The following is a 144179-nucleotide window of genomic DNA, read 5'->3' as shown; positions in this document are numbered from 1 at the left end:
TTTGCTGAATCCAAATTTATTGTTGTTAATCACCATATGTTCATTTTCATAATGTCTTAATCAGTAAAGTCAAGTGAATAACAAAACATACAGTTAACTGGCTCTGCGTTTCCCTAGCTCAAGTTCTTTGACTGTATATACCCGAGTTTGACCTTAGAAGATATTAACATTTCACTCCTTTAGCACTTAGAACAAGGACAGTTTAAGTTTGGTCTGGAATTAAGGCAGAATTTCTTCTCTCATCCTGCCTCCCAAACTGAAGAAATGGCCTCAAATGGAGATTCTAAGAGAAAATGTCACTTGCTTTATGAATCAGTGTGCCCCTCTGAGAATACTTATTGTGGATTGGTTTAATATCCAAAACTTTCTTCAGATCCAACTCTTGACATCGCTGTCTACTTTTTGTGTTTCGAAGATTTCAAAAAACCCAATGAGTTTATGCTTTATGAAGTCATACAGCCATGGATGTGATGTCACAATTGTGGCCAGCTCACCAGGAAGCAGGCAGAGCAGGAAAGGCTGGGTCTACACTGCAAGTCCAGAGAGCAGGGAACTACCTTGAGTACTCTACTCAAACTTATGTCTCAGAGTTCCCCAATTTCCCAAGAAGGCAGTGATAGAGGCCACAACCCAGGGGGTCATCGCTCAAGGTACCAATAGCTTTGCAGGTAAGAGCATGGGGCCTCATCTCTTTCCAGACAGTCCAAAAGAAAAGTTCAGCAGTTCAGACATTTCCAACCTAAAAGAAAGGTTCTGATCACCACCAGAAAACAAAGAAAACAAAGCCAAAAACAGATTGAGGAAACAGAAAATACATCATGCTTTTAGAGCATTATTTTTATAAATATGCCCTTAATTTAGCCTAGTTAGTGGAAATTTCTCAAGTGTGTATGTGTCTGTGTGAACGTTGTGTATTTTAAACTTTTTGGAGCTTAGCCAGATACTTCGAATGCTAATCCTGGCAGAATTTCCCTTTAAGGATGTCCTGCAGAGAATTTGTTACTCATAGTTTCAAGTAAAAATTGACAAGTAGTGCTTTTTCAGCCCAGTAGGAGTAATGCACATGGTGTAAGACTTGGAGGAAATGCAGGGACCCTTCTGTTTTCTCCTGCAAAGTTGAAAAAGCTACATGCAGTTGGAAAGGATCTTCAGATGGTGCTGGTGACTTTCTGTTCCTTTGGGAGTTAACACGCATATGGATTGGAGGAAAAATAATCAACATATATTCTCCTTTTGTATTGTTTAAATTACAGGAAGAAGCGGCTTTAAGACAAAGTGAGTTCTTTCCCCCAAATGTTTCCTTTGTTTTGTTTTGTGGTATTTCGACTTCTCTAATTTTTTTTTTTTAAGGATGAGAAATTTTTATAAACTTTCCAGTAACTCCTTAAGAGAAAAATTTTGCTTGGCAAAAGTGTATGCCTTTTGAAGTTTCTTGGCCATTTTAGCTAAAGATTATCAAATTTTATATGCTGAGCTTTTCAGATTTATCATTCTCATAACTTGCGTGTGGAGGTTACATAGTGCCAGATAACTCCTTGGAATTGTCTCTTGAGTTTTTCTAATGGTTTTAATGCAGGGTACAGCTTTATTGTTGTAAAAAGAGGAAGAAGAGGAGGGCTCTTGAGATTTTATTTGCCTTCGTTTATTTGAATGAATAATATTATCACTTAGCATATTTTATGACTAGATTTATATTTCAAGAGCACATTTTCAAGTCACTTACAGGTTTTAAGTAAAAGGAGTTAATGAGATTCCTGCTATTTTCAAGAAAAATCTGCCTACTTTCCAGAAGTGGGCATACAAAAATTCGTAATCTTAGGTTTCCTAAGGTTAAATTAAAATATCTGTGTTTCCAGCCCACAGAAATATATAATAGACTCTATCAATTTAAAGTGCTACTTCTTGAAACAGAGGTAGTGTTATTCAGGCAAAAAGCATACACGCCATATGTGTTAATGCTTTCTCTCTCACTATTTTAGTCCTATCCTCTTTGGTACCTATCATTCATTTGAAAACCAAATGTAGCTCCTTGGCTGTCATTTCAGACTTCAGAAAATTGGAAATTAAAAAGAATTATTAACAAAATGCGTAGCTCTTATACATAAAATGTAAGGAAATCCTTGAGCTCTTTTAGCCCTCATTTCGTATCCACAATACCATCATGTGTAAATACTAGCATTTTTATTAGCAAAGCATATGGATTAAAATTTAACATAAGTATTGCAAACATATGTATCATACAAGATATTTCTTAACATATGTGTTATGATATATGCTTAAAGCCATAATCCAAATTGCTTTAAGGGGAAGGTAAACTGTGGTGTCTGTTTTCTACACTTGTTCTATTTATTCCCACATTATCATTAGTTGCCAAATCTGGGACTGTTCTACCTAAGCAAGAGTAGCAGATTTGTGTTTTAATATAACACCACCTCACTGACAAATTTACCTCTTATTTTCATTACACTTGCCAACATTTTGAGTAAAGCTGAATTAATTTGTATTTATTACACAAGACTGGGTACTTTTCTACTAAAATATTACAAATAAGAGTTTAGAATATTTAGAGACGCTTTAATTTGTTTTTATTTTTATGTTTTCAATTGAGGGGATATGATCTCTTTAGAAATGAAAGCTGAATACTTGGGTCCGCATGGGAAGCTCTGAATCAGATATTAGTTAAACCAGCTTGCATTTCCCTGTTCTCGTAATTATCTTTTTCCTCTCCAATTACCATCATTTTTCTTGGTTGCTTTTTGGTACCCTTGAAAGCTCACTGAAGAAGAGGAAGAGAAGAAAGAGGTAGAGGAAGAGGAGAAGAAGGAGGACTCCTTTTTGCCCAACATGCCTCAAATCCCTGCAAAATAATCAGCTTGAGGCCAGGCATGGTGGCTCACTTCTGTAATCCTAGCTTTGGGAGGCCAAAGTCGTGGGGATCACTAGAGCCCAGGGGTTCAAGACCAGTTGGGGCAACATAGGGAGACTCTATTTAAAATAAAAATAAATAATAAACTTATTGATGATATACCCTAGTATTTTATATGAACTAGTAAAGCATTCTTATGGGTTTGGATTTACCTTATCTTTACTATATGTCTAAACTTTCACACGGGCTAATTACCCTGATTAGAACATACTAGGGTATGTCAAAAGCAAGGTTTACATTCATTAAATAAATAAAGATAGAGAGTCTGTTTGAAAGCAATAGTGTGATGTGGAGAAGACAGTCAAGGTTTTGAAGTGTCATTCATACTGAGTTTTCTATGAATGAGGGCAGGTGAGTTTGCCTCCCTACCTTAAAGATATAATTAAAACAGCTGTATTACAGAATTTTATATTAGAATAATAATAACAGTAGTCATTTTTATTTTTTTTCTTCTCAAATTCTTCGGTTGCATTTCCAGCACCAATGGACCTTAAATTTATCTCACTTGATTTTTAGCAAAGCTTTGAGCTATTCCTTTGCATATTCATTTTGTCAAAGGAGTATTTACCATATGGATCCTGAGTAGATTATTTTGATAAATTCAGGTTGTCTCCTCACATTTAAAAATATACTTTTTTGTATTTTTACAATTTCATTGCAATTGTAATCCTCTAAAGATGGTGGTGTGGAAGTGGAGTGGAGAAATATGCTTCTGGGGCTTGTTTTCCAGTTTGATTCTGTTTAATTATTTCTTACAATTGTTCATAAAACAATTTAAGTAACATGTCATAAGTCACATGACTTCTAAGAATTTTCTTCTTTTTTCTTTTTTGCTTTTATTATTACTATAGACATATAACTGTACATATCTATGGGGTACAATGTGATGTTTGTATACATGTATACAACAAATTATCGCATCAGGGTAATTAGCAAATTTATAACTTTATTTTTCATTTCTTTGTGTTGGAAATATTTAAAATCTACTCTTATAGCTATTTGAAAATATACAATAAATTGCTAATTATAGTTACCCTATAGTGCTATAGAACACTCGAACTTATTCCTCCTATCTAGCTGTATTTTGTATTTCTTAGCCTACCTTTGGCTATCTCTTTCTTCCCCCTACCCTTTTTTGCTTCTAGTAAGAACTATTCTGCTCTCTCCTTCTATGAGATTGACTTTTTTTAGCTTCTGCATATTCATGAGGACATGCAGTATTTATCTTTCTGTTTCTAGCTTATTTCACTTAAAATAATGTCCTCTAAGCTCATTCATGTTGCCGTGAATGGCAGAAATTTGTTCTTTTTTACAACCAAATAATATTCCATTGGGATATATAGCACTTTTTTTAATCCATTCACCTATTGATGGAAACTTAGGTAATTTCATATCTTGGCTATGTCTTGTGAGTAGTACTGCAATAAACATGGAAGTATGGATATCTCTTTAACATACTGATTTCCTTTCCTTTGGATATATACCCAGTAATGGGATTGTTGGATCATATGGTAGTTCTATTTTAATTTTTTGAGGAACCTCCATACTGTTTTCCATAATGCATATATATATATATATATATGCACACATATATATGTATATTCCAAATAGCATATAAGAGTTTGCTTTTCACCACATCCTTGTTAGCCCTTTTTTTTTTTTTTTTTTTTTTTTGTCTCTTTGGTGATAGCCATTCTAACCGGGGTGAGATAATATCTTCTTGTGGTTTTTATTTGCATTACCCTGATGATTAATGACATTGACCATTTTTTGTACATGCCTGTTGGCCATTTGTATGTCTTCTTTAGAGAGATGTCTATTCAGCTTATTTGCCTACTTTTTAATGTGAATTTTTTTTTTGCTATTGAGTTCATTTTATATTATGAATACTAAACTCTTGGCAGATGAATAGTTTGCAAATACCTTCTCCTATCCTGCAGGTTGTCTTTTCACTCTGTTAACTGTTTCCTTTGCTGCGCAGAAGCTTTTCAGTTTGACATAATTTCATTTGTTTATTTTTGCTTTGGTTGTTTGTGCTGTTGAGATCTTATCCATGAAATCTTTGCTCACACCAACATCCTGAAGTATTTCCCCTATGTTTGCTTCTAGTTGCTTCATAGATTCAGGTCTTATATTTAAGTTTTTAATCCATTTTGAGTTGATTTTTACATGTTATGTGAGGTAGAAATCCAGTTTCATTTTTCTGCATATGAATATTCAGTTTTCCCAGCATCATTTTTCAAAAAGATTGTTCCTTCTCCATTAAATATTCTTGGCAGCTTTGTTGAAAATCATTTGGCTGTAACTATGTGAATTTATTTCTGGGTTCTCTACTCTGTTCCATTGTTCTATGTGTCTATTTATATGCCAATATCATGCTATCTGGGTTACTATAGTTTTGAAATATATTTTGAAGTTCAACAATGTGATTTCTCCAGCTTGATCATTTTGCTCAGGATTGCTTTGGCTATTCAGGGTCTTTTGCGGTTTCATATACATTGTAGGAAATTTTTTCTGTTTATGTGAAGAATGTCATTGGTATTTTGATAGCATTGCATTGAATTGGTAGATCACTTTTAGTAGTATTGTCATTTTTACAATATTAATGTCTACAATTCATGAACATGAGATTTTTTTGTGTGTGTCCTCTTCAATTTTTTTCATCAGTGTTTTGTAGTTTTTATTGTAGAAATCTTTCACCTCCTTGGTTAAATTTATTCCTACATGGCTTTTTATGTAGCTATTATAAATGCAATTTGTTTCTTGATTTTTTTTCTACTAGTTTGTTTTTGGTGTATAGAAAAGCTACTGGTTTTTGTATTTTTATTTTGTATCCTCCAACTTTACTGAATCTGCTTATCAGTTCTGAGATTTTTGGTGGAGCTTTTATGGTTTTCTGTATAGAAGCTCTTGTTATCTGCAAATGAGGACAATTTGACCTCCTTTTCAATTTAGATGCTCCTTATGTCTTTCTGTAGCCTAAGTGCTCTCTCTAGGGCTTCCAGTACTATTTTGAATAAAAGTGATGAAAGTGAGATCATTGTCTTGTTCCAGATCTTAGAAGAAAAGCTTTAAACTTTTCTCCATTCAGTGTGATATTGGCTGTGGATTTGTCATACATGGCTTTAATTATGTGGAAGTACATTCCTTCTATACCTAACTTGTTGAGAATTTGTTAGGGATGCTGGATTTTTCTCAAATATGTTTTCTGTATCTCTTGAGATGATCAAATGGTTTTTGTCCTTCATTTTGTTGACGCAAGGTGTCACATTTATTCGTTTCTGTATTACATCCCTGGGGTAAATCTGACCTATATGGTGAATAACCTCTTTAATGTGCTGCCAGATTGGTTCACAAGTATTTTGCTGAGGATTTTTGCACTATGTTCATCATGTTTATTGGCTTATAGTTTCCTTTTTTTGTTGTTGCATTCTTGACTAGTTTTGGTATCAAGGTAGCACTGGCCTCATAGAATGAGTTTGAAAGAATTCCCTTATCTTCAATTTCTGGAAGAATTTGAGGAGAATTGGTATTAGTTCTTCTATAAATCTTTGGTAGAATTCCAGAGTGAAGCCATCATATTCTGAGCTTTTTTTTGATAAGAGACTTTATTACAGACTTAATGCCATTACTTGTAATTGATCTGTTCAGGTATTCTCTTTCTTGTTGGTTCACTTTTGATAGGTTGTTTGTGTCCAGAAATTTACCTATTTCTGCCAGGTCTTCTAAAGTTTTTGGTATATAGCTGTTTATAATAGTCTCTGATAATTTTTTGTATTTCTATGGTATTGGTTGTAATGTCTCCTTTTCATTCCTGATTTTATTGGAAGCTTTACGGTTTTCTTGGGTAGTCAAACCAATGGAATGTTGATATTGTTTATCTTTTCAAAAAAAAACTAAACTTTCCATTTTGTTGATATTTTGTATTTTTTAGTCTTAATTTTATTTATGTATGCTTTTATTTCTTTCTATCTATTAATTTTGGCCTTGGTTTACTCTTGCTTTTCCAGTTTCTTGAAGTGCATTATGAGCTTGTTTATTTGATATCTTTCTACTTTTTTGATATAGGTGTTTGTTGCTACACACTTGCCTTCTAATACTGCTTTTGCTATATCCCAGATGTTTTGGTAATTTGTGTTTCTATTTTCATTTGTTTGAAGATATTTTAAAATCTACCTCTTAATTTCTTCATTGACCAATTTGTTATTCAGGAACATGTTGTATAATTTCTATGTATTTGTACAATTTTTAAAGTTCCTCTTGTTATTTTGATTTCTAGTTTTATTATATTGTCATCAAAAAATAACTGATATGACTTCTATTAAATTTGTTAAGATTTGTTTTGTGGCCTAACATGTGTTCTATCCTAAAGAATGTTCCATTTTCTAATGAAAAGAATATGTATTTTGCAGCTGTTGAATGAAATTTTCTGTAAATGGCTGGTAGGTCCATTTGGTCTAAAGTGAAGTTTGAATTAAATGTTTCTTTGTTAATTTTCTGCCTGAATGATCTGTCCAATGCTGAGGGGTGTTGAAGTACCCAACTATTATTGTACTGAAATCTATTTCTCCTTTGTGTTAAATTATATTTGCTTTATAAATCTAGGTGTTTTGGTATTGGGTGTGTATATGTTTACAATTGTTACATCTTCTTGCTGAAGTTACAATAACCTTGTCTCTTTTTATGGCTTTTTGTTTAAAGTCTGCTTTATCTGATATAAGTATAGCTATTCTCCTTTGCTTTTGGTTTCCATTTGTGTGGATTTTTTTTCCATCCCTTGTTTTTATTCTATATGTGTCTTTCGAGGCGAAATGAGTTTCTTTTAGGCAGTATATAGTTGGGTCTCTTTTATTTTTAATTCATTCGGCTAGTCTATATCTTTTCAGTTGGGAATTTAGTCTGTTTACAGTCAAGGTTATTATTCATGTGAGGACTTACACCCACTATTTTGTTCTTTTCCTGTTTTCTTGTATATCTTTTTTTCCTTTCTTTTTATCTTATTTTAATCATTGTGGTTTGGTGGTTTTCTGCAGTGACAGGGTTTAACTCTTTTCACTTTCTCCTCATATATTTGCTCTACAAATGAGCTTTATACTCTTTGTGTGTTTTCATGGCAGTGATTTTCACTTCCAGATGTAAGTGGAAATCACTTAGGCATTTCTGGTAAGGCAAAAGCAAGTGAGGATGAATTCCTTCACTTTTTTCTTACATCAAGAAGGCTTTATTTCTTCCTAATTTCTGAAGGGTAACTTTGCTGGGTATAGTATTCTTAGCTAGCAATTTTTTTTTCTTCTTTCACCACTTTGAGTTTATAACTTTATAATCTCCTCGCCTGTGAGGTTTCTGTAGCAAAATTTATTATTAGTCTAATGGCAGTTCTCTTATGTGACTTGACAATTTTCTCTTGCTGTTTTCAGAACTCTGTCTTTGACTTATGACAATTTGCCTATAATGCACCTCTAAGAGGACCTTTTTGGGGTTGAATCTATTTGGGAAATTTTGAGTTTCCTGGAGCTGGATGTTCAAATATCCCTCCTCCACAACCCCCACCACTAAATTGGGAAGTTTTCAGTTATTATTTTATTAAACAGGCTTTCTATACCTTTTTCCTTATCTTCTCCTTCTGGAAATCCCATAATATGAATATTTGTTTGTGTAATGTTTTCCAGTAAATCTTATAGGATTTCTTCACTCATTTTCATTCTTATTTCTTTTTGCTTTTCTCTGACGGGGTAACTTCAAAAGACCCAACTTTAAGTTCAGAGATTCTTTTTCCTGCTTGATCAAGTCTGCTTCTGAAACTTTCTATTGTATTTTATATTTTATTCATTGAATTCTTCAACTGAAGGATTCTTGTTTTGTTCTTTTTATGATTTTTATCTCTTCATTGAATTTTTCATTTATATTGTGAATTGTTTTTCTGATTGTATTTAATTGTCTATCTTTATTTTCTTGTATCTCATTGAGTTTCCTTGTGATCATTATTTTACATTTCTTTTTTTTGGCAATTAATTGATTTCCTTTTCGTTGGAGTCTATTACTAGAGAGTTTTTATGTTCCTTTGTTGGTCTCTTATTTCCTTGCTTTTTCATGTTTCTTGTGTCCCTGCATTGATGTCTGTGTATCTAGTGAAATAATCACCTTTTTCAAACTTTCTAGAGTGATTTTCATGAAGAAAGTTTCATCCTGCAGTTGAGTTTTACTGTGCAGCTAGAAAACGTATAGTGACTCTGTTTCATGACAGGTATAGAGATATAGTCTCTATGCAGCTTCTTCCGTTGTATTCAAGGTCAGAAATAACTGTGGGTGCCTCATAGCCTATGCTTAGAGGTTTGTGGCAATGGCATTGGCAACATAGGTTTTTAATGTTCTTTGTGTTAAGGGCTTCTGGAGTCCTCCTATTCTGGTTTTCTCTAAAATAAGGAGACTTAGCTGAGGGGATCCCATTTGATGTCAAGTCTGACATGACCTACAAGCAACTGCAGTGGCACGGGTTCTAGTGCAGTGATCAGGGTTCTACGTGCAGTAGGAGTTTTCAGCTCAGTATCTCATAAAGCTATTGAGACAACTTGGCCTTGGGGTACAGCTTCACCCCTTGTGGCAGGGTTTGATGTAGGTTACCTACAGAACCAGGATCTATGATTTTGAGGCACCCCCTAGCAGCTCAGGCTCGGGGTGCCAGGTTGTAGCTGTGATTCTACCCCTGGGGGCAGGGCACAGCACTGACCTCAATACTCCAGGGAATAAGGAGCGCTCTGGAACTTTGGCCTGGGGAGCAGGGTATGGCTGCAATTCAGGAACCTGAGTCAATAGGGCACAGTGTCAACTCAGGATCCAAGGGATGAGGCACTGGGTAGTAGTGATTGTAGACCCTGAGATGGTGGTGCTTAGCAGTATCCCAGAATGTGCGGGGCCAAGTGCATTTGCTTTCAGTACTCCAAAATGGTGGAGGACAGCTGTTGCTTGCTCCCTGGGTGTCAGGTGGGTAGGAAAAAACACAGCAATGACTCCACTCCCTAGATAGAGGGGTACTTCAGCATCTGAGACTCTAGAGAGCTAGGCCAGCTCCAGGGAATCAAGGTCTAAAGTTGTTCAGTTTATAGAGCAGGGTGTCTCAGCTCAGTTTCTGCTCAGCTCAGCCAGAGCAACAGTTCCCCAAGCGACAATGTGCCACTTCAGCTCAGGTTTGAAGGATGTGACTGCTCTTGGCTACACAAGCACTGCTTTCTTGGTATGCAGGGCATCAATTCAGATTAAGTAATGGAGTGCATGACTGTTCTGGGTGGCCAAGGCACCATTTCCTAGGATGCAGGGCACCACTTCAACTTAGACACCAGGAAGACGTGACTGGTCTGAATAGCCAAGGTATTGCTTTCCCAAGAGACAGAGTGCTGCTTCAGCAGGGGCAGGGGGAGGAGTTGGTAGAGCAATTCCACCTCCTCTTGACCTCACAGGAAACAGTGTTAACACTGCTAACAGCACAACTGGGGACGTGGGGCTCTTGGGATGGGGTGGTTCAGGGGTGGTTTAGTCTCAGGGATGAAGGAGAGCCATGACTACTTACTCCTTGAGTAAGGCTCACTCTATCTGTAGTTCCTGTTCCAAGATGCCATAGCACAGTAGTCACATGGGCCACAGCAGGTGGAGCACAGTGTCAACTCCTTCTCTGGCTGAGCACAGCTATATGGACTCCAGGCAGGCTTCACCAGGTGGGCTTGGTGCCTGAGAAGACTCCAGAAAACACCAGTGGGGAGATCTGTATGTGTCCAAGGTATTGATGGAGGTTGTTGGAGTCATCCTGCTTACCTCCTCACCATAAGAAGTTCCTCCTGGCTCCCAGCTGATCCCACTTCGGGGATGGGATGGTGAAGGCCTGGCATTTCCTTATTCTCTATGTAGCTATCCTGAGTTTTGTGCTCACCCAATGGAAATGCAGCTGCTTTTCCATTGTTCTGGCTGTCTTTGAGAGGGGCATAAGCACTAGGGGCTTCTAGTTGGCTATCTTGCTGCTATCTCCCTGACCCTTAATACTTTTGAAAAGAAGATTAACAGTTCTCCTGATCAAGGTATCAAACTATGTATTATTTTTGACAGTAACAAAAAGTCATACATACATGTAATTCATTCATTCATATTTTCATTCATTTATTCATCAGTTAGATCAAGCCAGTATAAACCTACTGAAAAAGAGTCAAGGTGTTCAATTTTCTTTATATCATGAAACTCTCTATTGTGCTAATGAACACGAAAGAGGCTCCTATTGACAAGGAGCTGTCTATCATCAATTTTGACCAAATGCCTCCTAGTATAGAACTAAAATGCTTCCAATTTTGTTTAAGATTTTTTGTCACATAAACATCAACACTTCTTTAGTAGATTCATGGTATAATTTGCATTTGAAAAAAATCTGACACCAAGCTGTCATGCTATCTAAATTAAGATTTCATTTATAAAAATGATTTCTGGTCTTGTAATTATATTTAGTTTATTCACTTGTTTCCTTGAACATGTTGATAGTTATACTATCACAAAATATTCTAATTTTTGACCTTTAATTTTTTAAAAAATTAAACAATTATATTCCCATTTTTTCAATATTTTTCTTATGTTTCCTTATTACCGAAGTGATAGATTGGAGTATACAATTTGAAAAATACTGAAAAGTAAAATTTTAAATACTCCTTAGCTTCAATTAAGAAGCTTAACATTTGTGCATATTTTCTTCTAAACTTGTTTCTACTTTTTAAAAAATGTATATAATTGAGGTCATACTGATTATTCTATTCACACTTTTTTCCCACTTAGAGAATTATAAGCATTTCACCATGCCATTAAATTCCCTTCCAAACACCATGTTAATGACTTCTAGTATTATTTTTAAAACCATTTAGTAAATATATATTCTTTTAAGTAGTGTATAGAAAGTTCTTTTGAAATTCTAATTAAACTTAAGCATACTTTAACAAACACCCAGCAAAATACAATTAAAAGCACAAAATGTACTTTGAAACTTGAGATTAGGGATCAGCAAAATGTTTTCTGCAAAGAGCCAGATAATATTTTAGTCTTCAAAATTACTCAGCCTACTGTTGTACCTGGAAAGGAGCCATAGATAGTATGATAATGAATGAGTGTGGCTGTGTTCCAATAAAACTTCACTTATGAACACTGATATTTAAATTTCATATGTCAAAAATATTCCTCTTTTGGTATTTATTTATCATTAAAAAATGTAAAAGCGATGCTTAGGTTTCAGACCATACAAAAACAGGCAGTGGCTAGATTTGGCCCTTGAGCTCTATATAGTACAGATCTCTACTGTAGAGCCTGATTCCGAGAACCCTGCCTTCCCAGGGTTTGAGAAATTTCTGTGAACGTATGCATTTGTATATATTTTTAAGGAGAGGTAAATAGCTTTTATTATATGCTAAATAATTATTAAATATAAAATGATTAAGAATCGCTATTCTAAATAATATATATAAAGTCACTTTATAAACCATAATTTCTTATTAAAATACATACTGGTACTTCACTTATAATATTCTTCACTTAGATACCAAATGATCTGGAAAACATTGATTAGTAGAAATACATTTATGCTATTATCAGAATTCCACCTGGGAAAATAATATTCAGAATCCTAAAAGCTAATAAACTTTAAAGAGAAAATAGGTCACAAGTTAAATTTTCAAAAACATTTAAAATAACAATTAAAATAACAATTAATGGTTATTTCAGTGAAGGTAGTTGGAATATTTACTGCTTTTGATTTTTTAACTGAGCCAAGAGATTATTTTCATTTAAACTATAATAACTAGCATCATCAGAGAATAGGTCCTGCTGCCTAATTTAACATCTGGTTAACAAAAGTTAATATATGTATGTCTCTCTCATTCCCCTCCTCTCCCCGTCTCTCAATACGCATACACATACATACAACAAACAGAACAAGAATAAAACTAGCTTTACTGTAACATTTGTTTAGACTGGAAAGTTCCACTTAATCATGTATGTCTCCTTTCAGAGTTCTAAAGCAATTGAGAAATAGATACAGAAATCACGTACGGATCAATTTATTATTAACATCATTATTGTTAATGCGGGAGTAGAAAACAAAACGTGCGTAAGAGACCAAGCCCTTCCCTTCCCAGCCTGAATTCAGCTTCTTCCCAGAAGGAGTAGAGAGCCTGGATCTTACAGAGCTCCCTCATGAGCTGGGACTGAGCAGTTGGAGTTAATTCACTGCAGAGAGGGAACATAGGCCCATGCACTGGCAACTTCCAGCGGAGTAAGGGAAAGAATGTGGCTCCACATGAAGTGCCCCTTTGCCCAATTATTTATCAGTTAAGTCACTCCTCAAGTGACACAGAATGAGTGAATCCTTTAAAAGAGAGAAACTCCTTTAAAGGGCAAGCACAGAAACCAGGGGGAATGAGAAGTTCTCTGTTACGATCTTCAACTCAAAAAAAAATTCTTGATCTGTTTTAAATTTAGTATGTCAGTGAAAATTGTTGAAATGCCAAGACTTTTAGTTAATAGAATATGTCATAGATCCACCTTTTCAGTATGGTCTTTAGTTGGCCAAAAAGAAAACAGTGGGCCAAATAAATCCATAGCAATGTGTAGTTAAGTTTTTAAAGCTCTGACATGTAAAAAGAACTAGTTTTTATATATGACCTTTTTGTTATCCAAGTATGGATACCACCCTCCAGTTCTAGTGGTGATTGTGAGCTTGCAGACCACTCCCCTGATCATGCTCTGTCATCACCTCCACAACTGTGCGGACGGCCCTCAGCTTAGGAACCTCCTCCTACTTTGTCTTAGAGACTGCCTTTAACTCAACCTTCAAGGCACAGCTCTAAAAGAAGCTTTACCTGAAGTTTTCCAGAAACTTCCTAAAATACCCAGACTACTCTGTGCATACCTTCACACTTTCCCACAGGTCCTCTCTCATTCTTCTTTCAGTCTCTTCCATCTGCAAATATTTACTGAGCCTTCAGCATATGCTGGTAATAAACTAGACACCAGGAGTCTGCTGGCAAGCATAGTATCTTCCCTGTCTTTTCTGTCGAACAGGAAACACAATTAGCCAGAGATAAAGCATACTGCGGGTGGTAAAGTATCAAGAACCATACGAACATGCAGCCAGGTCCTTATCTTGTACAATGATGTAGTAAAGAGATGTCTTCACTGGAGTAGAGATGGAGTAAAGAGATAGAGTAAAAGAATGTCTCTCTCCCAGGCCATCGCATAGGCTTTTCATAGGTAAAGACCTTTACTTTACTGCCAAGCACCATGGATGGCCCAGAGTTGGCCCTCAAGAGCTTTTTATGAAACCTACAGAACTAAAGTATATATATTCAGGGAGCTGTTTGATACCATAGGGTTTAAAGTGAAAAAGACAGACAGGATTCTAGAACCAAACATCTGACTTCTTCCTTTCTGCATTCATTCAGCACATATTTGTGCCAGGCTTTCTTGTAGGTGCCACGGGCACAACTCTAAACAGGACAGGAAAGGTCTCTGCTTTGTGTGATGCATTGGCATGCCTTAAGAATTCACATATTACGTGTGATGTTTGGGATGAAAATTAACATTAAATTGTAACCAATATTTAGCTACTAATACTGTGAACAGTTTGGTTTCCAAGGAAATGGTAACAGATTTTTCCCCTTTCCTTATATAAAGAATTAGCATAAAAACCTGAGATCAACATGTTGTGCTTCCAAAGCCTCAAACATACAACTGCTAAGTGAAAGCTCCGAGTATTTTGGCTATAATCATTTTCCTTTGATGGATGCTGAGAATCAACTTTGCCTAAATCTCTGAGAGGGAGAACAGATAAAAATTAAATTAAATTAAAGCTGGCTTTAAACATCAAATGGCCAACCCCCACCACCAACATCATCAACACATTTTAAACTGTCAAAAGAATAGCTTGTAATTATTGATTAGTGTTATCACCAAAGCACAGGATACAGCTTTACCTTGTACCTTTTAAAATCACATTCTGGCAAGAGGCAGATTATTTTGCTTCATTTATAGATACTGGAAAAACTAGTTAACATCAACCTCCACCCCTCAACCCCTTCTCAAACATCCCCCCACACACATATACACACAGTACAAATTCTCACAAATACATACACACACACACCCATCCCCACAGCACACCTTCTCACAAATACTCACATACACATATACCACACATGTACACACATCACTAATCTCATTTTATCAGATGAGAATGCAGAAAATAAAGCCAAATATGATTTTGGGCTTATCTTTCCAACTTTTACAGTAATCCAATAATAACTTGAGTTGCCCTGAATGTTACAGGGGATTTGTACTGCCTTTGAAGATAGCTGTTTCATTTTGTACAGCTAGCAGCAGCTTGGTTTTAGGCATGGAATGAACCTCTCTATTCATGCTTATGAGGCTATGATCTGGTCAACAATTAAAACTTAGAAGGATAGATGCAAATAAGGAGAGAAAGTTTTCATCTTTCTCTATGTTTTGAAAAATTACAGCCTATCTAAAGCTATCATTTTAAACAAGCTTTTTACCAACTTCTATATGGAAAAGCAAAACAAATGGCTCTGTGAGAAGCTTGGAAACCTGAATTCTTGTTGAGGTTTTTTTACTAAGTAGTTTGGCAGCTTTTTCTTTAAAAAAAGAAAAAGAAAAAAGTCAATTCGCCTCTGTGAATTCAGTTTTTCTCATTTGTTAGATTAGAACAGTAAATGAAACTAGAGAATTTCAAAAATCCCTCCCAGCTGTTAGTGGTTCTGTGAAAATGGACGTGGATCAGAAGTATGCTTTTATAGGGAGGAAGTATAGCAAAATGACTACAGCATTAAGAGGCTTTTTCTGTAAATACCTTACACCATACCAATGAGGGATTTCTTTTTTCTGAGTTTTCCTACAATTCTCCTCTCTGCTTTTCCCCTCCTTTCCTCTTCCTCCTTACTTCTCGTTATTCTTATTCCAATGATTGAGATTTGATTTTTAGTAAACTATAACAGAAAAGACTCATTGGTTGCACAGTTAATTTATTGCAAGGTAGAAGTTAATTTTTTTTCTTCTTAAAAAAACAAGGACATAAAGAGCAAAGCTGAGAGACAAATTGTACAAAATAACCAAAATGATAAATGTAAGTTGTCTTTAAATGAGTCACTAAACTGACATCTAATTTTAGCTGATCTTCTCTTTTACTTCTGTTAACAACATGGTCCTAATTAAGTCAATCATTGCAAACCGGCAATCTAGTCTAAAAAGCAGCTTGTTAAAACTGATTTGGTAGGCCCGGCGCGGTGGCTCAAGCCTGTAATCCCAGCACTTTGGGAGGCCGAGACGGGCGGATCACGAGGTCAGGAGTTCGAGACCATCCTGGCTAACACGGTGAAACCCCGTCTCTACTAAAAAAAAAAAAAATAATACAAAAAACTAGCCGGGCGAGGTGGCGGGCGCCTGTAGTCCCGACTAGTCGGGAGGCTGAGGCAGGAGAATGGCGTAAAAACCCGGGAGGCAGAGCTTGCAGTGAGCTGAGATCCGGCCACTGCACTCCAGCCTGGGCGACACAGCGAGACTCCGTCTCAAAAAAAAAAAAAAAAAAAAAAAAACTGATTTGGCACCGGGCTCAGTGGCTCACGCCTGTAATCCCAGCACTTTGGGAGGCCGAGGTGGGAGAATTACTTGAGGTCAGGAGTTTGAGACTAGCCTGGCCAACATGTCGAAACCCCATCTCTATAAAAAATACAAAATTAAGCCAGTTATAGTGGCGTGCACCTATAGTCCCAGCTACTCTGGAGGCTGAGACACAAGAATCGCTTGAACCTGGGAGACGGAGGTTGCAGTCAGCCGAGATTGAGCCACTGCACTCCAGCCTCAGCCACAGAGTGAGACCCTGTCTCAAAAAAAAAAAAAAAAAAAAAAAATTGATTTGGATTAGTTATGTGAGTATTTTCTACTATTTACAAAATTTCATTTTGTAGATATATTTCATTTTTTCTATTTTTTCTGAAAAGAGAGACTGAATGTATTAGTACTTTCTTTGGAACTTAGTTTTCAAATCTGTAAAATGAGGACTTGAAACTAACATATTTCTTCTAGTTCTTGCATTCTATGATAAAGAACAGGAGACTCAAGTGGAATAAGTTCAGTCTTCTTATGAAGATTTTATTTAGTATTTGAAATAGGCAACTCATGCATTTGGTACAAAATTCCAAAGGTACAAATTCTGTATGATGAAAAAAGAAATCTTGCTACCTTCCTTAATTGTCTCTTTATCATACTGTTTCATAGACTTTCTTCAAGAATGACTCTTGGTATTTTTACTTTCAGTATCAGTTGATGGGAAGCCACGTTTGGTATTGATCAGTACCAAATGTTACAGTGCCATTATGATAACAAATTATACACACAACAATTTTAATAATATATTTTTGTATATTCTAGTTATCATTATTTCCTATACATTTTGTCAATAATGTTGACATTTGTATAATTCACAATAGTTTTAAAAACATTTCAATATGTACTATCTAATTTTCTCTAAGGTACCATCTGTGGATATAATTTCCAACATTTGACCTTGCAAGGTAGATTATAAATGTCATGATTTTGCCGTGTACCATGTGTGTATTTTGATATTGTCATAATGCCTAATATAATGCTAATAATGGAGTGGTTTCATAAACTGTTGCTGTGACCCATCCCCAAAAAGTCATTTTTGACTACCAGAAAATTGTCAACTGGTAGTTAAGAATTGGCAGGTAAGTTTGAAACTTCATGTATATGACAAGGGATACATTATGCTTTATAACAAACTCTTAGTGACAGGCTGCAGGGCTCTACAGAAGTTTCTGGGGATGAGGCCTTCCCAGGTCTGTGAAAGGACAGAGAGGGCTCCTGTTATCAAAGTCTAACCCTTCCCTCCCCAGCCTTCTGCAGACTCACTAAGAGTCTGAAGTCTCCAGGGACCACTATTTCTGAAAACAGAATAAAAAGGTTTAAAGAGGCACCCACCAGTAAAACTGCTGGTAGACTTGCAAAGAGATAGGATACTTGTATCCTTCAACCTCGCTCACCAGTTCAGAGGAAAAGAAACTGAATGTATCTGGAGACTTCTCCTTATAAATCAAGGAAAGGATGCTTACCACACCCTTACCTAGACTGCTTGTATTTACTATGAAGTCATAATGATGTCTCCAAAAAGAAAGTTCTACCTCGTGCTGCAGCCTGTTTTCTTGGCCTTGAGCCATCATCACTTTCACTTAAGTAGAAATCCTTTACAAATTATCATCAGTTTTATGCAAGACCTTTTCAGAGATCGCCCAGTATATGATGGCTACTGCTTGGCTCTAATTGAAGTATAGAAATGAGTAAGACATAATGGTTGCTCTCAATGAGTTTCCATTTCAGTTAGAAGGGATACAACAAGCTCCAGAACATTTATATTAGAAGGTAGAATATTAAAAGTATCTAAAGAAACACAAAGGGCTTTCATTAACCATGTCATAATAATACAACTTATAAATGTGCCCTTATGAACCTCAGACTTGAAAAAGGTTTAAGCCAGAAGTGGAACAGAACATGTTGACAGGCTGTTCTTTTAAAAGACCCAGAAATGAACTCTCCTTTTATCACTATGTTTTATGCATTTTAAGGAGGTCATAAACCAACAGAATCTATAATACACATTAATGCCAGGATAAATGAAAACCAATATATTATATGGTTAGTCTTGACATAATCTCAGAAAAGAATTATGTGATTGATTTTGAAATCTTATTTATTGCTCTTAGTTGAATAGCTGAAAGCTCTTCCTAACTAATTTGTTTAACTGGAGTTGCTATCTAGGTAAATCACAGATTTTTTTAAACTGCTTTATAGGCTCTATTAGATAAGGAATATATAACCCCATCTATCATTTTGTATTGGCCACCTTCCAAATAAAGTATACTCTTCATTTTATTGGACAGTTTCCAACACTATCCATGTACTACTAGAAGAGACACTGTTTATTGCTTATATTTGAAAACATATTTGTTTTAAAGAAAATCATAGAAAATAATTTTTTGATTCTCCTATATTATAGGGAGTGTATACTCTTAGTTTTTCAAGATTATATAGGGTCAAGATGAACTGACTAGCTGTGGTGATTGGAGCACTCTGCAGAGTTCCTCTAAATTCCTGGACCCAGGTTATTAACTGAACCTTCCCTGAAGCCATTGAATTAAATTCAATATATGTGTCCTCCATTTAAGGCGACTTAATTGAGTAAGGATTTATTTTTCTCATCACTCATTGACAGAAATTAAAATTTGTAATTTCTAGGAAAATAAAATAGCCATCTTGGCTTCATGGTAACCAATTTACAATCTTTTCGTAAATCATGATATTAAACACATGAATGGAAAATGAAAGATGCAAAAGCCATTGTTCTTTCTTTCTGATAAAACACACTCTTTCAGACCATGGCAAAATGTTTATGTTATCTTCTGCTACCTAAATACCTGACCCTGTGGGAGTTATTCAGCTCAGCAATGTTTGTTACAGATGGTGCCCGTGTTACAGCTTTGGTCCTTCCTCAGGAGACTTAGTTTCTGCAATGGCAGATTATACTTCTTACTAGATAAGCTTGCACTTGCCATCTGATGCAAGGGGAAGCACTTCCCCATCAAATGGCAAGTGAAAGCTGGTAGAAACAATGTTAAGTAGGTGAATCAATGAGGGGCCCACTCTGCACTGCTGAAAACAGCTACCAGAATTCAGAGGATAATGAAGGTGATCTCCAAAAAAGCAAATGAAAATAAAACATTTTTTAAAAACCCTGGCACAATTAATCGTCTTAAAAAATATTATAAAATACTTGTCGAATTTTCCAAGGAGCATAAAGAGGTGGAGGGGAATACTTGCTGATTTATATTAGATCTATAGCATCCATCTACAGACTCAATCTCCAGGAAACAGTGTTGATTTGAGGATTCATGTACAAGAAATACGCTGTCCCAACCATGTGCTGAGCCTATGCTAAATACTTTTAGATAAATCATCTTTTTAGCTTTTCTCCTTATCTATCCTAAGCTTTGTCACTAAATCAGATCCTAGAACAAGCCTTTGAGGAGACTCTGCGGCAACCTAGAAACTATATCTGCTCTTCCAGAACACCTTTAAAATGCATAACAGAGCAAGTTTGAAGGGAGTAGAAGGGAAGACTTATGTCTGCTGAAATGGTTGCAGTTTCTTTGGAATTAACATTGCAGAAGCAAGACTAATGATAGATTTAAAAGCAGAAGGTTAGGCTCTGGATAGACAGAGTCCTAGATAATCTAATTTTATCTTCAAAGGCAATACTCTTATAGTCTTGAAAATTTTCTTATATCCCAGAGAGAACAAAAAGGGTGATACTAAACCTGTGTAGTTTTAAAAAACCCTTCTTTTTTATTTCTTAAAGAATGTTTGATAAAATATTATTATATGCTATTATGAACTGTATTTTAGTTCTATTTCAGTAACAGCTGCCATAATTACATGATTCTAAATGTAAACTCTCCAAGAAAACCATATGAAGCACTTTTTTTTCTTGGTTAATATCCACAGAACAAATTAGCCAAATGGAAAGCTCTAGTCAGCTGTTTTGTTTCATGGGAGAGTAACTCATCAGCTCTCTGGAGAATTTGTGTTCAACCATTCCACACAAGACATTCAGCTTCCAACAAACTGTGCTTGCAAATATGTCCCTAGAGACTAATATCAAACATTCCACCACAATTCTACGATGCTTGTTTTAGGTTATTTTTGATTGATGGCCTGAAGTTATGGCTTAAGTTATTTTTAAGATTGTTTGTTGAGTTTTTTTAAAGTAGCATTTGGGAGGGGGAATGGAAACATCCTCCTTCTTCAAAATGCAAATTACAGTTATAATTTAATTGCACATTTTCCATCAAGCCAAGTATACCTACAACCGACTTACCCATGACTTTTCCATTCTTACATCTTACTTGATCCTTGAATGGGATCATAAGCAGCTAATATAGTTCTCATTTCAGAGTTAAAGAAAGGGCCAGAAAAGTTACATGGCTTTCTTAACTGTGGACACACTATATGCTAGGGCTAAAACCACCAGCACAAGAATCTGTAGCTTTTGATTTTTAACCCAATGCTCTTCTTAGTATGTATGTCTTTGGTTTCAAGCAAAAACCAAATAAGGAAGTACACACAGATCTGTTCAACTTGATCCTCAGAACCAAGGGAAGAAAAGAAAAAGAAATCCAAAAAGTAGAGTTTATTTACTAATTATTCTAACTTTTTCATAGTTTTAAAATATGTGAATTTAAAATTTTTCTACTATAGAATGTGCACGTATCCCATCTGGCCTAGTTTACACAGACTAATAATAAATGTGGAGGATTTATTTTTCTCATATAACTCCTTTAACTCCCCTAAATTTTGTCAAATTTATTCCCTCATTGCACCAACATTTCATTTGACATCATAAATATCAATGGACAATGACTTTGCAGTCCTGACACAATATGGCAGTCTCCAAAGTTTTACGCATAGACCCAGAAAGGCTCATGCGGCTCCCAACAGAGAATTGAAGTATCTGATCAAACAGTTTAAACTGTTAGTGGAAGCTCATTGGTGCCCCGAGTTTAGAGAAAAACCCTTTAATCTTGTCAACAGAGTAACCACCTACTTTTGCTGTTTCTTTGATATCTTCCTTGGCTGATATTCAAAGGGCAATTGAATATCAAAGGCTGCCTTCTTCAGTCACCCCCACAGAAAAAGTAAAAACTCTCCCTGCCGTGGCAGGCCCTTAGGGCTTTAACTTTTGTTCCCTAGCCATTATGCTCAGTCCTTTGACATACTTGCCATACATATAACATATATGAATTAATTCACAATTCAAGTGAATATATAACATGCAAATTCTTAACTGTTTTATACTTAAGTTTTTATCCTTTCTTCTATTGATAGAATTCTCTTTGCATATGTGTTTTCATTAGTGCTTGTTTTGGATTCCAAGTTCTTAGAGAACAAGAAGTTTCCATTTGTTCAATTATTCAGTCCTAAAACATTTACTGAGATCGTGCTATGCCTCCTGAGATACAGAGATAAAGTAAGCAGCATCCTTAGCCTTGAGGAGCTAATAGTGGTGTGAGAAAGACACACATAGGACAAAACAACTGTTACAAAATGTGGCAAAAGAAAGATAGACATAAATATGAACTAATGAGAACAACCACTCTTCCCTGAAATATCTGAAAATGCTATAGAGAGAAGGATTTTTCACTGGACCTTGACCGATGAGGATAATCATCAGGTTGGGTGGATCAGGTAGATGGGGAGCAAAGAGAAGAGAATTAGAAATAGAAGAAAAGTCATGTGTGACAACTGAAAGGCATAACGGAACAGAGTGTATCTGAAGAATAGGGAGTCACTGGAAGTGGCTGAAGCACAGGTGGGATGTGTGTGTGTGTGTGTGTGTGTGTGTGTGTGTGTGTGTGTGTGTGTGTTGGAAAGTCTGGGGCTGGGAAAGGGCTGGAGATAGTGAGATAAGTAGAAATGAGAAGATAGTCAAAGATCTCTATGCTAAGTAGTTGAGTTTAGATTTAATTATCGTTAGAGAACAAAGTCACGTAATGGACATGTGCTTAGTTCCTCTACATAAAGAAATATGTAATATTTTCAGTTCAATGTAAGCCAATATGGTCCACCAGATATGTGAGGAAAGCCTAAACTAATATTTAAATAATGCTTCTGAGGTAGAATCAATAGAATGTGGTAACCCATAAATGTGTGGGGTGTATAAGGAGGAAAAGAGAATGAAACATTGAAACATTTGCCATAGGAGACTAGGTGTATTGTATAACTATGCACTGCAGATGGTTTCTACAATCCTTTATAGAGAATAGAGCAGTATACCTTGCTCAATCAGCCTTCAAAAATCCTGCTGACTGCCCATCAGTCATCTCTTGCCCTTAAGAGCAATGATTCAAATGATTAAAATCCTGAACAAGAAAATGACCACAGGTAAATCCAGTTAATTGTAGATTAAACTTAGATTCTTCATCCAGTTTCTGTCTCTGTTCAAGTTTTTCATGTCAATCACACAAGTTTCAAAGACTTCAACAGTTTGCATTAGCCCTTCCCAAGAGCATTTTAATATTCTTTACACCATTTAAATTTAAATTATTCCAAGTTCTTCCCTAAAGGAAAATCTACTTTACAGAATCAAATAAAGACCTGAATGGGCAACTGGGATAGCCATGCAGCAATCCCAGATGAGCATAGATATATTTATACAGGTAAAACTACTTTGAATAACCAGATGAAAATTAAACCACAAAGCCCACCAGACTTTACATTAAAGGGCAGTGCACTTTTGCTTATATGCAAAAGTAATAATTATGGTGTTATTTGCATTTATTTAGTAAAATTTACAGATCATATATTAGAGAAAAAAGTAATCTTAAAAATCCCCTACTGTATATCCTCATTTTAAGACACATGTCAATGTGATTATTTTATATGGTGTTACCTATCTCCATGGGGAACAAAAAGCTGCAATCAAATCAATGTAGTAACTTATAATTGGTATTTAGAATAAGAATATATGATAATTCAACTCCCTCAAATTATAGCACAAAAAATAAAATTCCTCAAAAACACATCAACAGAAGACTGTAATTATATCCTAGTGCACTTCAACTTTACCATAAGAAAGTAAAAGTCCTCTTCAAAAACATGTAATCTGTAGCAGGAAAGTAATAAGGCACATATAAGTAATATATTTATTTGCACAATGCTGTGTTAACTGAAACTTGTGCTTATTGGAAACATATTCTTGTTTTGCGCAGTTCCGTGGTAGCTGAGTATTGAGAAAGGGAAGAGAAATGAGAGGGGAGAGGGAAGAAGGGAAAAAAAGAGAGAAATTTACTGTCTTTCTCTTCCCTCTCTTGCATGTACAATGGCCTTCCTCACAATTCACTCGTCTGCTCAGTCCACAAGCATTCCAGCTCTCTGTGAGCACAACTTCCATGACCACTATCAGCACACAAAGCCCTTTCCTTTTTTATTAAAAATAATCAAAACAGATGTAGAAATATAAAGGCTGGCTTAATACATACTATTACTTATTCATGATCCACTCATTTTTTAAAAAACATTGAATCTATGAGAGGACTTCAAACAGTTCATGGAAAATACATATTATTTAAAAACTAAGCATGTGTTTAAAAATTTTTTACACCAAAATAAACTCATACTAATTTGTTATAACATGTCTGAAAAGGATCTAATTTGAGGCATCAAGAAGGATAAGACATCAGTTTGAGGAGTCTCTATCAGAGCAACATAAATTCTCCTAAAATTGAAGCATGAGCAAACATCAAATTTACAGTGAAGCTTGGGAGGAAGAAAGGTGGAATAATGTATTCTTTATGGAAAGATAATAGGGACAATGCCCCCAAAGAAATTAGCAGTTTATAAATGGATAAATTGCCTTAAGAAGGGATGAGATAATGTTAAAGATGAAGCCTGCAGCAGCAGACCATTCACATAAATTTGCAAGGAAAAAATTAATCCTTTGTGCCCTAATTGGAGAGGACTGATAATTAACAGCAGAAACAATAGCCAACACCATAAACATCTCAATTGGGTCAGCTTACACAATTCTGACTAAAAAACATAAGATGAGCAAACTTTCCACTTGGGTGCCAAAACTATTGCACAGACCAGCGGCAGACAAGAGTAGAGCTTTCAATGGAAATTTTAGACAAGTGAGATCAAGATCTTGAAGCATTTATTTGAAGAATTGTAACAAGAGATGAAACATGGCTTTGCCAGTCTGATCCTGAAGACAAAGCACAATCGAAGGAATGGCCTCCAAGAGACAGAAGTGGTCCAGTCAAAGCAAAAGGAGAACATTCATGAGCAAAGGTCATGGCAACAGCTTTTTGGGATGCTCAGGGCATTTTGCTTGTTGGCTTTCTGGAGGGCCAAAGAACAATAACATCTGCTTATTATCAGAGTGTTTGGAGAAAGTTAGCCAAAGCTTTAGCTGAAAAACGCATAAGAAAGCTTCACCGGAGAATTCTTCACAATGCCCCTGCTCATTTCTCTCACCAAACAAGAGCAATTTTGTGAGAGTTTCTATGGAAAATTATTAGGCATCCATCTTATGGTCCTGACTTGGCTCCTTCTGACTTCTTTTTGTTTCCTAATCTTAAAAAAGACTTTCAAGGGCACCTATTTTTCTTCAGTTAATGATGTAAAAAGACATTGACATGGTTAAATTCCCAGGACCCTCAGTTCTTTAGGAATGGATTATATGGCTGATATCATCACTTACAAAAGTGTCAAACTTGATGGAGCTTATGTTGAGAAATAAAATTTATATTTTTACTTTTTATCTCTTAATTCCATTTCTATTAACTTTTTGAAGTCTCCTTATATAGAAAAAAATATTCATAATATATACACAAACTGTAAGAAATAACAAATTTGCTTAACAAAACATCTCCTTTATATTTGAAACCCCCTGTGTAACATCCCAATCCATTTTTATAACTATGAAAATTAGATAATCTTATATTGCATCCTGAATTTTGTGTTAATCATCACTATGCTTTTTAAAAATAACTTTAACAGCACATATTTATAATTCCTAATAATAAATTTTGGCTGTTCTAAACTTTATATAAATGTCATTCTGGTATATTTACTCTCTACAATTTGCTTGTTTACTCAATGTTGTAAAGTTCTTCTGTGTTGAGGAAGATACCTGTAAGTCATCTGTTTTTGTGGCCATATGACAATGTGTTGTGTGACCATATATCTATTTGTTTATCCATTTTTCCCTTGATGGACATTCAGACTTTTTTGGATGGCTAGTATAAACTATGTCACTGTGAGCATTGTTCCACATCATCCCTGAACGTTTCTCTCAAATTTACACACTTAGGGGTGAAATTGATGAGTTACGTGACAGGTATATGTTCAATTTTACAATAAAATGAAAAATTGTTTTTCAAAGTGATTTTATCTATTCATTTTGCATTCTTATTTTCAACGTGTAAGAGCTCCCGTTACTTTTTTTTTTTTTTTTTTTTTTTCGTGAGACAGAGTGTCCCTCTATTGCCCAGGCTAGAGTTTGATGACACAATCTCGGCTCACTGCAACCTCCGCCTCCCAGGTTCAAGAGATTCTCCCGCCTCAGCCTCCCAAGTAGCTGGGATTACAGGCATGTGCCACCACACCCGGCTAATTTTGAATTTTTAGTAGATATGGTGTTTCACCATGTTGGTCAGGCTGGTCCTGACCTCAGGTGGTCCACCTGCCTCAGCCTCCTAAGTGCTGGGATTACAGGCATCAGCCCACTGCACCTGGCCTCCCGTTACTTCTTTATCCTCGCCAACATTTGATATTGTCAGCATTTTTTTCATATTTTTTGAGTATAAATGCATTTTATTTTGGTTTGTTGAACAGATCAATTTAAATTTCACTGATTAAAAGTAGGTTGTGCTTTCTTTAAAATAAATATTTTCCATTTACAAAAGAACATATTTGCTCACAATAAGTGAATTTAAAACAAGCTAATGGAAAAATGATCTCCATTAGCTTGTTTTTAATTTACTTACTGATTCATAGGAATGTTTTATGTATTTTGTATTCTAACTCTCTCTCAGTTACTTGTGTAGCAAATATCATCTGTCATATTGTGGCTTGTCTTTTCAGTCTTTAAAAAGTGTCTCTTAATGAGCAATTTTGAAAAAATTATCAACCTTTTCATTTACGGTTTGTCTTTTTCATGGTTTAAAAAATTTTTTTCCTAACATATGATCATAAGATCATAGAAATTTACTTCCATATTTTAAAGGTTGCCTTTCATATTCATGATGGAACTGTTTTGAGTATGGTATGAGGTATGGACTCAATTTATTTTTTCCCATGTAAATAACCAATACCATTTTTGATATATCACATTTTCATATATGCATAGATCTGATTTGATTCTCTATTCTCCTCCATTGGTCTTTGGTTTATCCTGTTTCAATACTAGACTGCCTTAATGATGACAAGTTCTTATATCATTTACAACAAATTATTCCACTATATTAAGGTTTTAGACACATCTTGTTATATTTAAGACAAGTACAATTTCCATTGTTTTTGAACGTTATATGTTTTTAACATTGTATTTCTGATGTGTAGGAATTTTGCTGATATTTTTATATTGATTTTGTATCAAGGAACTTGCTAAATTATCTTTCAGTGGTTGTTAATGAGGTTGAGAATATTGTCATGTTTATTAGTCAGCTGGTTATCATCCTCTGTGTATCTGTTCAAGTCTTTTGTACTTTTATTGGGTGGTCCATTTTTCTTCTTATTGATTTGTTGGACTTCTTCACATGTTTTGGATATGACTTCTTTGTTAATTAATGAATTGCAATACCTTCTTTGACTCTGGCTCTCTCTTTACTCTTATTTATGTTTTTTGAGAAACAGAAGTTCTTAAGTTTAATTTAGCCTGGTGTATTACATTTTCTCTACATGGCCAGCACATTTTCTGGCTTCTTTCTGAAACCTTTCAGATTACAAGTTTATAATGACATTCTCTTATATTCTCAAAGGATTATTGCTTTGTCCTAACAGATCTATGGTTCACCTGGAAAAAATCTTTATATGTCATGTGAAGTAGTAATCTAGTTTCACTCTTTTTCATATGGAAACAAATACAATTGACCCAACACCATTTACTAAAAAGACCATTCCTATTATTTGTTATCCCTCACTGTTCCTTAGGTCGTGTGTTATATATGTATAGATTCGCTTTTGAGCTCTCTATTCTGTTCTGGTGATCTAAGCATTTAATCCTGTGTTTATACAATACCATCCACTATAGTAGCTTTATAATGTCTTCATATCTGACTTAGCAAGTCTTCCAATCTTGTTCTTGTTCAAATGTGATTACACTATTCCTGGCCCTCTGCATTTCTTTATAAGTTATGGAATTAGCTTGTAACAAAAATAACCTGATAGAATTTTATTTTGCATCTATAGGGCAATTGAAGGGGAAATAATACCTTCACAATAGTAAGTCTTCAAGTCTAAAAGCATGGTATTATCCTTCCATGTATTTATTTTGGTTTTCTGTCTATTCCTTCAAAGTTTTATAGTTTTCTATGTAGAGATCTCATACATTCTTATTAGGTTTATAGCAAGGTGTTTCAGGGAATTTAAATGATATCACAAATGACTTTTTTCATTTCACTTTGTTACTGCTAGGAATAAAATTGATTTTTATATATAGACATTTTATTGAGCAACTCTAATAACTAACTTGTAAATTCTAATCAGGTATTATAGAATTTTTTGGATTTTCTCCACAATTAGATCATCAGCAAATAGTGAGTTTGTTTCCTTTTAACTCTTGCACTTTTTTTCCCTCACCTTACTGCAAAATCTGTGGCTTCCAGTATAAAGCTGAATAGAAGTGGTGATTGTGGATATTCTTTTCCTATTCATAATCTGAGTAAAAGTTATCAACATGTACCATTAAGTATAATGTTTGCTATAGGTTTTTTTAAACCACATGGAAGAAGTTTCTTTTATTTTTAGTTTGCTAAGAGTTTTTAATCATAAATTGAAGATTTTATCAAATGCCTTTTCTGCAGCTGCTGAGGTAATTTTACAGCTGTCCCTTTTCTTGGTAAAATTATTGAAACACAGTGATTCTCTTGAATTTTAAACTGAACTTGGCATTCCTAAAATGAAATCAACTTGATCACAATATACTAATCTCATCATATATCACTGGATTTCATTGCTTGTTATTTGGGGTTGGGTTTTGTATTTATTGCCAGAAGTATTATGGACCTAAAATTTTCCTTTCTCATACTGATTTTAGATTTTGATACCAAAGTGTTAATGAGTTCAAAATTAACCACAGCATGTTCTCTGTTTGTACTTATTTGATTTAGTTTGTATGAGATGGCTGTTATTTCTTCTTTAAAGCTTGGAAAATTCACTGGTGAAGCCACTTTGGCTTTATTTCACTCTGTATGTAGGCTTTTAATTACAAATTCATTTTATCTAATAGTTGTCATAATTTTTTATTTCTTCTTGTATCAATTTTAATAGTTTTATTTATTTTAGATTTTTCCATTTTACCTAAATTTTCTAATTCTTTGACATAGGGTAGTTCTACATAGTCAGTTTTACATAGATTCGTCTACATGTTTACAATTTTCATTTTTTTCCCTACTCTTTTCTGCACCTGTGAGCTCCAATGTGTACTTTTGCCCAAAGAACACTCTTTGGTATTTATTTTAACGTGGCTGGATGATCAATAAATTTAGTTTCTGATGGCCTGAAAATGCTTTTACCTGAATTGTCAAAAGACCTTTTACCTGGGGATAGACTTCTAGGTTGGTTGCTAATTTTTTTCAGCAATTTGCATATATCTCTCCATTGTCTAGAAGAAGTAGGTATCTTCTCAATTTGTTGTTAATCTGAAAGTAATACTTTATCATCTATTTTTGATATGTTATTTGTCTTTGATTTTTAGTAGTTGTACCCTGATGTGTCCAAGTGTGTTTTTCAGGTCAGTTAAGGTTCATGGTTTCTTGGTTTTTAAAATTTGGGACATGTATTTTATCAGTTTTGGAAGACTGGCCATTATTTCTCCAAATACAACTTGTATATTTTTCTCTTTTATCATTCTCATTCTATCACCTATGTTTCTTACTTTTTTAATTATACTTTTCATACCTTTTATCATCATGCTTAATTTTATTTTCTATTTTATCTTTTTCATTTCACCCAATCTTTTCTAAAATTTCCTGTTATGTCCCTAATTTCAATCATTGTATATTTCTGTACGATAATTTACACTTCATTCTTTTTCATTGTTTTTAATTCTCTGTACATTTTTGCTCCTTATTTTATTTACCTCCTTGAACATATTAAGAATAGTTTTATGTTCTGTCTTATAACTCCAAAATCTATGGTTTCCTGCGTGTATGTTTCTATTTTTTATGTTCCCTTGTCTTCTTTCGAACATGGTCATTTTTGTTTAGTGCTAGACATTGGTGTAGAAGTAATTGAGGCCTAGTATAATGTTTTCTTCCTTCAGACAGGATGTGTGTTTACTCTGGTGTTCACCTAGGGATATCAGAATTCCAAGGTTTTCTTAATATAATTTTAGAAACTGAGGTAATTCAAAGCTGGGCTTCAGTCTCTGAAATACTAGTTTACTTCTAATTTGCCTTACTCCAAGGGCATAGAAATCTCACCTACACAATGATAAGCTTACCAGGCCTGCTACATTGAAGGTCCACAGACCTCAATCTATGTCCCCTTATCCTTTCAAGGCTGTGAGAAGTGCCGTACAGCTTCTCATACTATTCATTTTATCTTCCTGAATGTACATGTTCTTCTGTGGAAAGCCAATTATCAAGCTCATCTATGTTTTTCTCTTTCTTTTGGACATTGCCTATTAATTCTTCACTGTGATATTAATTATATGATGCCTCCAAGGTACATTTTTTAAGTATATATTTTTTCTAGCTTCTCTGGTGGTTCACAGCTGCCTCATGGTTTGAATTATACAGAGTACCATTATTGGAATGGAAGTCTTTCACCAATTTTATTTGGGGAAAAATTATTTCTACTATCTTCATTTAGTGAATTTTCTCTTTATGCATTAGTTTGTTTCATTTCAAATTTGCTGATTTTTACTTTTGCTTTTTTTGATCTGCTGATAATCTTATCCATTGAATTCTCTACTACAAATATTTTTAAACATAAGACCCCATAGGGACTTTATTATACTTATGTTAAATATTTGGAAGGAAATGAACATAATGAGTGAATGTATAAATGATTTCAGCAGAAAAATGAAAGAACTGGAAAAGGATCAAATAAATATTAGAATTTAAAAAATGTATATATTTACTTCTTGAGATATCTTATAATTTTTTGCCTACCAAACATTGGAACAAAATACACATGTACAATTTTTGTTTTGTTTTGTTTTGTTTTGCCCCCAGAGGGTGCACTCCTTTCTTGTCACATGGCTAGGTCAAGGGGAAGAACTTTTAGTTTCTGTCAAGTGTTGTGCTGAGTTGCAGTTAACAAAAATATTAAATTAGGCTGACCTCTGTTTCAAATGGTATTAAAGAAAACTGTATTTCCCTTTCATCAAATCATTGACTGAAGCTGACAAGAATTTGTTGGGATTTGAACTCAGATTGGTTGCAGATGTAGGTAGTTACTTTTGGATCATCTTTGGAATATTTTGGTTTTCAACCAAGAAAGTTTAACCACTCCATTTGGTTTGATTCGGGTTTAAAATGTATCATGTATCTTCTTCTGTTGTGATGTCTCAGTTTTCTATTTTTCTTTTTCCTATCTACTTTCTATGAAACAATTTTGTTTTACTTATTTCTATTTCTATGTTTAGAGTTTTCCATTAAAATTTAACAAATATAAGGGCTTATGATTAAAATTTTAACATGAGAAATACTTAATCTTAATGTAACTCAGTTAATGTATTCTTTTCCAACAATACAAGGGTTAACAATCAACTCTTTCCTCACTTAAATTCTATTTTCCCCAGTACATTGATACTATTATGTGTTTTTGAACCCCACAAATTATTATTGTTGTTTCATACAGTCAATGTTTATTTTTAGGTAACTGCATGTTAGTCAAGGTCTTTGCTCCTTATTCTTTCTCTTGGTCTTCCATTTTCCTAAACCTTCCTTAAGAGAGTTGCCTTTCTTCTTTCTTTTTTTCAAACCACGTTCTTCAGAATTACCTTCAGTGAGGGTTTTTTTGGTAGTAAACATAGCTTTTGTCAACTTAAATATGTTTTTATGTCATCCTATTCTTTAAATTCAGCTTCACTGAGTATACAGGTATAGGGTTTACTTATTTTCTCTTAGTATTATTTCAGTTCCTTCTGGTTTCTATTGTTGCTGTTTAGAAGTTGTTTTCATATCTAATTGTTGGTGTTTTAGATTTTTTTTTCTCTTTGAATGTCTTTAAGATCATCTTTGTTTCTAGAGTATGGCATCTTTATTATGATGTGTTTGTTTTTATGATGCCTGAAATTTGTTTTACTTTCTGCATCTATACATTTATGTCATTAATTCTTGGAAAGTCAATTCTATCTGCAACCTTTGCGTATTTCTCATTTTCTCTATTATCTTCTTTTGAAATTCTGTAAAGACTTAGGTCAAATCCTTTTACTCTATCTTCTACTTTTTTTTTAACTGATATATTTTCTATCTCTTTTTCTTTCTTCATTATATAGTATATCTTTAGTTCTATCTCCAAGTTTATTAATTTTCCCTTCAACTGATTTTTTTTTTTTTTTTTTTTTTTTTTTTTTTTTTGAGACGGAGTCTCACTCTGTCGCCCAGGCTGCAGTGCAGTGGCCGGATCTCAGCTCACTGCAAGCTCCGCCTCCCGGGTTCACGCCATTCTCCTGCCTCAGCCTCCCGAGTAGCTGGGACTACAGGCGCCCGCCGCCTCACCCGGCTAGTTTTTTGTATTTTTTAGTAGAGACGGGGTTTCACCAGGTTAGCCAGGATGGTCTCGATCTCCTGACCTCGTGATCCGCCCGTCTCGGCCTCCCAAAGTGCTGGGATTACAGGCTTGAGCCACCGCGCCCGGCCCTTCAACTGATTTTAATCCACATCTTAATCTAAGTTTTAATTTTAATGATACATTTTTATCGCTATTATTTCTATCAGTTCTCTTGGAAGTCTGCCTAGCCATTTTTATTCTCCTGAATTTTTCTATATAATGCCCTCTGTTATGTCTTTAAATATGTTAAACATAATTATTTTCCATTTTGTGTCTGTTATTTCTCATGTTAAATTGTTTTGTTGGAGATCCAATTATTTTCTTTGCTGGATTTTTACTTATACTGCTTGTTTTCATTGCTTATTCTTATTTTAAATACTTTAACTGTGAATTCATGTTTAATGAAAATTTATATGTATGAATTTTTTTAGACCTAGGATGATGTGACATTCTTTCATAGAGGATTTTCTTGTGTTCCATTTTAAACTAAGCCTTTTAAACTAAAAGCTACGAGTTTTAGACCTTACGGTTAGTATAAGTTCAGGCTGTAAATACTTGGATAACAAGGTCATCATGGCTCAGAAGACATCCTCAGGACAGATGGCTCCTTTAGAGAGTGTTAACCTTTCTAGTTTCCTGCTTTCTTCTTATTTTTAGCCTCTGAGATTTTCCCTTACTTTCTTGCCAATTCAGCAACACATTTTATTTTGTTTGTTTTTTATTCCTTAGGCGTGTGTTTTTGAACATGCAGTTTTCTAAGCTGTCAGCAATAAGCATCTCCTCACTCACGTTTTAACTCTGAAATCTGACATCAGACAATTTAGTGTCTCCAAACTATTCTCTTGAAGGCATCATTTACCTCCTTGTTGACACTTTCCTTAATTGTTATTAACATATATTCTCTTCTTGAAGTTCTCATTTCTTTTGTCTTTCAAAACACTGTGACCTTCACTACATCTGCTTCATCTCTTTCCCATCACATAACATGCATTTATCCATGAGTTTGTATTTTATCTGTTTTTGCTTTTCTATACTAGGGTTTATTTGATGGTCTCATTCAGTCTCATAACTTCAGTTACCATTGCAGTTCCTCAACTACTAATTAGCTCACCCAGGAAAATAGTCTAAACTTCTTAATCTAACACATTTCGATGCCTAATATTTTGGACATACAGCTTGATGGCTATCTAGTTTAGTTCCTCAAATTCAATATAACTAAACCTGAGTTCATCTTGTCTTCCAGCTAGTTTCTCTTTGTGTACCCCCATGTGGCATACTAATTCTACCAGGAACTGTATATGAAATTTCAGAACTGCTCTCTCTGCCTCCCAAATGCATTCACTTTTTAAGTCCTACTGCATCTTGCACATGATCTCAATACTCCTTTCTAAATCAGGCCATCATTACCTCCAACATGGATACCCCAAATGCTTCCATCTCTTCCTCATTTCCAACGTCATTCTCACCCTTTAAACAAGACTCAGTCTTTGGCTTCTCAGAATTCCAAGACTTCATACATGGTTGTATTCTTCTATCACTTGATCTCACAGTCTCTGCAACTCTCTCTTTATATATATAATATATGCCAATATATAATTTAATATGTACATACATGTTTAACATTATATATTATATATAATTACTTGTTCATGTAAATTGATTAATAATTTTATTCTTATGATTTGTTTATTTAATGAATTTTCCCTTAAGGGAAATAGCTCATTGATTCTCCATATCCCCTCCCCCCAACACAAAAAACAGCACATTTTGTACAGAAGGCATAATATTTGTTGATTAGACCACATATTGAAAAATGAGTTTCGAATTAGTTTTCCTGTTTATGGTATATCTACCTTTAATCCCTTCTATCACTGTTTCTAAATTAATTCTCATAAGTCTCAGCTCAAAACATGGCACTTACCTGTTCTAAATCATCAGTGATTATATTTTTTCTATGGAAAAAAGTTCAAAACTAGCATGAAACTTAAGCCATTGATGATCTTGCTCTAGTCTTCCTTTTCAAATTTGTCTTCCAATATTTACCCTCTCATGCTCTGCAAGCCATTTAGAATACGGTACTTACTGTTTTCCATGCATGCCTCACATATACAAGTGTCAGTGCCCTTCCCAATTCTGTTGCTGCATCTAAATGCCCTTCTCCACATCTCAAGGAAAGGACAGGTTTACACTGGCTAAGATCCTCGGCTTCAGTTTCTAAAAGTTGTAGACTTGCACCCTAGACCTAGCATTTTTATCAGCCAAGTGATCTTGACCTCCTAATTTTTGGTTTGCTTATCCATCAAATGAGCATAATAATAATAGACCTCCTCAGGGGATCATTGCAAAGATTTAAAAAGATCCACATAGAGTAGTTGACAGAGGACTCAGCCTATATGTTCAGGAAACATATAGGAGTATTAAGTATTATGGTTAGTATTTCTGAAATTACTCCAAGGGTGGTAGAGACTGCCCTTTGCCCACTTCCACATCCATTCTGCTGGTGATCTAGAGGTCATAAACTTGCTGCTGCTGCCACGAGTACCACCACAACTGTCTCTCCCAGCAAAAACACCAGTTAGGAAACCTGAATCCTGGAATTCTGAATGGATAGAAGCTGTTCACATCTCAGCCAGCCGATTTGCCACCATCAACAGCAGCAGGAACACGTCTTTCATTTCATATCCACCTGTGATTTTCCCATGTGTTTGTAGCAGAGACAAATTTGCATCCTGAACACACACTGTAAGAAGATCCAGGAAATGCTTTTAATTTCTTGATCTCTCCAACTTGAAAGAGGATAAAACCAAGTTTGGGAAGGCCAATCCATAATATCTGCTACAAAAGTCATTGAGTTGCCACTGCTTCAAGTTGTTCCTGAATTTTTCCTAGCTGAAAGTAATTGTCCTTCCTCCTTCTTTAAGGGGGTGGTTTTCAACCGCGCTGGATATTAGAGCTACTTGAGAATGGAAAAATACTTATTTTTAGTGCACTCCCAAAAAGTCTAATTTATCTGAGACAGGGATGCACCTTGGACATTTTTTAAATTCTAATGTGTACCCAATGTTTAGAACTACTGCTATAAAACTTGTAACCTTTCATTTATTCTCATCACTTCCTAACTTTTGTTTAGTGATATATGAAATGTCCTTACTCTTCCTGCTAGATCATAAGCTCTCTGCAGACAGTATGTGAGTCTAATCTATTTTTATATCCTTTACAACTTGCAGCAGATTACTTTGCAAATGACATGTACTTTACATGTTTTTCAAATGCATTAATAAATAGATGGTGTGTGATGCCTTGCAAACAATAGTATATTAAAGATACCAGGCATGGCACCTAGTCCTTGCCTCTCTCCCACGTGAAATGTTCTCAACTACACTTCTTGTGAATCTATTCATTCTGCATAGCATAGTAAAAATGTTAAGTGGATATATTACTCATAGTATTAGGCTTTTTATCAATAACTCAACCATAAAATATAACTTGACGTAAAATTGTTCTGGTTTTAAAAATAGCACCTAAGAAATAACATTCTCAGCTACAGAAACTATTACCAATGAACTTACATCTTTTTTTTTTTTTTTGAGACGGAGTTTTTGCTCTTGTTGCCCAGGCTGGAGTGCAATGGTGCTATCCGGGCTCACCGCAACCTTCACCTCCTGAGTTCAAGTGATTTTCCTGCCTCAGCCTCCCAAGTAGCTGAAATTACAGGCTTGCGCCACCACACCCGGCTGATTTTATATTTTTAGTAGAGCAGGGGTTTCTCCATGTTGGTCAGGCTGGTCTTAAACTCCCAACCTCAGGTGATCCGCCCACCTCGGACTCCCAAAGTGCTGGGATTACAGGCGAGACACAGCACAGCCGAACTTACATCTTTTTAAGGGAGAAATCTAAAATCTAAAGGAGGGAACTAGAAAAACAAAGCCAAGTCCATTGATGCCATTGAATTTCTGAACTACTCATCTGTCTTCTACTCATCTGTCTTCATTATGTTCTTTGATGTATCAGTGTACCACTAAATAAACCTTCTAAAATCCCAATATGCAAAGATAAAACTTCTGGGCTTAAATGTTGTGTTAGTTGCTGAATAACTTTGAAAGAAGTTTGAGAAGAATGTCTAAGTGACACATTCCAAGTGAATGACTAGCACTGCTGAGTTCACACCTAGAAAAGTTGAATGCTAACCAATTGGGGGTACATTGTTTATATTAATAGTTCTTACAGCTCATAATGAAGAACAGCTTTGTTCAAGACTTTTTAATCTTTGAAAGCAAAAATTTTCCAATGTCTTTGACAAATTATTCCTCAGGTGATGATTCCTGAGACAAAAATCGCATAGTTCTCATCCTCTTTCCTACAGCTCTACCTGTTAGGGCATGATTAAAACAAGCTAATTGGCTTGCTCTTCTGGACACAGAATTATTCCCTGAGAATTTTAAACCATTAATGTTAGTGATAAAGAGGAAAAAGTAAAGAATAATGTTTAGAAAAGCATAAGATAGTAAAAAGTGGTCAGATTGGAAAAATTCATTCTCTTACCTGTTCTGCCTGCTTCATTCCAGTTAGAACTACTTGCATTCGAAGTTCAAATCACTTTAAAAAGCTTTCAAGTTTCAAGATCCTTCTTCATCCTTAATGTACCCAGGTGAAAATTTGTTCTCAAGACTAAACATTTCCCAACTTCAAATGAGCTCCTATGCCATTCTCTCACTTGTCTTTTCCCTTCCTCAATAAAGTTTGATCTTTCCTTCCTTTCTTCTTTCTTTCCTTCCTTCTTTTCTTCCTTCCTTTCTTCCAATCTTCCTTCCTTCCTAACAGATTTCCAACAGCTTAACTTCCTTAAGGTCTTCCTAGAAAGGTCTCTCCTCACTCTCCTTTCTATTATAATGGTTCTCTAAGAATTATATATCGTTCTAATAGAATGTGTATCTTTTATATAGTTATAATACCTCTATTTTTAAGAAACACTATTTGGATATATTCAAAGATCAATAGTTAAACGATAGACTTCATGAAAATGAGGAATTAATTTCTTAGTGTATTTTTTCTAACCAAGAAGAAAAGAATAAACATTCAGTTTGTTCTCTTACTTCAAATTACATTCACTATTACTAAGACAGGGGCTAAGCTAAGAGAATCCAGACTCCTTGAGGGGGCAGGGAGTTCAAATCACTGAGTAAATATTTAAGAAGTGTTGACCTGGACCAAATGCCTCCTCCCACTGTATAGTCCTACAAGTGTAAAATCACAAGGTTTTGAGATATTAGACCAATTCTGTCCTCACCCTACCCAACTTCCTGATGTTGCTTTTACAAAACAGAATTGAATAAGAAGTGAATTTCTTTTAAGAGGCCGGGTGCGGTGGCTCACGCCTGTAATCCCAGCACTTTGGGAGGCCTAGGCGGACGGATCACAAGGTCAGGAGATGGAGACCATCCTGGCTATCACGGTGAAACCCCGACTCTATTAAAAATACAAGAAGAAACAAAAACAAAAACAAATAAACAAACAAACAAACAAAAACTAGCCAGGCGCGGTGGCGGGCGCCTGTAATCCCAGCTACTCAGGATGCTGAGGCAGGAGAATGGCGTGAACCCGGGAGGCGGAGCTTGCAGTGAGCAGAGATCGCAACACTGCACTCCAGTCTGGGTGACAGAGCGAGACTCCATCTCAAAAAAAATAAATAAATAAATAAAAATAAATTAAGACATATGGTCTATGTTGTAAGGAATTTTCTGTGGATCCAGGCCTATTATCCTATTAGGACTTGGATGGGAGAAGGACCATCTTGTCTTATATTTAGGCATCTGATCTGATCACTAAATAAGTTACAGGTATTTTGATGTTGTCATGTTTCAAGTGTCATTTAAAATAAGCAATTGAAATATTATCAATTTGGTGTAATCCCTTTTGTGGTTTTATATATTCATTTTATAATACACTAAAAGCCTCACAAAATGGCAGTAGACTGCCAGTTCCTAACCACTGAGGGGCTATGTTTCATGATGCTATTATATACATCTAAAACGAAAATAAATATTAATGAAAGTGACGTTTTCCATATTAAGTGAAGAGAGTTAAAGGTACATACTTTATTTCTATGAAGTGATAAATACTTGATTGCTGTAAATGTGAATAAAACTTTTATTTTTAAACCTTTCAAGGGAATTAGATCTATTTTCCTGCTGTTTTCAAGCCTTCAGTAACCCTCTGAGTGTGTTTGTACTCACTAGGAAGGAACATTTCTGTGGAATTAATCAAATGGAGAATTCAATGTTCCTTGTAGATGATTTTGGCCATGTTCCATTGCGAACTTTCTAGTCTGCATTTCATCTTTCCTGGGAAAAGACCCACATATTCCAAATCCTCTGCCTTTTCTCTACTTGTTAGTGAAGAACAATATAGCAAAACTGCTATGCACAGAATTAATAATCATGTGCATTTAGCAAGGCTCTCTGCTAGGAACTTCAACACTAGAATAAGGCAAAACGCATGAGAATAACAGTTCAAATGTAGTCAGTACAAACTAGTATCAAAAACGCTGTTGTATCATCATCGTTAATTGCTCCTCTGATTTTGCCAAAATTAAAAAAAAATTCTGTTGGGAGAGAATTAGAAAATATTCAAAGCTCCTAATATATTCCAGTAAATCCTGAGATGACAAATCTCATTTTCTGAGGAAAAGCAGTACTACTTTTTTTTTTGTAACAACAAAGAATTCATGTTCAACGCCTAATTAAAACCTTTGGAAATCTATATGCGTTGTTTCTTAATGGCTTTCCAAATTTACAAGACAATCAGAATCCTTATCTACCACTGGCTTTAGGTTTCATATCAGCTTTTTTATTCACCTTACAGAATGATTTTCACCTTGCAGATGAATTCTAGCTATTTTATCCATAGCTATAATGGAATAGCTGCTGCTATTATTCATGCTCTATACATGTTACTTTGGCCCTAAAGCCTGAAGGAACCTATTATTGTTTTCTACCACTGATGATTTTATATGCACTTCTGCATTTGGGCAATTGTTCAACAATAGTCACAAAGACCTAGCACTTGTTCAGAATCCTACCTGCTGAGGAGTTTTATTTGGCCAGCTTGGTAAAAGATATTTAAATGAAGATATCTAAAGCTAGTAGAAAACAGAGATTTTGGAGTCATCAGCACATTTGGGATGGTGAAAGTCACAGCTAAGGAGGGGATGTGGTACAGGAAGACCTTGGGGTAAATGTGCAGAGCCCTTATTCAGTGAAGACTCGAATGACAATGTAATGATTATTAATTTATATTTCAGTAAAAAAGACTGTTTTTCCATCAAAATCTGCCTCTAGAATTTTCCAGCAAGAAGTAAGTGATGAGAGTTATTAAAAGCCCTAGCAACAGTTTATATTTATATCCTTGAGGTAAAACCATCCTGTTTCAACAGATACCATATTCTCATTGAATTCCACATTAGCTTATGATAAACACAAGATGTTTTTCATAATCTAGCTGCAGGTTTTATGCATTTTTTTAGCAAAACACACAAGAACTGCCAAGATGGGAAAGTAACCTTTCCTAAATCACTCCAAATGTCACCATGACTAGAAGCATATTTTCCTAAATTGGTGGATTTTTGCTTAAGAAAATATAAATTCATCCGAATGCTTCACTCACATTATATTAAGGTTTCATCATTTATCCTATAAACAAAATTCTGCTTTTATATACATGAATCACTTTGTCATTCACAGGATCAAACCAAAATGACAACTGCTCAATTTTACTGTCAATACTGCACAGCATCACTTCTTGGGAAGAAATATGTACTAAAGGATGACAGTCTGTTCTGTGTTACATGTTATGATCGTGTATTTTCTAACTATTGCGAGGAGTGCAAAAAACCAATTGAATCTGATTCTAAGGTAAGTCTCAACACAATTTACAGAATTACTGCATATGAACGCAAACAAGTGGGTTGGAGTGCCTCTTTTCCTTTAGTGTTGACTTTCAACACCATTTCTCTGCTACTGGATATACAAGGATCTTAAAAGTTACCAGCAGTCAAACTCTAGCCACTACACTTAGCACTATGAAATACAACATATGCTTAATCCTCACATGATCTTATAAGGTAGCTGAGAATGCTAAAGATTAATGATGTTAAGCTATTTGTCCAAAGTTACACAGCTAGAATTTTCCTGCTGTTTCCAAGCCCTTGGTAACCCTCTGGGTGTGTTTGTTATTTCTGGAATGACAAGGGTATAAATAAATGCATAAAGAATTGAGGTTGTAAGGATTCAAAATCTGTTTTCTGACGTAAAATCAGCTTTATTTCTACTAAGCCCTACTGATAGCTCTCACTCCTACCACCCATTCCTCCGACATGCTTATTTTCTTTCTTTCTTTCTTTCTTTCTTTCTTTCTTTCTTTCTTTCTTTCTTAGGATTCAAAATCTGTTTTCTGACGTAAAATCAGCTTTATTTCTACTAAGCCCTACTGATAGCTCTCACTCCTACCACCCATTCCTCCGACATGCTTATTTTCTTTCTTTCTTTCTTTCTTTCTTTCTTTCTTTCTTTCTTTCTTTCTTTCTTTCTTTCTTTCTTTCTTTCTTTCTTTCTTTCTTTCTTTCTTTCTTTCTTCTTTCCTTCCTTCCATCCTCCAAATGTCTTTCTCTCTCTCTCTGTCTTTCTTCCTTTCATTCTGCGTTTGCATTACTTAGGTGATATTATTTTTTTGTTTGCTTTTTAGATAAGTCTCAAAAAGTAATAGAACATTGTACCCCAAAATTTTAAAAAATCATTCCACGAAAAACCTCTATCATAGTTTATAAAAAGAATATAGGCAAATTTTGAAGACACAGCAGAGAATTCATTTGTTTTTTCCCAGCTGCCTTAAGTGACGCACCAAGAAAGCCCTGGGCTCTATCTTTTAATTACCCCAGAGAGTCTCCTCTCTATGGGTAACAGTTTCAGTAACAACTTTCCCTCAAGCTACTAGCACAACCTACTGACATGAGAGTCCCAGGAGTGTTCAGTTTTGTCTTATAAAATGTACTGTTTTGTCACAACCACATTTAATTAACTTTTATTTACTGTCTCAAAGGATCTTTGTTACAAAGACCGGCACTGGCACGAAGGATGCTTCAAGTGCACCAAATGCAATCACTCTTTGGTGGAAAAGCCTTTTGCTGCCAAGGATGAGCGCCTGCTGTGCACGGAGTGCTATTCTAATGAATGCTCCTCCAAGTGCTTCCACTGCAAGAGGACCATCATGCCTGGTAGGATCTCAAGGGGGCTCCTGTCTCTAACTGAAGCTGCCATGCTTTTCATTAAGTCCCAGCACATGAGGAGTGCTGCAGCTCCCAAAACCCTGGTTTTGAGAATGACATCTTTCTTACTCTCTCAATCTCCTTCCGTGTACCTTAGAAATAAAAAGATTGTTCATTCATTATCCTTGAATAGGTAAATTACAGTGTTCTGTGTATTTTCATAAAGTCTAATTCATTGAAACATTTCAAGCCAGAACCTCACCCATAAAATAAAGAAAAATTTATAGCAATAATACTACATTAAACGCAGTGCCCTAGGCATAATGAATGGCATCAGAAAGAGTGATTCATCATAGGCGACTGGGGCCAACTGTCATTTTGTAGCTTGACACAAACTGTTTTGGGGATCAGTCATTGTTATTCTCTCTTAGGGAAGACAGGGTTCATGTATATCATTCCACTTTTGGCAAGGACTAATTCTTTATATTTTGATCTTCTTCTCAATCTCTATGGACAGCAGCATAAGAACATAATTGAATCTTACTGTCTCACTCTTGCTCTCTCATTTTCTTATTATGGATTCAGAGAATTTCTAGAAGGCCATAACTGCACAGCGTAGTCTCAGCAGTTGTGCTCAGGGCATTTTTAATACCCCTGTAATGATTTTGATGGCCCAATTTATCCAAACCATGTAAAACGATTAGGAGTCTTCATTCGAAGTACTTTTACATCTCCAGATTATAGGTTATGAAGGGCTTGAAAGACTTTTCAGTGTAAGAGTGATTCTCCATCACCATGGCTGAACTTTACCAACCTTTTCTTTTTTTTTTTTTTTTTTCCTCAGATGAATGGGTTTTTTTGAACCTGAGAAAATGCTATTTTTCTAAAAGGACAATTCATTTATCATCTTAACTTAAAACGTCTTAAAGTAATTTGATCTGTATTATGCTTGACTTATACTAACAGGTCCTTAATTTTGGAGTACAGGTTCCCGCAAAATGGAATTTAAAGGAAACTACTGGCATGAAACCTGTTTTGTGTGTGAGAATTGCCGACAACCTATAGGGACAAAGCCTTTGATCTCCAAAGAGAGTGGCAATTTTTGTGTGCCGTGTTTTGAGAAGGAGTTTGCTCACTACTGCAACTTTTGTAAGAAGGTAATTTTCTAAAGAGGGTGAAGCTTATGGAAACTCAGACCATTTCTTTTTAGCTGTATCGTATATTTGGAATGAACTGATATTGTTACGCTATATCTGCAATCACACACCCATAGTAGTTTGGACTTTCAACATGTCCAAACCACTAATTGTCATGATGACGATAACTATCTTTTTTTTGTTAACCATAAAATTCCAGCCACAGTAAGAATTTAATATTCCAAACAGCTCAAGTGATTTGGTATTCCAGTTCATTGCACTGTTTTTTGTTGTTGTTGCTGTTTTGTTTTGTTTTTTTTCCTGAGATGGATTCTCACTCTGTCGCCCATGCTGGAGGACAGTGGTACAATCTCAGTTCACTACAACCGCTGCCTCCCGGGTTCAAGAGATTCTCGTGCCTCAGTCTTCTGAGTATCTGGGATTACAGGTGCTTGCCACTGCATCCAGCTAATTTTTGTATTTTTAGTGGACACAGGGTTTCACCATGTTGGTCAGGCTGGTCTCAAACTCCTGACCTCAGGTGATCCACCTGCCTCAGCCTTTCAAAGTGCTGGGATTACAGGCATGAGCCACCACACCTGGCCCATTCACTGCTTTTATACAAGATCTCACATATTCTGAGAGAAAGCACAGGTCTCTCTTTGAATACAGATGTTTCTTAAAAAATAATTTTTGATCCATTCAGTATTAACTGTTTCAGAGAAATATGGATTTGCCTCACAAAGTGACTAAGGGAACCAAGTTAAACAGGGTGTTTAACTCTTCACATTCTTTCTCAGCAATGCAAATGTCTTCTTGATTTGAAGCTTTTGTATTTCCTAAGAGTAGAGCAATCAGCTCAAGAGAGTGCCAAGATCATGGGGGACGTTCAGCAGACAAAAGACAGAAAGAAGACTAAGGGCAGCAAGTTCCTTCACTCCAGCTCCAGGATCATGTACAGCCTTCTGACTTGGCTTCCCACTCAAAAAACATTTTCTAAGAGGAAAAAAAAAGTGATTTTTTTGAAGTAAACTTCATCCAATTCTTTTTTTATCCTCTAAGCTTTTATGTGAAAAAGTAGCTCTAACACCTTGATGAAGCCTGTCTGCATTCCATATAATATATATGGGATGTTCTCAAAGAAATCCTTGATCTCTGAGGCATCATAAGTTTAAAATGACACCATAAATTGTCATAAGAAAGCTGAATCATGAAAATACATTGAATTAGTATAGTGGTTTCAAAGTACTTTTTATCTATGGGCCACTTTGGGAGAACTCTTAAGCCCGTTTGTATATCTGGACAGCTGGAAGTCACACTACCACTTTCTACACACACATATGTGAACACACATGCACATACACACACACATGCAGTGATTGTTTAACATGCATAACCAATACCAGTACTTCATTTAAAGAGGTAGCAATATACTATACTAAGTTATAATTATTAAATTATACAATGTTGATGGCTGAGAATTGCAATTGATGACAACATGATATAAAATAATCTTATGACTGAGACCTTCATTACTCTACCAAAACACTAGCTTAGAAAATGACTTTACAAGCAGCAATCAAGCCATATGACCATGTGACATATGAATTCCAAAGAATTACCAATGACAGCATTTAAAAACATGCTGGAGGTTGGGCATGGTGGCTCATGTCTGTAATCCCAACACTTTGGAAAGCCAAGGTGGGAAGATTGCCTGAGATCAGGAGTTCAAGACCAGCCTGGGCAACATAGTGAGACCCTGTCTCTATTTAAAAAAAAAAAAAAAAAGTTTAAACATTAGCCAAGTATGGTGATATGTGCCTGTAGTCCCAGCTACTTGGGAGGCTGAGGCAGGAGGATCACTTGAGTCCAGAAATTCAAGGCTGCAGTGAGCTATGATTGAGCCACTGTACTCCAGCCTGGGTGACAACGAGATCCTATCTCTAAAAAATATACAAAACTTAAAAATTAAAGAAATTAAAATCATGCTGGAAATAAAATGAATAGATTCATCTCACTGTTTTGAGAGATAACTGAGTTAGCCAATTTTAGACTTCATTTCTTAAAGACTTAGACTAAAACAGTAATGAGATTTGTGAGAATTATCTTAAAATCATTTATTGGATACAATATAAAGTCTCTTTCAATGCTATAACAATTCAAGAGTGAAGCTTCTTTAGTACATCCATGCTGAGCACTGTCTGGGCCAAGTGCTAATGTTTCCCAGGTTATTGGAGCCTGTAACTATATTTAGGATATGATTTGAAGTCACCAAACATTTACAAAATATTTATATTGGGTAGTAGACAGATTATGACATACCGGATTATTTTTTATTTAGTTTTTAAAACCACAAGTCCTTTTCTAAAAAGCTGGATATGTTTTTGATCAAGATGATCCAATCTAAACAATTTTTTTCAACCCAAACCAAAACCCAAATATTTTCTTAAAAAAAAGAAAAAACGACCTGACAATCAGGCTCTTAGAACTTTTAAGCTCTAAAATCCATAGATTTTATTTTGTTACACTAAGATTTATTTTCCACCAGAAAGCAAATGATTCTAAACTACAAGCCCTTCAAATTAAAACTCCTCAAGGTTCAAAAGGAGTTAAACGTCTTCTTCAATTCTTCATCTGTCACCTACTGAGTGCAAAATCATTATTGCCTCCACTTTTTCAGAGAAGAAACTTGTTCTAAATCCTGGGATCAATCAGTGGTGAAAACCAAACTTAGATATTAGACTTCATCCTAACCTTCCTACCTCTTCAAAAGGAATGTAATCACAAGCAAACTATTTCTAATGTTCCAGAGTTTCTTGTCTCTAATTAAACAGTCTTTGGTGTATATATCAAGTTTTATTTTGCTGTGAATACATTTTTCAAGTTTCAGATCTTTTAAGCATTGCCTGCTAATCATTAGACCAAACAAATCAAAGGAATCATGAATTCTGCTGTGTCTGCTGTAGGGCATTGGAAGTCAGTAGGGGGTATTTTAAATTGCTTTACTTCCATCACACCATTATGCTTCTCATTTACTTATTCAGAATAGTATGCTTTTTTCCTCTAGGAAAATATCTTTCATATCAAATATCTTTAATTTCTAAGATATTTGTTATATGATTAAAAATATATTTAGAATAATTTTTTCACAAGTGTATGTCACAGACAAATAACATTTTTGAGTTTGTAAACAAGGAGGTGGCTTAAAATAGGCTCTATGTTTTACTATCTCGTTAATTTGATACAAAGATTGTGGGAACCACCTCAGATATCCCATTGCTTCAGTCATTACAAAAATTTACAAAAACACATTCCAATATCTGCAGCAACTCTAAGAGCTCATTAGCTGTAAATTCAAAAGGTGATATGGCTTAAAAATAGTTACACGAGAAAAATTGCCCAATATTTATCCATCTGATTCTAAATAAAGATTTCTCAGCCTTTTAAAAAGTAGAATTCATGGATTAAATTCATTTAGGAAAAAAAATTATCTTATGCAGAACTAATTACATCTCTGGCAAAACACTTCACATAACACCTTAAGGCTCGATGTACAACCAGGGCTCAATCCATTGAGTTCTGATTCCCACAACGCCCCATTGCTAGATACAATATTGGAATCGCTTTCCAACTATTTTTTTCTTTGGTATTTATTCATTCATTCAGCAAGGATTTTCAACTGCTTATCTGTGCAAGGTAACCTTGACTCAGTATGGTATTAATGGTGATGCACACAGGCTGTGGCGTCAGACCATGCAGGTTTGAATCCTAGCTCACTGTGGCGATGGCAAGTAACTTAATGACTGTAACCCTCAGTAGCTGCTCATAGGAAAAGAGGGAAAGATAATAGTCTCTACTATGTAGAGGTGTTGAGAATATTCAGAAGAGGTCATCCTTAGCACGATGCTGAGGACTGAAAAAACACTTAAGAAATGGTAGTTGTTATCAACAAATAATGGTGCTTACCAATTCCCTTCAGAGTTACTGCTGTTGGATATTCTTGTACCTGGTGTAAAAAGTTCAGGAAAAAGAAAAATTCTTTTAAGCATCCCTAAAGTTAGACAGGTAGTTATAAGAACATAGTATAGAAAATAGCTCTAACAGCAGATCTTTAAAAACCAAAATTAAGAAAATTCAGAGAAGTATGAGGAAGTAAATAAAGAACATGTGTGGTTTTCTCCCCGATCTTCCTGAGTCCAATAGGGCCCTGCCTCTGTTCTATTTCATTGTAGCAGAAAAATATACAATAATTTTTATTTCTTTCTACTTCTAATTTAATTCCTATAACCTTTGGTTTCTCATATTATTAATTTTTAATGACTTTTTGAGGAAAAGAACATCCTAAGATGAAAATAGAGTAGCCGAAAGCACCAGTTGTGGACATAGAAGGCATGAAATGATCTTTTTTTTTTCTTTTTGCTTCCTTTAATCCCCAGAGATACTAGGATCTCAAGAGAATCATGAAATGATCTGAATTGTAATGGCTCCCATGGTCATTGCCTTTTCTGTGGTCTTTGGCAGATGATAACTTCAGGTGGAATAACATTTTGTGACCAGCTATGGCATAAAGAGTGTTTTCTGTGTAGTGGCTGTAGGAAAGATCTCTGTGAAGAACAGTTTATGTCCAGAGACGACTATCCATTCTGCGTGGACTGCTACAACCATCTTTATGCCAACAAGTGTGTAGCCTGTTCCAAACCCATTAGTGGTGAGTTCTTCAGTTCAATATGATCTTGCCATGAGACAGTTATGACTATATGAAACGCTGTCTAGTTAATTTAGGAAATACGATTAAAGGATGGGAAGCTTTCATTTATGTTTCCTTTTGAGATAAACACAAGTGGGTGCAAATATATGAGCATAAATATTACATGGATTATTCAAGGAAAGTATAATTTGGGTGCCTATACTCGGTAAAGGTAACTACCTACTAAACCTAATGGTACTGACTCTAAGTAAAAGACCTTCACAAGGAGGTCTGCTTGCAGCCTCATTAAGATTTGAGTGGGAGGAAAGAGTCCTCATAAATCAGAATCCTGCTTAATTCCAAAATAGGACCAAGCATCCTTTAGTTAGGAAGGTTTTAATTAAATTCCACTATTGTATAGAACATCTGAAGCTGTAATAATTAAGGTAACATAGGTCAGTAATTAATTAAACTTCATTTTAAGATGCTTCTAACAAATGTATTACTCTCTTTTCTCTATTCACGTGCAATTATGAAGTGCATTTATGAGTAGACGAAAGAAAACAAGATAGCATTTTACTGAAAAAAAAGTGACATGATTTGAAAATAACATAATGATAAATCGATCCATGTTAAAGAGGTTTTCAAGGTAAAAAGAAATACATCTTTTCCCCAGAGACACCTTTAAAATGCTAATCCTATAATAAAGGAACTGAAACTAGCATGACACTTGAGAAATCCAGCAGGTATTCTTTCTGGCAATTTATAGTCACCTAATAATGTGTCAGAACTGTATATCTACTTTCTATTCCTAGTATTCTTAGATCATATTTCAATTTTTAATTCAGTTTACATACCATAGAATTAAAGATTTTATCCCTTTCCTCCTTCTTCATCTTCAAATATGTAACAAAATAAAAGTTGAGTCTTCATGCACTTTCCAACCGAAAGAAAAAGTTTCACAGCAAGCCCCACCTTGGCAGGTTTTCACTGACTTGCAAGGGAAGGGAGGGCGTCACCAGAAAAAACAGCATGGTCTTATTTCTCTAGACGGAGCACCATGTGTGTCAGGATCTCACACTGGCCCACAGGCTACATCTGGCCAGCAGGCAGGTGATGTTTGGCCTGAACATGTTTGGAAATGTAAAATCCATCTCTGCAGCTAAAAGTAGAGGAAGAACCTACCATTGGGTGAGCAAACTGTCTCCACATTAACCAGCAGGGTCACCATCATATGGAACTAGTGGCTGTTCAATTGCATTGGGCATGCCCTCTCTGTTCCTTGCACCCTGTCTGCATCACTCAGCTAGATCACCTCCCTGGCCCTTGCAAGAACTTGCCTTAGCAGTCTCACACCACTGGGCTCCAGGGTCCATGCTTTTAACCACCCTGCTCTCCTGCCTTCTACAAATTTGGCAATTCCTATAGCCAAGAGAACAAGCCACTATCTCCACTGATTTTAGTTAGAAAATGGGACTTTCAGATATCCAACAGTACCTGGAGCTCCAGAATCTCCCTAGTAAAATCTGCAATCACAGTCCATTTATTTTATAACAATACTTTTCTTGAATCGGGACAGAAGAAAAGGAGAACTTCAAGGAGAAAATAAGGAAATTAACAACTCAAAATAGGTTTCAAAATTCTCTGGGCATCCAGATGGCTAATACTGATCTGCAAAAAGCCTATACAAGCCCTGAACTTGAGTTTCAATTCTGATATATCACAGATTCATGTGCCTAAGTGATTTTTCTCATAGATTGTTCCAGATCACTGAGCCCAGGCTTTTAAAGTTGAGATGGAAAAACAACATTGTTCTGCACAAAAATATGAGGATGATCAAGAGCAAACAATCTGACCCAAAAGTAATCTAAATGCAATATTATATATTTTATTCAGACTCATCAGTCCACAGGAAATGTCTAATAACTATTTTAATCTCTTTTCTAAACTTTTTTATTGAGACACCAGAGACTGAAATGCCTGCAAAAACTTACAACTCACTTTAATATTTCTTGATCTAATTGTTAAATATCTATAGACCCTGTAGTACCGCTTCTTTAAAATTGAGCTATTTGAACTGATGTACCATTGGAAATCTGATACTGTCACATGTCTTCAGAAAATTGGCATTCATCTGATTATTATATCACTTTAAGAAGCTAGGTATTCTTGGTCAAAGGATACAAAATTTCAGTTAAACAGGGGAAATAATTTCAAGAGATCTATTGTACAACATAGTGACTATAGTTAACAACTATGTATTATATACTTGAAAATTGCTAAGAGAATAGATTTTAAATGTTCTCACCACACGCAAAAAAAGTATATGATAAGGTAATAGATATGTTAATTGCCTTGATTTAGCCATTCCACAATGTATACATATACAAAAACAACACATTATATATGTACAATTTGTATTTGTCAATTAAGATTAATTAATCCATTAATTTTTTTTAAAAGCTCTGAGAAATCTACCTATAAATCACCAAGTATAATTTTTAAAACCCAGCACATTGAACTGCTTCATTTGAACAAACTCCAGGTATAGCTGCCATATTTTCTCCTCCTTTAAGATAGGATTAACCCCTTAAATTATCAGGGATAAATGAAGCAGCTTCATGCAGTGAAAAGTGCTCTGGACTGAGGAGCAAAAGACTTGGTCCTCCTGCCCCCACTGCTGTGTCACCATGGGTGACTAACTCACTTCCAGGGTGGGGGGCCTTCATTTGCCTTATTTATAAAACAAGCAATTGAGCAGCTTTGCTTTCTTCCATCTCTGTTTATTTCAAGGAAAAGGAATTTCAAATGTTGTGGTTTCTTCAGAGAGCGATGCTAATGTTCCTGACCATGTTCTTTACCAAAGAGAAACTCAAACTTAGTTTCATGAGGTTAAAAGCAGAGACTCTAAAGACAACTGGCCTGTGCTTAAATAGTAGGTCTGCTGCTTACTAGCTGGGTGACCTGGGGCAAGTGGTTAAACTTCTCATTTTTCAGTTTTTGTCTGCAAAGTGGAACTGATGCTAATATCTACCCCCATGAAGGTAAGGTGAGGGCTGTATAAGGTAACACACATAAAGACTTAGAATAGTGATTGGCACACATTCAAGCACTCAACAAATGCCAGCTCTTATTCTACTGACTTGTCAGAAACCTATGAAACCAGATAAAACAGGTGCCAGAGACCCGCTTCAGGGATGACTTTCTTACTGCAAATAACCCTCATGACTTAAGGGAGTAAACATATCCTTTTTGGAACAGTTTGCAAACGTCTCACATGTTGGTTCAGCCCTTTCTTAAAGTCATCAGATGCTTCTAGTTTTTCTTCTTCATAAAATCTGGAAGATTTGCTTTTATATTTGCCACTTGTACAAGGCTTACTAATAAAATTAAGAAAAACTCATGAGTATCAAAATGCTAGACATGTAATAGTTTTATGAATAGCATAATTTATGTATATACAGAACATTACTCTTGCAGTCAGCTTATTAACGTTTTGAATAACATTAAGGGAATTAAGTAGTACATAATTAATTTACATTTATTAGGAAGTAATGTTGATAGCATCATAGATAAGCGAGCTATAAATTTAATCAAGGAAAGCAGAGGAATTTGATGTAAATTTCTCTATAAACTACTAAATTATATATGAAGACATCAAATAAGTTTGTTACGATGGAAACAAAAGTTCACTATCCTATTTAAGAAGAATGTATCTGAAATAGAATGCTATTCACCCTTTCACATCACCATTCCAAATGGAGTATTTGGAATTACATATGAATTATATAACTCTTTTAGCCTCACTCCATGGATGATAAGCAAATAATAGCACTAAGATTACTGGGAGAAAACACGAAATAAATATAGACCCAAGCCTAGGGCATCTCAACCTCTTCCCAAACCCCAAACATTTTCTCCCTTTATGGAACTTCTCAAAATCAGTTTCTTGAACTATACCCTGGAATCACATTAGGGAGAGAGAGATCAGACCCTCACTGACGATTCAAATTCTACTACTTTTAAAAGAAACTGTGTGGCTCAAGGGAGGCCCAGGTTAAAGTGGAGGAGGCTAACAAAGCCCTTAGAAACCAATCACTGGATAACGTGGCTTCATTGGTCAGATTCAACAAAAGCTGAAGTTGTCTCTGAGCGAGGTAATCAGGCCACCACGTTAGGATAGCTGAATGATTAGACAAAATTCTCTATTTTGGGCTTTCTAGAAATAGTGTCCCAAACCATATGACCCCAGGATGTATTCTAAGTACAACTAAGCACAGAAAAATGAGGGGAAAGAAAACTAAAAGTCGTTACAACATCGGACGTCAGGCTAGAAAGTGCACATTTATTTCATTTTGTCTTAATTTTGCAGCTAAGAAAACTTAAAGTCATATAGAGAAAAAGAGGAAATGTATTCATACTTAGATCTATCTCTGGCTTTACAGCCTATACCTTCTTTCCACTACGCTACACTGTATTTTCTTATCCGGCTTAGACCATCCTTATCTGTTTCCAAAAATACGTGACTTGCATATCAGCATTCTGCCTTCTTCTGTAGATTATGGCAGAATTTGGCTGCGAATCTGGTTGGGTGGCATAGGTGGAACTTTCCTACAGCGGATAGGTCCAGATGGACACAGGCCCAGGAAGCAGCATTCTTTTTTGGGTTACTTGCCTCTATGTTGTCTTGCTCACAGCTATATCTCCATTTCCTAGAGGAGTATATGATAGAATGCTCAAGCTGTTCCTTGAAAGGATAGATTAATCTTTTTCTCCAATTCCTTTACAGGTCTCACAGGTGCCAAGTTTATCTGCTTTCAAGACAGCCAGTGGCATAGCGAATGCTTTAACTGCGGGAAGTGCTCTGTCTCCTTGGTGGGTAAAGGCTTCCTGACCCAGAACAAGGAAATCTTCTGCCAAAAATGTGGCTCCGGGATGGACAGTGACATCTAGGAGACAGTCCTTTCCCACCTAAAATCCACTTTGCCTTTGTTGTCACTAAAGCCAGAATTCAGTTGCAGTCTTATTTCTGACTTAAGTTTTAGAAAATATTAATGTAGTTTAGAATGGAAAAGTTTTTGCACACAGTTTGATCGAACTGTATTCTAAGGGCACAAAAAGCACAGTAGAACAGAAATGAATATATGCTAAATCACAAAGACAACTCTCCTTGCAAAATACTGCACTCTGCTGTTAGAAACATAGGAAAATATCTCTTCATAATCAAATATATGACATATACCTGAAGAATGAGGTTTTTCATACCTGAAGAGTAAAAGAAAAACTAAGAGCTCAAACTGAGAGGTATGCATGAGACTAGTGTTTGCATTCCTGGTTATATGTAATGTGATAAATTAGCTATGAATGGTAAAAGAACAAAAGTGATCAAAGTAAATTCATCAGCAATTATCACATTTAAGAATTGTTATGATTTAAAAATCATTCTTTTTTTGGTCACACATACTGACTTTAGAATTAAAAAACAAAGCTACAATTTGTCCTCATACACAGTTTCCACAGCTTGCTAGCTCCGTGTTTACTCAATGGAATATGAGAATTGAAGACTTTATGGCTCTCATAATCTGCATAGGTATAAAGGGGATCATTTCTACCTAGGGATAGTCAAACCATGGGTTTCAACACATTTTGTATTAAATGTGTTTTCAAAGTCCACAGTGATTTTTCTAAATGCTTACAGATTCCATGAAATAACAGTCATTCTTTCAAGTGGAGTTAACCAGGATAATCTTTGTCCCTAAAGGCAAACCTTTAAAATAAATAGATCATTAAATCATCACTTGTGGAAATGAGTTTTAGGGAAGGGATTGAGTGTTGGAACATGACTTTCATCCAGATATCTAAAGACATAATAGAATGCATAATTAGCTCTGTGCCTCATGCATTTTGCCTTCTAAAATTACATAGATGATTAATGGGCAGACATAAAAGTGGGCTTTAAAGAAATCTAGTAATAATAAAAACTGAAAAAGAATAATTCACTGCTGATAATTCCGAACCTGCAAAGCAGCACAATAATGTGCATTGTAGGGGAGCCCTCCCCACTCTTCCCCCACACCTGTGCCACCCACCTTACCCCAAGTCAATCGTGCCCCCAGCTTCAATCTGCTGCATAACCAGGAGGTGCACTCCTAACCCTAAGCAACCGTCCTACAAGTCAGCCAGTGTTTATTGATCACACAGGAAATAAACAGCCTTAGTTGGAAGTCCAGCACCAGGTTTATCTTTATACCAGACTTTAACTGATCGTGACCCTACCTTGCTGCCCCTGGATATTTTCCACATTACTTGGGACAAATGGAGAGCAACCTCTGCTCTCCATGATCAGTTATCACATTGGTTATAGCATCTCTTGGGTGGAGTAGAGGGAGGTCAGGAGAAGAAGCCCGCATAGATATATAAGTGTCTTCTCTCAGATTATAGATTAGAGCATTAAAGGTTTTGATTAAAATCTAATTATAAGATACTGCTGATCACAATTACCAAAATAGCATCACAGGAGATTCAATTAAAATTGTCATGGAAACAATATTTGAAATAGTTTAAAATGCAAGAACATTCAGGGATGTTAACAATTTAGAGATACTAATAAATGTTCTGCTAGATAGACTATTTGAACACTAAAAATGTATTTTGGGGTTAACAATGCCAAGATACGTTTTCATATTCTCATTGCAAAATACAGGCAAAACTAGCAATATTTTTTCTGCATTATATGAAATTTCACAGGTAAAACTAAATCTATGATATAGAAAATAATAGTACATTACACATAGTGAAAACTAAGCCACTTAGGTTTAGATAGATATATAACATGTAACATCTTCTCTGTTAACCAATTATAGATAAGTATACAACATGTAATGTTTTCTTAGTTAAATAATTGGAAATGTTTAGGCATTTTACTGTGTGTGGGAGGGGGCGTGAGTATGCACATGATGAGACTTGTATTCTAGCCTTACAATTAAAATTCACAGAATCATTTCCTAAATATTTTATTATCCTTTCATAAGTATAAATATATGTACTTTTACATATGAATAGTTCTGCATTTAGAAGGTATCCTACACATCAAACATCCATTAAACATGTACTATACTATGCCAAAAGTTAGAGCTTACACTGTTGTGGTTCTGGAGTGATAGGAGGATGGATCAGGGTATGGAAACGCAGAAGTGCGTGATGCAGAGATCCTTGCCTACAGGTTAAACAAAGCACCACTGTAGACACAGGACACATATACAAAACAACTAAGAAAAAAGACTTCGTTAGGTCTTTGTGTAATACACACAAAGATAAATGTAAAAATTATATAGTTGATTTATACGGTTTATGTGACAAAGAGAAAAACTCTCTTAATGGACTTATCCAAAGATGAAATGGACTGCCTCAGGAAACAGTGGGTTCCCAGTAATTCAAAGGTGACATCTGCATAGGCAGGAAAGAAGTTAAAAGCAAATCCCACGTGCCAATAACAACCAGATGGCTTGGAAGTAGCAGAGACTGTGCCGAAGAGCAGGAGAGAATAAGACTGCTAAAAGAGAAAGAGTCAGAGGAAGGGAGATATTAACTCTTAGGATAAAAAGTGTATATAACAGGCCATAGAAAGTTACCAACTGTTCTTAAGTAAAGGAAGAAAGTAATTATTGCAGTGTTTGAGGGAAATTATGCTATTGATTCTTTGTGGAATAGAACCAAAGAAAGCAAGGTTCCAAGGATTAACTTTCTTACTGCAGTAATAAGTTTGGTTAATGGCTACAAAAGTGAAAAGAAAGAGGAAAAAGGCATTGAAGGCCAAGAGTTATATTTGTTGGCAAAGTCAACAAGTCAAAATATTTTGTTTTGTCATGTTGGGGATTAAAGATGACAGAAGAAGCAAAAATATATTTCTGCTTCAATAATAGTGACTAGGATGCCCAAGGGTTCAATTTTAACTTGGCATTTTATATAAGTGTTAAATTGGGACAAACTAGCTCCACTGGTTAAGTAAAATGTGGTTATGTTACAATTCAGGCTTCAAAGCTCACATCGTTGCTATAACTTAAAAAAAAGGAACACTAGATTGTTCATTGGAGTAAAATATTGGCCTACCATTATGAAAAATGCATAACACTAATCACAAATGGTTAAAAAAATCACTGCCAAATTTAATATCACAAATGAAAAGTCAATCCAAAAACACATTTGATGTTAGCAATACCATTTTTGAATTTAAGAAAAAAAATTTTAATCTACTTGGCATATTGTTAATTGTTTTTTAAATAAGAAAATGGTTGTTTGGCCGGGCGCGGTGGCTCAAGCCTGTAATCCCAGCAGTTTGGGAGGCCAAGGCGGGCGGATCACGAGGTCAGGAGATCTAGACCAGCCTGGCTAACACGGTGAAACCCCGTCTCTACTAAAAATACAAAAAAACTAGCCGGGCGAGGTGGCGGGCGCCTGTAGTCCCAGCTACTGGGGAGCCTGAGGCAGGAGAATGGCGTAAACCCGGGAGGCGGAGCTTGTAGTGAGCCGAGATCATGCCACTGCACTCCAGCCTGGGCCACAGAGCGAGACTTCGTCTCAAGAGAAAAAGAAAATGATTGTTACAGTGTGTTCTACATATATTTAATCAAGCACATAACCTGTAACACATCTATAGATAGATATTTATTATGATAATGATACAGTTTTTGCTAATTTTATACATTGGTTTTTAGAAGTCTCTTATACTGAATAAATTTACATTTTACATAGTCTATATTACTCATATTATTTTTAAAGATTTATTTTTTACATTAACTGTTTAGTAAACAAAATAGGTGTGGAATAAATTCTGTATTGTTTCTACTTCTATTACATAAAGGAACATGATGACTTTTACCTTCTATTACCCATCTGTTTTTACAACATTCAAGTTGTAACTATATATTCAGATACCATTTCAGGCATAAAACAGAATTGTCTGGCCCAAACAAAATCTCTCTTCTGTTAAACTAGGAGATCTATGGCTATGCTCCGACAGTAATAAAATGTTAAAATATTCTAAACTAAAAAACAAAACAAAACAAAACAAAAAAACCTCTATTACTTCTGTGATTCTGAAAATATTTTATGAAAAAGAAATCCCACTTCAATTGAATTTTTCTACTTTGATGCTGGTAGTCTTTTGCTAATTTCTTATTTTTATATGTAAGGAATTGCTAAAACTCTTGGTGGCTTTAAACCCTTATTTATTCTATCTAAAGCTAAATTTATGTCTATTACACAAATCTTCATGAAACTTTAATCCATATTATTAGTATCAGTTAGTTACTCTCCAGAATTAATCTTGGATGCTGAATTCTTTTAACGTCCAAACCTGTTCCACAAAGAATATTTGGAAGAACACCCTCATCAAATGTTTCTAGTTCACTTTTTAAATCACATGGTTTTGAAAAGTAAAGATCTTATGGGGACCCACAATATAAACCTTATGTCTTGGAGTAGTGTCTCTTCAATGAAAGAGTCAGAATATCACTAGAAATTACAGTTGTTAGGTATTAATTTTATCCTAAACCTCTTCTTCCAGGAGTATTAAGTCTTTAGATCTTCATTATCCTACCAGAAACATTGCAGGACTGACTGAAATGGGATCACCATTAAATGTATGGGAACTTTGAGGTCCTCTTTTCAGGGAAAGGTAAAGGAGAACTGTCAAGACTTGGGAAAATACATCACCAGGATAGATATGGCCTTATGACTTCTCAGAATTTACTGAATCTGTATTGTGTTATGTCAACATTTAAAAAAGGATATCAAGGAGAGAGGATATCAAGTCTTCATTTGAACCATCCATCTCAAAAGAATTTAGAAATGAGTCCATCCACTCAAGTCATCCACGTGGCTTCTTAGATGGTACCAAAAATGTATCATCCAGAGAGAATTAGAGAAGTTTTGTATGATAATTAAAATCATTCTGAATTTTTTTGGCTGATAAGCTTTAGACCAAATACTCTATTCAATATGGAGGAAATCAAAAAGGAGAGAAAAGAAACAAGAGATTCAGACTCAAAGTTGGAGTCTATAAAAGAAATAACAGAGTTTACATGTATTTGAAATGACTGGATTTTATATCACTGTGGTTGAGAAAGGGAACAGCTCGCTGTGATAGAATTATGATCTGTGTCACCGAGGAGCAAAGAGTATTTGGGTCAAATATTTTCCCACGAATGTTAACAAACTTATGGAGTGGATGTCCGTAAACGGTTCTCTAAATGAGGAACGTTAATGAGCTCAGCAGACATTCATCCAATGACTCAAACAGTGACATTAAATGCTATTCCTGCTACACATAAAAACAAAAAGTTTTATATTTATGGAATTCCACACACTGAATCCTTAAGGCTTACTCCTTCTTTAACAAATGACATTGTATCCCTTGTTTGCCTCTGTAGCATCACTGATAAGTCTGTTTATTTGAGAGCTTCAACCCAACCTCTCAAACAGGAAATGAATGAAGGAGTATGGATAGAAGAAAAATGGAGAAAAAGAGTGTGGTGATAAAAATTTTGACATTTCTGAAATAAAATAAAAAATTAAATTTTTAAAACTTTCGTTTTCCCTATGTAATAAAAACTTTCCAAAACTACAAGATAGTTACAAGAGGCAAAATATATGAACAAAAAAGGAAAAGTTTGATAAAATTTTGGGCTTAAGGACTACAGTTAGTCTTCTCCCCTCCATGGAATTACTCTCTTAGACACCACCAACTAATATGTAGCCACAAAAGTCAATGATTGCTTCTTCAACTTTCTGTCTGCTATGAGATAGGCACTTGCTATTGCTGGCTTCCTCAAGCTTCTTCAAAATCTTTCTGCCAGTGGCATCCATGACACCATTCTCTCCTATGTCTCCTAAATCTCTGCCTCTTTCACTGGCACACCATCTTCTATCAATTTCTTAAAAACAAATATTCCTAAATATTCTTGACCTCCTTGCTCTATATTTTCTCTATTGGTGAATTTGAATTTATCTAATTCCATGATTTCAATTGCTTTCTCTGGATAGCTGAGTTCCAAATATACATCTTCTGCCTTGAATTCTCTTCTGAGTTCCAGACCCAAGTTTCTCATTGCCTTTTGGACATCTCAAACCAATGTCATGCAGACACCTAAAAATAACTTTATTATCCTTCCTCCAAATTCTACTTATTGTCCTCTGTTCCTCATCTTAGTTAATGCATCATCCAAATAGAGCTTTTTGAATTCAAGTCTTGGGCACATGAAAAGTAGTCATTAGGGAAATGCAACTTAAAATCCCAATGAGATACCATTTCTCGCAGACTAGAATGGCTATAATAAGTAAGACAGACAGTAACAAGTATTGTTAAGGATGTAGAGGAACAGGAACTTTCATATATTGCTGGTAGTAATGAAAATGTTAGGAAATGATACAGCTACTTTGGAAAACAGTTTGATAGTTTCTCAAAAAGCTAAACATAAAACTACCATAAAGCCCAGAAATTTCACCCATATCTACCCAAGAGAAATGAAAATATATGTCCACACAAATGTTCACAGCAGCATTATTCATAACAGCCCAAACTTGAAAAAACCCAAGTATTCAACTGATAAAGAGATGAAGGAAGTATGATACAGCATATCATATAATATTATTCTACCATAAAAAGGAATGAAGTATTGATGCATGCTACCACATAAATGAACGTTGGAAATATTATGCTAAGTGAAAGGAGTCAGACAAAAAGGCCACATACTATATGATTCCATGTATACAAGATGCTCAGAACAGGCAAATTTACAGAGACAAAGTCGATTAGTAGTTTCCTGGGGTTAGGGGCATGAATGGTAATTAACTGCAAATGCTCATGAGGAAACTTTTTGGAGAGAATGAAAATATTCTAAAACTAATTTATCGTAATGATTGTACCCCTTGATAAAATTACTAAAAATCATTGAATTATAGACTTGAAATGAGTGAATTGTATGATATGTAAACTATAGCTCAATAAAGCTGGGTATTTTTTAATCTTGGCTTTTCCCTCTCACCAATTCCTTACATCTGAGTCCTGTAAGAAAAGCCACAATTTTTTCATTTTCCCTTGCAGACTTATTTTGTTTCCCCAAAATACCATTCACTTTAATTTTTATGTGCTCCTGCCCATGCTGTTTCCTCTGCTTAGGATTCTCTTCCTCTCGCCTGCCTGTCAAAATTTTAATCAACCTCTAAAGCCCAGATCAAAGTTGCCTCTTATGTGAAATCTTTACTAATATCCCTTAGCAAAATTTAATCATTTCCTGCAACTTATTTTTTATAATTCTGTGAGAAATTTAAACAACTTGGTTTATATTGCAGTCAGGAGTGATGGGCAACCTGGTTAAAAAAGATGGTTTTTGGAGTCAGAAAAGCTGGGTTCAGATCCCAGCTCTGTCACTAGCTTATTATATGACATTGGTTAAGTTACCGAACTCTCAACTTTGGTTTCTCAATTTTCCAGTATAAACCTCAAAAAGTTTGATGTGAATATGAAATGAAATATATGCAAACTGCTTTACATCTACCTGGAACATATTCAACATATTATAAAGTTATTAAAGTGTCAATTATCTTCACCTTCCTTCTCACCCCCACTCCACCCTAGATCATGTGTTTATTCATCTTTGATAAACTCTGTGCTTAGTGAAGTGTCTGGCACTTGGTAGACAGCCAATAAATACTTTCTGAATTAAATTCTAGTTGTGAAAATATTATTGCTATAATATTCTCCCAGCGTCAGTTATCAACAATCATCATTAATATGTAAATCCCTTTTGCCATTGGCCTCAATCATGTTGTATAGAGTTGCCCATGGAAGAAGCAGCTGGATGGCAAGTTAATGCCTGTAGTTTCAAGTATCTTCATTGACGTTTTTATTTTGATACCACTGTTTCCTCTGTCCATATACTATTAATCTATAGAATATGCCTTTCTCAACCAACAGTCACAGGGTATCTGGAGACAATTTTCAGGTGCTTTGGAAAATAACTGCCTGTATTTGAAGTTTCCTCTAGGGCCCTCACAGTAGATGTTTTAGGCATTGCATAGCTTTTTGTTAAGCCAGACCATCCTAAATATGTCTGCCAAATTTGGAGTCAATCTGTCCAAGTTTTGTGTCATTTGCGTACAGACAGCTAGAAATGCAGTTGTACTTACTTTGCTTAAATTGCAAAATGCATTCTCTGTGTTTCTCAAAAAGGCAGCCAATTTTACTTTAACCTATGCTGAGTATGTGTAGCTTTGGACATATTAAATTATTTTATCATACCAGAACAGCATTTATAGGCTGCCTCAATCCTCCCATGGTACAGCATTTCATTTCTCTTGTTCTTCCTTATTAAGCATTTTTTCTTTTTTTTTTTTTTTTGACACTTTCACCTCTCCTGTTCCAGTGTTCTCCTTTTCTTAATGTGCACTAATTCCTAGTGGATATAAGTTTAGGATATTAACATAATTACTTTGGATGGAATTCTAGAAAATAAACATCTAGGCATTTCTTTATCCATTTACCTGGTCCTTAACTAACACCCACATTTTTCTTGCCTTATGCCCCAATATTAAACTCAATATATAGCTTCTAAGAACAGAAATACAAGTCCACAGCTAGAAAATGTTCAGAGACAGATATTAAAACTGTGAGAAATAAAAACACTCTGGGTATTGAAACTTTAATTCTCATTCTTGGGTTTTTCATAAAATCTTCTATTATCTCTCATAAGGAATATGTTTCTAGCTGCCAGTATGAGGCTTTTGTCAGTTTGTGAGGAGAGTAATATCAAAACCCACAACTACTTTGATTCTCAAAAGAAATATTAAGGACCTTTAGTTTGTAATCATAATGTACAATAATTGTTGAAAATCTTCCACTAGTTATCTTCTTTGTGAATAATTGTTACCTTAAAGTGACAACAGTCTCCCCTTCAAATACATCTGAAGCAAATGCAGGCAGGTATAGATGGCTTTGTCTTAGCTTTCTTTACCTCCCCCAGTAAGAACCTCCAGCACTCACCGTGTCCCTAGGAATGTGACATGGACTTGCCTTCATTTTCTACAATAATCTAATAAACTGGTATTTTAAATTATTCTCATTGCACCGATGAGGAATTTGAGGTTAAAAGAGGGAAAATAATTGGCTCCAGTCATTACAATACGTGTAGATCTGATTCCAGAGTCTATGATATCCGTGACGCTAATAACACATGGTGCCTCCACTCTCTGCAGAAAGCCTAGCGTTACCATTTCCCCTTTCCCACATACCCACTTCCTGCTGGTCCCAGGTCCTGTTTCACTTGTTAAATGTCTGTTAAGACTGTTTTCTCCTTTTCACTTCCATGGTTCAAGCTTCATTAGTTCTCATCTAGATGCTTTAAATTATCTCCTATCAAAATATGCTTTTGTGTCTCCATGGTCTCATCCTTTTATCTGTCCTACACCTTTCCTCCACCAGATCAATAGATCAATACTTCTTAATTAGCATCTGATTATTGCTTCATCTTGCTCAGCAGCCTTTACTGGCTCTCCATTAGGTCCCCTCCAAAATCTGGCCTCATCGTTCTTCCTAGGCTACTCTATCAGTATTTTTCCCCACTAGAATAGGTACCTTTGAGGATGGAATCTTTGTCTACTCTATTCACCATCAAATATTCATTGCCTAGAACAAAACCTAGTAGAAGGTGCTGAAATAAGTGTTGGGTGAAAGAATGAAGAAACATTCTGCTTTAGCCATATCTTATTATTTATTGCTCCCAAAATAAATACTGCATTTTCTTCAACTTTGTTCTTTTGCTCAAAATAGTCTCCTACCTGGGTAGCCCTCCTTATCATTGCCATTTATGCAATTAATTCCCTATTAAAATTTAGCCATTTATCACTCATAAGTCAACCTTTCCAAGGGGAAATATTCACTCCCCTCATATGTATTTTGTTTATGACAATTCTTGTCTCATATTCATTATATTTGCTTTGAATTATATAGTTAATTATCCTATAGTCATCTGAAACTATTGATTCAAAAATAGGGCACTGTCTCATTCAGCTTTGTATTTCCCATAATGCTGAGTATAAAATAAACTTAAATAAATGTTGAGTTTTAAAATTGAATTGAGTCACAGGACAAGTCACTTCTGAATTTCTTCCTCAAAACTGGTAAACATTGATACACATGTAAACAATCATGATAAAAGCATTAATAACACTGAACACCAAGGACCTCATGAATTTCATCCCTCCAGTAGCCTTATGCAGTAGATACTATCATTACCAGATAGGAAAACTGGAGCACAAAGAAATTAAGTTCTCCAAGATACCACAGTTATTACAAGAAGGCCAGAGTTTTAAGTAAGAGCTTTGGCTTTAGGGCCCAGGCTCTTAACCTTGGACATTACGACCTCCAAAATTAGAAAGGAGAAACTTTAGAAACAGCCAAATATAAGCACATTGATCTGTATTACAGGCCTTTAAGTAGGCAAACATTTAGAAATGGAGCATGCTGGATTTATATTTTGTGTGTCCACATTTTTTAGCAACTTTTTTTTTTTTTTTTTTTTTTTTGAGACAGGATCTGGCTCCGTCACCCAGGCTGGAGTGAAGTGGTGCTATCTCAGCTCACTGCAACCTCTGCCTCCCGGGTTCAAGCGATCCTCACACCTCAGCCTCCTGAGTAGCCAGGACCACAGGTGCATGCCACCATGGCTGGCTAATTTTTGTGTTTTTTGTAGAGATGGGGTTTCACCATGTTGACCAATCTTTTCTCCAACTCCTGGGCTCAAGCAACCCATCTTCCTTGGCCTCCCAAAATGCTGGAATTACAGGCTTGAGCCACTGTGCCCCACCATTTTAGCAACATTTTAAAAGGAGGCATAATATCTTTTTACATTAAAAGAATCAATCAATAAAATCAATGAAAGGATAAATTCCAGGAACTGTTTGTGGAAAAGTAGTTGTTTTACTAACAAAAAAAAAAAAAGTGGCAGGATGCTTAGAAGTCATAGTTTTGTGAAAATGCTGATTTTTTTTTTTTTTTAAAAAGGAAAGGTATGGTTTATTCTTCGAATTATCCACTAGATGGCAGAAAATTGTTACTGTCCAAAGCACTATTACTGGGTTGGTCCGGGCTCCTTTCTAAGCTCCAGAAGTTATGCAAATTGCTTTCACCTCTACCCCTGCAATGCTGGCCTTTTCACAAGTGGCATGTTAAAACACACCAGTATTTTTAAGCTGGGAAAGAAAAATCAGAGGTTTTCACAGTTATAAATATTAGGTATGAACATACTAATTATATGTTTGTATTATTCTGCTGTAACATAGAAGGAGCAGATGCACAGACATGTTGGGAGAAGGGCTGAGAGCCCACATAGAATGACCTATCCAGATGCCAGATACTAGAGTGAAGCTGAAAAGCCTCCAGTAGGACAGTTTCCTGTAACTTGTAAGTCATGGTTTTCTTCCCTTTGAGAACATTAGATTTGCCTGGGGACCCTACCCCAGGCCCAATTCTCTGGTGGTGGAACCTGGACATTGGCATTTTTTTTTCAAGCTTTTTCAACTATAAAATAAGAGAATTAGACTACACAATCATAGTCTTTTCGTCAAGCTCTAACATTCTAGGATTGAAGTCTAACAGCATATTTATTACTATCAGCTTCATAAGCACAAGAACTAATTCTGTTCTGGATCCTTTATGAACATAAATTTAGTTAATTTACACACAATGAAAGACCTTAGGGAAAAACTAGATGCAGAAAGGTTTCATAACTTGCCCAAGGCTATGCTGTAAGAGAGAACGTCAAGACTTGAGATTTGACCCAGCACAGCCTGAATATATAACATTATGCCAAAATTCCCATAAATAGTTGAACAACTTATGAACAGTATCCATCTCTCCATCTATAACTAAAATTATACCTATATGTACCATAATGGTCTCTACCTTATTATTTAATCTTGTAGCTGCTGAGCTGGTTGAAAAATTGGCATAACATATCTGTGAACAGTGATGTAACAAAGACCAACTCTAAAACAATCAGTACATTTGGGAGTACTATTGTTTTTCTGAGTGAAATTGTACTTGAACCCAGAAACTCTGGTATTTTGCAAAAAAAGAGAGTACTGAAAATGTACTTAATAGAATTTTCAAGAGAATTCTAATTGAGTAAATCTTATAAACATCTTTTGACATATATTTTGACCCCAGGGCTCATAGAGACTAATAAAACCAAGTTCTGTCCATAATCTCTCCGCTCTTTTTAGAGCCCCACCTTGTTTCTGCCATATGAATATATAGGTCCCTTGATTCAGCAGGAAGGGCTTCTGCAGAAACATATACAAGTTTCGTATAAATTCTTCTACACTCATCCTGTCAAACTGAATTCCCTGAAGCTTTTACTTGGAAAGTTAAAACTTTTTGCCAACACTGCTTGCTAAATGAAGAGCTAGGGGACCAGAAGTGAGTAGTGAGTATAATGTACAGTTGCCACGTAGTTCTGAGTGATTTGCCTTTCAGGAAAGTAATAATGTTCAGAGAACTGACTGACTCTAAGGGTGACCATTATATTATTTTTGAGCTTTTTATGATGGAAAATTTCAAACATATTCAAAAGTAGAGTGAGTGGTATAATACACACTCAAGTAGCAATCACCCAGATTCAAACATTATTATCTCCCACTCAATCTTTTTGCTATACTTCCACGTATTCCCTCCTACTCACACAAGCATTATTTTGAAGCAAATACAAGACATATTATTTAATCTATAAATATTTTGGTATGAATCTCTTAAAGTAAAAGACTCTTTTAAAGACGAGATAATCATTATCATTATATGATACTTAAAGTAATAATTATATTTGAAGAACGCATTTTATCCAGATCGCATTTATTATTGAATGCCCTGACCCTGGGGAGTGTGAGTGGCACTGAGGAATTAAATTTTATTTCCAGAAAGTGATTTACCAGGCAAATTTTAATCAAAAAGAGTATAAAGGGCCTTGTGACTGCATCAAAGTTTACCCCATTTTCCCTTAGCACTTTTTCCAAACTTTAGACTATGTTTTGTTCTTGTCAAATAGTTGTAATTTCCTTAGTAACAATTTAGTTTCAGAAAAAAGTTGTTTCTTCTGATTAAATATCAGCAGCATATACTGTGTGAAATACCGAAATATAGTGATTTAACAAGCCACGGAAGTTTCCTCTATGTCCCAAAGGCTGTAGATTGAGTGGTAATTTTTAACCTGTAGAGAAACTTTCATCATAACTGGGGACAATACAATGGAGGGAGACTGACTTTGGAGAAGGGCACAAAAAAAGGAGGTAACCACGACAACAGATATAACAGATATTTGGACTCGGACTTTCCCTCTCAAAGAAAATTGGATCAGCATTAAGTCTGTCTCCCCAAAGTTTTTAAATCTGTAGCCAATTGGTCCATGAAGTCCTGGAGGTAAGGGCCACAGCAAGTAATATTTCTTCTGTGGTATGTGTAGACTTTCTGAAATCAATAAGAGGCTTTTTCTAAACCATTGTCTCAACTAGCGCTGGCAGCCACCCAGTAATTATCTGGGAAAGCCAGGCATAAATACTGGCCTCACCATGCATAGGGGTATAGAAGGGAAAGGAGATAATTTAAAATTGAAGACTATCTTGGAGATTCCTAAAGAGCCGTAATGGTTAATTTTATTATTGGAATGGGGCTTGGCACTTGGTTATAGCTCTGGTCCCTGGAGTGCACTTTCAGTAGCAGAAATCCAAACATGAGGAGAAGTCAGATAGAGCAGACCACATGAAAGTGATATTTCCATCAGTCAAAAATTAACTGAAAATTATGCGCTGATCTAATTTAGCACAGTGAAAAGTTCTATCCTAAACAGTTGCACAATTTGATAGTAAACATCTGATGTTTTCTTTCAAAGGCCTATTTCAAATCCATCAATCTATCATTGTACTGATTCATGGTCAACTTTCTCTTTACTCCTTTAATTTAGAGTCTGGTTTTCTGATCTTTGTCTGGCACTGTCCTTCTCTTTCCAAGTATGCTGTCAAAGCATTCTTAGCCATTCTAATTGTCTTGAGTAATGATTTCCATATATACTTCACACCAACATCTTCTCTTCTTTTGTCCAATAGCCACTCCCCTTCCTTGTTTTATGTCTGGATAACAGCCTAACACATCTTGCAGAGCCAATGATAGAAGTATTGCTTTCTTTCTTTTCTTTTTCTTTTTCTTTTTTTTTTTTTTTCTTTTTCTTTTTCTGAGATAGAGTCCCGCTCTGTCACCAAGGCTGGAGTGCAATGGCGCCATCTCGGCTTACTGCAACCTCCGCCTCCCAGGTTCAAGCAATTCTCTGCCTCAGCTTCCTGAGTGGCTGGGATTACAGGTGCCCACCACCAAGCCCAGCTAGTTTTTGTATTTTTTTTTTAGTAGAGATGGGGTTTCACCATGTTGGCCAGGCTGGTCTTGAACTCCAGACCTCGTGCTACACGCACCTCGGACTACTAAAGTGCTGGGATTACAGCCATGAGCCACCGCGCCAGGGCACTTATTTTTTTTAACCAAGATAGCTCTACTACCATTTCCCCTATGAATAGGTACAACCATATTCTTTTCCCCAGTACAAAACATCAAATCCTTTGTTCATTCTTTTCTCCCACGTTCAATTTTTTGACAAAATGACTTCATTTTGTGAGATGGGTCCTTTAACATACTTTTCATCCCAGAAATTCCCATGCAGATATTGCCTCATTCTTACATATTTTTTGTTTTAATTGACATCTAAAATTGTATCTATTTATAGCATAGGGCATGATGTTTACAAATATATATACATTCTGGCATTGCTAAATAAAGCTAATTAACATATGCATTATCTCACATACTTATCATTTATTTGTGGTGAGAACACTTAAAATATACAATTTTCAAGTATATAATACATTTTTTAACTACAGTCACAAAGTTGTACAATAGATTTCTTGAATGTATTCGTCCTTCTAACTGATATTTTGTGACCTTTGACCAACATCTCCTCCATCCCTCATTCTTCCTGCAAAGCATGTATTTTCTTCAAGATGACCTAAGCACTTATGAGCTCTCAGCATTTCATATATAGACCACTATAATCTGGCCAATTTATGACCCATTTCTTACCTCTTTCCTTACTAACGCCTCTGGAAGTATGTTCTATGTGGTTCGCAGCATCCACATCTGCTCTCCTAAAGTTCATACTACAACTCCTTACTCAAATAAGGAGAGCAGTAAAGAGCATTGACTTTGGCGTCAGACAGAATTTGAATCTTGATTCTATCCCTTAGTAGCTATGTGACCTCGGGAAAGTTTTTCACCTCACTCAGCTTTATTTTCCTTATCCACATCACAGGTATGATAGTAATACAACTTTCCTCCTAGCATTGTTACGAATATTAATGCATAAAACACTTACATAGTTCCTGGAATGTAAATGTTTAAATGTGGGGGCCCTTTGGGATAGAAAGTGAATTGAAAAATGAATAGAAGCCCAAAGACAAAAATGTCATTTTTCCTTCTTCTTTACTGCCCATCCACCTAACACACAGACACACCCACACACACAGTTATATATTAGATAAAAGTAGAGTCAACAAAGCAGACAGAGAAAATGGACATTGATTCAAGAGTTAAGAACTATAGTTACCCAGCAGCTGGAGCTGACAGAAGAGGTCATTTCCAAACTGATAAAAGTTAATCAAATGAATCAAATGAGAGTGAAAAAATAATAATTAAATTTGTTAAGAGGTCACAAGTATGTTTCTTTCTTATATTTCTTACTGTCTTCTATATCACCACCCAACTGCCAGTTTTATTTATTTCATTAATGTGTTTATTTTTGTGGGTGCATAGTAGGTGTATATATTTACAGGGTACATGAGATGTTTTGATACTGGCATGTGATGAATACTAAACACATCGTGGCAAATGGGGTATCCATTTAATCCATTCTTCATGCTCCATATTTCTATCCAATTAGATTTGCCTTCTGGAAAATCACCTAATCATCATATGAAAATCTTCAAATTTATAGACTAGTTATCAAGCATTAAACAAATTACTAAATAATTCCATAGGGCACTGTGCAGGTATGGTCGAAATAACACACATACTTGATCCATGGGAGTTTACAATCTAAAATGGAAACAAACACAAATTGGAAAGTTAAAAGAGTGTACAGTGATCTCCTTTCTATTCTTGTCTTCATTTTTCTCCATCCCTTCTTCCATAGGTGACCACATTTTTAAGTTTTAAACTTCTTATGTATCTTTCCAGCATTCCATTATTCATTTAGAATAAAACAATTACAGATTTTTTCTCACAATTTCACACATAAAGTAGTGTAAGTTTTGCTGTTCTGCACATCAACTTTAAAAAATTAAATCTATTTTGAGATAATTGTAGAGTCACATGTAGTTGTAAGAAATAATACAGAGAGATCCCATGTATCTTTTACCCAGTTTCTTCCAATGGCAATAGCTTACAGAACTATAGTACAATATCGCAACCAGGATAATAACTTTGATAACATTCTGGCTTCACTGCATAAATACTTCAAGCTGTTCATTTTATAGCCACACCCCCTTTCTAGCCACTCCCACTCCCTCCAAACCCCTGGCAACCAAAATTGTATTCCTATTTCTAAATTTCTGTCATTTCAAGAACATTATATAAATTAAATTCTGTACTATATAATCTTTTGAGACAGACTTTCATCACTCAACATGATTCTGTGAAGGTTATTTCAAGTCGATGCATATGTCAGTAGTTCCTTACTTTTTATTGCTGAGTAGTATTCTATGATAGTAAGGTAGTAATGTACCACGGTTAAGTTTTCACCCAGTGGGTGGTTTCTAATTTTTGTCTGTTATAAATGAAGCCACCACAAACTTTCAGGTACAAGTTTCTGGGTGAACATAAGTTTTCATTTCCCTGGGATAAATGCCCAGGGATGTAATTGTTTGGTCATAAGATAGTGATGTTTACTTTTATGAGAAAATATCAAACTATTTTCCACAGTGGCTTTACCATTTAACATTCCCATAAGCAATGCTTGAGGAATTCAGTTTCTCTATATCTTTACCAGCATTTGGTGTTTTCATTAGTTTTGATTTTATCTTTTATGTTGATAGTTGTACAGTGATATCTTATAGTGGTTTTTATTTGCATTTCTCTAATGGCTAATGATGTTGAACAAATTTTCAAGCATTATTTACCACCTGTATATCCTTTTTGGTAAAATATCTCTGTGTCTTTTTCCTATTTTATATTTGGATTGCTTATTTTTGTTATTTTTTGTTTGTTTGTTTGTTACTGTTGACTTTTAAGAGTTCTTTATATATTTTAGATACTAGTCCTTGTGAGATATGTGGCTTACAAACATTTTCTTTCAGTTTGTAGCTTATCTTTTCATCCACTGACATCGTCTTTCAAAAAGAGAATTTTAAAATTTTGACTGAGTCCAATTTATCCCCAAATGTGGATCAAAGTTTAGGATTCCTACTTAGTATATGTTCTCTGACACCAGAGCTCCGGGAGGGGCGAGTGGAGGGATGGAAGTCTAGTTTCACGCTCAGCCTTTGCTCATAGGGTTGGGAGTAAGGCCATCATTTTTTTCTGTGGTGTTTTGCTGGAGCAGTTACTGTCTAAAAGTTTTCTGTCATGCTAGCCTGCCCATTTTCTGGCCCGTTCGCTAGAGAGGCAGGCTTTTGTTGAGGGTTTTGTTTGTTTTGTTTTGTTTTGTCCTCTCTCATTGGTGTTTCCAGGACGCCAGCTTTTTTAGCAACAAGTCTTGGGTATATAAGGCAGAAAGAAAACCCACGGCACTTACCGCCTTGTTTTTCTTGGGTCCTGAGATTTGTAGCTGGTCTGCTACCTTCTCTCTACCTTTCAGAGTCTTCTTACATTTTCTTTGTTTTGTTTTTAACACATATATAATGTCCAAGATTTTTATTTGTAATTAGAGAGAGGAATAGAGGAAATTACTTCTACTCTACCTTCCTGGAAACTGTGCCTTATTTTTTCACTTAATTAAGAGAGTTATCTATGTCACCATATAGAGACTTTCCCATTTTTACAGCTACACAGTATTCCATTACATGGATGTACCATAATTCATTTAGCCAGTCCCCGATTTTTGGACACTTAAAGAATCATATGCAATTACTAACAATTCTACAAGTAATAAGATTATACAAATGTCATTTTGCCCACATGTAGTATATCTGTTGGACGAATTCCCCAAAAGCAGGATTAGTGGATCAACAGAGATACATGCATTTGTTTTTGTTAATTGTTGCTAAACTGCCTTCCCTAGGAATGGTAGCAATTTATACTTCAACAAGGCAAATATGAGGGTATCTATTTTCCCATACAATGTGTTTGTTATCAATCATTTCCCCAAATTTATAGATGAAAAATGTATCTTAAGTTATTTTAATTTGCTTTATTTTGAGAGGAATCTAGCATCTATACATATATTTTTTTTCAGAGCCATCTCTGTTTCCTTTTCTCTGAATTGATTGCACACATCCTTTGAACAATATTCTATCAGTTAGTTGGGCTTTATATTCATTTCTAGGATAGCTTTTTAAATTAAAGATAAAGTATTATTTAAATATATTAAAATACATGCATTTTAAATAGCAGTTTGATGGGTTTTGACAAATATATTCACTCGTATAGCCACCAACATGGCCAACACATAGGATACTTCCATCGCCCAAATGTTCCCTTGTGCCCACTTGTAATCAACTGCCCCTTCCCAAAACATTCTCAAATATAACCTACTTAACAAAAAGCTGACTTCATTCAGAAGGACTAGGCAATGAATTGTTTTTTTGCAGCCTAATTACCCCTCTCCTTTGGGTCTAATTTGTAAGTAAGGCAGAAGGGTGAATATATGACTACCTTGCCATCTTAAATTATGAGCTGTTAGAGGACAGGAAATGTGGTTTTAATGTCTTTTATACTGCATTTAGCATTTGCAAGTGTTTAACGGACTTTATTGTGAATTAGCATTTGCTTCTAACTTGAAACTAGTGATCATTAAAAATGAAGAAATAATTGACTCCTAGTTTATAATACAAAACAGCCTCTTCTCATCTGATGTTTTCTTCCTGACTAAACAATTGTGAGTAAATACACATATTCTTCTGAAGAAAAAAGGATGACAGCAATAGTATACAGACCTTTTCAGCAAAATTAAAGTGAGCAATACGTCCTCATATTGAAGTGCTCTACTGCAGAACTGTCGTGTTATCACTGAGCCCCAGCCAGCTTCGCAGGGCTGAAGAGGAAAGCCATTTCAATTACTGCAATTTGACTTATTTTTTCCTTGCTTTTATCAGTGTGGGAAGAATGAAAGTCATAGAATCTGGAGATAGATGGAGGTCATCTGATTTAATTTTCAATTTATTACTCTAGGTAGCATGGAGATCTTTAACCTTTTGTATCAGCCATTCCAGCAAATAAATGTGAATCCACTATAAAATGTCAAGTTCCCAACACCAACATTTTAGACAGGTTGAATGGGGCTGTTGCTAAATAAGTAGCATTCCTCTAAAATTAAAATCAAACAGAAAATCCTTTTTCATTGGACGTATCTAAATATGATTAAGAGTAGGTGCTACCTAAGACCATATTTATGGTGAAGTTCTACATAAATGTGGCTTTCACCATTCAAAATAACAATTTGCATATTCAAGTAAATCCCCTTGTAATGAACTTGACAAACATGTTCACTCATGCAGCCACCAACAAAATAAGGTCTTAGAATATTTTAGAGAAAACGCTTCCCCAAGCAGCAGAATGCTTTACTTGTGCTAGCCACAAAACTAACATAAGCCCTAAATAACCTAATAAATGGATACCTTAATCCCATTTCAATGCCTCTCACCCTCACCCAGTAGACTCTTTCAGAGAGTTTTCCTAAATGCAAAAAGAGGCCTAGTCAAAAAACTGCTGCATTCATATTGTCTGTACTTATAAACTATAAACTAATAAACTGAAGTCCTTCCAAACTCTAATTTTGCTCCAGGTCAGGTAATTTTTCTCTAGAAAGTTTCACAATTGTTAAATTTCTTGTTTAGTCTCTAAACAATTTTACATATAGTTTTTGGGTACAATATCAATGAAACCTTTCCAAGCCATTCTTGTTCAATGTCAATATGGGAAGCAACGGTAAGCAATAGGTTCACATTTAAGTTTATGGTCACAGTTCCACTTTGGGGCATAAGTTCATTGATGTGCAAATATGATCCAATCTTGAAAATACTACAGTTTGTGGGGGGGATTTGAAGAAAGATATCCCAAACAAAACAGACTTATGAAGAACTCAAATGAATAATACCTATTGAATTACACTACACAGAAAAATATTAATCAATAATTAATAATTAGGAGTGACTTATATATATTTTATATTTTAATCCAGTCCTGACCCCTCAGGCTTGTTCTTCATTTGGGTCGAAAGAGTGTCTAAACAGAGAAAACAGAAAAATCTTACAGAAAATGCAACAAATGTGAATATGCCAAAACCTAAAATCTAAGAGGCAGCATCATCCTATGAATGTAGTGAACTTTATAAAACACTAACAATGAAAAAATAGTATTTGTAGATTGTTTTTTAGAAGTTGTATACTGATTACAACAAAGTTCTCTTCAAAATTATTAATTTTTCATTATTCATTTTGTCTGTATTAAATAGAATGAAATTCCTTGTCAGGAGAATATATTTATTTTTTGAAATCAGCCAGAAGTTATCAAATGCAGGTCACATGACTAAAGTACATGACAAAACTGGTTAATGCTATTTTTAAAAATTCAAATACAAAGGGGGCAATTTGGCATCAAAATAAATAATGATGGTAAAATATTACAACCTATGGAATAAAATAAAAAATCATGAGTCTAAACTGATATAAACACATAATACATACAAACACGCACAATGAGAGAGAAAAGGAAGTCCTTCCTTGCAATGGAATATCAATTAATAGCTGCAGAAACTATGAGAGAAAATTGTCATTTTGCAACATCATAGTAATAATTCATCAAGGCAAGAGTCAACAGTGAATGTCCCACAGATTGTTTTTTAATTACAAAGACAAAAATGGTAACTTTCCAGAAGAAAAATTTGGTAGACAGCACCTTCAATGAGTGATGAAGGTTGAAATCATCAGTAATGGAGCCAACTGAAGCTCAAACCACCTGCTATAAACCACCAAGAAGGACACAGCATCATTTGTTTGGCATTCTTGGTAAAAAGGCATAATCTAATTTCTAATTATGAGTTAACATCAGACAAACCCAAACTGAGGAGCACTCTACCAAATAACTAGCCTGCACTTTTTAAAATGTCAAGATATGACTCACAAAGGAAGACTGAGGAACAGTCCTAGATTTTAAAAATATAACTAAATTCAATACACGATCCTGGAATGGATCCTGGACTGGGAAAAAAATTAGCTATACAGAACATCATTGGGACAATTGATAAAATCTGAATATGGACCATGGATAATAGTAATGTTTCAATGTTAACTTTTCTGATTTTATCATTGCATCGTGGTTATGCAGGAGAATATCCTTGTTCCTGGAAAAAACACGTTGATGTCTTTAGTACAAATGAGCATGATGTCTAAAATTTACTCTCAAGTGTTTCAGAGAAAAATACAAACATATACTTAGAAAGCATAAGTTAAAATAAGAGAGTAAATGGGGTCAATATTTAAGCAATTTGTGTATCTGGGTAAAAGTACATATAACAGAAATTTTGTGTGCTGTTCTCACTTTTTTGTAAGTTTGAAATAATGCGAAAATAACACGTAAGAAATAAAAGAGAATATAGTCATTAAACTTTCTTAGGACACCATAGGAAGTATATAAAAATATTTTTAAAAGGTTTGGAATCATGGAAACATAGCAGGAATCATACAACGCTGTGCTAAATAATCCTTAGCAAGAAGAGCTCAAGAGATTGCATGCCTTTAGGCTGTGAACAACCTAGGCACATGCTGGCTCCATCCTCTTGCCAGAGAGTGGTCCCATCTCTAGTGGCACCATGTGCCATAGTACTCTCTTTAGTTTGTATCTTAGTCACATGGTTTGGAGCACTCAGTTCCCTATTTGTACAGCTAGTTAAACGTAAGTGTGTTTATTTGGGAAATAATCATTTGTCCTCTTGATAATATAAAACAATTATTTACCCAGTGTTCACAGCTAGGGCCCTTTTCAAATAGAGCTATAAACAGCTAGCAAAAAATAAATAAATAAATAGCCTGCAACTCTTGAGGAATACATCAATTTCATAAAATGAGAGACATTGCAAAAAATACTAATAGAGTTAGTCAAACATCTATATAGATATATAATGCAGTATAGATATGCAGTATATGTATATATGCAGTATATATATATGCATGTATGTGGCTGCAAATACAGTCAGAATAGCAGCACTTTGCTGAGTATTTTAGTCAAGATGAAAATTTCTTAGACATAAGAATTCCCTTTTAATAAGTGGTTATTGCCTCTAAGTATTTTCTTCATATCTTACTTGTTTTGCCCCCCAAAATATCATTCAATTCTCAAACTAGGGGAAGACTGCTCTCTCCAGTAGTAGCTTTAAATCTCACATACCAAATCTCAAAACATAAGAAGTAATTTAACTGAGTCTAAAATTATTCCCCTGCTAAATGGGGTAATACTAGTATTTATGGCATAGGATCATAAATATTTAAAATGTTAAATACTTTTTAAAGGGCATAGCATAGTATTTGGAGCATAATCAGAACTCATACAAGAAACCCAGATCACAAATGATGATCATTTTTTAATTGATACATAATAGTTGTATCTATGAGGTACATGAGGGTTTTCTTTAGATATGTGCACACAATACATAAAGATCAAATTAGGGTAACTGGGATATCCACCACCTCAACCAATTATTTTTTGTGTGTATTGGGAACATTCCTGATTGTCTCTTCTATCTATTTTCAAATATACAAAAAATTATTGTTAACTATAGTTTCTCTACAGTGCTATTGAACACTAGAACTTATTCCTTGTAGCTTACTGTATTTTTGTACCTCTTAACCAAGTGTTCTTCATCCGTGCTACCCTTCCCAGCCTCTGTAACCACCATTCTACTCTCTACCTTTATGTAATTCATTTCTTTTAGTTCCTACATATGAGTGAGAACATGCAAATAAACTGAGCTTGGCTTATTTTACTTAACATAATGACCTCCACTTCGATCCACGTTGCAGCAAATTTCTTATTGAGCTTTTCTTCAGTTTTCTCAAAGTGATACATGCAAACAACCATTCCCTTACATGTCGAGCAGTTTCTTATTGAGCTTTTCTTCAGTTTTCTCAAAGTGATACATGTAAACAACCATTCCCTTACATGTCGAGCAGTATATGCATTGAAAATAATTTAAGAATAATTATTCAGTTCTTATGCTCAGCTACAATGGCCATTCATTGCCTGGGAGCAGTCTGATGCTGATGTGGAAAAGTGCATCTGTTCTCCTATGCGCACTGTTTCTATTTATAGTGGCTACTAAACAAGGCTGTGGGAACAGAGACCACAGCACAGCAGCCACCTTCCAGTGGCTGTACGCCTTTACTTCTTGCTATAAGAAATGACTTTGTCACACCTGAGATCAAAAAACATATTTTATTCCATTATTTGTGATTATTTTCTATTGAAAGGTCACAAAATTTCTAATTATATAAAGACTTATTTTGACCTCCAGGACTTTTTAAACACACACATACACACACATGTAGTTTTGTAGACAGATGAAATTACTCATTACCTTTTTGAAGGAGTTAAAATAGAAAGCATTTTCTGACTGTGAAGCTCGGCACTTTCCTATTCTTCCTTAAAGTGGCATGTTAATAGGAAAAGCTATCAAAAAGAGTTATTTCTGTTTGAGCATAGAAAATAATCTCTAGACATGCAATGTCATTTCAGATTGATTTCTCTCTCGGTGTTTCTTTGCATATGTTGTTATCACTTTTTAGGAAAGCATACAGAAAAAGAATATGTAACAGGACAAAACACTCTCCCATGAGGCTTTGAAACAGATCTTACATAATTAAGTACCAAGAATCATAATTCCTCTTTTTGTTGTCACACATTCTACTTATCTGAGAAGGCAAAATGGAAAATCAGAAGAGAACAGATCTCAGGGACCCTGCTTTTTCATGTGTGCTATTTGTTTTGTGGTGTGTTTTGTTTTGTTTTGTTTCCGTCCTCTCTGAAGTCTTATTTATTTACATGTGCAAACACTCTCAAATCTCTTCCAGTTTTCTCATTCCCAGACAAGCTTCTAGAAAGAAGACTCTGCCCCCAGTGGCTCAGTTCGCTTTCGTCATGTTTGGCAGCACCTCTGCTTTCTGCCCTCTGACTCCTGAGCTCCTCGGACCACCAACGTGGTGATCACCCACTTAGTTGCTAAAGTCAAAGGACCTGTCTACATCCCGTTCCAGTTTGGGCATGCGAAACACTCCTGGAAATTTTTAATTCCCAATGTTCTCCACTGGCCCTTCTCCCAAATCTCTGATTTGTTATTCTTAATTTCCTTGGAAGCCTCCCTTTTCCTTAAATATTGGTGTTTCTATTTTTTTCTTCTCTCTCCTCACTCTACATACTCCTCTTAGATGTAGAATGAATTCATTCCCATAGCTTCAAATTCCGCCTGGGTCCCAATGAATCCTATTTGTAGCACAACTTCTGTCCTGTCAATCTTCTTTATCAGACAAATCCACTTAGATAGCCAGTACCTCAAATGCCACATTCCAGAACACAGCTTAGTATCTTACCACCGCCCAGGCTGTGCCTTCTCCTGCGCTTCCTCCAATGGATGAAGCAACCTATACTAATAATAGTAGCTCACATTTATTCAGTATTTATTCTGCACCAGGTAGTTTGTTACTTTTCCTTTTTTTCCAACTTTTGTTTTAGGTTCAGGGGGTACATGTGCAGGTTTGTTACATGGTAAGTTGTGTGCCACTGGGGTTTGGTGTATGAGTGATCCCATTACTGAGGTAGTGAATCTAGTACACGGCAGCTAGTCTTTCAACCCTTGCCTCCCCACTGCCCTCCCTCCTGTAGTAGTCCCTGGTGTCTCTTGTTCTCATCTTTATGTCCATGTGTACTCAAGAATCATCTATGACAAGCTCACAGCCAGCATCATACTGAATGGGAGAAGCTGGAAGCATTCCCCTTGAGAAGCAGAAAAAGACAAGAACATGTACTCTCACCACTTCTGTATGGTTTTCATATGTGCTCTTGCATGTAATGTTCACCACAACTCTAAAAAGGAGGTACAATTGTTATCCCCATTCTGTAAATGAGAACGGGAAGCACAGCGTGATTACAGAACCTTGCCAAAGCCACACATAGGGTAACAGACAGTCCAAGGGACTTCAGATCCAGATTCTTAACCACTTTCCCAGACTGTCTCTCTTCCATCTCCTGCTCTCTTTCTCTGATTGATAACCTGTTTCTTAACCTGATCCTCTCTGCAACAGCCTTAGTTTAGTTTTCATTATTTGTTGTCTTGATTGATTTATAAAGGCACCTTTTAAAATTATTTACAATAGCTACTAAATAATGGAGCTATACTATAAAGTATATTCTCCATTTTACTGTGGGAATGATCTTCAAAACACCAATCTGATCACATTAAACCACAGACCCTCACTATGACACAGCAGGTCTTTCAAGATTAGATTCCTGTCTACTTACCCATCTCCTCTTTCTTTCTTTTGTATTCAAAGATTTTTTAATCATACCAATACATGCACCTGGTTTAATATATATATTAGATTGAAGCATAGTAAATTGCTGATATTCAACCAATTTCAGTCTACTAAACAGCAATTTCATATTCGGCTTATTATTGCTGAAGTTTATAATGGAAAACAGTAGCTCTTTCCTTTGTCCCTCTTTAGCACCAAATATACTCTCCAGAGACAACCATTTTTTATTATTTCAGTTGGTTCTGGATATTTCCTCCATATTTCTCATACTATGCTAAAAGAGTTTAGGTTTGGCTCTGACAAGTTCAATGCCATGCCTCAAATAAGAGAAACAGGGTTGTTGTTGTTGTTGTTGTTGTTGTTGTTTTTTGTCTTACATAAAATACTTGCAGTATAAAGAGCCAGACTTCTCCCTGTTCATATTCCACTGCCACTAGAATGTGGCCTCTGTCCTCACGGTCTGAGGTAGAATCTATGTTTTAGACATCAAGATGGAGAAAAGGGCAAAGGCACATGGGCATGCTGTTCTTTGAAGGATTCTAGTTGCTGTCATTTGAAACGTGTACATACAACTCATGAGCCAAAACTTCATCCCAGCCGGGAGGGTAGAGAAGTATTGCTTGCACTGGCCAGCCATGTGCCAAAGCCTCCTGTTGGACAAGGGGAGACAGCCTCTAGGAGACCTGTAGAAGTCTCTGCTACATAGATTTATACTTCTCTATCTAGATTTATCAATACTTCAGACTTTATCTTTAAATTTACATATATGACACACATGCATTTAACTCCTATACTCCCACCTCCTCTCTCTTATTTCTTAAATATAGTTAAAAGCTACTTTCAGTTGAATCAATATAATCTGATTCAGAAAATATAACTCACTGCAAAGAAAAAGTTATCAAAACATTATTATTTTTTCTTTTTTTTTAAACTGTGAAAATATTTTATTTAGTCATTTTTGTTTACAATTCAAACTCTGGTAATTCAAAATTAACATCTTTGCCCATGAGTTTCTTATAGACACCAGATTTTTTTTTTCTTTCTTTCTTTCTTTCTTTTTTTTTTTTTTTTTTTGAGACAGAGTCTGGCTCTGTAGCCCAGGCTGGAGTGCGGTGGTGCAATCTCAGCTCACTACAAGCTCCGCCTCCCAGGTTCACACCATTCTCCTGCCTCAGCCTCCTCAGTAGCTGGGACTACAGGTGCTCGCCACCATGTCCGGCTAATTTTTTGTATTTTTAGTAGAGACGGTTTCACTGTGTTAGCCAGGATGGTCTCCATGTCCTGACCTCATGATCTGCCCACCTCAGCCTCCCAAAGTGCTGGGACTACAGGCGTCCGCCACCACTCCTGGCTAATGTTTTGTATTTTTAGTAGAGACAGGGTTTCTCTATGCCAGCCAAGATGCAGAAAAAATTTTAACCTTGTGTTCCACATTGTTCTGCTGTGCTTTGTCCAAATGAACCTTCACCAGCAGGCTACCATCCAGTTTCACGCGGATTCTCTTGCCCACAATTTCCTTGGGAAGACCAAGTCCTCAAGGATTGCGTCGTGCTCAGCTGTCACAGCACGGCTCCTGGGATGCTTTTGCTTATTTTTTGTATGACTTTTTCGAGTTGGCTTAGGCAGAATTCTCCTCTGAGCAATAAAGACAACATGCTTCCCACTGAACTTTTTCTCCAATTTGCTACTAGCTGGACTTGGATTTTCTGGAAAGATTTCAGTTGAGGAGCGGGAACAAAGATTATGATAGCTTTCCGACCATCTCCAACTTCAATTTCCTTGGCTGCCATAATATTAAGCTACCTGAGCTGAACCTTGAAGTCTGAGTTCATCTCCAGCTCCAGAAGAGCCTGGGAGATGCTGGACTCGAACCAGTCCAGCTTCTCGTCATTGAGCTTCACGATCTTGGCGCCTGAAATGAACATGGCCTTCTCCTTGCTGAGCACCGGTTTAGGAAGAGGATCAAGACATTATTTTCTATAGAGCTTTTTGTTTACTATTGTGTCAATTTTTAAAAAATTCTTTTTTTTTTTGCTTGCATAATTTTCATTTAAATATCGTTAATACTTTCCTTCATCTCTAAGTTACCACTGACAATTTCATCCATTCCCTTGAGTCTACTTTTTTTCTGGATGGAGTTCTGCATCATGGGGACCTTCACTCTCCTGCTCTGAACAAGGATGGTTGCTCTGCAGGCCCTCTGAACGGTTTTCGGCCAGGTACTTCTTTTGCTATTCTCCTTTGTTAGAGACATGGTTCCCTAGATACTATGTTTGCCTCCTTTTCTTTTTTTAAATCTTGGTCACTAGAGACTGTCAAAAATTGCCAATACCGACTATGTTTCAAGTTGTCATGGTGGGGTATTGGGAAACGTTATCAATTAGCAATAATCGCACCCGGGATAAACCTCACTGGCTACCATACTCCCCCTGTGCAAAGCTTATGCTTTCCTCTTACTTGATTTATTCCCGTATTTTGCTGGAACACATCCTCCATTAATTGCTTAACAAAGGTTCCATGAGGAGGTCTTCATCTGCCCTTTTCACTGTTAAGTATAAAGTTCTCAGTAAGAAACATAGAGATAGACAGATGATAGATGATAGACCAATAGACAGACGGAGGGTGGCTGGCTGGCTGGTTGGCTGGCTGGATGGCTGGATGGATGGATAGATAGATAGATACATAGATACATAGATACATAGATACATAGATACATAGATACATAGATACATAGAGTGAGTTTTTCCTCATAATTTTGAAAACCATCTTCTACTCTCTCGTTGTTCTTAGACTTTTTTTGAGATGTTTGGCGCTATTCTGATTCCTAGTCCTTTACATGTGTCTTTTTTTCTGACACTCAGAAGGTATTTATATCTGTGTTCTGAAATTGTCTTTACGTCTGTGCTCTGCAGTTTCACTATGAAGTGCCCTCGTGTGGGTCATTTCCATTCTTGGCACTGGCAACTTGGTAAGGCTTCTATATCTGGATATTAATACACTTCGATTGTAAAATATTTTATTGTATTTTATTTTTATCATTTCCTTCCTTCCATTTTCATTATTTTTTCTTTCTTTTTGGAGCTTAGTCAGATGTGGAACTTTCTATATTTATCTTCTAAGTATCTTCTTTTTTCTAATATTTTCCACCTCTGTTTTATTTATTTATTTTTTTCTTTTTTGAGACAGAGTCTTGCTCTACTGCCAGGCTGGCATGCAGTAGCGTGATCTCAGTTCACTGAAACCTCTGCCTCCAGGTTCAAGTGATTCTCCTGCCTCAGCTTCTCGAGTAGCTGGGACTACAGGCACCTGCCACCACACCTGGATAATTTTTTGTATTTTTAGCAGAATCGGGTTTCACCATGTTAGCCAGAATGGTCTTGATCTCTTGACCTCGTGATCTGCCAGCCTCAGCCTCCCAAAGTGCTGGGATTACAGACGTGAGCCACAGCACCTGGCCTTCTACCTCTGTTTTTCTGTCTCCCAGGCTGGAGTGCAGTGGTGTGATCTTGGCTCACGGCAACCTCCACCTCCACCTCCATGATCTCATGCCTCAGCCTCCCAAGTAGCTGGGACTGCAGGCATGCACCACCACACCACACCCGACTAATTTTTTTTTTTTTTTTTTTTTTTTTTTTTTTTTTTAGTAGAGATGGGGTTTCGTCATGTTGGAGAGGCTAGTTTCAAACTCCTGACCTCAGATGATCCACCCACCTTAGCCTCCCAAAGTGCTGGGATTATAGGTGTGAGCTGCCATGCCTGGCCTTCACCTCTGTTTTTATTATATTTTGAGAAATTTTCTTGACTTTATGTTCCAAATCTTCCCTTTTTTATTCTAGCCACCTGATTTTTTAACTTACCTGCATGTTAATTTTTAAAGTTGCTTTCTGGGACTTTTTAACAGTTACAACATGTTCTCACAAACCTTAAAGTTTTAGTTGGAGCTGTGAAATTCTTATTTGGGAGAGATTAATTCTGATTTACACATTTTTTTGGTCTGGGCACTTTCTCTGTATGTTTATTTTACTTGTTTGTTTTTAATTTATGAGGCTTACTTTTATGCCAAGAGATCTTTGGTTTGAGTACATATTAAAAATGAAAGCTTAAAAAGCTAACAGGCAGCTTTCTAATATAGATGAAGTATGTCAACTCACATGTTTCACTTTGGATTGACAGGTGGGGAGAGCCACATTTTCACTGGTGATTTCTAAACATCAATATATGAAGAACTTTTCCCTGAAGCCATTCTATTTTCCAGAAGAGTTCTCCAGTCTCCTGACTGGAATATGTGCAACAAAGGCTTGATGGGATTATAGGAATAGAGAACAAACATCCTTGAGTGCAGCTTTTCAGTCAATATTCCTAAATTTTCCCTTAATCTCAAGTATTCACTATTTAATTCCTATACAGAAAGAACCTACAATCTTTTGTCTGAAAGCTACACATCTAGTTATTGTTTCAACTAGTTATTGGATAGAAATAAGAGCTGAGATTCCAGTTCCATATTCAGACATGTAAGGCATTCCTTTGTTGGTACCATTTTTAGTTCTGTACTTTACTTCTATATTCTGAAATATATGCCATCCTGACCCTTTGTGCATTTGAGGGGACAAAAACAAAGCCCTTCATATTCTGTGTAAGCTTCTATTCCGATAAGTACATAGTTTGTATCCTATCCAGAACTGATATCTAACTGACATTCACCAGGTTAGCCATGACAGTTCATGAAACAGAAATCCTATTGTCCTTCTTGGTTATTAGCTACCTCTCCAGAATCCCTTGCACACCCCCTGCCACCTCATTCTCTCCCTGGGAAACCCCCTTTCCACATGCACCCACACGAACTCTTTACAGGAAGCAGATGGTGCACAGAAAATGGGATCATTGAAAGATTTAATGAAGAGACCATTTACAGCGGCATGAAGAGGGTTAAGGGAAACCAACCAACAAGGGATGGGACAAGACACCAGAATCATCAAGATTAGAAAGCTATCACCTCCTCTAAGCCTGAAGAGGCAAGAAAGGAAACTGTTGGTGCAACCAAGCAGAGCTATAGCTATAGAATAGATTACCCTACAGAAACTGTGGTCCTAGGTAGAGGATAGCAGGCACACAAAACCATGGCTCAGCAGGGAAAGAACCAGTAGAATAATGGTCCTGATACCCCTGATGCCTCCTTTAGCTGAACCATCAGGTAGTCAAAAAGCAAGGGAGTCCTCTCAGCTCTAAAAGTTTAGTGGAGAGTACATCTAGAGAAGCCAAGGGTGACAGAGACTGTGCAGCCCACCACTGGCTCAGCAGAGGGTCCCCAGGAAACTCTTCTGCACGACAACAGGCAGTTCTTTCTGATTGCTTGGGCCCCACATCGTACTTATTTTTAAATATTTTAAATAACATTTCTGCTTCTATGAACTTCCTAAATTCACAAACTGTAACAATCTTTCATCTACTAACATCCCCTCTCTCATTCCCTTTTTCTCTGTGGATTTACACCGACTGTACATGGGAGTAGGACAGAAGGGGAAATGATTTATTTCATTTTAATGGAGTCTCAGGAGGGAGAAGCAATAATTGCCTATGAACAACCTGGCATCTTATCCAATCGAAACACTACTATTTCCCTTGATTCAACTGCCTCATCCATTTGTAGGTCTTTATAAATGCTATGCCATCTCATACCTCCAAGGCATTTTTTTCATCTAACTAGAATAACCTTCATTTACCTGGATAACTCCAAATATTTCTGTAGGCCAGCTCAAAAATCACCTCTCCTAGGGAACCCTGCCTGGCCCTTCCCTAGTCCATCCTAAGTGCCCTCCTGTGTGCGTTTATAGCACTGTGTGCTTACCACTATCGACAAACTTTTCCCATTTTGCTGCAATTGTCTAAGTCTACTCTTCAATGACACTATTAGCAGGAATAGCATATCTGTGTTCAGCAGTTCTCAATCTTATCAGACCAAGCCCCCCTATTTATAAATATATTTAGTCCTTTTACTCTTCTCCTAAAGTGAAATCCATAGTTAATATATCCTACATAAAAACATGCTCAAAATATCAAGAGGCCTGATGTCTTTTGCAGCAAGAGTGTAGCACAGATTCTTAGCATTCACCTTCTTGGACCAGAAGCCAGGGCTGCATCTCTGAGGCCAAATGCAGTGCCCAGGGAAGATCAAGCACAGTTTGCCCTGGCTTCAGGAGGAGGACTCACCAGCACCCTGTGCATGTTCAGCATGCAGTACCTTGAACAGAAGAGTTTTCTTTGCTGGCAACCAAACATGTATCCTGCAGAGGTGTTTGGAGGAGTTACTGTAGTACTGTGTTACATATACGATTTATCCACAGATGCTAAGTAATTGTCTCCAAGGGAGTAAAAATCTGGAATGCCAATGGATCTCAAAATCTTTTGGGGCAGTCTGGGATTCCCCACCAGGAGATGCAGATTTGGAACCAGCTTATGGAAGACATCAGTGGAGACATTTGAGACAGAATGCAAAGAGATGAATCCTGATTATTCAGGTTAAGGAGTAAACCAACTGCCAAAAGTTATTGACACAATGAAAACCAACCACAATGACAAAAGAATCATCAAGTGTACGTAGAACTCAAAAAAAAAAAAAAAATCTCCCTTTGATAGCTCTGGTGTCAGGTCAGTTGCCAGTTTAACGGCGGACAGTGAACTTTACCAGGGGTCAGGAAATATGGGGCCCTGGTGCCTTTTGGCATCACATGATCCCATGCATCACAGACCTGAAGCCAAGCGACTGTACGTATTTTGGACAATGCTCATATATACCTAAATCTCACTGAGCCACTGAAAATTAATTAGACCTTTCTCCAAGTTCAGAACATTCAAAAAGTTAAGATAATTAGTGATGTTAAAGCTGAAGATATTCAGATTGAAAGCTATAGCATTCATCTAAGTATTAAAGTTAGAAATGTTTGTCTGAAATGCCTTTGCATATTTTCGGGGTTTGATCAGTCTTTTGGAGATAGTCTGCCCCGGTGAGTTTTTTGTTTGTGCTTCAAATGAAAAAAGAACTAGTTCAAAATCCCATTAGTATCCTATCAGTTACCATGCATCATTAAGAACAGCTTCCACTGGGGATAATTTTTTTAGGAAAAAAGGTCCACCTTTTTAGAAAAACAATACTATTAATGTGATTAAGAATGTGTAAAAATTCTTAAGAATCTTAAGAAGATTGAAAGTGTATTACCCTCAAAAAATACATGCATTTCAAACCTACATCTGTATGAAGAAGGTGTTAATTTCAAGTGTTGTACAAACAATATCACTATAGCAGCATTTAAATACTATCAACCACAATATGCAATGTAGCTATAGTCTTTTGAAATATGTTTTATATATTTCTATAAATACTATAAATCAGCATTCTGTTCTCGAATAAATTGACAAAATGCCATCAGCATAGTATAAGAGCAATAAGAAAATTATGTATAATAAATGAGACTAAATCATTGACGAAGACAAGTCTTAAATTAGTCAGATGTTTGCAACTATATGAAGAATCACATTGAATATAGTAGCTCGTAACACAGTTATAGGTATGTGACCTAAGAAACTCAAATACTGTATCTCAAATAGCTTTTCCAGAAGGATGAATAACCTCGGTAAGTTCTGAACAAAGCCAAGGGTGATCTTATTGTGATTTACATAGTATATTTGCATTCTTGAAAAACTCAGCATATTTGAGTTAAATGGAGTTAGACTCTGGACTCAACTACAAAAACAAATCTTTCATCTATTGTCTCTAGACACATTTTAACCTTTTTGAAATTACAAAATTCATCTTACAGTCAATGGCTTCTTACAGTCTCTTTCAATCAGGTTGCAGCCAAGATGAGGAAACTTGATCAGAGTTGTTCGTATTCTCATCACTTCAATTGGGTTATCTGCTTTGCAGGTATTGCATGTGTTGAGTTTAATTGCTATTTAAAATGTCATTTAAAGACATTATACTATGAATCAACATCAATACAAATAATTATTCACAAGCATGGAAGCAGGACAGTGGACATCATTTTGAAACTACAAAGCATTCGTCACTGGAAGAATAACAATCATTCAATATTTTTCCCAGAGGAACTTCGAACGGCTAGAGAAATTTTTTTTTTTTTTTTTTTTTTTTGAGACAGAGTCTCGCTCTGTCACCCAAGCTGGAGTACAGTGGTACAATCTTGGCTCACTGCAAGCTCTGCCTCCTGAGTTCACGCCATTCTCCTCCCTCAGCCTCCCGAGTAGCTGGGACTACAGGCACCCGCCACCATGCCTGGCTAATATTTTTTGTACTTTTAGTAGAGATGGGGTTTCACCGTGTTAGCCAGGATGGTCTCGATCACCTGACCTCGTGATCTGCCCACCTCGGCCTCCCAAAGTGCTGGGATTACAGGCACGAGCCACCGCGCCTGGCCAAGCACATTTTTTTTTTATTAAAAAAAGAAGACACCATGAATAAATGTCGTCTTACATTTTCATCATGAAATATATACAAAGATTAACTATCATATGCCATTCAGTGCAACAGAAGGCAGAAGAATTTGTAGATCCATCTGAGTAACAAAAAGGAGGAGAATTTGTAGATCGCTCAGAGTAGTTAAAAGAAATTTCAGAAGAGCAAGAGCTGTTGAGACTGACACGTGTGTTGTGCAGAACTGTACTGAAGGAATTGTGTCATAGTGTAATTTGCGGTGTTCTTCCTTCTCAGTTATATATATAATTATAGTACATCTTAAAATCAATGGTATCTTAGATTGAGTGAAATATGGCACTTAAATATCTTGCAAAATATTTCAAAATCCTGTGGAACCTGGAACAATTCTTCATTGTGAAGGACTATCCCACAAATTGTAAGATATCTAGAATGCTTGGCTCCTGGCCACCAAATATCATGATAGCAAAAAGAAAAATCAAATAAATTGCAAAACACAACTGGGGATGGAAGTGGGAGTTGGGTACTGCTTCTGTTAGAAATTAGTAGCGTAAAGCTTTTCCCAGGAACTAGTACATAATAGGTGTTCAATAAGTGCCTTTTGAAGGATGATTAACTAATTACTAAACTTTAAAATTTCCCAATAGGTTAAATATTGTTTGCTCAGTCATTGACCATTGTTTGAAAAGTAGATCACTTGATTATTTATATTGTGGGCTTTAGTTTTCTAGTGTAAAATTTTTGCCCTCTATTTAATTGTGCATTATTTTAGCAACTGAGATCATGGTATGATTCATTTTATTATTCATTCACACACACATTCAATAACTACTTATTAACAGTTTACCATGAAGCAGACATTGTACTAAGTACTGTGAAAACAATGTAAAATAATGTATATATAGACTGTTCCCTTGCTTAGCTTACAATGTCAAAGGCAGGAAATTTATAAAGCAATTACAATAAAATAAGGTAAGTATTCTGAAAGAGAGGAGGGGGTAGAAATGAGATTCATTTGAGTTTTAGTCATACTAATTCATTTTGCCAGTGGTAGATACATTCTTATTTTGGATGCAGATAGCACTGTCACTTCGGTGTCTCTGGAGGCTACTATAAAAATCCCATTTCTGTGAGTCTTTAGCTCCGTAGAGAAAATGATTGGCAGCACGACTGTGGGTATGGCATTTTCACTTTATATTGATAATAATGAGGGATGCTTTAAATGACAAATATTGAAATGAGAATGTCTATTCAAGCTTTTAGCCCGCATTTGTTTTCTCAAAAGCTCTACAATTTCAGTCTCAAAATGGGCCCAGTAGAAGTGCTCAGCAGTGTGCTTTGAAGAGCTGTCCAGCAAAACATGTCCTAAACATTCTTCAAATTGAACACAAAGTGACCAACTAGATGCAGTCCCAAAAATGCCATTCCTACTGAGAGAGACTGAATTATCGAGTAAACCACCATAATTTGGGCAGATCTTCAGAGAGAAAATGCTGAGAGTGGATGGAGAAGTGATGCAGGAACCAAGGCGGAAGAGGGATGAAGCTGGGAATCCTGTGTAGGATACCCTAATGCCAGGGCTAGTTCCAGCTCCAATTGGCTTCTGAGAAAGGGGTGAGTGGGGGAACTGAGGGACAGCCCACTCTTGCTGCAGACCTGTGGAATCCTAGCTACAGAGGACTCTGTATCCCCCATGGACATGGACTTCTAGCGGGGGATCTCCCTAGGGAGCAGTCAGAGACAGGCCATTGGACGGATGGAGCCTGGGAGCTTTTGCACACTGGACTCTCCTGCAGAGAGTGAGGACAGAGGCCCATCCCCCAGGGCTCGCCATTCCCCTCCAGGAGGTGCAGGCCCCAGCTGACCTGTAAGCCAGCAGAGGCGGGGCCAGCTTCACCACAGGACTGGAGGCATCTGCTCTGCAAGCTCTTCTGCCTGCTGTTCCCTCATAGGGTCTATGCCTAGCTTCCCTGCAGGAGTGGGTGCACAGTGCAGCCCCTGCAGCACACCCTTAGTGAGTCACTGCACCTAAGTACTTTCCTGAGGACCCTGGAACACACTGGATCTCTCACCACTACCAGAACCCAGACCCAAGCCAACATCCCGTTGCCCCCAGGGCTGTAGCGGGCAGCTCAAGAGTACAAAGCCAAGATCTGTGGCTGGCACTTAAGTGGAGAAGGAGCCCCCATCCTCAGAACACTGAGAAGGGTGAGATGCATGGGTTCCTGGGACAGAGAGGGAACAGAGTGTGCCTTCCTCCTCAAGGCCATTTCAGAGACTGTGTTCACATCTCCCTACCACAGCCTCTGCCCAAGGGGGGCCCCACCACACGGAACACCTAACAAAAAATGTGGGTGTAGCAGCAGCCATCAGAGGGGCTCCCCCAAGGCCCAGGAGTGGACTGGTGAGGGGGCTGTCTCTCTCCCCTGCCACCACAGAGCATGCCTGTGAATACAAGGTAGTACAAAAGAGTCACGTGACTGGGTATTAGCTTAGCTACTGGCCATTATTCTTAAGTGTGATCTACTGGATTCCAACTCAACCCACAACACCAAAAATTTGTCCCACTAAATATATACACCTGTGAAACCAAGAGCAAGAATTGACCCAAATATAAGAATTGACCCAGTTCCTTTACAGAGCCCTGGGCATCTAGAAGCATCCAGAAATGAAGCCAACTGAATATACTCAACTTAAACCACAGTTACAGGAACACCAATTCTCCCAGATGAGAAAGAATCAGCACAAGAAACTTCAGGCAATCTAAAAAGCCAGAGTGTCCCCTTTCCTCTAAATGAGCCCACTAGCTCCCCAGCAATGGTTCTTAACCATTATAAAATGGCTGAAATGACAGGCATAAAATTCAAAAGCTGGATGGCAAGGAAAGTCATCAAGATTCAGGAGAAAGTTGAAACCCAATCAACAGAATCCACAGAATCCAGTAAGGTGACCCAAGGGCTGAAAGACAAGGTAGTCATCATTTTTTATTTTTTCTTTGAGACAGGGTCTCACTCTGTCACCAAGGCTGGAGTGTGGTCACACAATCAGGGCTTACTGCATCCTCAACCTGCCAGATTCAGGTACACGTGACCATACCCAGTTGGTTTTTTGTATTTTTTTGTAGAGAAAGGATTTTGCCATGTTACCCAGGCTGCAAAATAACAATCTTAAGAAGGAACCAAACTGAATTTCTAGAGCTGAAAAACTCACTATAATAATTTTGTAATACAATTGGAAGTATTAACAATGGAATAGACCATGCTGAAGAAAGAATCTAGAGCTTGAAGACTGGTTCTTTGAGTCAACTCAGTCAGACAAAAATAATGAGAAAGGAATTAAGAAAAATGATCAAAACCTCTGAGAAATGTAAGATTATGTAAAGAGACCAAATCTATGACCCTTTAGCATTCCTGAGCAAGAAGGAGAGAGAATAAGCAACTTGGAAAATATACTTGAGGATACAGTTTGTGAAAATTTCCCTCATCTCACTAAGAGATTGGCAGGCAAATTCAAGAAATACAGAGAACCCCACCTAGATATTATACAAGAGGACCAATCCCCAAGGCACATAGTCATCAGATTCACTGAAGTCAACACAAAAGAAAAAAATCTTAAAGGCAACTAGAGAGAAAGGTTAAGTTATGTACAGGTAGACCCATTAGGCTAGTACCAGACCTCTCAGCAGAAACGTTACAAGCCAAAACATATTGGGGGCCTATTTTCTGTGTCCTTAGAGAAAAGAAATTCCAACCAAGAATTTCATATCTGGCTAAACTAAACTTCATAAGTGAAAGAGAAATGAAATCCTTCCCAAATAAGCAAATGCTGAGGGAATATGTTTCAACTAGACCAGCCTTATAAGAGGTTCTAAAGGGAGTACTAAACACGAAATCAAAAGAACACCTGCTACCACAAAAATACACTTATGCACATAGCCCACAGGCACTATAAAGCAACTAGACAATTAAGTCTACATAACAGCCAGTTAACAACACGGTGACAGGATCAAAATCACATATATCAATAGTAACCTTGAATGTAAATTGGCTAAACATCCCATTTAGAAGACGCAGAGTGGCAATCTTGGTAAACAGAAATGACTCAGCCATCTGTTGTTCAAGAGACTCATCTCACATGTAATCGCACCCACATGCTCAAAATCAAAGGATAGAAAAAGGTCTACCATGCAAATGGAAAACAAAAGAGAGCCGCAGTCACTATTCTTACATTAGAAAAAAAAAGAAAAAGAAAAACAAGCTTTAAACCAATAAAAATTAAGGACAATGAAGGGCATTACATAATTATAACGGGTCCAATCCAACAAGAAGCCTTAACTATCCTAAATATATATGCACCTAACAATTGAATACCCAGATTCATAGAACAAGTTCTTCTTGACATAAAAAAGAAGGCTTAGCCAAAAATACAATAATAGCGGGAGACTTCAACACCCCATTGACAGCATTAGACAGATCATCAAGGCAGAAAACTAACAAAGAAATTCTGGAGTTAAATCCTAACATTTGACTAACTGAACCTAATAGACATCTATAGAACACTCCATCCAACAACCACAGAACATACATCCTCATCTGCACACAGAATGTATTCTAAAATCAACCACCTGTCTGATCATGAAGAAAATCTCAATAAATTAAAAAACTTGAAATCATAGCAAGCATACTTGTGGACCACAGTAAAATAAAAATAGAATTCAATATCAAGATTTCTCAAAACTACACAAATACATAGAAATTGAACAATTTGATTTTAAATAGCTTGTGTATGAGCATTAAAATTAAGTCAGAAATCAAAAAATTCTTTGAAATTAATGAAAATAGGGATGCAATTTAATAAAATCCCTAGGATGCACCCAAAGCAATGGTAAGAGGAAAATTTACACCCCTGAAGACTTTCAGCAAGAAGTTAGAAAGATCTCAAATTAACAAACTAACTTTGAGCCTAAACAAACTAGAAAGAAAAAAAAGAGAGAGAGAAAACAAAAGAGAAAACCAACCCCAAAGCACAAGAAAATAAATAACTAAAATTAGAGAAAAACATAATAAAGTTAAGATGGGAAAATGCATACAAAAGATCTATAAGGTTGAGTACGGTGGCTCATGCCTGTAATCCCAGGACTTTGGGTGGCTGAGGTAGGAGGATGGCTTAAAACTAGGAGTTTGAGACCAGCTTGGGCAACATAGCAAGACTCCAACACTATGAAAAGAAAAAATAAATTTAAATTAAAAAGATCAGTAAAGTCATAAATAGGTTCTTCAGAAATATAAACAGGACTGACAGACTGCTAGCTGGATTAACGGAGACAAAAAAAAAAAAAGAGAGAGAAGATCCAAATAAGTACGATCAGAAATGACAAAAATGGCATTACAGTTGACCCCTCAGAAATACAAAAGATCCTCAGAGAATACTATTCAACTTTTTGCACACAAATTAGAAAACCTAGAGAAAATGGATAAATTCCTGGAAACACAAAACCTTGTGAGATTGAATGAGGAAGAGATTGAAACTCTGAATAGACCAATATCAAGCTCTGAAATTGAATTGGTAATAAAGAACCTACCAACCAAAAAAAGCCTTGGACCAGATGGATTCACAGCCTAATTCTACCAGATTTACAAAGAATAACTGTTATTGATCCTACTCAATCTGTTCCAAAAAAAAAAAATGCGGAGGAGAAACTCCTCCCTAACTCCTTCTTTGAAGCCAGCATCAGCTAAATACCAACATCTGGCAGAGACACAACACAGTAAGAAAACTTCAGGAAAATATACCTGAGGAACATAGATTAAAAATTACCTCAACAAAAGACTAGCAAGCAAATCCAGCAGTACATCAAAAAGTTAGTTCACCATGATCAAGTAAGCTTTATTCCTGGGATGCAAGGTTTGTTCGATATACACAAATCAATAAATGTGATTCACCACATAAACAGAATTAAAAGCAAAAATCATGTGATCATCTCGATAGATGCAGAAAAAGCTTTCAGTAAAATCCAATATCTCTTTCTAGAAAAAAAACTCTCAATAAACGAGGCATCGAAGGAACATACCTCAAAATAATAAGAGCTGTCTACGACAAACTCACAGCCAAAGTCATACTGAAAAGGCAAAACCTAGAACCATTCCCCTTGAGAACTAAAAGAAACCAAGAATACCCACTTTGACCACTCCTATTCATCACAATACTGGAAGTCCTAGAGAGAACATTTAGACAAGAGAAAGAAATAAAAAGTATCCAAATAGGAAAAGGATAAGTCAAACGATCTCTCTTTGCTGATGATATTATTCTATACTTAGAAAACCCCAAAGACTCTGCCAAAAGGTTACCAGAACTGATAAACGATTTTAGCAAGGTTTCAAGATACAAACTCAATGTGCAAAAATCAGTGGCATCTCTGTAGAATGATAAAATCCAGGCTGAGAGTCAAATCCAGAACACGGTCTCTCTCTCTCTCTTTTTTTTTTTTTTTTTTTTTGAGACGGAGTCTCCCTCTGTAGCCCAGGCTGGAGGGCAGTGGCCTGATCTCGTCTCACTGCAGGCTCCGCCTCCCAGGTTCACGCCATGCTCCTGCTTTAGCCTCCCGAATAGCTGGGACTACAGGAGCCCGCCACCATGCCAGGCTAATTTTTTTGTATTTTTTAGTGGAGATGGGGTTTCACCATGTTAGCCAAGATAGTCTCGATCTCCTGACTTTGTGATCCACCCGCCTTGGCCTCCCAAAGTTCTGGGACTACAGGCGTGAGCCACAGGCCCAGAACACTGTCTCTTTTACAATAGCCAGAAACAAAATGAAATGCCTAGGAATACAGCTAACCAAGGAGGTGAAAGATCCATATAGGGAGAACTACAAAACACTACTAAAAAAATGGCATGTGACACAAATAAATGGGAAAACGTGCAATGCTCATGGATTGAAAAAATAAATACCATTAAAATGGTCATACTGCCCAAAGCATTTCACAGACTCAGTGCTCTTCCTATCAAACTACCAATGAAATTCTTCACAGAATTAGAAAAACTTTTAAAATTAATGTGGAACCAAAAAGAGCTCAAATAGGCAAGGCAATCCTAAGCAAACAGAGCAAAGCTGGAGGCATCACATTACCCAACTTCAAACTATACTACAAAGCTACAGTAACCAAAAGAGCAAGGTACTATTACAAAAACAGATACAGACCAATGAAACAAAATAGAGAGCCTAGAAATAATGTCACACATCTACAACCATCTGATCTTCAACACAGTCAACAAAAACAAGCAATGGGGAAAGGATTCCCTATTAAATAAACGGTGCTGTGATAGCTGCCTAGCCATATGAAGAAGAATGAAACTAGACCCTTACATTTCACCATATACAAAAATTAAAGCAAGATAGATTAAATACTTAAATGTAAGACCTTGAACTACAAAAATCTTAGGTGAAAACATAGAAATACTACTCTTGACATTGGTCTTGGCAAAGGATTTTTGGCTAATTCTCCAAAAGCAATTGCAACAACAGCAAAAAAAATGCAGTTGACAAATACTACCTAATTAAACTCAAGAACTGAAATTTGAGAAACTAGTTCATGAGAAACTAACTAGTTCATGAGAAATTTCAGTTCTTTAATTTAATTAGGTCCCATTTGCCAATTTCATTTTTTTTTTTTTTTTTTGCAATTGCTTTTGGGGAATTAGTTCCTCAAATTTCGGTTCTTTAATTAGGTCCCATTTGTCAATTTCATTTTTTGTTGTAAAGAACCTAATTAAACTAAAGAACTTAAATTTAACATTTATTCTGCATGGCAAAATAAACCATCAACAGAATAAACAGACAACCTACAGAATGGGAGAAAATATTTACAAACTATGCAAAGGTCTAATAATATCCAGAATCTATAAGGAACTTAAACAAATCAACAAGAAAAAAAATCACTAAAAAAATGTGTAGAGAACATGAACAGACACTTCTCAGAGAAGACATACAATAGCCAAAAAACACATTACAAAATGCTCATCATCACTAATCATCAGAGAAATGCAAATCAAAACCACAATGAAATACCATCTCATACCAGTCAAAATAGCTATATTAAAAAGCTGAAAAACAACGAATGCTTATACACTGTTGTTGGGAATGTAAATTCAACTGCTGTGAAAAGAAATTTGGAAGTTTCTCAAAGAACTTAAAACACAGGCAGTAATCCCATTACTGGACATGTACCTAAAGGAAAATAGGTCATTATACCAAAAAGAACCATGCACTCATATGTTCATCATCACACTATTCACAGTAGAAAGACATAGAATCAACCTAGGTGACCAACAATGGTGGATTGAATAAAGAAAATGTGCATATATACTATGAAACACTGTGCAACCATAGAAATAATGAAATCATGTCCTTTGCAGCAATATGAATGGAACTGGAGGCCATAATCTTAAGTGAATTAACTCAGGAACAGAAAACCAAATACCACATGTTCTTTCTTATAAGTGGGAGCCAAACATTGAGCACACACGGTCATAAACATGGGAATAATAAACACCATAGACTACTAGAGAAGGGAGGGTTGGGGGCATGGGTTGAAAAACTACCTATTGGGTACCATACTTATGAATTGGGTCCAATATACCTATGTAACAATCCTACATGTGTACCCCTGTATCTAAAATAAAAGCTGAAATTTAAAACTATATATATGTATATATATATATACACACACACACACATATATATATATAATTTACCATTTTAACAATTTTTAAGTGTAGAGTTCAGTAACATTAATTACATTGACATTGTTGCGCCCATCACCACCATTCATCTTGAGAACTTTCTCATCTTCCCAAACAGAAAACTCCATTAACCAATAACTCCCTATTCCTCCTTCCCCCAGCCCCTGAGAACCACTATTCTACTTTCTGTTTCCATGAATTTGACTACTTTAGGTACTTCATACAAGTGGAACCACACAATATTTGTCTTTTTTTGGCTGGCTTATTTCAGTTAGCATGTTTTCAAGGGTCATCCATGGTATACTATGTGTCAGAACTTTATTCTTTTTGATGACTGGATATATCATTGTATGTATAAACCACATTTTGTCATTTATTTATCGGTTGGTGGTCATTTGGACTGTCCCACCTTTTGGTTATTATGAATAATGCTGCTATTGCTGCCGAATGCCAGGTATTTGGCCTAGGTCCTGTTACTACCTGCACAGAAAGCCAATAACTGAAACAAGGAGAATTGTAAGAGAAGAAAGGCATTATGATGTGTGATGTCAGCCAGAGATATGGAAGAGCAGTCTCAAATCTGTCTCTCTCCCCTGACTAAATTTGGAGCTTTATTAATATATAGCATGGAAAGAAAACAGTAGGGTTAAGGAACAGGAGTTGGTCAACAGGCATCAGGTGGTCAAATGAGGGGGTCTAGTATCTCTCTTTAATCACATGTGGAAAATGAAAATTAGGGAGAGGTAAGAAAGACAAGCCAATCAACAGGTATATCTCTTTCTGTGTTTAATTTTTTTAAGAAGAAAAGTGAATTTTTACTTCAGATATACCAAGATATACCAAGCAGCAGGTATATCTCACTGTCTGGTGTGGTGATCTGGAAAGCCTCAGTTCCCCAATACCACCCAGGAGGCCTGGCCATCAAAGGAACTCAGATAAGACAAATTTAAGTTTCTCAAATTTCAGTTCTGTGGAAAAATTGGACCAGTTTCACGATGAACATTGGTGTAATAACTGTTTCTTAATCATTTTAAAAATTCACTTTTCTTCTTAAAAAAATTAAACACAGAAAGAGTTTACACATGCCATCTATTCTGTTAAGTGTAATATAAAATGGAAGAATAATCCAAACTTCTCACTTCCCCAATTTAATGAACAAATTGGTGATATAACTGTTAACTGATATTGTTACTTTTAGACATATTTGAATGTACTTTTTAAAATGTTACTAATGTTATTGAATTGCAAAAAGAAAGTATTTTACAGATTATGATCACTTTTAAACATTAGATAGATTCTTTCTTCCTTTTCTTTCTTTCACATACACAAACATTTATCCCAAATGTCAGCATTTTGAAAAGAAAAAGCTGAAAAAACGGTGACATGAGAAATATAAATTAAATTAATAAGTGGAGTAGGTTTGTCCATGCCCTCTTGTTGATTGAATTGAGTTGTGCCTAAAGAGATTGCCCTAAAAGTCACCAAAATCTAGTTTCCATGTTTTAATATTTTTATCATTCTATCATAATGTTCTCTTTTCACAGAAATGAGAGAAAATAAACTAATCAAAACCAAAGTCCTAGGTCAAAAGGCATGATTATTAATCCTTCAGTGATCTCAGACACATCCATTTCTTTAAATAAAGAGGCAAATGCACCCTTTTAAGGTATAATCTTTGAGAAACATATCTCAATTTTTGAGAAACATCTCAAACAATCTTTGAGAAATATATTTCTAATACAGTTGGAAATTTTCTTCTTCTTTGAAATAACTGGGTAATTTAACACAGTGAATTAAATATTTTGTGCCCCAATCACTAGTGTATTTTGTGATTTTTATTTCCCCAAATTTCTGATTCATTTCTGACCACTGAAATCTTTTCCTGTTGATATGTGAACATTAATATCTGACCTTTACCCTCAGTATCATTTTTTTTCTTGCCTTATCCCCATCCCCACACCAAATCTTTTGTTCCATATTACTGAAAAGATGACTTTACAAGTTCAGTGCTTGTAAGGGTGTTACCAAGAGCATCCAAAATAAACCTAGTGGGTAGCATTTACAGATAAACCACATCATCATGAATATGGATGTGAAAATAATTGAGTTTGAAAACTTAGAAATTCACAAGTGCTACAGTTAAATCTTTTAAAAAAATATTTAGTATTTTACTGTTTCTGCCTTTTAATGAGCTAAATACTGTCCAATTCTTCTATGCCTTTCAATAAGCTAAATACTCTCCAATTCTTCTATAGTGACATTTCTCATACATTTAAAAATGACAGTTGAAAAATCTCTACACAGGATAACCTGGTCCATTACTATAAAACTCACAAACACTAGTGCATCTATATAGTCTCAGAATTAAAAGTTTGTGACAAGGGTTACTTGAAAGACAATTTTGTTCTTCTCTTCTTTACCACTTGACTGATAAAACAGGTAACTGGAAATGTGGTTCTGATTATATTACTATTCTACTTTCTGTTTCCATGAATTTGACTACTTTAGGTACTTCATACAAGTGGAACTACACAATATTTGTCTTTTTTTGGCTGGCTTATTTCAGTTAGCATGTTTTCAAGGGTCATCCATGGTATACTCTTCTATACCTGACAGATAGCTCTTCTATTTCCAGTACAAAGTGAGGACAATCCTAGGAGGTACTTTCATAGGTTTGAAGTTATAAAGTCACTAGACTTTAAAACTTTTGTTGATAAGACAACCTAGAGCTCAAGGAGTCAGTACACTTGCCCTATAAAAACCCAGCAAGCTTGTGGCTAAATATTCTTTCAAAATTGACTTTGCTTAATTAACCTCTCTTTAAGTCCTTATTCTACTCTCATGTAAGCACATTATCCCAAAATAAAGGATTTTGGCTTGAATTCAGTGGACTAATATAAATATTCTGTAATCCAGACACACCAAAAGCAACAGGGACTAGAAAACAAACAAAAAAACATTTTTCATCTCTGAAATTGCATAAATTAGTGGTGATCTACATTTATCACTATTTTAAGGTTATGATTTTTATACTTAGAAACATGATTACAAAGCTAAGTAGTTAAATCATAAATTTCTTTTTACCCCTTTCTACACAAATGTCAAAGTTCTTATTATGAATCACAGAGCAATCTATGATGTTTTTCCATGTAAAATTGTATTTACTTCTTTCAATTTCAAGCTGGTTATCTGTTCCAGCTATAGGGTTGCTTCAAGCCCATATTTTATTGCCTCTCAGAGTTGAACCCACTTGCCTTTTCCTTACTTTGTGGTGCAAGATCTAAATTCTTTTTTTTTTTTTTTTGAGACGGAGTCTCGCTCTGTCGCCCAGGCTGGAGTGCAGTGGCCGGATCTCAGCTCACTGCAAGCTCCGCCTCCTGGGTTCAGGCCATTCTCCTGCCTCAGCCTCCCAAGTAGCTGGGACTCCAGGCGCCCGCCACCTCGCCCGGCTAGTTTTTTGTATTTTTTTAGTAGAGACGGGGTTTCACCGTGTTAGCCAGGATGGTCTCGATCTCCTGACCTCTTGATCCGCCCGTCTCGGCCTCCCAAAGTGCTGGGATTACAGGCTTGAGCCACCGCGCCCGGCCGCTAGATCTAAATTCTATAAACTCCTTTATTTCTTTGCCAGCTGATTTGATGCTAGGCTCTGCCAATAGAAGGTGTCTGAGGGAAAAGCCTCAATTTGAGGAGAAAGAGATCATTTTTCAGTAGTATCTGCCCTGTAACTTCAAGAAATTAGGAATCTTTTAGGAATGCTGTGGAATTCTCTGGCTCTCAAACTGTGATTTGAGCCAAGCTTATTATCTTTCTCTAAGTACTCAAGTGCACTCTAATAGAGTCTATCACACACTGCGGTCAATGTTGTTTGTCATCATTGCTACTATAATATTAATCTCCTAACTGGACTCTTACAATTACTTTATCTCCAAGTCAATGTTTTATCAAACATTTCTGTAGCCTTCAGTCTACATCAAATAAAAACGATATGAAAGGACTGGGCTCAGGCAGTGGTGGATCAATCTCCTTTTACACTGACTACTTCATTGCCTCCTGTCCTTCAATCTAGTCCTGTAACCTCATGTGTAGTTTCTTATTACCAGTTGACTGAGGAAGAAAAACTTAATCCTGGTTTTAAAATGGGAAAGATAACTACAGAATTGGACCTAATGGGCAGTGGCAAAAGAAAAAAATTATAGAATTTCAATGGGACATTTGATTGTCCATTGAATTGAAAGAAAGCCAAAAGTAAAGATCTACACTGGTGCATAAGTTGTTGCTAATTGTTTAAATGGATGAATTAGAGACTTTGAAAGAACAGGGTTGGAATATCAGTAACAAAAAGTCTGGGAAAATGTTATGTGAATAGACCACTCAGAATGGCCTCAAAGAGAAAAAATGGCTGTGTCTCATTTAAAAAAATATTCACCAAAGGGCATCCACTGCAAAAGAAGCAATCACTAACTAAGTGAACAAAATAACACATTCTGTGACTGTCAGTCACTCCTTTCCCCAGATACCCCAGAGCATGCTTAATAGGCCTAAGAAAAAAGTAGCCACACTGCAAGAAATAGACACTATACGTGGTCTTAACAACAGAGACGTATTTTTGCCAAAGGTGACCTGGCTACAATTGCTGTTGAATGTTGAATCCAACAACAGAGATCAACACTGAGCCCTCAATATGTCACCTTTCCTTGGGAGGAACAGCCAGCCATTTGGTGGCATGTTGATTACATTGGGCCCCTTTTATTATGAAGAGATAGAGATTCATCCTCACTGGAATAGACAAACATTTTGGAGATGGATTTTCTTTCCCTGTCCACAATGTTTCTGCCAACACCACCACCTGTGAATTCACAGAATGCCTTATTCACCATCATGTTATTTGGCAAAGCATTGCTTCAAATTATTATACGGTAAAGAACTGCAGCAATGGGTTTATGCTCAAGGACTTAACTGGTCATACAACATAATTCATCTTCCAGAAGTGATTGGACTGAAAGAAAGATGGATTGACTTATTAAAAATAGCTTCAGTTGGAAGGCCACACCCTCTTTGTCTTACAGGAGGAAATTACATGGTGTTTTCCTCCCCACATTCAAAATATGTGGAGAATCAAGGAGGAAAAGTAGAATGAACCTTCTCACTAATATGCCACAGAACATCAGCACTGCAGGTTTTGGGGGAATGGTTCCACTGGGAACACAAAAATGAATCCACTGATATCAAAGCTGAGACTTTTACCTGGCCATTTGGCATGTCTTATGCCACAGAAGCAATAAACAAAAAGGGGAATTACCCTAATGACTGAAGTGGATGAACTGAACTACCAGGAAGAAATTGAGTTTCTCTTGGACTTCACCCCTTCTACTTTTTCCCTTTGCTAATTTTAACCTGTATCCTTTGTCTGTAGTACAATGTAACTGTAAACACTACAGTTTTTTTGAGTTCTGTGATTCCTTCTAGTGAATTATCAAGCTTGAGAGTGATCTCAGGGTCCTTTGACTCAGTCCTGTCGTTCAATGTTGATTAGATGTGGTGTAGTGAGCATCTGTCCCTGTGCTATCTATTACCATACAAAAGATTCTTACAACTTTTCTCCCTTAAGTATCTTATATGCTATAGTTTTATTTTTATTATTTTGTAGATGTTCTTTGTACCCCTTATACAACTATAGAAAGTTCCCTTCTATTCCTAGTTTGCTAAGAATCACATTATAATTGTTAAATTTTAGAAATTTTTTTCTCCATCTGCCAAAAGGAGCATGCTTTCTTTTGCCTTAATCTGAGAATCTAGCCCTTTGGTTTCAGTTAGCTATTATAGTAATAATGCTCCAAAAAGATCCTAACTCAATGTCTTCAAACAACCATCTTTTATATCGTTCACACATTTGTAGGGCTGCTTGAATGGCTCTTCCAAACTCATCTAGACTTGGCTCCCGACTGTGGGATTGATTTAAGTGTGTTCCACGTTGCTGTAATGTTTCTGGGACCAACAGCCCGCACAGGGCATAATTTTCTCCTGGCAATGATAGAAGCACAAGAAGGTAAGAGGAAACACACAGTGCCTCTTAAGATTTGGCATAGGAACTGGGCATATTTTATTCTTGTTCATATTCTATTGGCCAAAGTCACACATCCAACGGGCCATGGAAATATATTCCACTTCTATTTTGAGAAACCACAAAATCCCATATCAAAAGGTATGGATATAGGGAAGGATGAGAAATCTGGAACAATAATTCCATGAATCAAAAGATTCTTAGCTGTATGTAACAGTAACATTTTCAACTCACTCCTATTCCTTGCATCTTATTCCAGCAATCCATTAAGCCCAAGCTCATTAATAAACACATTGTATTCAGGTACCTATTTCATATAAGAAAAGTTGCTCTCTAGTTGTCACTATTTGTATATAAGCTATCTTTTCTCTCTCGTTGATTTTAAGATATTTTTCTGTCATTGATATTTTCTAGTTTAATAATGACTAATAATTTTCTGAAATTTATGGCAGGCAAAAAACTAAAGATCCAGAAATCTCAGAGAACACTAAGCAGGATAAATACAAAAATATCTACATCTAAGCATATTACATTCAAATTCGACAACCAAAGATCAAGAAACAAGATAGAAAAGAACCCAAACAAGAAAATTACCTCATCTATAAAGGAATAAACATAAGAATTACATTCAGATTAATCTTCAGAAATCATGCAGCAAAAAAAGAGTGAAATGAAATATTTAATGTGTTGAAAGAAAAAATCATTTACCTAGAATACTGAATCTATAAAATTACTCTTCAAAAGTAAAGAAAAAATAACTTTCTCAGAGAAGCAAAAATTGAGAAAATTTGTCAACAGTATACCTGCCTTGCAGTAAATCTTATAAGTTCTTCAGAGAGAAGAAAAATTATATAGGTCAAATTTGTATCTACATAAAGAAAGGAAGAGTGTCAGATAAAAATAATTGAAAATAAAATATTTTTATTCTTAATTGATCTAACATAAAAATTTTCTCAAAATAACAATAACAACAATATATTCAGTGATTATAGCTTGAAGATACATGAAATTAATGACAATTATATTATAAGGGATGGAGGGAAGTACATGCATTACTCATAAAATGTTATAGTTTTATTTCAAAGTGGACTTAGATTTGTTGTAAATTTATAACTTACATGCTAAGACAGGAGAAAAAATAGAATCATAAAATGTTAAATTAAAACTGGAGATTAAAGGAAAAGACGGGAAGATGAAAAAACAAAGAGTCGATCACTTAATAGAAAACAGTAACAAATAAGATAATATTAAACCAACTATATCAATACTCACTTTAAATGTGAATGATGTAAATATACCAATTAAAAGACAAAGGCTATGTAAAAATAGATTTTAAAAGAACAAGATCCAACTGTATGTTGTCTATAAGAAAACCACTTAAAATACAAAGGCATGGATTCAAAAGTAAGGGATGGAGAAAGACATACCTTACTATACATTTATCAAGAGAAATCTGGAATAGTTACATCAATTTCAGATAAAGTAAACTTCCAGAGTGAAGAAAATTAAGAGGGATAAGAAGGGAGATTGCATAATGATAAAATATCAGTTATTCAGAACACATAATCATCCTTAATGTGTAGCATCTAACAACATTGCATCAAAATATATAAGGCAAAAAATAATAGAACTTGAAGGAGAAATAGATGAATCACTATTATAACTGGATTTCCACATCTGTCTATCAATAATTGACAAATACAGTAGGTAAAAAATCAGTGAGGATTCAGCTGAACTGAATCCATCAACTGGATATAATTAACATTTATAGAATGTTTCATCAAATAACAGCAAAATACACATTCTTCTCAAAGTCACATAGAATAGTCATCAAGATAGACCACATGTTGGACCATAAAACACACTTTAACGAACTTTAAAGAATAAAAGTACATTTAACATGGTTTTTGTAGGATGTATGTATCTTTTGATACATACAAATCTAGTATTAAGCATCCACAAACTAGGGAAAAAGGAGTTTTAAATTAATAATGAGTTACGCTGAATTTAAAGATGAACGAAAACCAATTATATGTTTACCTCTTGGAGAGTACAGCTGTCATTTTTCAGAAAATAAAGTTGTATACAAATAGAATAGAGAATTTGATTTGATAAGAAATGCTATACTTGAGAACAGAGAAAATCTTTTATTTGCATGTTATAACCAGTAACTGCCATTTATCAAATGAAAAATGTGGAAAGGAGCACAAAAAAAAACCTAGTATACATCAGTTTTTAAAATGAAAGTTACACATTTTGTATAAAAGTCCCAACTGAGCAGTGTTAAATTGGCCTTTTTATTTATCACTTGTGGTTTGATTATACCATTTGGTGGTATTATGAAACTACTGAAATTTGGCTTTATTTTTCCTGAAACTTAAAAAATACATAAAAAATAGAAACAAGCATTTCTTTCACATTTATCATGGCACCTGAATTATCAAATTCCCCACAATAGTTTGGCGAAATTCATAACCATCTTTAATCAACTGAAAAGCTTCCTGTGTAAGTTCAAATCTTTTGTACAGAAATATTTTGCAACTAGTTCTTAGCTAAATAGAAAAGATATTCCTCATCATTTTCACCCTAGACTCAGACATCTTTCTAGGAACAGTTCACAAAATATCACAAAAAAGAGTTTGCTTTGATATATAAGTTGGTCTTACAATTTGTTGAAGCTGCTCCATAGATATTTAAAGATTTGGGGATTATAAATTTCATGATAGCAGAATTTCTTATCTATGATACCTATACTTACAAAAAGTTACTCTGGAAATTTTTCATAATTGAATAGTTTGTCTTCTTTTATATTCATCATAAAATCCATAAGCTACTGATATTCATAATTTCCTTTCTGAAGAAAAAACTACCTGAATAGTTGGATTTTTTAGGCCAGCAGTACACTGATAGACTCTAGTAAATGAAACATGTATTTCTCCATCTTCTATTCCTCAAGAAACAGTAGCTGTTTTTCAAGGCAAACCATCATACTCAAAAAAGGTCAAAAATTTTTTAAAAAATAAAAATTTAAGATATATAATAGATAGACCACAAATATCACCAAATATTTTGAATAGCATTCAAGCTATCTTGACTGACAGATTTCTTCAGACTTCAAGCATAGGCCTCTGATTTTTGTTTTAATTCTCACGGGGCTCTGGCCCCTTCACTTCCAGCAGCCAAGATTGCTGAGTTTACCCTGATCTGCTATCACTCAACTGCCACCCCTATCAAGGTGCTGCCACTCATCTCCATGACTCGCTCCTCTATATCTCCCCATTCCAGCTCAGAGCGTCAGCAAAGCAGCAGTGACACAGCATGGTAGGGGCCCCCAACCCCTGCTTTCTCCTTAGCTCCCTCTTCCTTGCTGGAGTCACAGGAAGCCCTTTATTTCTATAATCCACTGATAGGGTTTGGCTGTGTCTTCACCAAAATCTCATCTTGAATTGTAGCTCCCATAATTCACACATATTGTGGAAGGGACAAGGTGGGAGGTAATTGAATCATGGGGACGGGTCTTTCTCATGCTATTATGATAGTGAATAAGTCTCCTGAGACCCGATGACATTAAAAAGGGCAGTTCCCCTGCACACGCTCTCTTGCCTGCGGCCATGTAAGACATGTCTTGCTTCCCCTTCACCCTTCACCATGATTGTGACACCTCCCCAGCCATGTGGAACTGTGAGTCCATTAAACCTCTCTTCTTTATAAATTACCCAGTCTCAGGAATGTCTTTTTAGCAGCGTGAGAACAGACTAATACATATATTTATTTTATAGCTTCATTCATATTATTCAATAATTTCAAAACTCTCTGTTTCTTTCTTTGGTTCATTTCCTCATGCAATTTGCTGTTTCATATCAGGAGCTCATCTTTCATGGAGGTAAAACATTCCTGAGTCTTTTTCACTCATGTAAGCACATGGTATGTGCAATATAAACGGTTCTGCAGACCTGAAACTTCATGACTGAGGGAAAGACAAGAGAAGCTGGGTATAGCTAGACAGAAGTATAGATAAAGTCAAAGACAAAGTACAGTGGCTGTCTTAGTCAGTTTTGGCTGCTATGACAAAATACTAGACCATATAAACAACAGAACTATTGTTCACAATTCTGGAGGCTAGAAAGTTTATGATCAAGGTGCCAGGAGATTCAGCATCTGGTGAGGGTTCATTCCTCACAGATGGCACCTTCTTTTGTCCTCACTTGTTGAAAAGGGCAGTCTCCCTCAAGCCTATTTTGTGAGGGCACTAATCTTAACATTTATGAGGGCTCTGTCCTCACAGCCTAATCACTTCAAATTCTGTCACACTGGGAATTAAGTTCCAACACATAAATTTTAGAGGATCACATACATTCAGACCATGGCTATAATACAAAAAACTTTTATAGAAGAATGAGATTTCAAAAGAAAATGGGGAGTACACGTTGTTGTTTATAACTTAATAAATAAATCACTGTAATTTAAAAGCAATTTGAGGACAGAAAGTATTAGCCTGAGCACAGTTTGGTGAAAATTATTTTGGCAGCTGTATCCAATACGAATTATAGCAGGGAGAAGGGTAGCTGTAGAAAGTCCAACAAGAAGATAATGGACATGGTCTAAATGAAATATGATGAATGCAAGATAATTTGGTAGCATGGGTAGGAAAGAGGAGAAATCAGAGCATGGAGTATTATTTCACAAATATTTTTTGTGTGTCTAAAACATGCCAGATTCTCTATTGAGTGCTGAGAATACTATGTTAAACAAAAATCACCACGGTCTTTGTACTCATAATGCTTACCAGCAAGATGAAGAACATGAAAGAAGGCTTCCCTGAGAAACTCTTTTATCTAAAGGATAAATTGGAGTTAGCGAAGAGCAGCTTGGAGGTGGGTTGAACATGTGAAAAATACTAATTTTAATCAGGTTAACTCTGTAAAGTCTTGGCTACATTACTATCATTCATGTTCCAGTACCTCATCATTCACTCATGCAACAAATATTTATTGAACAGTTTACTCTGTACCAGTCATAATTCCAAGTGCTGGAGATACAATGAAAAAAATCTTAAAATATGGTGGAGGAGAGAGAAAAGTAAATTTACCATTTAAACATATTATGATAAGTGCTGTAGTTCCAGGAAAGAAATAGCATTAACAGTAGTAACAGTATCTCTAATTACAAAATTAATACTATTATCACCAAGTTCCTGAGAATCATCTCCACAGTAGATTTTTCCATTACATTAAACATCATATACAAGAAAATACAGTTATAGGGATGTAAAAGATGTTTAGAGCAGTTTGCGCTAATCCCTGGTGGGAGTCCATAGGCACAGTAACTGCATGGGCACTATCGTCTCAGCACAAAGAGGCCCAGGCAGGGCGAGAAGTGTCAGTTCTTGTTTCATTTTTGAGACTAACTCCTGCTGCCTTCATTTTAAATACAGAATAAAATCACATAAGAAGCCCTTTAATAAACAGCAGGAGCAAAAGTAAGGGCGGGGGGGGAGACTAAAAACTAATGTAAATCTGATGTTACCCAAGGCACTACATTTAAGCTGCTTATCCTCTGAGAGAAGCAGTTGTTTTGCCAGCAATATTCCTTGTCATGGTGAGTGGCCATCCTGAATAACCACAGGCCTTGGGAATGATTGATAGTAGGAGGCTGGAGACTATATAAATCCATCCTCTTGGTCATCACCAGAACTCAACAGAGAATTTTTGCATCTTTATAACACTTACTTGGCTATCTCCTACAACCAAAATTGGATACATAATGTCTCACCTTCTATTTATTTAGCACTGACACATTTAAAGTGCCAACTGCAGAATTCTCAGGAAACTGTAGTGCTCATGGAATTCTGCCAACAGTCTAAGAAGGTTCTAAAGGGCTTGGCTGAGTAAAAGAATCGTCTGAGTGTAATTCCATCCAGCATGAAAGGTCACATGAGTCAAGATCTGTTGCCAAAATGTTGCTACTGAGGATTAATTAATATCAATTGAGCATCCAAGAGTGTCTGGCATTTTACCAAGGCTGCCTTTCTGAGTCCTCCCCTGCTAAAACAGTTGTGGAGATTAAAGCTAGCAGTGCCAATGGACGCTCATCTCTCTGGCCGTAATAGAATGGAAAAGAGCTGATGTGTACAGGGACAAGCCCTTCTCTACTTTCAGGCTGACAAAATCAGTTTTGTAGCCTTTTATCTAGGACCAGTTTCACTTTTCCATTCAGAGACAAATAAACAAAATAACGAAAACTTTTTGAGTTCTAACGATATGTCAGACCCTGGGTTGGGTACATTTTATATGTTTAATCATAGAGCCTTCACAATAGCCCCACAAAGTAATATTATCCTCATTTTACACGTAAGGGAACTGATACTTTAAGTATTGGCCTAAGTCACAAATCATGAATTATCTACCTCCACTACCAATGCTATGCTCCTTCCATGCCTCACATGTCTTACTGAATCTAAGTAATGCATTTTTTACTGTGGAAAACTGTATTATACATAAAATATTTTCTAGCACTGGAGGCCACTCTGATCCTGTTGACTAGCTTTGGCTGGGCCACATCTCTTCCACGTACAAAATGTTAAGGATCATTAGTAAGTAATGAGAATTGGTTTAACCCTAATCAATTTACCTAGAATCAGTTGAATTCCTACCAGTAGAGTGAAACTTGAAGCATAAAATGGAGCATAAGTCCCACAGCTTCATATCATACTGTGGTTTACTGGAAACGGACAAATGCAGAATTTAGTTTTTGGTGGACAACGAAGCAATTTGAATTACCTCTCTTTTTCTGCATCTCTCTTCCTCTAAGTTTGGTTTGCTTAATGTGACATCCTGTAGAACATGAAGAATTTTCCATGGTTTTCTCCATTTCTTCAAAGACATGATTCCAAAGCCCAAAGTTATGATTACACAGATACTTTGGAGGCCATAATTGGTATTCTGTGAGTTGCATTAGATTTCTTGCATACATATTTTTCAAAATGTAAAAATATTATAACATTTTTTGAAGAAGCATGAAATACTCAAAAAGAAAAGATAGTGATTACAATGGTATAATGACTCTGCCATAATACTAATTAATGTCAGATCCTAACTTGTGGTTAGTTATGCCTATCAACCTTACCCAGGGACTATGTTTTATTTTGTTGTCATTTAAATTCATTTTCCTTTTTTTCTAGCACACAGACCAATGCTTTGCGCTGTAAAGAGATTGGGCATTCAATGAAACAAATGTATTGAGCTCCTGCTTTTACCCTCTTAATTGTGCAACCAACCCCTGGTGATTTCATATCTTCCCTATTAAAACTGACTGTTTTCTGGACTTTCTTAGTTACTGGATATAACTATAGAAAGTCAGCTTATAATTTTCTCCAGGATTTAAGTTTCCTTCATTATTCAAATAAGCAAACCAAAGGACTCCCAAATCTAACCATGCTCCCGAGAGTGTAAAGATAGCACTGGCATTAACCCAGTATGCAGATGCAAAATGCTATGCCTACTTTATAAATATTACATTGGACCTGGTCATGGCTCTGCGAACTAGGTCATTAGTTCACCTCACTTACAGAGTAGACATTGATTAAGGGCACTTATCAGAAAATTTTGGCTGCACAGGGACTCTAAGAGAGCTGAAAACCTGATTGATGGAAGAGGAAACCTAGGAAAGAGATTGACCCCTGGAAGAAAACAGCTCACCTTTCAGATGGCATGAGGTATACACAGGCTCACAGTCATAGGCAACCCCAATTATGTGTGTAAACCATCTCTAGTCAATGGAGCCTTCAAATGCCTTTTCTATAATATGCACTGTGTTGAGCACGTTGTGCATATTATGTACTTTATATATAACTGTTGTGGGTTTTCTAGCTAAGGAAGAATGGGTTAGGTAGGAGACACAAATTTCCCCAGTTTACATGGCTTGAGAATTAAGACTCAAACCTTGATTTGTTCAAGTTCAAGGCTCAAGTTCTTGCCATGATCTGTTTAGGGCATCTAGTGTTTACCTGGGGAAATTCTACTGATCCTTCCACATGGCCTCTGTATTAGTCCATTCTCACACTGCTACAAAGAACTGGTTGAGAATGAGTAAATTATGAAGGAAAGAGATTTAACTGACTCACAGTTCTGCAGGGCTGGGGAGGCCTCAGGAAACTTACAATCACGTGGAAGGGGGAAGCAAACACGTCTTTCTTCACATGGTGGCAGGAAGGAGAAGGATGAGAGCCAGATCTCGTCATCAGATCTCGTGAGAACTTATTCACTATCATGATAATAGCATGGGAAAAACCACCCCCATGATTCAAATACCTCCCACTGAGTCCTTCCCACCACATGTGGGGATTATGGGAACTACAGTTCAAAATAAGATTGGGTGGGGGCACAGCCAAACCATATCAGCCTCTTTCTTATTTTTCAAGTTTAGTCCATGTATGCTTGATCAGGTGTTTTATTTTATTTGTTTTTATTTATTTTCTATTGTTAAATGATACAATCCACTTTCATTTAATTCTCCCAACAATATATGATGATAAATAGGATACTATTATCCCCATTTTACAGGTGAGGAAACTGAGGCACACATCAGTTAGATGAATGGTCTAAACCACATACATGGCTAGTAAATAGAGCCAGAGAATGGCATTGGTTGATATTTGCACCTGGGAAATCTAGTTCCAGAGCCTGCGTTCTTCACCACTATGCTCCCCTGACTCCCCTGCTCTATAGATAAGGACAGTGCAGCTCACAGAGGTGAGGTGGTCTGCTCAAGGCCACATGGACAAGGTGGCAGAATCAGGCCTGGAAGCTAGATCTTTACACACTGAGCCATTATATTTCTATTATATTCCATTGTCTATTATATTATATTTCTATTATATTCCATTCACATGTCTTCTTTAGATTTCCTAATTCTGTTAGTGACTTCATTGTGCTCTCAGCTACTCTGGTTGAAACCCTTGTCATTTTTTTCTTACTTTCTCTGTCCAACCAATTGCCCAGTCCTATTGATTTAATTTTACCACATCTCTCTCATCTAGTCCTATCTATTATTTCTTTACTGCTGCTGCCATATCTCTCAGTCTTATCTAATTTTAGACTCTCCCACTTCCATTTCCTGATCCCCAGAGCCAACCACTTTCTTCTCTTTTAAATTGTTCTTTTGGCGTACATCCGTACTTCTAAATAGCACATGTATATTGCTACTGCTTGAGTTGTAAATTTGAGGTGTTAACTATTGATTTCTCACAATAGAAGACAAAGCTTCAGTTCTGTTTCTCCCTACCTTTCACCATATACTTCATAGTCTTCATTCTTCAACTATAAATATGCTATAATTTTAGTTGGATCAGTGTTTACGTTATTATGATTAAGTAAATGCTTTCCCTTATTGATTCATGTAGCATAATGTGATGTCTTTCCTTTCTCTACTCAACGGCTTCCCCTGAAGTCTCATTTGCTTAATTTTCTATCAGGAATTCAACCACAAATTCTCCCTGGGTTGTCAATATCTTCTCAATACATTCAAGCATGTTTCAATCTCACCTAAGTGACATCTCTCACTAGAACTTCAGATCTGCTCTGTGAAGATTGTCCCCTCCCTTTCTGGCCAACTGCACTACTGTCGTATTAAGCTCTCACTTTGCCATCATCTCAGTGATTCCCTTTTCCTAATTCTTGGTTTGGATCTCTGTTTTCCAGACCCTCTGTTTCTTCTTTCTAGCTATAACTCCTCCTTTTGCCTAAAGTAGCATCCTGAGAAAAAATGCTTAAAACATAAATTTTTGAGACATTTTTATTCTACCCTCATGTTTGATTGATAGTATGTATGAGTATAGAATTCAAGGTTAGGAGGCAATATCTTCCAGTCTCCAGCTTTGCTATTGTCAGTGACAATTTTATTCTTGATCATTTGTATGAATATACTTCCCCTCCTCCTACTGTTTTTCTTTCTCTCTGGAAGGTTTTTTCCCTTGTCTCCAGTGTTCTGAAATTTCACAATGATGTGATTTGGTGTGGGTCTATTTTCATCATTTGGATGAGCACTCAGAAAGCTATTTGTATGTGAAAACTTATGTCTGTTAATAATGAGATTTAAATATATATACACACGCATGTATATACACACGCATATATGTACACAGATATGTATATTAATAATGAGATTTAAATATATATATACATACACATATGTATGTACACAGATCTGTATATATTTTTTAAAAATTGTGCCCCCTCACTTTGTGCTTTCTCTTTTTAAATTTTCTAATATTTGGATGTTAAACTGCCTGGACTGTGTTTTTCCTCTGTATTATGGGAGATGTTCTTAATTTTACTTCTGACCATTCTTGGCATTTTTTTCATTTCTGCTATATTTTTAATTTTTGAAATTTTTTGACCATAGCTCTTGTTCCTACTTCTTAGAGGCAATCTCTTATTTTGTCTCTCAGAAGATATTAATGATTGATTTCTCTGAGGCGTTCTTCCCCATGTATAGTCTGTTTCTCCTAGTTTTCATTTTGGTCTCTATCTTCAATATCAGAGCTTTTGTTCAAATTTGTGATGATACTAGGGTGTCAGAATTTTTTTTTTTTTTTTTTGAGACAGCATCTCACTCTGTTGCCCAGGCTGGAATACAGTGGTGCAATCTCAGTTCACTCTAACCTCTGCCTCCTCGGTTCAAGTGATTATCATGCCTCAGCCACCCGAGTACCTGGGACTACAGGTGTGCACCACCACACCTGTATAATTTTGGTATTTTTAGTAGAGACAGTGTTTCAGCCATATTGGCCAAGCTGGTCTCAAACTCCTGGCCTCAAGTCATTTGCCCACCTCAGCCTCCCAAAGTGCTATGTCAGCTGATATTTAAGAATGGCCCCCAAATGGGCAGTTTGGAAACCTTGAATGAATAGTTGACACTGTCAGTGAGGAACCTGAATAAAGGGTAATTCCAGAAGGCCAGATGAGGTTTGGGAGAAGACAGCTGATGACATCAATGTCTTCAAAATTTTTCCTTTTGCTAGTCATATTCCAGCCAGGGAATAATCTCCAATTTTTACCTGAATGATATAAGCCTCCCTAACAGCATTATAGTAAATGAGAGGAGAAAGAAGACTAAACATCTCAGATTCAGAGTAAATTTTCACTTAATGGCCCATTTTCAACCAGTAATCTTGCCATCAAATCTGCCTGCCACTCTCCATTCCAAAGACCCTCTGCTTTACCATTCTCAGAGAATAAATCTCTGTTCTTCTGCATGGTTAAGGAGGGGGATGCAATAAAAGAAAGAATAGAGGGGACCATCTTCTTTCTAAACAAACTTTCAATTCATTCTTCTGTTTATAGCCCCAAATTCACCCATGTACTTGGTGCCAAGAATTGTGCCATATAACATGAATTATTTTTCACTCTTCATTCATCCCAGATCGTTAATTTTTTGTTTATCCACCTACTTTGACAGCTTCTAAATCTTTATTATCAATTTCTTTTCACTCCCCTTGTCCTTGTTGGTTCATACTTTTTAAAAATGTTTGATGCAACCCAATTTAATTTTTGCCACCAAAGAAACCTAAAAGTGGGGGAAGGGAGGCTATTTCCTCTAAAAATTATAGTCTACAGTCTGTATTGAAAAACTGAAGACTTGTGTAAATCCTCGGAATAAACTATGATTGGTTCATACTTTAAACATGGTTCAGGGAAATTTGTGAATACTTGGTCATCTTTCTGAAGTGCCCCTTTACTGTCATTTTAGTGTGCTTTGAGGAGGGTACAGAGGTTCTATTCATGGGTTTAACTTGCATATTTTACAAGATGCTGGCCTTCATTTATTTCTGTCTAGTGAATTACAATAGTCTCCTAACTTCCTGATCACGTCAATCCTCTGCTCAGAAGCAATCAGCTTTCTGTGGAATAAAGCTATCCTTTTCCATTAACTAGAGAAGTTACTCTCAACCTATTTGCTGTCCTCGTCACTATTCACGATCCCCTCTCAGTACAATGAGTCATTTGCCTACGACTTAAAGGATGTGATGCTTTACATATGGCCTTACTCTAACATTTCAATTTATTACATATGATTCCCTGTACCCTGTGCTTTAGCCAAAATTGGCTATTTTTTGTTTCCTTAATCTGCCATATGTTTCCTTTTCTGTGACTTTGCATATGCCTCTTCTGACAAGTGGAATGTCTACTTCTAGCACGCAAATTTTACTGAACCTCCAAAGCCCAAGTCAACTATACCTCCTCAATGAAGCATTCTCTCGCCTCCAGCACCATAATGTTTTTTATTTCACATATGGTGTTTTGCACATCTCATTTGATTTGTTACTGAAGATATTGCTTGTGTCATTATTTCTTTCCTGTACTGTGTTACTAGCTCCTTGAGAGCAAGAATTATGTCTTATTGTTATATATTAGCCAATCCAATAAACACATGGATTAATTTAGTTGAATTTAACCTATTCAAATTATAAACAAGCATATATAATTTCTAATACCTTAAAATGTTTTTCCTAGTTCTTATATTTTAATAATTTATTTGCAAAGACAACAAGATTTGAAACAAATAAAGAAGTAAGACCCCACTCACTTCTTCATCTCTGCCAGTTTAATTGATTCACAGCAATTGTGTAATTCTAAGCATGGTCTGAAATTTTGTTCCAAACTGTACATCTGTGTGGAAAAGATTCATTGTCCAGAAGTGCAATTTTTCCCATAAAATATATTGATCAAAATTTCTGTGTGGCTTACTGTTGAGAATTTATACATTATTCACTAAAGCAATTTCTTCAGATCAGAGAACATTGCTGGCTTGAGGGGTTTATGGGTACTATTACAGCAACTTCAGAAGGATGACCAAGTATTCACAAATTTCCCTGAACCATGTTTAAAAGCTCATTCATCATTTAAAATATTGTGTGCCCGAGGAAAGGGCAGTAGGCTGTCTCGCATGCTTTGGCAGAAATAGCTAGTGTGTCAAAAGAAATCCAGTTAATTTTGACTCAACTCCCCCTCAGTTCTTACTTTCAGGACAATATTTTAATAACTTATTTCTGATTACCACAGTCAGTCCATATTATTCTATTTAACATAAATGGCTCTTATTTATTAAGCATTTATTTTGTGCTAAACACTTTATGTACATTTTCTTACTGAATAGTTACAAAATCCCTTTGAGTGTTATTCTTCTCGTTTTTACAGACATGAACTGAAGCTTAACAGGCAGCTAATTAAATTGTCTAGGTTCTTTGAGCATTATTTTTAGATGCTAGTTACCAATTTGTCTATATAACTTTACTAAAAAGTTTTTCTACTTTGACCTTTATCCAATAATCAATGGAAAAAGAATTTTTGAATAAAAGATTTGTTTGTTACGCAGGGTAAACAGTTAAAAGGAAAAATTACCTATGTAGATAGTCTCTGAAGTGTATATTCTTTCGACAGTACTTGTGTGTTTGGTTCCATTTGTCATCATTTGTCATCTGTGTGCACCCAAAAGTGATGAAAACTCGGTTCTTGGGGGTTTTCTGTCTTCCTTCCTTACACTTACTGACAAAGGCCAGTGTACGTCAAGCCATCTGTACATCCGGCGGAATAGCCCTATAATTCACATAAGTTTTGATCAGCTCATCACAGTCTGTCTAAGCTCTCTGCTTTCTACAAGATGCATTTTAAGAGTGTATGTTGCAATGGGAATCATTTTTTTCCCTTAAGACTAAAGCTTAAGGGACTCGAACTTGATTTTTTATTCATTATGCACACAGCACTGTGCTTTGTGGTTTAAAAGCTATCTTGTTTCATGTTAACCACAATCATTTGTTTACAAAGTTTGAGTCCCTTTCTTTATACCACGCCACCTATTCAGCAACATATTTGGAGGTTATATTCATGATTGACCACTCATCATGAAGTAAATGACAAACATAACAAACAGCATGTATTCACTCACAAATTATTCATTGAACGCCTAATGTTCACATAGGATAAGTACTGAACTCATAAGTAATGCATATGTGAATAAAATGAATATTAATGTACCGTATGTGTGCAGATAATCTTGATATTCCCTAGCATATGTACAACATATACAATCAATAACCTCTATTCTAACTTTCACCTGAAACAAACATAATTCTTCTATAAACAACAAACAAATCATCCTTGGCAATTTTGTCAGGTACCAGTGTTTGAGACCATTTTCACTCTCAGATTGCCTTGTAATGAATTCTTTCTCCGTCAAAGTTCCCCTTAAAGGTGTGTTCAAGGATGTGTGAAGGCATAAGAACATGCGGAGGTTGGCGGCAGGGAAGGAACAAGAAAGTTTGATCAAATAGGACAAAATTCAAGATTCCTCCTTCATGATATCTTCATGTGATGCTTAATTTTATGTTTTAACTTGAAAGGTGTTTTAGATGAGATTAACACTTAAATCAGTGGACTTTAAGTAAAGCAAATTGTCCTCTATGATGTGGGTGGGCTTTGTCCAATCAGTTGAAGGCCTGAGGACATCATGAAAAAGGGACTTTGAATTTTCGCCTATTTCATCCAACTTTCTTGCTCCTTCCCTAAAATTGCCCCCAAACATTTCTCCACCCTCTCATATACTTTAAGGGCAACTTTGATGGACAAAGAACTCACTACCAGGCAATCTTCGACAGAAAATAGGGTAGCTTCATACCTAGTCCTCAGTAATTGTTCTTAAATACCTGTGCCTGAAAAAAAAAAAATTGCCTAGAGTGCTTTCTAAATATGTAGTTCCAGATCTCCATACCTTGGAGACATGGTATGTCTGGCAAGACACAGGAGTCTACATTTAACAAGCATTCCCAAGGAAATTCTAATGCATACAGTTCTGGGGAAAACCACAATTTGAGAAACCGCGTTTTAGAAATAGGGAAAGGGTTTTTTTTTTTTTTTTTCTTGCTTTATTAATAAAGTCACAGGGGGCCGGGCGCGGTGGCTCAAGCCTGTAATCCCAGCACTCTGGGAGGCCGAGGCGGGCGGATCACGAGGTCAGGAGATCGAGACCATCCTGGCTAACACGGTGAAACCCCGTCTCTACTAAAAAAAAATACAAAAAACTAGCCGGGCGAGGTGGCGGGCGCCTGTAGTCCCAGCTATTCGGGAGGCTGAGGCAGGAGAATGGCGTAAACCCGGGAGGCGGAGCTTGCAGTGAGCTGAGATCCGGCCACTGCACTCCAGCCCGGGCGACAGAGCGAGACTCCGTCTCAAAAAAAAAGAAAAAAAAAAAAATAATAAAGTCACAGGGATTTAAGCCAACTAGAGATTAGAACCGCCCTAGTTTCATCTACCTCCTGCAGAATCTACTGCATTGGTGGAAAGATTCATCAAGGAGTGTAGACATTAGGCACTACAGGGACTGGCTCAAGGAAGAAGTATTGGTTTTGATGAGGATGTGATATCCAGGGAAAGGCTGGAAGAGCGATTTCACAGGCTTGCTTGGAGAATACCCAGCCAAGTGCCTGGGAATGCTGGGATGCTGCAGTCTTTTCAAATGCACATTCCAGGTGCCAGTGATCACTTCAATCATTCAAATAACTAAACTCTTCTTTCCAAATTATTTCCTTGATTGGTATGTACATTTATAGGTTATAGATTCCATGACAAAGACTGAGCCAGAGCAAAATAATAATCTTCCTCAACAGAATGGCTCAGGTTATCTCAAATACAAGGTCCTTCAGCTATTTTCAATTTGAATCTAAATTTAAACTTTTTTCCTTCAGTTTGTAGGTTCTCATTTACAGGATCTGTATCCTTAGTTTGCATATAACTATGGGTTGGCTTTGCAAGTTCCACTGGGAAGAGGTCTAGAAATAAAAATAGACATGTCTGATCTGCCTAAATGTGAGCCTGGATCTCATAAGACATTTATTAGGTGCCAAAAGACCCCTCTGGGGATGGATTTGCCAAGCTCTGCAGCCTCTCAGTCTGCATGGCTTGCAATTGTCTCTCAGTCCCAGTTGGCAGGCTGCACTAGGAAAGAGTCAGGCAAACAGCATCTGATTTACACAAGGAAAGAAATGTGTCAGGCAAAGAGTAAAAAAAGGAGATCTCTAACTTTATTGAGTTTTTAAATAAATCATCAGAAGTATGAGGTTTCAGAAGATTTTAGGTAGTAAACAACACAGAGAAAAATAAGCTTACTCGCAAGCTTACTATTTTAGAGAAATCGCCAAGTCAGTGTTTTTCTGTTCTGTTTTCTCAAACTGCCCATATGCAGTGAGTCATTGACAACATAGAATGTATCTTCTGAGGCCATTAATACCCAAATGTGCTTCCGTGAGTGTCCATTCAGATTGCAGTCATGGGCTTAGATGGAACCAGGCTGTAGTTTCTTTCCTTGATAATCTTTTGAGAGTTCAACCCCAAGATGTCAACCATGGTCTCTGATATGGTTTGGCTGTGTCCCCACCCAAATCTCATCTTAAATTCCCATGTGTTGTGGGAGGGACTCAGCGGGAGGTAATTGAATCATGGGAGCAGATCTTTCCCGTGCTCTTCTCATGATAGTGAGTAAGTCTCACAAGATTTGATGGTTTTAAAATGAGAAGTTTCCCTGCACAAACTCTCTTCTCTTATCTGCTGCCCTGTGAGATGTGCCGTTCACCTTCTGCCATGATTGTGAGGCCTCCCCAGCCACGTGCAACTGAAAGTCCAATAAACCACTTTCTTTTGTAAATCGCCAGTCTTGAGCATGTCTTTATCAGCAGTGTGAAAATGGACTAATACTGTAAATTGGTACCAGTAGAGTCAGGCACTGCTGAGAAGATACCCAAAAATGTGGAAGTGACTTTGGAACTGGGTGACAGGCAGAGGTTGAAACAGTTTGGAGGGCTCAGAAGAAGATAGGAAAATGTGGGAAAGTTTGGAACTTCCTAGAGATTTGTCGAATGGTTTTGACAAAAATGCTTCTAATGATAAGAACAATAAGGTCCAGGCTGAGGCAGGCTTAGATGGAGATGAGGAACTTGGGAACTGGAGCAAAGGTGACTCTTGACATGTTTTAGCAAAGAGACTGGCATTATTTTGCCCCTGCCCCAGAGATTTGTGGAACTTTGAACTTAAAAGAGATGATTTAGGGTATCTGGTGGAAGAATGTTTTTTGTTTGTTTGTTTGTTTGTTTGTTTTGAGATGGAGTCTTGCTCTGTCTCCAGGCTGGAGTGCAATGGCGCAAGCCTGGCTTATTGCAACCTCCACCTCCCAGGTTCAAGTGATTCTCCTGCCTCAGCCTCCCAAGTAGCTGGGATTACAGGTGCCTGCTACCCCACCCAGCTAATTTTTGTATTTTTTAGCAGAGATTGGGTTTTACCATGTTGGCCAGGCTGGTCTTGAACTCCTGACCTCAGGTGATCCACCCGCCTCAGCCTACCAAAGTGCTGGGATTACAGGCGTGAGCCACCACACCCGGCCTAGTGGAAGAAATTTCTAAGCAGCAAAGTATTCAAAAGGTGACTTGGGTACTGTTAAAGGCTTTAATTTTATAAGAAAAGCAGAGCATACAAGTTAAGAAAATTTGCAGCCTGACAATGTGACAGAAAAGAAAACCCCACTTTCTGAGGAGAAATTCAAGCCAGCTACAGAAATTTGCATAAGTAATGAGGAACCGAATGTTAATCCCCAAGACAATGGAGAAAATGTCTCCATGACATGTCAGAGTTCTTCGTGACAGTCCCTCACATCACAGGCCCAGAGGACTAGGAGAAAAATGTGGTTTCATGGGCTAGGCCCAGGGTCCCCATGGTGTGTGCAGCCTAGGAACTTGGTGGCCTGCATCCCAGCCACTCCAGCTGTGGCTGAAAGGGGACAATGTAGAGCTCAGGCTGTGGCTTCAGAGGGTGTGAGCCTCAGGCATCGGTGTCTTTCACATGGTTTTGAGCCTGTGAGTGCACAGAAGTCAAGAACTGGGGTTTGGGAACCTCCACCTAGATTTCAGAAGATGTATAGAAATGCCTGGATGCCCAGGCAGAAGTTTGCTTCAGGGGCAAGGTTCTCATGGAGAACCTCTGCTAGGGCAACGCAGAAGGGAAATTTGGGTTCAGAGCCCCCACACAGAGTCCCTATTGGGGAACTGTCTCGTAGAGCAACTGTCTCCAGACCACCATCCTCCAGACCCCAGAATGGTAGATCCACTGACAGCTTGCACCATGCACCTGGAAAAGCCACACACACTCAATGCCAGCCCATGAAGGCAGCTAGAAGAGAGACTGTACCCTGCAAAGCCACAGGGGTGGAGCTGCCCAAGACCATAGGAAACCACTTCTTACATCAGCGTGACCTGGATATGAGACATAGAGTCAAAGGAGATAATTTTGGAGCTTTAACATTTGACTGCCCCTCTGGATTTCTGACTTGCATGGGGCCTGTAGACCCATTTGTTTTGGCCAATTTGTCCCATTTGGAATGGCCGTATTTACCCAATGCCTGTACCCCCATTGTATCTAGGAAGTAACTAACTTGCTTTTGATTTTACAGGCTCATAGGCAGAAGGGACTTGCCTTGTCTCAGATGAGATGTTAGACTGTGGACTTCTGAGTTAATGCTGAAATGAGTTAAGACTTTGGGAGACTGTTGGGAAGGCATATTGGTTTTGAAATGGTAGAACATGAGATTTGGGAGGGACTAGGGGCAAAATGATATGGTTTTGCTGTGTCCTCACCCAAATCTCATCTTGAATTCCCACCTGTTGTGGGAGGGATGTGGTAGGAGGTAATTGAATCATGGGAGCAGCTCTTTCCCATGCTCTTCTCTTGATAGTGAATAAGAGTCTCCTAAGATCTGGTGGTTTAAAAGAGAGGAGTTTCCCTGCACAAGCTCTCTTCTCCTGACTGCCACCATGTGAGACATGTCTTCCATCTTTCGACAGAATTGTGAGGCCTCCCCAGTCATGTGGAACTGTAAGTCCAATAAACCTCATTCTTCTGTAAATTACCCAGTCCCAGGTATGTCTTTATCAGTAGTGTGAAAATGGACTAATAATACAGTCTCTTTGTCTGCAAGCTGCATACTTTCCTGTGGGAAATGTTGCCTCTCCATCTGGTCTTTGTGGATGCATCGCTTTCTACTCTCTTTTTCTCCTATCCCTAAGTGCTCTGCTACAAGTTCTTTGGGACAGGCACTCCAGTTGGTGAACATGTAACACCACTTCAAGCTGTCACTGTTCTACTTCTCGGACTAATTTTCATCTCACTTCTGCATCTGTTGAAATACCTCAAGGTCTGTGTCAATCATCTTTTCCAAAACCCTTTCATAAATCCCCAGCTGTTTCCCCTTCTGCTGTACTCCTATGGCACTTGGCCTGTAAAATTGTACTTGGCCTATGTACAAATGTCTCTATCTGTCCCACCAGAGTATGGATACGGGTCGTTTTTGCCTTTGTTCTTTTCCAGTGATGTTATCATATCTGTCACCATACCATCACATGATAGAAACAAATATTTTGTTGAATGCATGTCTGCTGAGAATATATTTTCAAAATGCTTTTAGTTTAAAACCCATAAATTGTTATTAAAGTGTTTTTATAGTTTTTTATATAAGAAATATATATCATTGCAATGAAAATTTAAATATACAGATAGTGTAAAGAAAATGAAAGTAACTTACAATTTGAGTTCCCAGAGATTACCACTATTAATATGTTGGAATGGAAGAAAGGCAGGAAACAAGATGGCAGAATAGAAGGCCCCAGATTGTGCCCCACTATGGGAAAACCAAATTCAACAACTAGCTAGATAAAAATAGCAACTTCCTAAGAACCAAAAATTAGATGAGCACTAACAGTACCTGCCTTTAACTTTATATTGCTGAGAAAGGCACTGAATAGGGTAGAAAAGACCGTATCAAATTGCTAACACCACCACCCCAATCCTCCTGCAGCGGCTGCATGTCACAGACAAATCTCTGCACTTGGGAGAGGGAGAGGGGGGCAACTGTGAGACTTTGCATGGAAATCAGTGCAGCCCTGTCACAGGGGAAAACAAAACCAGGCTGAGCTCAGTTGACACCCGCCTATAGAGGAAGCATTCAGACCAGCCCTAGCCAGAGGGGAGTTGCCCATTCCAGCCGTTGGAAGTTAACTTCCAGCGAGACTTGCCACTATGGGCTGAAGTGCTCTGGGGCAATAAGTAAACTTAGCAGGCAGTCTGGGCCACAAGGATTTCAAGTCCTAGTGCTAAGCTGAGCTAGGAGCCAGTGGACTTAGGGGCACGTAACATACTGAGACACCAGCCAGGGCAGCTAAGAGAATGCTTGCACCATCCCTCCCATAACCCCAGGCAGTAAAACTCACAACTCCAAAAGAGGGCCCTTCCTTCTGCGTGAGGAGAGGAGAGGGAAGAGTAAAGAGGACTTTTGTCTTGCAACTTGGATACCAGCTCAGCCACAGAAGAATAGGGTTCTGATTAGAGTCGTGAAGCTCCCATTCCAGGCCCTACCTCCCAGATTACATTTCTACATATACCCTGGGCCAGAAGAGAACCAGCTGCCCTGAAGAGAAGGACCCAACACAGAATCTATTACTTGCTGACTAAAGAGCCCTTGGGCCCTGAATAATAAGCAGTGATACTCAGGCAGTACATTATGGGCCTTGGGTGAGACTCTGAGACATGCTGGCATCAGGTGAGACCCACCACATTCCCAGCCATGATGGCTATGGTGAGAGACTCCTTCTGCTTGAGAACAGTACAGAGAAAAGTAAAGGGGACTTTGAATTCACCTTAGGTACCAGCTTGGCCACAGTGGGGTAGAGCAACAAGTAGGCTCTTGGGGTCCCCGATTCCAGGCCTTGGTTCTTGAATGGCATTTCTGGAGCTACCAGAAATGTGCTAGTTCCACAAAGGTGAGCCCACTTCCCTAAAGAGTGACTCCCAGGCCTGGTAGTAACATTTACCACAAGACAATTGAAGAATGCTTAGGCCTTAAGGGAACACTGGTGGTAGACAGGCAATACTTGCCAGGGACTGGGGGCAGGAGAGGCTGCTCTGCCTGTGGAAAGGGGAGGGAAGAATGAGAAGTACTGGGTCTTGTGGTTTGAGAACCAGCTCAACCAACTCAATCACAATCAAAATCACCTTCACTAAAAGAAAGACAAGAAGGAAGTAAAGAAGGAAAAGAAGACCACAAAACAGCTAGAAAACAAATAATAAAAAGACAAAAGTATTGCTAGTAGACTAGAACACCAGGTAGACTTATAAGGCTTCTGATCACAGTCCCTAGCTCCCAGAGAGCATCTCTGGACCTGTCCAGGGCCTGGGGGATGTCAGTACCCTGAAGGGAAAGACATAAGCCTGGCTGGTATTGCCAGTTGCTGATTGTAAACAACTAGGGCATTGAGGGCATTGAGCAAATATAGGCAGTCACCAGGCAGTGGCCGCCGTGGGCACTGAGTGAGACCCAGTACTGGGCTGGCTTCAGGTATGACCCAGCACAGTCTCAGTGGTGGTGACCACAGGGGTGCTTGTGTCACCCTATCTCCAGCCCCAGGCAGCTCAGCACAGAAAGAGAGACAGACTGTTTGTTTTGGAGAAAGTAAGGGAAAAAAAGAAGAGTCTCTTCCTGGTAATCCAGAGAACTCTTCTGGATCCTATCCAAGACCATCAAGGCAATAGGTCTATGAGTCTTCAAGAAGCACAGCATTACTGCACTTGTGGTTCCCCCAGTGCAGACATAGTTTAGATTACAATACCCAAGTCCTTTTGAATACCTGGAAAGCCTTCCCAAGAACAGGTACAAACAAGCTGAGACAGTGAAGACTAAAATAAATTCCTAACTTTTTAATGCCTAGACACTGGTGAACATCAACAAGCATCAAGACCACCCAGGAAAACACAACCTTAGCAAACAAACTTAATAAGGCACTGGGAACCAATCCTGGAGAAACAGAGATCAGACCAATAATTCAAAATAGCTGTTTTGAGGAAACTCAAAGAAATTCAAGATAACACATAGAAGAAATTCAGAATTATATCAGATAAATTTAACAAAGAGATTGAAATAATTTAAAAGAATCAAGCAGAAATTCTAGAGTTGGCACATGCAATTGACAGACTGAAGAATACATCAGAGTTCTCTTAATAGCAGAATTGATCCAGTGGAAGAAGTAGTGACCCTGAAGACAGCTATTTGAATATACATGGTCAGAAAACAAAAAAGTAAAAAGAATAAAAAGCAATGAAGCACACCTACAAGATCTAGAAAATAGCCGCAAAAAGGCAAATTTGAGAGTTATTGGTCTTGAAGAGGAGGTAGAGAAATAGACAAGGGTAGAAAGTTTGTTCAAAAGGATAATAACAGAGAACTTCCCAAACCTAGAGAAAGATATAAATATGTAAGGATAAGAAGGTTATAAAACACTGATATGGTTTTGATCTGTTATGTAAGGATAAGAAGGTTATAAAACACTGATACAGTTTTCATCTGTGTCCCCACCAAATCTTATGTAAAATTGTAATCCCCAGTGTTGGAGATGGGGCCTAGTGGGAGGTGACTGAATCACAGGGGCAGAGTTCTCATGAATGGTTTAGCACCATCCCCCTGCTACTGTATAGTGAATGAGTTCTCATGAGATCTGGTTGTTTAAAAGTGTGTCGCACCTCTCTCACTCTCTCGGTCTTCTTTCTGCCATGTACGATGCTTGCTCCCACTTTGCCTTCTGCCATGAGTAAAAGCTCCCTGAGGCCTCCCCAGAAGGAGAAGCTACTATGCTTTTTGTACAGTATGCAGAACCATGAGCCAATTAAACTTCTTTTCTTTATAAATTACCCAGTTTCAGGTATTTCTTTGTAGCAATGTGAGAATGGACTAATATAAACACCAACTAGATTTAACCCAAAGAAGATTACCTCAAGGCATTTAATAATCAAACTCCCAAAGGTCAAGAAAAAAGAAAGGATTCTAAAAGCAGCAAGAGGAAAGAAGTAAATAACATAAAATGGAGCTCCAATATGTCTGGCAGCAGACTTTTCAGTGGAAACCTTACAGGCCAGAAGACAGTAGCATGACATATTTAAATTACTGGAGAAAAAATACTTTTATCCTAGGATAGTGTATCTGGTAAAAATATCCTTCAAATATGAAGGATAAATAAAGACTTTCCCAGATTAAAAAAAGCTGAAGGATTTTACCAACACCAGACCGGTCCTACAAGAAGTGCTAAAGGGAGTACTTCAATCGGAAACGAAAGGATGTTAGTGAGCAACAAGAAGGTATAAAACTCACTGGTAATAGTAACTACATAGGAAAACATAGAATATTGTAACACTATAACTGTGGTGTATACACTACTCTTTTTCTAAATGGAAACAGCACAAGAAGAACCAGTCAAAAATAATAACTACAACAACTTTTCAAGACATGAACAATACAATAATGTATAAATAGAATCAACAAAAAGTTAAAAAGCAGGGGACAAAGTTAAAGTGTAGTTTTTTTTCATTTTCTTTTTGCTAGTTTGTTCATGCAAGTAGTGTTACATTCTTAACAGCTTTAAATAATGAGTTATAAGAGTATTTGCAAGCCTCATAGTAATCTCATCAGAAAACATACACAGGGTATATAAAAAGCAAGAAATGAAATTATACCTCCAGAGAAAATCACCTTCACTAAAAGAAAGACAAGGAGGAAGTAAAGAAGGAAAAGAAGACCACAAAACAGCCAGAAAACAAACAATAAAATGGCAGAAGTAAGTCCTTAATAATAATAACATTGGATGAAAATGGACTAAACTCACCAATCAAAAGACATAGAGTTGTTGAACAGATTATTTTAAAAAGAGAAAAAAAAAAAAAGACTCAACATCTGTTGCCTACAAAAAACACACTTCACCTATAAAGATGCAGATAGAATGAAAATAAAGGGATAGAAAAAGATATTCTATGTCAATGGAAACCAAATAGACCAAATTGACCTAATAGATATATTTACAGAATATTTCATCCACTGGCTACAGAATGTACATTCTTCTCAGCACATGGATCATTGTCAAGGATAGACCATATGTTAGGTCACCAAACAAGTATTAAAACATTCCAAAATATTGAAATAGTATCTTCTCCGACCACAATGGAACAAAACTAGAAATCAATAACAAGAGACATTTTGGAAACCCTACAAACACATGAAAATTAAATAATATGCTCCTAAATGATCAGTGAGTTAATGAAGAAATTAAGAAAGAAATTGAGAAATTTCTTAAAAACAAATTATAATTAAAATATGACATGCCAAACTTATGGGAACAGTGAAAGGGGAACGTTTATAGCTATAAGCACCCATATCAAAACAGTAGAAAAACTTTTAATACAACCGAATTATGCATCTTACAACACTAGAAAAACAAAAGCAAACCAAACCCCAAATTAGTAGAAGAAGAGAAATAATGAAGATCAGAGCAGAAATAAATGAAATGTAAATGAAAAAAATAATACAAATGAAACAAAAGTTAGTCTTTGGAAAAGATAACCAAAACTGACACACCTTTAGCCAGACTAAGAAAGAAAGAGAAAAGACCCAAATAAATAAAATCAGAGATAAAAAGGAAGACATTACAAACAACACCACAAATATTCAAAGGATCATTAGTGGTTACTAGGAGCAACTATATGCCAATAAATTGGAAAAATCTAGAGGAAATGGATAAATTCCTAGACACATACAAGCTACCAAGATTGAGCCATGAAGAAATCCAAAGCCTGAACAGGCTAATAACAAATAATGAAATCAAAGCCATAATAAAAAATTCTTACAGCAAACAAAATCCAGGGACCCAATGGCTTCACTGCTAAACTCTACCAAACATTTAAAGAATATCAATCCTACTCAAACTATTCTAAAAAATAGAGGAGGAGAGAATACTTCCAATTTCATTTTATGAGGCCATTGTTACCCTAATATGAAAATCAGACAAAGATGAAGCAAAAAAAAAAAGAAAGAAAGAAAAGAAAAGAAAGAAAACTATAGGCCAATATCACCAATGAATATCAATGCAAAAATCCTCAACGAAATAATGGCAAACTGAATTGAACAACAGATTAAAGAGATCATTCATCCTGACCAAGTGGGATTTATCCCAGGGATGCAAGAATGGTTCAATACGCACAAGTTGATCAATATAGTACATCATATCAACAGAATGAAGGACAAAAACAATATGATTATTTCAATTGATGCTTAAAAAGCATTTGATAGTGTTCAACACCCCTTCATAATAAAAAGCATCAAAAAACTGGGGATAGAAGGAACATACCCTGACTTTTTCAACTAGAGGATCACGGCAGAGAGGAGGCAGGACTGCATTGTAGCTGCGACTCGGATGGACAGAGCAGGATGTGGAGGCTCGTCATGAACTTCTGCTCCAGAACAACTGCAGGAATAAATCAGAAAACCTGAGAGGACCCACAGATCCCCCTGAAGGAAGCAGATTTCTCCTGCAGGACCCAGGAAACAACACAAATACTGTGACTGTCCAAACTGTGGAAGTGGGAAAGGGAGATCGTCCACCCCGGAACACACACCCCCACTGGGGAAACAGAAGGCCTACATTACAGGAGAAGATTTTGACCTTACCCGGAGTTGAGTTAATTTAAAGAGCTGAGTGAAATACAGGGTAGAGGAAGCAGCAGGAAAAGCCCTGCGAGCTCACTGAGTCTCCCAGCAAGTCTTTTTTCCTGGCCTCACAGTCGTCCTTCAGGAGGGCAACCAGAGGTGCTGGGAAAAGGCCACAGGGAGAAGAAAACCTCCAGCTGAACCTTGTAACAATTTGAGCTGGTTGAGAAGATTCCTGGCCAGAACTCAGAGAAGGGTGTAAATCCGGTGTGCAGTCTCCACAGGTGAGGGAAGAAGGAAAGCCATATTTGCTTTCACAGTGGGGAGGCAGGCAGCCTGAGGAAAGCTCTCAGCCCTGCTTACTCACTGCCTGGAAACAGACTCAGTGCTGTTGGGTGGAGGGGGGGCACGGTGGGAGTGAGACCAGCCCTTTGGATTGTGTGGAAGCTGGGTGAGGCTGTGACTCCTGGCTTTCCCTCACTTCCCTGACAACCTGCATGACACAGTAGAGACAGCCATAATCCTCCTAGGAACATAACTGCATTAACCTGGGAAGCTCACCCCCATCCCCACAGCAACTGCAACAAGACCCACCCAAGGAGAGTCTGAGCTCAGACATGCCTAGCCCTGCCCCCAACCAGTGGTCCTTTCCTACCCACCCTGGTACTGAAGAAAAAGGGCATATACTCTTGGGAGTTCTAGGGCCCCACCCACCATCTGTTCCTCCCATACTACCACAGCTGATGCTCTCTGGAAAGTGCCACCTCCTGTCAGGAGGCCAACCAGCACAAAAATAGTGCATTAAACTGCCAAAGCTAGGAACCCTCACAGAGTTCATTTTGCCCCGCTGCCACCTTCCCCAGAACAGGCGATGGTATCCACGGCTGAGAGACCCACAGATAATTCACATCACAGGTTGTCTGTGCAGACAACCCCCAGTACCAGCCCAGAGGCTGGTAGACTTGCTGTGTGACTAGTCCAGAAGACAGATAATAATCACTGCAACTCCAGCTCAGATCTCAGGAAGCCACAACTATAGGAAAAGGGAGGAGAGTACTACATCAAGGGAACATCCTGTGGATCAAAGAATCTGAACAACAGCCTTTAGCACCAGACCTTCCCTCTGACAGAGCCTGCCCAAATGAGAAAGAACCAGAAACCAACTCTGGTAATATGACAAAACAAGGTTAATATCCCCCAAAAAATCATACTAGCTCACCAGCAATGACCCCAAATCAAGAAGAAATCCCTGATTTACCTGAAAAAGAAATCAGGAGGTTTGTTATTAAGCTAATCAGGGAGGCACCAGAGAAAGATGAAGCCCAATGTGGGGGAAAAAAAAAAAAAAAAAAAAAGATACAAGAAGTGAAAGGAGAAATATTCAAGGAAATAGATAGCATGAATAAAAAACAATCAAAACTTCAAGAAACAATTGACACACTTATAAAATGCAAAATGCTCTGGAAAGTGTCAGCAATAGAATTGAACAAATAGAAGAAAGAAATTCAGACCTCAAACACAATGTCTTTGAATTAACCCAATCCAACAAAGACAAAGAATAAGAAAATATGAACTAAGCCTCCAAGAAGTCTGGGATTATGTTAAATGACCAAACCTAAGAATAATCAGTGTTCTTGAGAAAGAAGAGAAATCTAAAAGTTTGAAAAACATTTTGGGAATAATCGAGGAAAATTTATCTGGCCTTGGTAGAGACCTAGACATTCAAATACAAGAAGCACAAAGAACATCTGGGAAATTCATCACAAAAAGATCAATGCCTTGCCACATTGTCATCAGATTATCTAAAGTTAAGACAGAGGAAATAATTTTAAGAACTGTGAGACCAAAGCACCAGGTAACCTATAAAGAAAAACCAATCAGAACTAAAAGAACTAAAAGTAGAACTGCTATTTGATCCAGCAATCTCACTACTGAATATCTACCCAGAGGAAAATAAGTCATTATACAAAAAAGATACTTGCACATGCATGTTTATCGCAGCACAATTCACAATTGCAAAAATGTAGAACCAACCAAACGCCTATCAATCAATGAGTGAGTAAAATGTGGTATAAATATGATGGATTACTACTCAGCCATAAAAAGGAATGAATTAACAGCATTCACAGTGACCTGGATGAGAGTGGAAACTATTATTCTAATTGAAGTAACTCGGGAATGGCAAACCAAACACCATATGTTCTCATTCATAAGTGAGAGCTAAGCTATGAGGATGCAAAGGAAAAAGAATGACACAATGGACTTTGGGGATTCAGGGGGAAAGGGTGAGAAGCGGGTGAGGGATAAAAAACTACAAATAGGGTACAGTGTATACTGCTTGGGTGATAGGTGCACCAAAATTTCACAAATCACTACTACAGAACTTATTCAAGTAACCAAACACCACCTGTTCCCCAATAACCTATGGAAATAAAAAATTTTCTAAAAAAGGAAGTAATATACCTCAACATAATAAAAGCCATATATAACAGACCAACAGCTAGTATCATACTGAGTGGGAAAAAACTGAAAGCCTTTCTTCTTAGATCTGGAAGAGGACAAAGTTGCCCACTTTCATCATAGTTATTCAGCATAATACTGGAAGTCTTAGCTAGAGCAATCAGACAAGAGAAGGAAATAAAAGGCATCCAAATTGGAAAGGAAGAAGTCAAATTATCCTTGTTGGCAGATAATATGATTTTATATATGAAAAAAAACTAAAGACTCCACCAAAAAGCTATTAGAACTGATCAACAAATTCAGTAAAATTGCAGGACACAAAATCAACATACAAAAATCGGTAGCATTTCTATATGTCAATTCTATTGACAGCAAACAATCTGAAAAAGGAATCAAAAAGTAATGTCATTTATAAAACTACAAATAAAATAAAATACTGAAGAATTAACCAAACAAATGAAGGATCACTACAATGAAAATTATAGAACACTAATGAAAGAAATTGAAGAGGACACACACAAAAAATGGAAAGACATTTTATGTTCATGGATTAGAAGAATCAATATTGTTAAAATGTCCATACTACCCAAAACAATCTATAGCTTCAAAGCAATCCCTATCAAACTATAAATGGCATTCTTCACAGAAATAGAAAAAACAATTCTAAAATTTATATGGAATAACAAACGACCTAGAATAGCCAAAGTTATCCTAAAGAAAAAGAGCAAAACTGGGGGAATCATATTACCTGACTTTAAATTATATTAGAGAGCTATAGTTACCAAAATGGCATGGTACTAGCATTAAAACAGACACATAGACCAACGGAACAAAAGAGAGAACCCTGACATAAACCCATACATCTAGTGAACTCATTTTTGACAAAGGTGCTAAGAACATCCATTGGGGAATATGTCTCAATAAATAGTGCTGGGAAAAAATGGATATCCATATGCAGAAGAATAAAACTAGACCTTTATCTCTCACCATATACAAAAATCAAACCAAAATGGATTAAATACTTAAATCTAAGACCTCAGACTATGAAACTACTACAAGAAAACATTGGGGAAACTCTCCAGGACATTTAAGTGGGCAAAGATTTCCTGAGTAATACCCTACAAGTACAGGCAACCAAAGCAAAAAGGGACAAATGCAATCACATCAAGTCAGAAAGCTTCTGCACAGCAAAGGAAACAAAGTGAAGAACCAACCCACATAATGGGAGAAAATATTTGTGAATTACCTATCTGACAAGGGATAAAAACCAGATTATATAAGGAGCTCAAACAACTCTATAGGAAAATTTTTTAAATGGGCAAGAGATCTGAATAGACATTTCTCAAAAGAAGACACACAAATGGAAAATGGGTATATGAAAAGGTGCTCCACATCATTGCTCATCAGAGAAATGGAAATCAAATCTACAATAAGGTATCATCCCACCCCATTTAAGATGGCTTTTATCCAAAAGACAGGCAATAACAAATGCTGGTGAGGATGTACACTGTTGATGGAAATGTAAAGTATTACAATCACTATGGAGAACAGTTTGGAGGTTCCTCAAAGAACTAACAATGGAGCTGTCATATGATCCAGCAATCCCACTCCTAGGTATGTACCCAAAGGAAAGGAAATAAGAGATATCGGCACTCTTTATTGAGTTTATTGCAGTACTATTCACAATAGCCATTATTTGGAAGCAATATAAGCATCCATTAACAGATGAAGGAATAAAGAAAATATGGCACATATACACAAAGGAGTATTCAGCCATAAAAAGAATGAGAACCTGTCATTTTCAACAACATAGATGGAACTGGAGGTCATTATGTTAAGTGAAATAAGCCAGGCACAGAAAGACAAAATTCACATTTTCTCATTTATTTATGGGAGCTAAAAATTAAAACAATTGAATCCATGGAGATAGAGAGTGTTAAGGATGATTACCATCCTGCAAAGGGTAGTGGGTTGGTGGCAGGGAAGTGGAGAAGGGTAATGGGTTTGAATAATAGAAAGAATGAATAAGACCTAGTATTTGCCAGTATAACAGGATTACTATAGTCAAAAATAATTTAATTGTACATTTTTAAATAGGTAAACGAGTGTAATTAGACTATAACATGAAAGGATAAATGCTTAAGGTGATGGATACTACATTTGTCCTGATGTGATTACTATGTGTTATATGCCCATATCAAAATATCTCATGTAACCCATAAATATATACATCTACTATATAACCACAAAAATTAAAAATTAATTTAAAAATATGTTGGTGTGTGTCTGGAAAGTTTTCTGGAAAATTTTTATGCCCTAGGTGTATATGCTACATTAATATTTTGAATGTGCTCTAATTAGTCAATCATAGGTAAGAATGTCTCTGTCAACCAAGATTAAATCTGGTCTTCTTAGAATGTTCTTTCTTAATCTATTCTCTCTCTGCGATGATTTGTCTGTAAACAACCTATGTGGCAATCCATTAGTGTACCAGTGGGACTGTCAAAGATGCCTGGTTTCTTATAATTACTTATTTGGTCATCATAACGCAGTGAAAAGTGACTACCTGTAGGAAGCTGCATTACATTGATTCTAAAGGGTAAATAGGCATTTGTCCAGGGGTGATGTGTATTTGTTTCATTGATTTTTTATTCACCCATTAGAATTTTATTTCCTAGAAAATTACTTCTTCAGTACCTGTTAAAGGAATCCTGATAATATTCTGATAATATGAGAGTTTCACTGGCCTGCTTAATGAAGCAATAGACACTGCTAGGCTGTTCATGAAACTTGTCAATTAAACCCTGGGGTGGGTGTTCAAGCTACTGTTCGGGTATAACCGACTTCCTTTGTCATTAACCTGCCCGAACAGTACCATTCTGGACAGCCCACTGTTCTCTAGTTGCAGTCACTCAACATGATGTCCTGGAAGAAGATCTAATCAATTTTTAAATCAACATTGCATCTAAAGATGGTACCTATGTGAACTGTTTTTAAGTTGCAGAACTTCTCTTCTCTCTTCAATGATCCCTCTTACTCTCCAAAGTTCCCCGTTTGTTTGTTTGTTTGTTTGTTTATTGAGACAGGGTCTCCCTCAGTCCAAGATGGAGTGCACTGGCACAATCATAGATTATGACTCACTGCAGCCTCGAACTCCTGCACTCCAGCAATTCTCCCACCTCAACCTCTTGAGCAGCTAGGACTACAGACAGACACCACCATGACCAGCTAATTTTTTGTAGAGATTAAGTCTCACTTTGTCTCCCGGGTGGTCTCAAACTCCTGGTCTCAAGTGAGCCTTCTGCCTTGGCCTTCCAATGTGCTGGGATTAAAGGTGTGAGCCACTGTGCCCAGCCCTTAGTTATTTTCAAAAGATTCTGTAGAAGGTCTTAGCTATGGGCAGAGCCACGTCCTTTCACCTACTGTATGTCACCCACGTTTTTCTCACCTCTGCTGCTCTGCCTTCCTCACCTGAACACCATCTTGTCCACGAGGCTCTGCTGGTTCCACTCTACTGGAAGTTGCTCAGCAGGCACTGCCACTGCCCAAACCCTGGAGGGCCTGACAGTGCCCAGCTCCAAAGGCACCTGGGAGACCCTGGAAGAGAAGTCTGTCTGCCCCGTCTGGTTTATTATCTGCTGATGCTAAAAACAAATACTTCCTTGGTTTTACCTTTAGCCCCCTGCTGGCTATAGAATTCAGATAATTCTGGGAAGTCGGCTCTACTGTGCTCAGAGTCCTGCCACCCCTCTGAATTCCAAGCCTTCTTACTGGACTGACCTCACTGATTGCCTTTCTTCTCACACATCGAATCCCCTCCATGTTAAACCCACCAGTTTTTAGATATGCATACATGTGTTTGAAACTTAGTCTTGGAAACTGCTTGAGCTCAGTCTGGGAATCTTCCTACTTCATGAACAGAAACGGAAAATACCATCAGATGTCAATTTAGCCACTTCACTCAAAATAGCTAGTTGTCAGGAGCCCTCCTAAGGTCCTTCAACTCGATATGGTACTGTTTAGACTCCCCACTCCACAACCTCTCTACTAAGCTAGGTCAGAAGTCTAACATGAGTCTCACTTGGCTAAAGATTTGTCAGTGACTGCATTCCTTTCTGGAGGGTCTAAAAGAAAAGGTCCCTTTCCCTTTTCCAGCTTCTAAAGCCTGTCCACATTCCTTGGCTTGTGACCATCTTTCGCCATCTTCAAAACCGGGAATGTCAAATACCTTTCTCATTTTTCTTACATAGTCACATTTCCCTCTGACCCAGCCAGGAATGTTTCTTCATTTTAAAGACTCATATTTAAATTGGGCCCACATGAATAACACAGGATACTCTACTCTTCTCATCTTAAGATATTTGTTCTTAATTAAAAATACAAATTCTCGTTTGTCATGTAAATTGACATAACCACAGGCTCTGGGGATTAGGATGTGGATTTTTTTCAGGAGATGGGAAGATGTAATTCTGGCTACTACACCAAGTCTTCAGGAGAAAGTTCCCAGGGGAGCCTCCTCTTAATAATGAAGCCAGTATTTGCTTGAACTCTAGCTATGTGCCTGGAACTGTGTTAAATGTCCTACCTACATCAACTAATTCAAGCTTCAAATATGAAGTCAATAATAGTATGTCATAGAAAGTAAGCTGGTAGGTTCAGAAATTGCCCTAAGTCATGCAGTTAAAACCAGGAGTTGAGGCCGAGGTGGGCGGATCACAAGGTCAGGAGATCGAGACCATGGTGAAACCCCGTCTCTACTAAAAATAGAAAAAATTAGCCGGGCGCAGGGGCGGGCGCCTGTAGTCCCAGCTACTCGGGAGGCTGAGGCAGGAGAATGGCGTGAACCCGGGAGGCGGAGCTTGCAGTGAGCCGAGATTGTGCCACTGCACTCCAGCCTGGGCGACAGAGCGAGACTCCGTCTCAAAAAAAAAAAAAAAAAAAAAACAAACCAGGAGTTGGACCCTGGTCAAGCTGTTGCCATAGCATTGTGACTCCTCAACTGTGCTAAAATTGACTGCATTGTTATGCCCAGACCCTCTATTCCCCAAAGAAGACCACCAGAGTCCAGAGTCAAAGCCAAGCGGCAAGGATCTTTATGACAAGTTCGAACTTGGTCCCTTCATTACACAGCATACAAGAGGGCCCCGAACAATGCGAGTGTTTGCTTTTTATAGCCCGAAAGTTACAGGGGAACAAAGGAATTCTTTTGGTTCCCGCGCTTTCAGTAAAACTTTGAACGGCTGCCTCCTTATCGGAGACTTTTCCAGGTGGTGTTTGTACTGGGCTCAGGAAGTTTGAGAGATATATGGCGATATGTGGTGGGATGGGAGGATGGGATGTGTTTGTACTGGGCTCAGGAAGTTTGAGAGATATATGGCGATATGTGGTGGGATGGGAGGATGGGATGTGTTTGTATTGGGCTTGTTTGTTTTGAGCCCGGGGCTGAGGAATGTGCCCGGCTCCTCTCAGCATAACATATTCCTAATTTGAGTAGAAAAAGTAGGCAAACTTGCATTTCTATTCATCCAGTATGATGTTAATTTTATGTGTCAACTTGACTGGCCCACAGGATGCCCAGATATCTGCTTAAACATTATTTCTGGGTGTTCGAGAAGGCATTCCCAGAAAGAATTACTATTTGAATTGGTGAACTGAGTAAAACATGTGGCTTTCCTCAATGTAGATGGGCATTAACCAAACCACTGAGGGCCTGAACAGGACAAAACACAACAGGGAAGTTTGAATGTATTCTCAGTCTGACTGCTCAAGCTAGGACGTCAATCTTCCCCTGCCATCCATGTTTCTGGTTCTCAAGCCTTTAGACACAGACTGGAATCTACATCATTGGTCCTCTGGCTCTCAGGCCTTCATACACCACTGCTTTCCTGAATCTCCAGCTTGCAGACAGCAGATCACGGGACTTCTCAACCTCCATAATCACATGAGCCAATAACTTATAATAAATACCTCTCTTGATAAATGTATATATCTATATAGATACATAGATAGATAGATAGATGCTATTGGCTCTGCTTCTCTGGAGAATCCTTAGTATATTTTAGTGCTGAGAATGATTCCAGAGAAAGATAATTTTAAGAATGAGCTGCCTAAATTGGTTTTGGGTTTGGATCTCTAATATGATTAGATATAAGGACACTAATGACTCTATTTCCAATAGTAAAGAGTGCACTGATAGTCCATGGCATGAATTATAATAGAGACATGAAAAATATATGCGTTGGATACCCAACAAACCACTTATAAGAGACAAGGAACTGGGTATGTACTTTTGAACATTTTTAGAAAATAAACAAATATAATGACCTTGTTTGGTTACTCCTAAGGTCACTAGACAAAGTGGTGAAAGGATGGGATGAGCTCAGGGATTCAATTTCCCAGTTCAAGTGCTGTATGAATGACTTAAAGGCTTCTATGGGTGCCCTGAAGGAAAGCCTTATCTTCTGTAGCTGCAGGGTTGAGATTGCTGAAAGTCAAATGCAAAATCTCATCCAGTGACTGCCTAAATTACAATGTAAGTTGAACTCCCAACCTCACAGGGTGTCTACTGTTAAAGTGAAAGCATTGACTGGGAAAAATATGGGATTCTATAAGTTGGGATGGAGACATGTATGAAGAACCCAATGAAACTTGGGACATTGAGCTCCTAAATTCTGATGAGTCTTCTTTGCCAGAGAAAGTAGTCTCCCTACCCCTAGTGGTATCCCCTGTATAAGGGGATTGGATTAACTGTACATTTCCTGAGAAAACAGTATGACTTCCCCTGAGGCAGTTGCCATGTAAGACAATGCTAATTCCCCTCAAGACCCATCCACATCACTTTTCTTTGCTTCTGGACCTACAAGTAGACTCAAATGCCAGCAGGTCTCTAAAGATGAGATACAAAGTATGACCCATAAAAACGCATACTAGACTTCAAAATAACTATTTGATTTTTCTAATTTTTACAGACACAAATCAGAGGAACATGTGTGGGAATGGATATTAAGAGTGTGGAATTATGGTCGAAGGAAGATAAAGTTGGATTAGGTTGAATGAGCACACTATACAGACGTTCTACATATCATATTGCAGCACAGAAAGTCAAAAAAGGGCTCTAACAGTTTGGTCAGTTGGTTGCATAAAACATGGACCAAAAGATGAGTGATTTGGAAATGCCAGACATGTAATATAGAGGAAGGGATTAAAAGCTTAGAGAGATTGGAATATTAGAGTGAATTTGTCATTAAAGACCTACGCCCCCACACTAGGAGAATCCAGAAGACATACTTTTCACAACTGTGAGAAACAAATTTGTGAGAGGAGCCCAACATCCTTGAAGAGCCCTGTGATCACTTTTCTCTGTAGGCCAGACTTTACAATGGGGACGGTAGCCACTGGATTGGGAAACCTAAGTGCAATGGGAGTAATTAGATCCTGGGGTCATAGGCGCCAAGTGGCAGCACTCTATCACCAAAGCAAGATGGACATGGTTACATGTCCAGGTAACGGACAACAGAGTCAAAGCAGCAATCAGAATAGTCTATACATGCAGACCTATGACCTTGGCAGGTTTATCACAGACTTCCTAGAAATGAAATAGACAAACTCTAGTAAATTATTACTTGAAGTGAACAAAAGTCTAACCTGAATTACAAAAACAGATTCACAGCTCCTCAATCAATTCCCAGAGTTGAGCCAGTTTACAAACCCAAGGCCCCTTAGAAATAAAGGGGAGTCTGGGTCCCCTTAAAGAAGGACACAGGTCACTACCAAAAATTTATACTATTAATCTTTCTCTCGGACTTCCCCAAAGGAACCACTGGCCTTTAACCAGGGTAACTGTAAATTGAGGAAAACGAAATATTCAGAGCTTTGGAAAATTACTTGATACTGGCTCTGAACTGACATTAATTCCAGGAGACCCAAAATATCATTCTGGCTCACCAATCACAGTAGGGACTTAGGGAGGTCAGGTAGGTGATCAATGGAGTTTTCACTCAGGTTAATCTTGCAGTGGGCCTATTGGGTCCCTGAATTCACCCTGTGGTTATTTCCTCAGTTCTGTAATGCATAATTGGAATAGGTATACTCAGCAGCTGACAGCATCTTCACATTTGTTCCCTGACCTGTAGACTGAGAACTATTATAGTGGAAAGGGCCAAGTGAAAGCCAATAGAACTGCCTCTACCCAGAAAAATACTTAGCCAAAAACAATACTGCATTCTTGGAGGGATTTCAGAAATTAGTGCTACCATCAAGGACTTTAAGGATGCAGGGGTGGTGATTCCCTCTGCATCCCCAATTCAATTTGTGTATTTGGCCCATGCAGGATCTTGGAGGATGACAGTGGTTTATTGTAAGCTTAACAAAGTGTTGACTTCAATTGCAGTTTTGTACCAGATGTGGTTCCATTACTTGAACAAATTGACTCATCCCCTAGTACCTGGTATGTAGCTACTGATATGGCAAATCACTTTTACTCCATATCTGTCCATAAGGCCCACCAAAATTAGTGAGCCCTAATCCAGTATGACCGTGTCCTCATTAGAAGAGGGTATTAGGACACAAACATGCACACAGGAAATTCTGCCATCAGACTGTCAGAATTACACAAGAACTGCAACTCTTTTCTGGGTCTCCAGCCTGCCAGTCTAGCCTACAGATTTTGGACTTGCTAGCCTTACAATCATGTCAGCTGATTTCTTAAAATAAATTCTCTCTTTGTCTCTCTCTCTGTCTCTCTCTCTGTGTGTGTGTGTGTGTGTGTGTGTGTGTGTGTGTGTGTGTGTGTGTGTATAGTGCCATCATGGTGCCTACTTTATTTATAGTAAGCAGTAGCACTTGTGGGTCCTCAGCGTAGTGCATGAATCTCAGTACATACCGCTCATCACTATAAAAACTACTGCAATGGACAGGTTCATTCATTTAAGATTTTCTAAAATTTATACTAATTTTTTGATAGACTGCTGGCCATAATATATATATATATATGTATATATGTGTGTGTATATGTGTGTGTATATATGTGTGTGCGTATGTATGTGTGTGTGTATATATATGTGTGTGTGCGTATGTGTATATATATAAAAATATATATACGGCTCACTGCACCCTCCACCTCCCGGGTTCAAGCAATTCTCATTCCTTAGCCTCCCAAGTAGCTGGGACTATAGGCACACACCACCTCGCCCAGTTAATTTTTTGTATTTTTAGTAGAGGTGGGGTTTCAGCATGTTGGCCAGGCTGGTCTCAAACTCCTGACCTCAGGTGATCCGCCCGCCTTGGCCTCCCAAAGTGTTGGGATTACAGGCGTGAGCCACCACACCCGGACCATAATATTTTTAAGTTATTGATACACAAAAAAATTTTCCAAAGAATGGTGCCACGTACAATATTATTGAGTGCCTGCCAAAACAGGATCACTGTTTAAGCCAGGCCTAATGTCTGCATTTTGAAAAATACACAATGAAACAAATACTTTAAAATTTCAAGTGTTAAAACAAACTATCAAAGTGTTATTTCATTGTCCCTTTATTTTTTATGCAAAACAATATTACAGTACAGCATGCAAATATTACCACACTGATTTAAGCTATCTGATTATAAATTTTTTTGTAGGTCCAAAATAATAACCCCTCAAAACTGGGGTTCTATTAAAACCTAGAGGATTTCTTTCCATCCCTTAAAAATTCGTCTGGGAAATGTGAGTGACAGCAAACACATAATGTCACTTGAGGTGTCATTAAACCTCAAACTGGCAAATATTTTGAGCAATGCGTTCTCAGTGGAAGTTTGCAAGCCTTACAATGTATGAATACTTATTGTTGCAATGATGCAAAATGTGTCTTTCCGAGGAAGGTGTGTTGAAGTCTTTGTGGGAATTACTTCAGAATAATAGGAAAGTCACAATTTTTCTTTTCCCAAAGAAGAGAGAAAATAAATATATTGTGGGCATTATGACGCCTTCAAGCCTAAAAAAGAAATTTAACCACAGTCTCCCAGATGAACAACCAATTTTGAAGATGCTGCTTCTAGTATTAGATATTGTTAATTTTAGGGAAAATGAATTTAGTAGCTAAGACATTACATTTTTAACATGCATTTATTTGATTTTGATAAGATTGATCCTTATCTATGAATTTACTAACTACAGTCAGCCCTTCATATCCTCCAGTTCTGCATCCTGTATTCAACCAATGGCAGATGGGAAATATTTCGGAATAAAAAAACAATAAAAACAACAATACAACAGCTAAAAATACAAATAAAAATCAATAAAGTATAACTACTATTTATATACCACTTACATGGTATTAGGTATTATAAGTAATCTAGAGATTATATGCATGGGTTATATGCAAATATTATACCATTTTATATAAGGGACTTGAGTATCCCCAGATTTTGGTATTCACAGGGTCCTAGGTTTGTGTTTGGGAGGCCACAAGTCAATGCTGAAATGTCATGAGGAAGTCACTTAGCCACCCTGGGCCTTAACTTTCCTATCTGCAAAATAAAACAAAAACTGAATTCAATGATTGCAGAGTACTCCATTAAGGACAATTTATTTGCAAAGAACAGAGGTTCTCTCAAAATAGTTCAGGTAGAAGGGTGAGGTTTTTGCTAATGTGTGTTGAATCTCTGACTGTTGTATGGGTTCTCTGTCTCTTTCTCAAACCACTCAGCTTTACTTGTCTAGGCTTCTGTTGTGTTTTGGCCTCATCCTTTTACTATTGGCAACCTCTCAACACATGGCAGAAAGGAGCTCCTTTGGAAACCTACATCCCGTATAGCTCATGCTTCAAAAAGAAGAGAGAGCTTTTTCTCCCAGTGCCCACATACCAAATCTAGGAGCAACCCTCACTGGGTCACACGCCCATGTCTGGACCAAAAGGCCAGAGAGACACTACAATTAACAGTCTCACCAGAGTTCATAAGTAGCAGAAGAAATAAATGAGTGCTAAGCAGACCAAAATGGGGAGGGAGGAGTCCACCGTAGACTCAAATGGAGTACGAAGAGCAGGAATGCAGAAACTGGAAAATTGTCAGGCAACTACTTTCTTTGATGGTCAGTCTCTGGGTCCACAGGCGCTCCCACTCCTACTTCTTTTTGAGCATGTGCTCCTTTGTTCTCTCTGAAAAAAAAAAAAAAAAAAAAAAAAAGCCTTTTCTTGAAAACTGCTGTTTCTGACTTTCCATGACATTGACTTCCATGTGGCTCTAACTCCCCCTGAAGCTGACACTGGCCCACACAATGTGACAGTGCAGCACAGCTCCCCACCACCCCTGACTGCCCCAGAATCTGTGTCCCAATTCCAAATTTCCGAGAGAAAGAACATGACTGAAGTTGGATCAGGGGTCTGGTTAAGTTAAATTTACTTCGGCAGTGCTACCGGTGGGTGGAGTATTCTGGGAAGGAAATGTGTTTCCCCTCATCCTATTCTACTCACATCCTCTCTCACTATGATACAAACACACACGTGCACACACACAGACACACACACACAAGCATCTTGCAGATTCTCTAAGCACAACGTCTGTCTTGCCTCAAAGCTTTCCATGTACTGTAGCTTCTGCCAAGAGTGTTCTTTCTTCCAAAAATTTTATGACATCCAGTCATGCACCATAATGATGGTTCAGTCAGCAACAGACCACATGTATGATGATAGTATGGTAGTTGCATAAGATTATAATACAGTATCTCTACTGTACCATTTCTATATTAGATATGTTTAGATTCTGAAATACTTCTCACTGTGTTACAGTTGCCTACAGTATTCGGTACAGGAACATACCATACAGATTTGTAGCCTAGAAGCAATAAGCTATACCATATAGCCTGGGCACGTAGTAGACTGTACCATCTAGGTTTAGGATTGTCTAAGTAAACTCCATAATGTTCACAAAATGAAGAAATCACCTAAGGACACATTTCTCAGAATATATCTCCATGATTTAGCAACACATGGCTGTTTCCTCTTAAATATCACCTTTTCAGATAGGCCTTTCTCGCTCACATAATTTAGAGATATCTCCTGAAATTCAGTAGCATTATACCGTGTGTGTGTGTGTGTGTGTGTGTGTAAAATCTGTTAACTGTCTATTCTCTCCCTCACTGGTCTGCAAACTTAAATAACAAAAAAACATAAATTTTATTTTTTCTGAAACTTTATTATTTTTAATCTCTGTTCCTTTAAGAAGCAGAAACCTAACATAAGTCAATTTCCCTAGAGTTGTAACCATGTTCTGATGGGGTGTGGGGTACAGGGAAGCATTGGGTGGGGGTCAGCTGTTCCTCAATATCATCACCTCCCCACGTTGGGGTCTGGTGGAATGAGTTTAATCAAGTCTGATATTTAATCATCCATCCATTTCACTGGTGCATCCTCCCTAATTTCCATTTGCAAGTTGTCTAAGATAGTATCTTCAAAATTAAAGTTTTCTCGTGAACATATTTGTTTAATAACAGGTTGCCTATCTAATTGAGAAAAGAGAAAATCACCTAGTCCATCACGAAAATTATTTTCTTTCTTTGAACAGCTAAGAATTGACATCATTAAGACGGCTGAGTGTTGCAAGAAGTGGGGGGACTTGTAGCACAAGAGTTGGTCCACAGATTGCATTTAAAGCACTATAAACCTATAATTTTTACTAAGGCAAAATATTTGGAAAAATATAAAGTACTATGAGAACATAGTATGAAGCTGTCAGTGGTAACAAAGACTCTAAGCACCTAGTGCTCCTTAATGAAATTTCATATGATCTAAATTTCTTTTGCAATCAATGAGCTACTTAAATAGATTGTATTTGCCTGCCTTGTACAGCATTATTTCTGCCAACCAGTTGCTATAATTAATTTGTTTTCATCAGTGAGAGTAATGAGCTGTCATTTATTTCACTTTTCAATTTATTCTCAACTCATTATGTATTGACAGTGTGTTCAGGGCTTCCTAAAGCTGGCTTCTACTATGACACAAAGAAAGGAGGTTCCTTTATTTTCAGACTGTGTTTGAATGGCATATCTGGCTACCTTTCATAAGGGGCATATGAAAGCTCAGGATACTGAGTTAATATTTTTCACCATGTTATTTTAATCTATACAAACTACTTACAAAATTTGATGACTAATTTTTTAAGTAATGAGGTATGTGGGAATATATGTTCCTTCAACTTTGGAAGTTGATTTTCTTGTGTCCAATTCTCTCTAAGCAGTATTCACAATCCAACTAAATAATAATATTTAAAATAATACAATTTGGTCTTCTAATTACATTACATTATTATTTCTTAACCCTCTTTGAAAATAAAACACAAATGGTTCATGATGAATCAAAATTTTAACTCTTTCATAAGCAGGAGTGTGTGTATCAAGACACAGGACACAAAGCAAAGTCGGCCTCTTAGTGTAACTATCCTACTAATGAGAAAATTCACTCTCATAATAACAAAAAGAGAATTGTTATTCTGGTATTCTGCATGGTCAGGTAGGAAGAATGTGGAATTTAGATTCAAATATCCTGGAGGTGACTCTTATCAAACTTCTGGGGACCTCACAATGAATAAGGTCATAAAGATTGTTGTATGGAAAGAACCTACAAGAGTACCCACTGTACCAAAAATACCTTCCTGGACCATAACATGGGGGAACAAATGCCAGCACGGAGGCAGTGGAATTAAAAGCACAGACTCTAGGATATGATTGCCCTAAATAAGAGCCTGCTCTCTGCACTTACCGGCTATCAGAACTCAGACAAGTTAAAACTCTCACTCTGCCTCAGAGTTTTATCAACTGTCAACTAAAACTAATAAAATAGTACCACTCTCATAGAGTTGTGAGGATTTAATGAGTTATTTCATGCAAGGTTCTAAAAACTTTGTGTGGGATGCAGTAAGAATTAGATGAATATTCACTATGACTATAACAATGCTGACGGCTAAAAGCCATGGTTAGGTACTGAATCACCCTCTACTTCACTTCAGTTCTGCTCTGTGGTTCTTATTGCTGCTCCCTAAAAGCCTCCTACTTCCTGTGGTTCCTGCTCTATGGAGTGCAATTAATGATGGTTTCTTCTCTATGGAGTGTAATTGATGACTGTGGGCTAAACTGTGTTAAAATTCATGACGTTTTAAGTGCTCATGTTTTCCTAATTGTAAAAGGGTAACATATGCTTGTTGTAGAAAATTAATTTGTATGTAATTAACAATTATATAGTAAGTATAAAGAGAAAAATTAAAGTATAAAGAGAAAAATTAAAATTAAAGTAGGATTTAGGTTTTATATATTTCTTACTATGTTTTGCTGGGCATACAGACAGATGTTCCTAAGTTTACATTACTAAATACACATACACACAGAGATCTGTATATCTTGATTTGTTAATTTAATATTTAATCACGGGCATTGCTCAAAGTTGTTAAATTTTATTAAAGATTAATGTTGATAGCCACATAATAGTCCATCGTTACGATTAATTCGCCA

The 144179-nt window shown here is 36.8% G+C and overlaps 1 protein-coding gene, 1 long non-coding RNA gene, 1 other non-coding gene and 1 pseudogene across 5 annotated transcripts; 1 reads left to right on the top strand and 3 right to left on the bottom strand.

Annotated features, from left to right (window-relative positions):
- The first annotated feature begins 510 nt into the window (after positions 1–510).
- Positions 511–52641, top strand: LOC105498565 (four and a half LIM domains 5). 3 transcript variants are annotated; one of them, XM_011770709.2, is made up of 7 exons: positions 513–668; positions 1045–1275; positions 40273–40443; positions 41627–41801; positions 42780–42949; positions 47450–47636; positions 52405–52641. In XM_011770709.2, exons 3-7 carry the CDS (start codon positions 40285–40287, stop codon positions 52566–52568), a joined length of 855 nt encoding a protein of 284 aa, XP_011769011.1. In that variant the 5' UTR covers positions 513–668; positions 1045–1275; positions 40273–40284; the 3' UTR covers positions 52569–52641. The 3 variants fall into 3 exon arrangements, with proteins under 3 accessions (XP_011769010.1, XP_011769011.1, XP_070952807.1); XM_071096706.1 differs by having other exon boundaries at positions 514–668; positions 1254–1275; XM_011770708.3 differs by lacking the exon at positions 1045–1275 and having other exon boundaries at positions 511–668.
- A 14467-nt stretch (positions 52642–67108) lies between these two features.
- Positions 67109–127671, bottom strand: LOC105498563 (uncharacterized). The gene is made up of 3 exons (XR_011623532.1): positions 126942–127671; positions 71856–71953; positions 67109–68799 (listed from the first exon to the last, which is right to left on the bottom strand). It is a non-coding gene; the product is annotated as an uncharacterized lncRNA (long non-coding RNA).
- On the bottom strand, positions 79479–81593 carry LOC105498564 (small ribosomal subunit protein eS7-like; annotated as a pseudogene).
- LOC112429642 (U4 spliceosomal RNA) lies at positions 80743–80881 on the bottom strand. The gene has a single exon (XR_003021912.1). It is a non-coding gene; the product is annotated as a U4 spliceosomal RNA (small nuclear RNA).
- Positions 127672–144179: the final 16508 nt, after the last annotated feature.

Source organism: Macaca nemestrina, chromosome 5 (assembly GCF_043159975.1).
Source record: "Macaca nemestrina isolate mMacNem1 chromosome 5, mMacNem.hap1, whole genome shotgun sequence".
NCBI lineage: Eukaryota > Metazoa > Chordata > Mammalia > Primates > Cercopithecidae > Macaca > Macaca nemestrina.
Note: the sequence above shows the minus strand (reverse complement) of the source record. Positions and strands in the feature narration are given on the sequence as shown.

Coding starts and splice junctions, on each gene's coding strand:
- LOC105498565 (XM_011770708.3), top strand. CDS start 40,285: ATGACAACTGCTCAATTTTACTGTCAATACTGCACAGCATCACTTCTT. Junction 40,444..41,626: donor CAATTGAATCTGATTCTAAG/GTAAGTCTCAAC, acceptor ACTGTCTCAAAG/GATCTTTGTTACAAAGACCG. Junction 41,802..42,779: donor CAAGAGGACCATCATGCCTG/GTAGGATCTCAA, acceptor TTTGGAGTACAG/GTTCCCGCAAAATGGAATTT.